Below are 138,890 nucleotides of genomic sequence, written 5' to 3'. Positions count from 1 at the left end.
ATATTAAAAGTGTGAATATAGATATTAGGACTGAGCTGTTAGTCACAATTATCCCAATATGAGTGTTGGCACATTACAAAAGTCTTAATTTATGGCACTGAATAAAAAAAAAAAGTTATATTTAAACAAGCAAACACATTCTCACTCAGCATGTTTACAGTTTTACACTGAGGCCATGGTTTAGTGTCTATGCTTTCACATGACTGTGATTAAGTCAGATGAAGCTCAGCTAGCTGTCAGCTACACTCAGATTGATTGGGGATCTAGTGAGGCATAAAACAGCAGATTTTTGGATTCATTTTGGATTCAGGTATTGCGTGAAACATGATGAACAGCTGGCTGACATAGACACTGTGAGTTCTAGCAAACATTTACCCTCAATTTTCTGTTAATGTATTGCACTTCATATCATTCTTGCAATATTAAAAGATGTATTGTATATTGTTCTCTTTGTGCAGGCCTACTGCACAAGGGTAAAAAAAAAAAAAAGGGATATGATGGTACCTGTCTTAGATGGTCGAACCTTGACTGAAACAGAGGTGACTCTGGCAGGGATGAGCTCACTTTTACTGTGGTAAAGCAGTCCTGAGCACACTTTCTTATTGCCTCCATCCACTGCCCACAGACCTGAATCTGTTCCAGCTAACGACACCGCCCCTACAAGACAAGACAAACAATTATCACATTAACTTATTCATTATTTACAAAGGCTCATAACAGATTTATACGGCTAACCGAACTAAACTCTTACTCATTGTACAACATACCCACAAATCCATTGACGCGTACACTTTGGCCGTAGTTGACACGAGTGATGGGTGCGACAATATCGTTGAGGAAAACCTGTGAGAATCCTTCACCTATCATCGTCTCCTCCAGGGTCTGGTTCATCAGGGTGGGAAAACTATCGCCTCCCATAGCATGCAGGAGCCTCTCCACAGAGGAGAATGAGTAGCCATATTGCTGATACTGGTAGATCCTGTAAATACAAAGAAAGTTCATTATAGCTGAGACACCAAAAAGAACAAGGAACATGGATCTCGTGCCAGAACAATAAAAGCGCTCCTCCTCCTCCTCCTCACCTCATGAATTTGTCCAAAACACTCTCAACCCACATCTGCATACGAAGGAAGTTGAACCCATATCGCCAGAGGAGGCGCAGGAAATTGATTATAAACCAGTCGCTCTCTTCAAACGTGAGTTCCTTTCCGTCAAAGATCGCCATTTTAGAGTGGACATCTTTCCTCGGAGGAATACCTGGTTTACGAACAGAAACACGTGATTTCTACAGGTTCAAATATTCTGAACTACAGAAAGTCTAAAAAAATGTTCTTCTTCTTGTGCCGAGTCTCCTTAACAAACAACAAACATTGACTGTACCTAATTTTTCTATGAAGTGCTTCATGTGTAGGTTCAGAGGATGGATCACGGCGCCTCCTGTCTCATACTCGTGATCGCCCATCTTCACTGTCGCTAGTCGCCCGCCGACAGACTCAGGTTCAAACACGTCAATCTTGACTCCGGCTCCAAACTCCTGTCTCAGGTAGAACGCTGCAGCTGTGCCACCGATGCCCGCTCCCACCACAGCTTTACAGGAGCACACAACAGACACATTGTAAACAAACTCTTGCAGCAAACTCAGCAGGATGAATCCTCTTGAGGTTATTTTAGATGTTAATATTTCTTTTTTTTGTTTGTTTTTTATAGAAAAATCAGCCAAGAAGTCAAATACATTAGTCTAACATCTGGATTCAGTTAAGTTGGAGGTAAATACATTAAACTATAATGTTAAATTTGCATGGATCAAACCAAGACAAACTGAAAAGATGCGCTAAATAACAATATCATGTCGAATTATGATACATGTCTGACAATGTTTAAGGAGGCAGCCTTCAGGATTATTACTGAAAACAAGAATCAGATTTGTCTGTCTTTCTGCAGCAAAGATGAGTGATGTGTGTTTGTTGTCTCGTGCACCATTCAGGACTGGCATACCTATCTTCTTGGGCGGATCTTGCAGATCTGGAGCTGAGGCTAAACTTCTTCTCCCCGTGTGCCAAAGCCCGAGGAGGAGCAGGGCTCTGAGGGAAAGAGTCCGTGGATTCATCGTGGGCATCCAGAACTACACTGCAATAAAGACCATCTGTAGAGGCAGAAGAGACAGGGACCATGACTAGTTCACCTATTTCATTTCAAGTCACTATCAGTGTGGGTCAAAGGTTACTCTTACAGCACTTCATATTTACATAGAGCAGAATACAAAACAGAGGCGTTACTTATCAAAAAAACAGTTTTAAACTTTTAAACTTTACAATGAGAAAATGTTCAGGAGTAAAGTGTACAGTGTTGACTCACTATCTCTCATAAGTCACTACAGGAGGTCCAGAGGTTAACCTCTCCGTCACACTTCAGGATAAGTTTGACGCTTCGTAAAATGTTCTCTTCTGGACACAAACTGAAAAGCTACACTGCAAACAAAACACACCAAAGACTTGTATTTGACAAATACAAACTACACACGTTTATCGGCTCACTCACTGTCGGAGGACCGTGAACGTCTCCTAATATTGAGACACACTTCCGGGAACGCTCGCTTGAGATTTCCACAATAAAAGCCGTGACACTATATTACTATGGGCGACTGGGCTACATGAAGGTCATTTAAGGTTTTTGATGAAAATTGTTTTTTGATGAAAATTGTTTCATTTTATTTTCTCTGAAACAGATAAATACTTATCTGAAGAGGAAGGGGGTACTTGTCATCTCGTTATTTCTCAAAATAGATTAATATTTTGATAATGATTTAAAAAAAAAAAGAAACAGTGCATGGGTAAAGCTCCATTATATATAGTATATTATTATATATTAATATAATTTCTAAAATCCCGACTCTGCTAGGAGTTAATTTGAAGTCTGAGAAGCAAAACGGAAGACGATTATTTTTTCTAAAATCGGTTGCGGAAGTAGAGCGGAAGCCGGGCATCTCCTCTTCTCGAACCATGCTTGAATGGAGGTGACCTTAGTTTTTATCAAATAGGAAAGTAAAACAAATTGGGCAAAGCTCTCCCTCCTTCGCTGAGGTGAATCACGAGAGTCAGGTCCGGTTTGGATTCCAAGTTGTCTTGAATATCAGTGAAGACTGTAGCAGAACAGCAGAAGTAACAGATATGGCAGAAGCACATCAGATGCGCATGCAGAATGAGGTGGAAGAAATGGTCCAGAGCCTGGAGAGGGACCACATCCGTAAAATGCAGGTAGGCGTCTTTATTGATGACATCAGCTGAGCAGTGTTGATCCGTGCATTATCTCTCACATGTCTGATCGGTGTGTTCATGCTGCAGGGTCGCATGTTCAGCTGCAGTGCAGAGTGCTGTGACCGTCCCTCAGACTCCATGTCTCAGGTGCATCAGTGTATCGACAGGTGTCACACTCCCCTGGCCAAAGCCCAGGGACTGGTCACCTCAGAGCTGGAGAAGTTTCAGGTAAGAACGTGCCATCTTCTCCCACCATCAAACTTTGCATTCCTGTCAACTTTTAGTATGTGGCATACAACTGCTGCTCTATCATCCTGTATGACAAGATTATGTTTCAGTTCGAGATCTTCATCAGCAGTAAACATTTGTATTTGCTCAGTCATTGCATGCTATATTTGTTTAATGCATTTTCCTCAAAGTCAGACCTATATTTACCTCAATGAGCTTCTATAGCGCTTTTCTAGTCCTCCAACTACTCAACGCGCTTTTACACCACATGTCACACCCACCCATTCACACACTGATGGTAGTGATGATCGCTATGTAGTATCATCCATCAGAAGTAACTAATCCCATTCATACACCGCCACCGAAGCAGCGGGAGCAATTTGGAGTTAAGTGTCTTGCCCAAGGACACATCGGACATTTGGCCAGCTGGTGATCAAACCCTCGACCTTCCGGTTGAGAGGCGACGACTCTACCAATTGAGCCGCAGCCACAGCCCCCCCATAAGTATCCAGCACTTGTTTCATGTGACAGGTTTCTAAAGACTTTCTGGACCAGTTATAGATTAAATTTCTTAGTGAAATAAACACATGCTGCTGATCACATCGTCGAACGCTTCATTCAGCCATTGGAAGTTAAACAAGTACATAAAATAATAAACGAGGGAAAAAAGCACATTATTATGGTAAAAAAAAAAAAAAGTGAAGAAAAGTAGGCAGAAATAGAAGCAAATAAATAGCAATAAGAAAGAGAGAGAGAGAGAGGGGGTAGGGGTTCTTCACTGCCTCACTTACACACTGGATCTTTTTTTTAATCTGTATTCAGTGGTACCCATAAGCTGTTATAGTTATCAAAGAATGGGGTCAAAATCTCCCTAAAGTTTAAGAGCCTTAAATTAGGTTTCTTATTTTCTCTAGTTTTTGGAGAATGTGTCTCTAACCCATCGAGGGAACATATTTCAGAAAATAAAAATTGGCTTTTGGAACGATGTCTGCTCAAAACATCTTAGCCGACGACATATGGATTGCCGCTCCTCTTTCTGTCTTGTTTACGTGATTCTAAACCTTTGACCCCCTCAGGACCGTCTGACCAGATGCACGATGCACTGCAACGATAAGGCGAAGGATCTCTTCGACTCTGGTGCTAAGGAGCCGGCGGTTCGATCGCTGGTGGAGCGGTGCGTGGGCAGCTGTGTGGACGACCACATCAACCTGATCCCCAGCATGACCCGCAGACTCAAAGAGAACTTGGACTCTATACCACAGTGAGGACGACTACGGCCTGTCCTATAGACGGCCTGAGTTCTTTGCACTCACATCAAAGCTGGTGCGGGGTTAATAAACTCAGCCAGTTTGAGCGTGAAACAACAGAAGAACAGGGGGCTGGAACACCATGAAGGGTGGGGGAGTGAAGTTTAAAATGGATTATGTGATCCAAAGGAGAGTTGTATCACGTTTGAGAAGCACTGGAGCTGGATGTTAGTGTTAGTGTCAAGATTTAAAGTGCGTTCTGTGAGGTTTGTTTTTGTACTTTGTGTAATCGACAAACAGAACCCTCCCTGGATACCGGGAGCTGAACGTTTGTTAGATCAGGAAATCATCTTGTGTCAAATCACTGTTTGTTGAAGCTCAAGGTGCTTTGCATTTTAAGGAGACCTGAAAAAGTGCTTTCTTAAACAATTGCATAACTGGGTGACACGTTTTAAAAGTAGTCCAATCAACACGATTCTAATATATATACATGCATCAAACTTTTCCATATTTAATCCAAAGTGTTCCTCCTCTGTGATCCCTCTCATCACTCCTTCTTCTCTTGTCATTTTACCGAGTTGTTGTGTGATCTTCCGACCGCCCACGTTAGGTTTGTCTGTCTGGATTAAAAGTACTGTAAAAGTATCTGCGTCTGGACGGCATTACTTCCACACCATCAAAAAAAACTCATCTGTCTGAGACATGACGGTGACAAGTCAAAGTTTTAATGACTGCCAAAGAATATTCTCATTAAGTACAAACGCTTGTGAAGGAAAGATAACAGGAAGATATTGTACATGAATGAATTTGACATGTAATAAATGAGTTTATATGTATTGTATATCTACATGTTGTAATAGTACAGCAGGTCAAACGTATTACGCTTCCAATTTGAATTCATATTGGCAAAAGATATCAGATATTTCAGTTAAGCTATCCTTAAAATAAACATTAGTCAGCCTGAGAATAAGATCATAATAATAAGAATAAGAGAACCCTGAACTAACCTTCTGATAAAAGATTAGTAAAGCCAACTGTTAACAGGACGTGAGATAACTGTGATGTTTTTCAAAATGATATCTATTTTTAGTTCATTAAAACAAAAATAAATGTAGAACATTAATCAAAATTGGCTTGAAGAATACAATCCTCAGAAAGAAAGCTCTCAGTAGTATTATTATTGTCAAGAGAAATCACTGTTACAGAACTGACCATACAGAGGAGATGACTGTAGAAAAAAAAAAAGGTTATTGAATAATTACAGCTTTGGGGCGCTGGACAGACAAGCAGTAATGACGTGCACCCCATGTACAGAGGCTGTAGTACTAGTTACAGCAGATATGGGTTTGAATCCGACCTCTGTCCTGTGCTGCATGTGATCCCCCTCTCTCTCTTCCCACATTTATAGTCTCTCTTCAGCTGTTCTATCTTATATATATATATGGTCCTAAATATAAATGACAAATTAATGATTAGAGCTTAGCCTAAAGTCTGCTAGTTATTCTCCAACATTATCTGGTAGAGATCATCGTGCAGGACCGATAGCAAACTTACTCTGGACCATATTGTGTGGAATATGTTGGAAAGGGAATTTTTTCCAGAGATAATCTGGTAAATAATACATGTTGATGTAAAGGAGTGATCACGTCTAAGGTCTTAAGAGGTATATAGGAGACTATCCAGATAATGTTTACTGATTTTTTTTTATAATACACTTTCCAGACAGCTCTGTTAAAATATGTTACTGTAAACAAGTCGTTCAGAACCTTTAGAAAACAGATAATGAGGGGGAGCAACATAGAAAGCTTCAGGAGAGAGAAAAACCGTTGAGCTGTAAAAAGATCTACGTAGGAAAGAGAGATCATGTCATAGCACCACAGCCCACATGAAGGGGCAGTTTTATTGGCTGTCGAGAATTGTGTACATATTTTATTTTGCAAAAAAATATATTCATACAAATGAAGTAAAAAATAAATAAATGTCAAACAAAAAAAATAAACAACAATTGAATGACAGTAACAGTTATACAGGCGCGTCATACTGACTAGTCAGCTGTAGATGTCTTGTTTTTTTTTAAACATGAGGTAAAAGATTTTCCAAAACTGTCAAACAAATATAGACCTGAACAGTAAAAAATAAAAATAAAAAGTGTACATCCAAAAACCCACAAAGGTAATGTAAATGATGATGCAGTTTAAATAATGAGCCTGAATGTGACAAACAGAAATGTGCTGCTAAAGTGGAGAAGCAGAGTCCTCTTAAGACCAATACATGAACATTTTAGGCTCTAGATCAGCTGGTAAACACAACAGAAAGTCTCGAGTGATTCAACAAATGGTATGAATGTCCGAGTGCTGGTGTCAAATTTTCTGATGTCTGACTTGAGGAAACGTTATCAGTGTTAACTGCGGCTCTTGATCTCCTGAGTATCTCAGAAGTCTGTAGGCTGAGGCTGGTTGTGATCACTTGATTCATTTGAAGCGATGTTTCTTCTGGTCTAAAGGTTTACACATGTAATTGTAAGTTATATGTTATTTACACAGTCCATTGGACACTTGAACGCTGGGTATGAATCTCCAACACGGAAGTTGTTCTGGTACAAAACAGCACCGAGACGTGGACGTACTAAGATGAAAGAGTTTTTAAACACATCCTGCTTGTACTGCATCGTCACGTTAGTTTGAAGTCTGTCGAGTGTAGTCATAGGCCACTGTCCATCGATCGTGCTAGAGTGTAGGTGTGTGAGGAAGAAGGTGTAACGTTGGATCTCTGTCAGCTGATAACCAGCAGAAGAAGTTGGTGATGATGTGATTCACCTTTAATTTAAATATTTTTAGAGCTTTTAGTTTGCCCCGTGTCATTTGGATAAGGCCACGACATGTCATGTGTATTTATCTGTCAGGATCGTTTACGACATTGTTGGTGTACGTGGTGTTTTGTTTGCTTCTTGTTTTTTTTGTGTCGATTAGTAATAGTGTGTAATACACCAATATTGTGGCGTATTAAAGGCGAGTTTTCAAGTGCAACACGATTCCCTTATAATGTTCCCATATTACAGGGCCATAATGACTCCACACACACACACACAGCTGAACAATTCCAGAATGGTTCCATTAATGCAAGTCTGAGTCACACTGATGCACTGTCCACCAGTCATCAGACCTTTAAGTCATAAAGCATGAATTAAAGCTCTGGAGAGTAGAGTCCAATTCAGAATTGCATCGTCTACAAAGACTTTTTCATCTTAAGAAATGATCCAACATCTCGGTGACGACAGTTCTGAGGTCCAAGGTGTGGAGCTGCTCTGGAGGTAAAAAAAAAAGGCCCATTTCTTTCTGGCCAAAGTCATGTTACTTGTTTATCCCATTTATACTCAGCTGAGTCTGAATGTGCCAAAACACTGAATACATAGACACTAAACATTCTCCCTCCTTGGGAGAGACAGCATGCAGGTGATATGACTGATCGACGTCAGGGATGTTAAATGTGGCAGTGGATTTTTACTTATGAGCTTGTGTTAGTGTCTCAGTATTACCAGAGGAATAGTCGCAGTTGACAGCTGCTAAAGAGGCATCAGGACACACAGCGAGCACTGCTTTCTTGTTCTGAGGAATCTGCACGTTGGTCCGACTGAGGCGATGTATACACGAAGTTACAGCACACATAGAGAGGGAACGATAACAACCGACTGTCCAGGTTCATCACCACATACTCCTGAGTGAATGAAAGGAAAGGAGGAATATTAAGCAAGTCAACACTATACTACAAGTGTATACATGTTTATGGCTTCAAACTGATCTGTCTACATGTAAATATTGCTCTCTGACCTGGTCTTTCTCAAGGGTGAGGAGCTGGTAGCCGGTTGAGCGGCTGCAGACCAACTTTCCACGGCTATCAAAAGAGGCGAGACGTAACCTGAACACATAAGAGAAGTCAGAAGAAGAACCCTTTAAAATGATAAAACATGTTAATTCTGAAACAGTTTCTAAAGCATTTCTTTTGAGGGTTTCTAACTCTAAATTTGAAGGGAAATAAGCTTCTTCTTTTTTTTCTTGTTTAGAGTTTCATGAGATAATGTATACAGTACTACACACAGGCTTGAGCTAAACAATATGAAGCAAACAACATGCAGCTGGCTAACAATCCTTAGCATAGAGAACAGATAAATGTATCTCTCAATCACAATTTAAAGGTTTGTGATAAAGACACAGCTGTACACGTCACTTTGATACATGTTCAAAGGTCGTCTGTACCTATAGGCCAGATGCCTTCGTGGTTGTAGGCTAACAGCACCCCCACATGGCTGACTTAGAGTATTTCTTTTGAAGACTATGAAGCGGTTCGTGTAGGTCACAAGCAGATCGAAACCAAAGTTAAAGCCAGTCCACCGCCAGCAGTACTGAGGAGAGGAATATAAAAGGAAAGACATTAAAGAAAATACAAAGAAGAGTAGCAAAAGTGACAGAAGCATCATGGATGTCTGACTCACATCTCCATCTTTAGTCAGTTTCCTGCCACATCTCATACTACTCAGCTCAAACTCCTCCTTGTTAGCTTCCTGGGGACTAAGGAAAGGAAAGTTTGCTTTTATAATATTAACAGCATTTCAGTTGTATCATGTATAAAGGTTTTGCTAATGAAACAAACATGCTGCAGGGGATGAAAAACACAAGCAGGAGCTCACCCGTTATCGTTGTCGAATTCTGTCCGCAGCATAGCAAACCACTGGTTTTTGTATACCGATGTTAACCAATCTGGAATCAGTACACAAATAATATTATAGGAGCATAAACACACGGAAGAGATCGTTCTCAGTGATTTTACCATCAAGGCAAGTCATGTATTTGTTAGAGTTAAGAAGGACAACACTTACTGATCTAAGAACTAAGTTAAAAATCAAATGCTCCCTCTTTTTCTCTCAGTCACATATCCCATGAAAGCCCATGCAAACTGAATTCAAATGAAATAATTCACTTAATTGTTACATACAAGAAAATTAAATGATGAGTAATGTTTTCCAGAGAAAAGGAGATGCACACTCCTGATAAAATTATACCAGGCAGAAGAACATCTTACCAGGGGGCAGAATATTATCTCTCTCCAGGATGCGAGCAGATGCCAGGTCGTTGATGATATACTGTATACGAACGTATTTGAACACTGAACGAAATGCTGTGCCCTCCTCTGTGTCCAAGAAGGGCTCCTTCTCACTCAGGTCTATGGTGGAAACAGGGTCGAACAATTCATGTGTGACGAGCGGCAAAAAGAAGACTGCAGTGCTTACAGAGGTACGTTTCATTCAATCGTCGCCTTCCTGTACCTGTCCTGCGTTTGCAAAGCCAGGCGTCGGCGTCAGCCAGAAGCTGCTTGATGGGACCGTCCCACGCCGGGTTGAGCTGCAGGAACATCCACTTCAGAGAGAGAAAATGACAAAGAGCGTGTTTAGGAACAGGGCCGATGGTACAGCGTGTGTATCAGGGGCTTATAAAGACAAGACATTTTGGATGTACCTTTTTCAGAGCTGTGTATACATCCATCTCTACCTGCATGACAAACAGGTCAGAGGACTGGATGAGCTGCTCCATCACTTCTGACCTGTAAATGCACAGGTATTTATTCAGACTATTTTAACACATTATAAGGTTCATGTTGATATAAACTAACATTTGATGTCTTTATTTCCAGAAAATATACAATTGAATCTTCATAAAGGATTGTAGAAAAGAGGAATTGGTAAAGAGATACCCAAGTTCTTTCATCAAGTCAACATTTTGGTGGGTCATCAGGTTGTTCAGAAGCCACTCAAGGCACCTGTGGAAAATAAATTATAGTGTGATGTAAACACATAGCATAATGAACGGATATAGCATACATTTATTGTGATTTGATTTTTTTTTTTTAACGTATTATTCCCATCTGACTTTTTCATGACTGAATCCAAGCCGTAGATACTGGCACACGCGTAGTATCCACACACAGTCTTTGCACTGATGTTTTCCTTCATCGTCTCCCCGCACTGCTGGATCAAACCATCCTGAAGACAACAACAAACAAGACTTGATAAGGGTTTGTACCCTACGACTGAATATGCAAAAATCAAGATAAAAATGTTGAATTTGAGATTATAATTCATTTCATTTATTTTACTAACCAGCTGTAGCATACACGCAGCAGCAAGAATGCTGACGACTCTGCTGGGCTTGATGAGCACATCATCTCGGTACAGGGATCCAAACACGACTTGTAGAGCTACACACAAATAACATTAAAGTTCTGTTAGTATAAATAGTCACAATAAAACATAGTTGACTGATTCCTTTAGTGACCAAGTCCCATCACCTTCTGTGTCGATGTTCTGGTCCGGGATCTCCAAGTTGATTTCCATCATGTTGGACTCCTTCCACGAGCCGCTGAACATGCTGGAGAAATATCCTGACTGCAGAATGCAAGAGATTAGAAGAAATCACGAGTATGAAATAACAGACACGGATGACAGATACTCCTTGTGGTGTTTTCATTTGACTTGATATATTACCTGGCACAGGTATACTTTGTGGAGGTTCCACTCTTGTCCCAAAGCACAGATGCGAATGTCACTGTTCTCTCCATTCAAGAACAAGGTCTGATAAATGTAGCGTGATGTGCTTTTCAACTTCTTCCTGTTCAAGTTAAAAAAAACACAAACAATCCAAATGAACAGAAAGAAGAATTTTACACTTAAGAATGACGTCTTAAAGAAAACTGAATCGATTGTTTCTTTTTATGTACTTGCCTGCGAGGTGTATCTAGTAAGACATCGTCCTCCTCTGGTTCACTCTCACAGTCACACTGGGCGTTTCGTTTCCTCTTCTTACACTCACACCCATGCTTGCGGCTGGTACTTGTGCCCTCTGCAGCCTCCTCTGGACCCTGAGAGTGCGATTGAAACCTGCTGCCCAAATTCCCCATCTCCACACCTTTCAAGGAGACTTGATACAAACACAACAGGTCAGCTCAACTTTATCTTGGTATTGCAACAGAACTCCATAAATCAATATAGTATCAAAAACAGGAAGAAAAAAACACTGTTAGAGACATTAACTTTTGCAGTACAGTGAAAGCTTGTGGCGGAGATTAATGAGTGACTCATATTGAATATATTGGATATACTTAATAAAATGTATTTTATCTGGATTAATTATTCATGTAGTCAACATAATGTGTGAGAAAATAGCCCCCAAAAAAAGTCCTACCAAAATCACACAGATTCTAACAAGGTTTCAAAATGTTGTCTTTAAAAAAACAGTCCAAAAATAATGTGATTGTCAATTTAAGAAAGCAGAAAATCCACACTTTGTGTAGCAAGAACTCGCAGCTTTGCAATTCCATTTGATTTGAAATTATCAAAAGATTGTTAAAATGGTTGCAGATTAGTTTCTGGATGATTTCATATTTAGTTTAGAAAATCCACTTTTTAAAAAGCTCCCTAACCTTCCACTAATGCAATTTTACTGTTTGATATGAAAGAATAAACACAATGCTTGGACATTTTATTCCACATTTTCTTTTCAAAAAGATAAATAATAATAATTTAAATACCCATTATCCATTACATAGAAGTAAAACTTATATATTTTACACGTTTTTCACATATCCAACATATGAATGAAATAATAAGAGGACACATTTTCATCTAAAATAGAATAATGTACTTTTGTTTAGTATAAATTAAAAGACATCAGACACATTTTTTAGAGTATATGATGATGTTATAATTTGTCGTCTGCCAAACAGCCAAGACATCTGCATGAACCTGTGTACAATACAAACAAAAGTAACAACACTGAGTGTGATTGAAGGACTCCCTCAGCATATGAAAACCAGATGTACAGTGTGTATGACAGAGTCTGAGCTAACTCACCTGAAGACTCACCTCGGGCAGGCTGGGCGAGGTGTCAGGTCAGAGGTCAGCAGTGACGGTAAACACGGCTGATAATCTCAGTGAAACAGGAGCTAACCTAACAGCTAGCTTAGCTGCTGAATTCACAAAAAACAACAGCCTGAAAACACTAACGACGCTGTGTCTGACAAGCTGCTACTCCGCACAAGCCTCCGGACCCCAAAAGTCCCTTTGTTCCAGTTACATTTTTTCTGAATTACATAAAATGTGAACCCAGAGATTGGAGATGATGTGTAACTGCCCTGAAGATCTGCGGCTGCTTTTGTTATTCTTCTTCTTCTTCTCTCGGTTGGTAGCGTTAGCAATTTTCTACGTCACAGGTCGCTGCTCTGCTCAACGGCGCCATCTAGTGTGAGACAGAGATGCTACACAAATGTCAAAACTACCTTTTTTTTTTTCATTTTACAATTTCTTTATACCACAGGAATTCTCAAGATCCAACGTTATCCATACTAGCATTTATTTGTTCACTTTTATATAGTATAATAGTAAAGAAAATAAATAAAGGTAAGATCAATTATTAGGACCTGCTGAACCCCACTGACAAGTCTGCCTGGTTCTCATGGAGTCTAAAGGGCACTTCCAAATCAACAGTTTTTAGTGTAACCTATTGATTTCAATAATGCATACTAACACTTCACTGAAACATTGAGGGAAACAATCGTTTAGTTTAGTTTTACATTACAACAATAACAGACGTGACAACACAATGAAGACAGCTACAAGTAACAGAAATATTAAGATGTATTAATTGAAGTGACATCACTCTGTAACAGCCAAAGTTAGGCAGATAGTTGACCTATTGAAGATAGTGTTAGTGTTCAAAGTTCAAAGATTTAATTAAAATTTGTGAATGATAATTCACCAGCATTGAGCAGCCTTGAAATGTGTCATTCAATACTAGAGTAAAATAGCCAACTGTGTTTTTAGCTGTGTGTTAAAGACTGAAAGTGAAACATCTGTACAGTACAGAGGCATGCTCCACAGCGTGTTTACAAAAAGTCAGCACCTAGTGTGTGCCAGAAATCAGAAAGTAAAAGCAGTCTTAACTGTTCTCATTCTGTCAAAGATCGCTGAGACAGTCAATTTTCCAATAGGGTTCCTGGAAAGAACAATAACATTTGCCACAGATTATGGTAACACGTCACAGACAAACACGTTCATCTACTTTTTTTCCCAATCAAGTCCCGATTCCAACTCTTTAAAACATTCTTCTTCATCAAAGTATATTGCGGTTTAGCTGATCATGATACAGTGGGAAATTCCTCCAAAGTCAGACATGATATAACAAATTATTAGGAATTATTACATATAATTGCAGCTCGTCTTTTGAAGAAAGTTTCAAGTTTAAACTGGTTATTAACTTAATTCAACAACAGGCTTAAAATCTAGTTATTGAAACACTCTGATGTGCCTGAAAATAGATGCTTTCTTGTGATGTTGAAAGGTGTCATTATGTGCACATGGGCTCGCTTTGGAGTGCATAAAGTTGCTTTTTAATTTTGCTAATTCAGACCACTTCAAAACCTCTTTCACTCTTTTCCTCTCACATCTGAATCACCACCCAGACCGACCAGGACTAAACTGTAAGGAAGTTACCAAAAGTTTGAAGTAGTGTTTAGTCTTCATCTCTGCAATGCCCAAAACACACCACCAGTTTCTACCAACAATTTAGAAACGGCAGAGGGTGAACTATCCAAACAACACTCCTACTCCTGCAGGTGTAAAGATACACACGCCATAGGAGTTGTAATCAAAATACATTTCATATCAATTTAACTCTAACTCACTTTACTTCCCTCTGTTATTACTTCAATGTACTTATTGACAACTGTCTTTAATATGATGCCCTCCTTGAATCCTAACAGTAAATGCATTACAGCATAATCTTTACGTCAAAGCCATGGGGTTAAAAAAAATATAACTCAAAGGGGAAAAAACCAAAAACTGACAAACAAATAAAAATATATGATACAAGACTGCCCTCTAGTGGTATCTTTAGGCAGGTTATTCATGGCATTAGCTTGCAATGTGCAGAAATGAAGAGACGTGCTTGTGGTTCGCATTTATTTGTTTGGTTATGTCTCAAGTTCTCCAAAAAAAAAATCATCATTACATTTATTAAAATAATAATTAACTTAATTTAAGTTATTTGTAAAGAGTCCATGCAGAGAGTAAGCTCAGCAAAGCTATTTCCTGACATGTTTATTCATTTTGTTTGGTTGAAAAAAAAGAAACAAACATGACTTATATTTTACTTGATTGTTTATTGGTTTGTTTGTTTGTTTGTTTGTTTGTTAGAAGGGTGTGAGTAAAAATAAAAGTATACATTTTCTTAGAAACAAGACAGCCTACGGACAAACGGACATGACGTAAGAGGATTTCCCATAGTGGGCGTGTTCATAGTCAGAATCAGCCAATAAACGCCGAGCACCGCTTTCACAACATTCCAATCCTTCCCAAACCATCCGCCCACTCTCCCTCCTCTGACCTGATCATTCCGTGTTTGTGGGACTGTGACACGTAAGTGTGTCTGTCTCATCTGCGTGACCAGGCAGGACACCTCCACCTGGGACAGGGAGAACAGAGAGAGGACTTTACTGACCCCTCTGTCCCCCAACCAAAACCGGTTTATATCTGAACATATTCAGCATGGAGGCGGGAGACGCGACTGCAGGTGAGCTTGTTGTTAGCAGTGACAGTCAGTGGGGAGGTGTGTGGTGGTTTTTGACAGTTTAATAACTAACTAAGACAACATTTAACCTAGAGACGAGTTATCTATCTGTTCAGGGCTTGAATAAGAACTTAATGTTTGAATTAATCATGCAGGATTTCACACGTTATCTTAATGAAGCTGAATGAGTTTGTTTACGTCGTTTGTACTACAAATAGCTTGCTATTAAGAAAATATGTTAATATGTTAATTCTGTTAAACCTCCAGGAGCTCTTGTAGGCAATGATGGAGAAGGACAGAAGGAAGAAACTGCAAAGAAGGACACAGCTCCTAAAAAAGATGAACCCCGGGGCAAAAGTGGGTTTGAGAAGATCTTTGGGTTCAGGAAGGAGGACCTGACCTCCTGGAATAGTCTAGTGACGCTTCTGAACCGCCCCACTGACCCTGCATCCCTGGGCATCTTCCGCTGCTTGTTTGGTAAGTTAAGTGTGTCTCGTAAGTGAAGACTGCTCCTTGGAGATCAGAAACACTGCGTGCCCCTGAACGGTGTAATGTGTCTTTGTTGCAGGTTTGCTGATGGCCATCGATGTCACACAGGAACGTGGTCTCAGTCACCTGGACTATAAGTACCTGGATGGAGCCCCTGTGTGTCGCTTCCCCCTTTTCAATTTCTTACAGCCACTGCCCCTTGATTGGATGTATCTGGTGTATGTGGTGATGTTCCTCGGTGGGTTATACTTATGTTTAAAGGTTGGGGGAGCGAGTTTAAACTAGCAGTTTGAAGGTATTTACATCAACAGCCAGCTAAGGAGCAGTCAGGAAAAAGCCCCCCTTTTCTTTTTGAGTCCATTCCATTTAGAGGATACAGTCTCTGTGGGGTGGCGGTCTATGGTAAAGATCAAAGCACAAGTACCAGACCTGCAATTTTCCACTTTTGGTTTCCCCCCCAAGCCCACATCTCATGCAGGTTTTTGAGTTTCATAAAGATTCAACCGAATGCAAGTGTAGTGCAAACTTTAGATTACGCAAGACTGCAGACGGGAAGCAGAAAACAATGACAATCAAAGTAAATAAACACTGATTAAAAATCATTGAGGCTAAATACCTAATCCTACACCACTGTGGGTGTAAATCAATCCTCTGGGGGTTTTCTGAACATTTAGCAACATTTGTTTCTCAAAATAAAGCACACAAACATTTATTTACCTACAGAGCAATATTACTTAATTATAATGGTGGAACTTTTAAATGTTCTTTGTGACATTAAAACCATATTCTAATATTGTAGATACATGAATACTGTTTGTATTGAATGGTAGTATTAAAGTACCGTATTTTTACAAGAGGTTTTACACAAACTGATCATTTAGTTTACTTCCTGTCAATATACATTGTATTTCACGAAAGGTATTCAAAAGAGCCAATTATCGTCTTAGACAAAGGAAAAAAAAATCTGAAATTCAAAAAAAGAAAAATGATTTATTTGCTTGCAAGTTTTTTCTTTGCCTTAATATATGATGTGTTTATTTAAGAGAAATTCATCCTTTGTTTTTCATTCATAGCAATTTTTAAAATTGTACTAAAGGAAGTAAATGATAACATCACAATGAGAGTCATTTTCTTAGACTTGTTCAAACTCCCCCAGAAGTGTTTTTACAGACTGAATAAAATCCAAGTGGACTTTTTGACACATTTATGTGAAGAAAAAGAAGATGTTACTGATATTAGCTGTGTTTCTGTTTCATATTAAAGGAGCCGTGGGCATCATGCTTGGCTGTCTCTACCGCCTCTCCTGCCTCATGTTCATCTCCACGTACTGGTACATTTTCTTTTTGGACAAAACAACTTGGAACAATCACTCGTACCTCTACGGCCTCATTGGATTTCAGCTCACACTTATGAACGGCAACAGATACTGGTGAGATGCGAGACTGGTGTTTATATTCAGTTTTTTTTTTTTTTTGCTTATGCATGTCCAATCCAAATGTGTGCGCTCTACAGAGGAAGACATTTTTGTCTGCGTCTTCTTTGCAGGTCAATCGATGGATTGCGGAGGCCCTCCATTAAGAATGCTCATGTGCCTCTGTGGAATTACACGCTGTTGAGGATGCAGGTTTGTGCACAGGAAGCTTTAAGCAACATATATTGTGTTTTTTTTTTTATTTCTTTGTTTTTTACAGATCAAAGCAATCTAATGCTGCCAATGCGTTTCTGTCCCTTCCAGATATTTATTGTATACTTCATCGCTGGAGTCAAAAAGCTGGATACTGATTGGGTGGAAGGATACTCCATGTCATACTTGGCACACCATTGGCTGTTTGATCCTTTTAAGTAGGTGCTATTAAGAAGCTGAGTACAAAGATAGTTTTGTGTGTCTCAATACTCCTACTTAAATCTCACTGTACTTCACTTTATTTCTCAGAGTGATCCTTCCTGTGGAGTTAGTTAATCTGCTGGTGGTGCACGGAGGGGGTCTCATTCTGGATCTTAGCGCCGGGTACCTGCTGTTTTTTGATGTCACAAGACCTTTTGGAATTTTCTTTGTCTCCTACTTCCACTGCATGAACTCTCAGCTCTTCAGCATCGGTGAGTCTATACTTTGGATTCGTGTTACCTACTACGTGAAGCAATTTGCATTTCTTAATCATTTTCTGTTGATAACTAGTAAACGGATTGTAAGATGAGACCTTTTCTCTCCCTTCTCAGTCGCAATTAACAACCCGTGGATCGATTTCTTGATATGAGAATTAAGACTGTTCTGCAGAAAAAAACCCCCCCAAAAGATATGAAGTCTATGCACGCTCTCGAGGGCTCTGCCTGTCTTCAGCTTCCGAACAGAACCAACAGTGTGCAAACTAGCAAACATCAACAAACAACACAACGCACAAAAAGTGTATCCAGTTTGGCCACATTTTAGTGTGGCTGACATTGATGGAAAAATACGGTCAACATCAGCAGGGAATTTCCTGTGGAATATATTTAGACCTGCTTGCTTGCTTAGATGTTGGAGACAGTCTGGTTTATGTAATGCCACTGGCTTAAGCAATGTCAATGATGCTGACTCCTACACCTATAAAGTCCAGCACATTTAACAAATGCTAAGTGCAGTTCACTTAATGTCCATCAGGGGTCATTATTAATTACAGTATTCCTAAAATGTTCCACAAAGAACCTTTTTAAAACACCTTTCTTGTTTCCATGCATACTTTAATCAGTGCCTTTATTTGAGATAAATCATTTTACCTTCATCTTGATGAGAATGTTAAACCTCAACAGGGATGTTTTCATACACAATGCTGGCCACAAGTCCCCTCTTTTGCTACACCGACTGGCCAAGGAGATTCTTCGCCCGCTTCCCAGAATTCCTCAGGGCAGTCCTGCCACTCACCTCGGACCCAGTGGACATTCAGCCAAGCACTTCCTGTGTTTACAGTGAAGTCCAAAGCACAAACACCGAGCGCCAGGAGACCCCACCTGTCGCCAAAGCCGGCAAACTAAGACTGAAGCACAAGCTGGGAGCCATTTTTACTGTTCTCTACATAGTGGAACAGCTCTTCCTGCCGTACTCACACTTCATCACACAGGTAAACCTGCTTTGCATAATCATCTACGCAGAAAAAAATGCATTAAGTAAGATTGTACTTTGATGTCAGCAAAAGCCTTACAAATCCCTGCTGAGTCACTAGACTGATAGTTGCTCAATCAAGAGTCAACAGTCAACGACCCACAGCAAACAGCAGCTCTAACTGGTGTTGTAAAAGACATACATTCTCATCATGTAGTGTAGTCTATGGTATTGAAACTTTGTGGTTTATTCTTGGCCTATTTAAAATGTAAGATCTTGTTTTATAAAAAAATATTCCATAATAAACAGAAAGAATTACAAATATTTACCATGTGACTTTTATGAGAATATCCTAACTCTTAATTATTCCGCAGGGTTACAACAACTGGACCAATGGCTTGTATGGCTACTCTTGGGACATGATGATTCACTCCCGCAGCCATCAGCATGTCAAGATCACCTACAAAGATGGAAAAACTGGAGAAATTGGATATTTGAACCCAGGGGTGAGTTGGGAGGAAAACATGAATGATGGTCATACAACTTACAGCGAATACACGTGCAAGCATCTAAACAAACAATGACACTGTTTGTGCACTGAAGGTGTTCACGCAAAGCCGTCGCTGGAAAGACCACGGGGACATGCTGAAGCAGTACGCTACGTGCCTCGACCAGTTCCTGCCCCGCTATAATATCACCGATCCTGAAATCTACTTTGACATCTGGGTGTCGATTAATGAACGCTTTCAGCAAAGGTAAGAAATGGAACAGTATTCTGTTAATGCAACAACTTCAGATCTATCATTACAAACAAAGAATGTGCTTTCTTTTTTATTCCTTTTTATTTTATTAGCAGTTTATATATCACGGAGCATTTGGAGCTAAAACATTGGTTTATTTCCTCTGCAGTTCTCAGGTTTTAAAAAAAAAAAATAAAGATGATTTAAACTAAATACAATTTGGGAGAGGAAGTGTGAAAACAAGGGCAATGAAACAGGGAGAGACTGGTGGGAGAAAATCAAGAGGTTTGCTAAATTAAGAAAGCATTACAGGGTCCGTGGCTGGCCTAAATCTGTCTTCAGGTGGCTGTGGCTCAGCGGTAGAGTCGTTCGTTTCTCATCCGGAAGGTCAGGGTTTTGATTCCCAGCTCCTGCAGTCACATGTTAAAGTATCCTTGGGCAAGACACAGACCATCGAATAATATTGGAATATTAATCATATCACGATTTTGAAAAGGTTCCTCCTCCAGCAGAGTTGAGTGAGGCCCCCTGTGAGTGGAGCCTTTAGTTAGTGTTGTGTTCCTTGTTTCTACCTAAAAAGGTTAAATTAAAGAAGTTTCCTTTTTACGGTTGTTTGTTGATATTCTGCTGTAGATTTTGCTGTTAAATGATTTATTATTGTTTTAGTGGGAATTTTGTTCTTCAGCTTCCCTTTTATTACTGAAATGGTTTGCTCCAATTAGGGCGGGACTAAGAGAAGCATCCAAGTAGCCAGAGTCTGGGGGAAAGGAACATTGTGGTTTGTGGCAGCTTGCTGTGCGGCTGGGTTTTCTTTCAGCTTGTTAAGTCGAGTTGCTTTCGATTCATTTACCCGGGATTGTTGTTTTTGCTCTTTTCCGCATTTTTGGTTAATAAAATCCACCATGCCTCCCGAGCAATTCTTCTGCAAGAACTCGCCACCAGTGCTGAACAGCCACACTTAAATCCCATTTTTCATGTAGACTTACAACCAGTAATGCTTCAACGATAGTTATCGTTATCATTTTGTCGCAGCTCTCTCCAAGACTATTTCAATATTCAACCTGTGCGATGGAGAGTTTAAAAACACATATTTCTGAAGATGTACGCAAAAGGGGATACTTTCCATATTCCATTTACTTTATCCATCCACTCCTTTATAGTGGGGGGGGGGCTTAGGAAGTACTCAGCATCTAGTACTGTCTATTTTACAAGAAATCATAATGCCCAACATTGCAGGGGGCAGGGCTAGTCCATACTTTGCATTTCTTGTAGTGCTTTTTGATATTTCAGAGTGTAAAGAGTGTGTTTTAAAATTTGCTCTTGACTTACTTCTCAGGATCTTTGACCCCCGCGTTGACGTTGTAAAGGCCGATTGGTCTCCTTTCCGACCAAACGCATGGTTGATGCCTCTACTGGTGGACCTCTCTCCCTGGAGGACAAAGTTCCAGGAGATTGAGGGCAGTTTGGACAATCAGACAGAGATCGTCTTTATTGCTGATTTCCCAGGTTGTGGATCTCTTTCTGTCTTTAAATTTCATTTAGACGTAAAAAAAACAAAAACAAAAAAAAACTGTTTGTGCTCTGTTGTCTTTATTCATTCTTTGTGCTTCCTTTAAGGTCTCCATTTAGAGAACTTCGTTAGTGAAGATCTGGGCAACACCAGCATCCAAGTACTGCAGGGCACAGTGAACGTGGAGGTGGTGGAGGAAAAGAAGAACTACACCCTGCAGCCTGGGGAGCAGATAAAGGTACAGCATCACCCTTACCATCGCTTTTAACATTTCACATATTAACATACACCCAGATATCTACAGTGTTGCACATGTGTTTCTGCGTGCAGGTGCCGGCAGGAGCTTACCATAAAGTGTACACAGTGTCTGAAGAGGCCTCTTGCTACATGTACATCTACGTCAACACCACAGAGGCGGCGCTGCAGGAGAACTTCACCAAGCTGTTTGAGATCCAGGAGCGTGTTCGCAACGGAACAGGTAGAAACATGATCATATCAGGCAGAAACACCATAAAAGGAAGCATTCAATCAGGGAATTTTGCTTGAAAAATGAGCCACAGTAATGTGGCTTCTTATGCCATGGTCCATGTCAGTGAATCTATTGCAATCAGCCATTTTTGTTTCAGTGCAATTTAAAAAAAATATATATATTATGTCAGTTTCAGCCACTTACATAATCAATTTCCAAAAATGTTTGAGGTCCTTTTTCATTACCTTCCTCTTTCTTGCTGCTGTATTCATGTATATGGTTTAAATATAGTAAACAAATTAAAACTAAACTTCCCTCAAGCTTAACACATGATACTGGATTAAAACAAAGATGAACATTAAACAGAAATGACAAATTGAAATCCAGAGAGAAGTAAAAACATAAAAATAAAAACATGAAAGAAGGGTAAGGTGGGGTCATGGAGGGGAGTTGGTATAAGTCTTTTTTTTTTTTTTTTTTTTTTTTTTAAATCTCAACTTTATGAAATAACCGTACAGATGTGGAGGTTAATGTAGTCCTGCCTCAGAGGTTAAAACGAAACATTTTTGTAGCAAATGAAAAAGGAATTTTGAATCTCGCTCACCAGAAACTGAGCCCCTTCCTCCCGAGCTGCAGCCCCTTATTGCTGCAGACAATGACGACGGGGCGGAGGTGAACGCCACCGACCCAATTGTACAGCTGTTCCTGAAGAGACAGCGCCGCATGAAGGAAGTGAAGAAACGCAGAGAGGCCGGCATTCTGCAGCGAATTGAGCGCTTCGCAGTGAAAAAATACTACACAATACGGCGGGGGTGAGTATTGTCTTTTAATGTGCCACCTTTTGCTTTATTTGTGCTAAAAATGCAACACTATGACCTAATATATCTGTGCATGTATTTTGTCATCAATCGTCCAGATTCTTGATGACAGCCATCGCTATGAGGAACCTAGCAGTGGGTCTTCCTCCTCTTGATCAGCTGACGAGAGAAATTGAGTTCGCCAACTTAAAAGAGCCGCAGGCAGATGGCAGCCAGGAAGACCGTCTGAAAGATGAAGTCGGCCACGGAGAACTTTAAAGTTGCGCTGGGATCAAACGCACTCGGCTAAATTGGCTGCATGTGCTGGATCACACACTCGCATGTGTGTTGGTACTACTGGACTGTTACTGAGGCGACCTGGCCCAGAAATCAAAGGATTTTTAATTTTCTAAGCTTCAGAAGCATTTGGCATTTCAGATTCTTTCCAAGTGAAAAGACAGTATTTTTTTTTTTTTTTTTTAAAGTGTTTGTTAATGAATCTGAATCTCTGCAGAGCACATGTTTCTGTTGATGCTGCAGCACACCGAGAATAATTGATTAAACTTGATTTAATGTTTTTTAAGTTTTGAATGTGGAATGAAGTGTTTCACACAAAGGTCTTATAAAAGGGAAAGATTGTTTGCAAATGATCTGACTTGATGAACTGACTGGCACTATCCTGCTGCCTTTATATTTCCACAGCGCTAACTTTCTAATCATACAGAAGAATATGTGGAGCTTTTTCTGTTTTTGCAAGAATTCTCTGAACTTCTATGCGAACCCTGTAATGTGAGAAGCCTAACAAACTGTTTTTAGCTTGTCAATCGATGCGATTTTTGTAGTCCCTTTTTTAATAAAGCGATCATGTTTGAATACATTTGATGTTTTTTTTTTTTTTTTTATTAAAATGAACTTTCAGTCTTGACAAACAAGATTAGTGGAAATAATGAGTTTTATTTGTGTCAGTATTTTACAATCTAAAGTGCTACAGCTCCAGTGTTCACTGTAGTTCGACACTATGGCACATGAATGACACTCAGACAGTACGATGTTGAACAATATCAATAAATATAAACCTATGAAATGATTAAGTGTTTCAACATAGAACCATGATGATTAGTTGAGGTTAAGGGATCAGGATACATTTAGTTCAAAATCAACATGGAGCTGTTCCTGTGCTGTAGTGGAGGTCCAGTCACATTACAAAGTGTTGTGTCATAAATGACTGATATGCAACATCACATTTTATAAAAGCAACAAGTCATTTGGAGTGTTAGCAACATGGGTTTGTGGTTTCAAAGACAGGCAACAACATAAAGACAATCTGTGTTATAAAACATAGTCCACAGTTTTACTGGTAGAAAGTCCTTCATGTCACCATCTGTCACTCAAACACTTTGATGAACAAAATCATTTTGCATCCCTTTAAGTGAAGGGTGAATTTTCCTCTTATCACCCCAAATTTAAAAACTGACCTTTAATATTATGTGTTCAAACTAAAATAGCTATGACACTACGAGTATTAGTGTTAGATACTGACCTTCACAAAGTGTTAGAAGCCTTTTCCTACTTGTGTGATTTAATACTGGAGATCTGTTTTAATTAATTGCACTTTTTTTTTTGCACAAACTGGAAATTCTTTCAAATGTTCTAATTTTTCATTTTCCTCTTAAACCAAAAGAAGCCCATGCCTTACAACTAGTCCTGTCTTAAAGGTGAACTCCAGATTTTAGTTTAGAGGTCTTCAAAAGACTACTGCATAAATAAATATCATTGTACAAATCATTTGTGGCTTATAACTCGGTGTCAGTCGAGGGCTGACGACTATACATTTGAAAGTGAAATAAAGAGTTGCTGTGGTGTTAAAAAGAATTGAGCTTTACGGACCTCTTTAGCCAACTCATCAACTCTGCTTTAGCCTAGCAGCTAAAGGCTACTTTAGTTGCTATTAGCACAACATCAAACTCAACCAGACTATCCATGTTCAAGCTGCATTATGGGTATTGTAGATTTTAGGAAGAAAACAATTCAACTATTCAATAGTTCACCCTCATAAATTGTGTTTGATTTAAAAAATATCATACATTTCACAATGCAAAAAAAAGGGTGAAATGCTAAAGCTGGTGGGCATCATGACCATCCAATAATGTGTCACCTCTTTCTTTTCCTTCCTGCTTTGTGATCCTCACCCCGTGTTGATCACCTGACCATACATGTCGCCCCACAGAGCTGATCAGCACCACAGACGTGACAGTTCTCTGTACAAACGTCTGATACTCAGTAAAGTAAGTCCACAGCGCTGCTTATAAAGCTCAAGTCATTTTTCCCCACATGTGGCACATTAGTGTCACCTCTGCCAGAATGCAGCCTTCAAACTTGTTCCCCTTTGTCCGGCTGCTCTCGGTCCTTCTCTCAGAGGCTAAAATTGGCAACTCAGAAAAAAACTCAACAACCGCAGCGCTGCAGAGGGGAAGTGTCAGCAGCCTGTTAGCAGGTCATGATGGAGCTCCACACTCTGTCAGCCTGCCTCTCTCTGTATGTCCTTCAGTCCAGCTGTCATGTGCATTTTCCTTACTGGTTCTCCCCCAGTAACCATACCATTAACAATACTTGGAGGTTAGGAAGTTAAAACAAAAAACAATCAATCAAACAAAAAAAAGAAACACTGCAATAAATCTTCCCTAAATGGATCAACCTCTTATTTCAATTTATAGTCGATCCTGTGTATTTATTTCAACCTTCAAAACCAAAGTTTTAAGCTCTTAACTTTCTGAAAAAATATGTTTTTTTTAATTCTAAAGCAAAAGTAAGTAAGTGAGTAAACGTGCAAAACTGTGCCACATAAGGTGATGTAAAAATGCTGACAATAACTGTGCTCAAAGTAATTGTGCAGAGGTAAAGACGTGTAAATGACTGTGACTTAGTTCCAGCTATGAATCCCTTTATTTCTTTATGTTTGGATGTGTTTTTTTTTTTTTTTTAATGCTTTGGAATATCTCAATGAGGCTCAGTATGATGTAACATGTTATGCCCTTGCTGATGAAATGTGAAACATGAGTTTCAGTTTGTGGTGAGATTCCCTCAGTCCACTCCGCTGCTCTACCTCGGCTGAAGATCTGGGTAGAAAACTCCGTGCACCACACCTTCAATCACGACGTTTGCAAAAGTGTCTGAAAGTGAAAAAGGAGAGAACGTTTCTGCACTGAGATTGTAAAATGAGATTGAAGTCCAAGCACACTTTTTGATTTAAAACAGATTGATACTGTAGCTGTAAAAATATTTTCTTTACATCTTTTAACTATCCAAACGGATGAATTAAGTGCAGAGTACATATGATAATATGCACACAAATATCCTGAACTCACCATGTGATGGAAGCAGGAAGGGGTCTCTCAGGAACAACAGGACTGGCTGATGTGAAAGTTTACTGAAAACAGACCATAAAAGAAGAAGTCAGAGGTTTCGTGGCAGCAGCATGTTTGTCATAAATCAACATGATGCAGGGTGAAGTCACTGACACGCAGGGTGAAGTCCACGTGCAGAACAAATAGTGACTGTTGTATTAGCTGGTTCAATACGTTGGAAGACAACAACAAAATGATTCTTCATACAATAACGTTAAAAAAACAGGACAAACAGAACATCTCACCTTGATTCCTCTGATTCTGTATCAAAAGACCTGAGACAGAAAATAATAAAGTTAACTTAGTATCCTTCCAGTAGTGTTGGGACAAATCCTCCCACGGATTGAAAAAAAAAAAAAAAACACTCTTCAGTCTTTTATTTTATGGAAAATGTGCAGTTTGAACTCACCCACAGCTTTCTGTTTTTGGCACTGAAGGAAAATGGCGGATGTTGAGGAAATCCAGGAATATCTTTGGAAGAACCCCATTTTCCATAATTATAGCCTAAGAAAAAAGACAAAACAAAAGCAAATTACAATGTGCACAAGAAGCAGCCGTACACAACCCAAGTGACCTCCATGACTTTTCTCTGGTGGACAGTTGGAGTTTCTTTAATCCCCGACATCTGTACTGGGTTTTTCTGTTAGTGTTGGGTAATCAGTCCCATCAGGGGGATTAAAGTGTGCTGTGTCAGAGTACCTGCAGGTAGAGCTCTAGACCATGCCTCCTCTGCTCCAAGACTTTGGGGACCCAGTTTCTGACGTGCTTTGAGGGAATCTCTGGTGGCTTTATGCTCTTCTTTAGCTGGAGGGATTCAAAAACAACATTGAAATATAAACTGTACATCACAGATCACGCAGCAGAATAAGCAAAAAGTCTTTAAAAACAGAGCTGAGTCCACAACAATAGAGGTGCTATTAGCTTAATGCTAACATATCCTACATTATCAGCCTGTTAGTGAAGCCACTTTTTACTGGTTAGCGGTAAGCACAAAAACAGAAGGAGCCAGAAGGATAAAGATAAAGAGATAAAGATAAATTTTATTGATCCCCCGTGGGGGGAAATTTTTGCATTTTACACACATTTCCCTTGTACTGATCACTAACCAAAATATCTGTGAAATTCAAATGAAACAGAATCTTGTTATAATCCACAGTGGAGATGTTGGTGGATTTCACAGGATGAGTAAAAACTTTGACTTGCTGGAGGGAAATTCCAGGTATCACCTAATTATCACCCATTATTATGGTTAATCCTGGGAACTACGAGTGTCCGTACGAAATAAAATAGCAGTACATCTTGTATTTTTTAGATGTGTAAGTCTGGACTAAAGTCGTGGACTAAGAAGCAAAGCTTGACTGAATACAAATGTACAATTACAACAGATCTGTATTTTTCTCCTGCTCCTGTTTGATTTGTATTGATACATGCCCTGATTTATTCAAGGCATCTTTACTTTATCCTTGCCTCTTAGTGAGTTGTGCCTGAAGATAGCCCGCTGGCTTTTCCAATCTTTAGTTTAATTCCTAATCTTCAGGAGCACCTGGACTTTTCCTGGAGTCCACCTCCTTGCGACCGTGAGCACCTGATACCCTCTTTTTTTTCTACCGCCATTCAAGAAGCAAAGCTGGGATGAATAAAACATGAACAGCCCAGTATGTTCACCATAATCACAGAAGACAGACAAGGAAGTGAAGTTTGCAAACAAAACTAAAGTGGAATATTGAGCAGGACAGGAAGAGGAACTGATCTGAACAGCTACACCCTCAAATAAAAAACAAGTGTGGTGAGCGTGGTTAACCACATCAAAATATCATGTATTATTTTGTTCATCTGGGGATGCATTCACTGACTTTTAACAATCAATCAATGCATGTTTTGTTTTTTAAATATACCCTATTGATTGTCTCTAAAAGCTCGGGATGGAATATGGAGGCCCAAAGTGGCCATAAAGTCCCATTGTGATTTTTTATTTTTGACAGAACGGTCAAAAAGCCCAAAACAATCACAAATACAATTATAACTTTAAATGATATATAATTAGCCTTTTCAACACCAAAACAAGACAAGCATTTTAAAACTCAGATAGCAGTGGAAAGAGATCATAACATTTTAGTTCATTTGCACAAATCATGTGATGAAGCGTCTAAGGTTCAGGACTTAGAATGTGAACGCACAAGAAAGGAGAACTTTGTTAATATGAAAAAGTTTACATCTTAAGGGGAAGACCAAAAACCCACCATTTTATGCAAAGCGTGGAATTCACTGTAGCGTTTCTCAACACTATGCTGTCTGCCATTCATCAGCACGTCGATCTTAAAGACCTAAAAAAAGAGGAACAAGACGTTAAGTAAATCATGATCCCTCATCAGAGTCCAATAGCCACAAGTGTTCCCTACCCGAGCCGCTTTAGTTCAGTTTGAGTCGAAGTCAGCGAGTTAGAAAGAGGAAACATCTGTAGCTTCTGTCAGGGATACAGTTAACATCCTTAAACAGACTTTTACTTCCCTTACTCTGCTGGATTCTTCCCTAAAGGCTGCTGATAAGGCAAATACAGTACTTCACTGTTCCTGTCAGTATTGTGTAAAACTAGGAAATTCACTCTTCAATGACGGCTCTTCTTATGACATGGTGACAAACACACGGACCGCACGTCACAGGACAGACGCGCGACAGACTTATTGTATCAACCTGGAAAAGTACAGCGAGTTTTCAATGAGCCAAAAACACAACAATAACATGCTGTCTAAAATGTCAGATAGAACAGACAACATGAATCATTTCACATTCACATTTAACTTGAAGCAGATCTGCCCCGAACAAACAACTCTAAAGAGTTCCTCTGTTTGTGTCATTGTTCACACTCACAGCCAGTACTATTCATTTAGTCACAGCAGGCTGCTGACTCAGCTTCTATGAGAGCATTTCTATGTTCAAAGGATTTGTTCAACACTATTGATGGGTTTCCTCTCCAGTCTGATTGACGGATTAAAACGACCTTCACATCTGTATGTTAAATATGGAGCTGCTGTCTGAAGCCAGTTCTCTTTTTCCTTTTTTTTTTTATGTTAACTTAGCATGAAAATGAAAATAGAATGAGACATCCTGCATGTCGGGCTCCAAGAGAGACTATGAATGGATTTTTCAAAATGCCAAAATGTATATTATACGGTTTAATTTGGGAAGAAAATGGCACGTGGTCAGCACCTCATATCCTGAGATGGAGAAACTTGAAATGGGAATTATTTATGACAGACAGTTTGTGTTGACATGGGGAATGTAGAGGGGTTTCCCCCCCCCCCAATGAAAAAGCTAAAGCATGAGTTGTAGCAAATGTTGGTTACAGTGATATATTGCTGATGTGCCAATCTGAAGATAAATTTACAGGATTTTTTTTTTTTTACTCCTACTTTGAACTCTCTTGAATCGTCATTTGTGTATTGACAGCCAGCTGGGGGTCCATCTCTGCTCTATGAAGTGCGTGGGTTGGCAAACATGGCTTTTAGCTCTTGTTAGACAGAAACGTAAAAGTCTCACAGATTTAAACAAGTCGTAAGTGTAACTGACGAGTCAATGAATCATTTAGTAAAAATAATGACATGGTTATAATGTATGAACATAAGGAGGGATCAGCGCTAAACACACACACACACACACACACACACACACACACACACATCAATTCAACAGTGACTTTAAATGTGCTTTGTTCTTCGGGGTGAAGAGGACAAAATCTTCTTATTCAACAGTACAGAAATAACATCTGATGACAGCAGCAGACGACAGAGACACACAGAGGTTATTATAGAGCAGCTCACCGTGTACCCTTTCTCCATCGAGTTGTTTTCTGAACGAAACGACGGGATCGACACTCTGACCGGATGCATTTTGACTCTGAAATGTAACAGTTCCCAAGGTAATTTTTGATCCTATGACACTCACACATACATGTGTACACACACACACACACACACTGCTGGTGGTTTACTCCAGTTGGCACTCCGATAAAAATCACTGAATTCAAACCAAACAAGGTAAACAGAGTCTCAGTAGAGTCCCCTGGTGGAGTGGAGGACACTGCACATGATCAGATGGTGATATTGTGTTTCATCATGAGCAGAAACCCGATGTTCTGGAAATAATAATAAGAAACCAAAGTTTCGATTATAAAACAAACAAATAAATACATAATCATAAATTCATAAATACAAAGTAATGTCAGGAAATCCATATATTGTGAATAACTAGAAATGTTGCAATATCATTCCTGTCACAACAATGACAAAAACGTTTTTCAAAGAGGAATTATTATTATTAATATATATATATATATATATATATTTTTTTTTTTATCAAATTCAATTCTACAATTCTGTTTTTTAATTTTTTTTATTATTATTTGACATGTCACCAGACAATGCCTCTGGCTCTCTGTGCTATCATTACTTAGTATTAACCATAGACCACATCATTTCTTGGATCTCCAAAAGGGCTTCTATGTATGATCTTTTTCAGACAATCACCACCTTATGGTCAGAAGCTCACACCATTATCCGAAGGGTTAGGGGGTTAGATACTGTTCTTCCCTTATCTCCATACCGTTTGCATTTTAGGCAGTAAGCCCGAGAGTACAACTAGCCCAGTTATCTCGCGCCTTTGGGCGTTAGGCGGCCTCTTGGTCAAAAGACTGATACATTTTATCTGAAAGGAGCAAAAGCCAGCGTGCCTCATGAAGGAGTCATGGTTGGTAGAGTACTTTGACCTGCTTAATATGAAGAGAGCAGTCAGTTTCCTGACAGACTTTGATAGGGGTCTTAGTGGGCACTGGCATATTGTGAGGAGCTCTCCAGTTTGAGAGCTGTGTACTGTTTATTAAGTGTCTCTTTCAGCAGTAGCAGCTAACATTAGACAGAAAATTCAGTCAAAAGCAGGATAATTCCCTCAGCATATGATGGAGAACAAAAAAGGAGAGGCAATAAAATGTGTCTACTTCAGGTGGCCCAAAAATAGACCCTACATACATGCTTCTGTTGCTGCATATTTGCTGCATGGCGCTTTTTTATAGTCTTAAAGTAAGAGGGTTACTATGCAGATTGAAACCCATGAAAGCAGTTTCAACTCTTCTGTTGAAACTGCAACCACGTAGTGTAAACTCAGAGCCTACCTTGAATCAGTCTACTTAAAGGTCATCACTCAAATTAAACTGAACATTGCACAGCATATCATCGTCATTTGCGTTCCCCTTTTTGACGTGGTGTGTGTTTATTTTAGTCATCCAGTGGAAAGAAAACAGGACAGCGTAGCCACTTACACTGATCAGTACAATATCAATATCCAAACATTTTTATTTGCACCAAAGCATTTGAGCAGAGCAAGTTTCTCCTGTTGCTTATAAATATAACAAATACATTTTCAATACTTTAAAATACTGATACAACTGACGTAACAATGAGGGAGAGCTGGTGTTCGGCTATTCAAGGTTTCTACTTTTCATGAATTTGTTGGGAGAAAAATGGAGGCATACAGTACAATGGAACAAAGTAGGAAACTAAACAATATAAAGGAGATATGTGAGAGGAATATTCTTATTAGTACGAAGAGGAAAGGATATAAAAACTGCTTTCACACACGAGATAGAAAAGTTAAACACTATCTGGCACTGTAACAGATGATTCCTACTTTTTTTATTGGTATTATTTTTTTTTTTAGTATTTTAAATTATAATATGTTTGTCTAATCATTAAAGATTTATTTAATTAATTTTTTATACGCTTTCGAATGAAGTCCTCTTCATTGTCATTCACAGAACATGCTGTGAACGACTGTCATGTCTTAATACCTGCAAAAAAAAACAAAAAAAAAAACAGAGAAGAAAGTAAAACATCGGTACTTTGACTGAGGACATGAGGAATATCACATAAACATTTGTCTAGTGAGATATAACACTTACTGTGACATGTGACAACCAGACACATAGGCGTAGCTGCCAGTGTAGCGAACATCACAGCGCACAATGTTGTTGCTGTAGTCACTCTCTGGGACGTGATAGTTTGGATTTACACTGATCTGTGGAGAACAACAACAAAGAAACTATGAAGCAGTAACACAGAATTTTAACATTCAAGGCGAATGAATCAATTCTAAATAAACAACATAGAGTCTAATTGAATGTTATAAAGGCCTTGTTTTTCTTTAGACATACTTTATCAGTCCTGCGAGGGGAAATGTCAGAGTGAGGGGGCTGCCCACAGCGAGCGCTCCTGAGCTTGTGGGAGGGTTCGATGCCTTGCTCAGGGGCTCTGGTACTTTAACTGACAGCCCTCCGCTTCCCAACCTCAGTCCCTACAGACGGAGCTACTGCTGCTTCTTGTATTCCATACAAGTGTAATGTTTTTCAAGAGGTTATGTGTCCCAGGAGGAAGCCAAATGTCTGGTATTTTTGACAAACCTTGAGGACGTAGTTTCCAGGTTTCACATCTGTGATGTCGATCCACTGACAGTCGATGTCTGCGTTGTAGGTATCATAACATCCTGGACTCAGACCCTGCATAATGGACAGCATCCATGTCAAACATTGTATAAACTTCTTATGTAACCATACACGGCTCTTTAACTTAAGCAACAGTAATAGTAACTTTAAATATGTAATTTTTGGTTTCATTACAGTTTAATATCAAACAGTTAAATTAAAGGGGCAAAAACATGTTTTTATATTTGCTTCAATATTAGATTCTGTATGGGGTGCAATCATTATTTTTTTTCATTTAAAAAAGAGAGAAACCAGAAAGGTGGGTGGTATCATCTTTCAGATATCACCCTCACAGGCTCATGCAAAAGGGAAGTGTTCCGGTTGATTTCAGAAACACAACGTCCTCAATAACAGAGCACCTGTTTTCTTAGTTACTCTCTCTTTTATGAACAAATATCTCCAAACTAGGTCTTTCCATGAAAGAAAATAGTACTATCCATTTTGTTCTGAACACTGTGTGCGCCAAATAAAGAGAGTCTGAGTTTGTCTGCCTGAAGCCACTGAAGAACGGCTTTGCCAGAAATGTCTGCAGCAATAAAAAAATGGATACTTAAGATGATTGTGTGCTGTCCTGGTATACTTGCGATCATTTTTTGGTTGAGGATTCAGCTCCCATATACTGTATGTTACTGTCCTTAAATAAAACAAAATGACATTAACATGTGACAGATGTAGATCTTTCTGATGATCTGGATTATGGTTTATCCATCAATATAAACTTGTATTGTGCAACAGGCGCGTGATTCAAACAGACCCTCTTTACTGAGAACATTTTGTCAATGTTTGAACACAGGTGTACATGATAACAAATTATTCATGGCTGAATTGAATTTAGCAGAGTCAGGGTTCTGGTATTACACATGTTGGCTCTCTGTCATGACTAACTGAGGCGCTTTAACAGAACTGAGCAGACATTAATACATTATTAACACCAGTGCTGACAAATAAAAACCATCTGCTGGGAATAAGGCTGACTTCTCTGTCCTCAGGATGCTTGTACTATGTAAAACTGTCTTGAACCATAAGTACGGTAAAAGGTGACATGAAAAACAACATGATAATGATGTGTTTGACATTCACCTGATGTATTTTTCATCACTGTGGTCAATTTCAAAATGACAGAAAGAATAATCCAGGTACAATATATTCATTGGTAACGAAATTGTTTGCTGTGTGGGTGTTTGGACTTTTAGACAGAAATAAAAAAAAGTTGTTTTGGCTTGTTTGTTGTGACTGTTTTTGTTTTATATTAAATTACAGCTATCAAGTTGAATCAGAATTATTTTGACAAACATGCTGCTCTGGTGAACAGGAGCCAGTAGGCTTCAAGTGGTAACAGTTGTTCAACTCTCTTGGTTAAGCCTGCATTAACTGACCACTAGGGGCAGGAAATCAAATTATTACCGACATTCAGGTTTTATAAGGTTAATGTTGCAAACTTGTTAGCTGAAAGTGACATATTCACACAACCAGCTGACACAGAGCAACATGTTCTTTTTTTTTTTTTTTTACTATAGCTGAGTCTCCGGCCAACTTCTGAAAGCATGTCCAATATTCATTCCCCTTTACACTCTCTTAGTTAACATCGTTTAGGAAAATCTGGCTCTAAAGCAGCTAAAGGCTCCAATACGTTTACCAGCTAAGCGTACTGTCTGGTGTTTAGCGTTAAGCAGGTAGCATAAAGCTCCCCACTGTGGCGGTCAAAATGAGTGATCTTTTTAAGAAACAAATACTAATGATAGATTCCTGATTACATATTATTAAGATAAGCTTCAATATCAGAAACAAAGGCATGTCAATAGTTGTATATTTGACACCTGGGTATGTGCTGTGCAGGCAAATCTGCGGTAGTAGCCATAGTCACAGGATGTGTCCTCCAGACAGAAGCTGGCCTTGTGGCCCTCGGCCACTGAATGCTGAGTGGCGGCATCCAGCAGTTCGTAGTGGCTGAACTCGTCCATGCTGTGGAAGTGCCTGTGGATCAGCAACAACAGTGCTCAACAACATTTTTAAATCCAAACCAAGTGCTGTTTTTGAAATGCATTTTGTTAGATATTTAGAATCTGTGTTCAGTCAGATGACTGCTGGTCACTGTGACTCAGTACATCACAGGTTTTCATTTCATCTATCATGTTCATGTTTATACAACTGCGTCTGATTTAAATATATTATCTTGACGACTCCATTTGTTTAATGCAATAGAAACAGTCTGGACTTTAACATAAAATGACTTTCAAAACACTGAATACAAAACCTATACAGTCTCATTTAACAGTCCATTGGATCTCTGCCAGATGTGCTCTATCTTTGGCATCAGCACAGTGTCCTGGTTTATTTAACAACATAACTATGGACTGAGGTAGTTTCTGTAGAAACAGAGTAGGCTATGCAGTTTACCAAAAGCACAATAAAATAACAAAATTATAGACGTTTTCACTTGTGGCTCATTACCACCATCACACATCTTGATTTCACAATAGCTTTGCGGCTGTAAATAATACAAATCTACAGGTCAAATTTAGTTCACTCATATCAAGTTTTTCAGTTTTATGCTGTGATTGTAAAAATAGAAAAGCCTTGAGACACCGTAAAACTAATTTAAAATGTCGGTTTGATGTGGAAATCTGTGAAAAAACCTCCAACAGAATCCAAAAGTAGCACAAGTTTGACTCAGCCGGGGTAGCAGTGCCTCAAATACTGAGTATAAAAAACAAATACTGCTGTGGTGTCTTCAAAAAAATGTTTAAATTGGCGAACAAAAAAAACACACAAATGTTGTTTTTTATGTTAAATGTATGAAGAAAATGCATGAAAGCTATCATGCAAACATCTCTAAATGATGCCAGTGAGAATAAATGATGCTTGACAACAACCCACATGTCAAAAACGACTTTCTCTCCCTGCATGATGGTGAGGTGGACAGCACAGACGTGACATTATACTCACTGGTGACAACTGTGCCACTCCCAGGAGTAACGTGGCCTGCTGGGGAGAAAGTCTGCAGTCCCCTGGTTCTTCACTCTCTGAGGAAACCTCAGCAGCATACGGGTGTCGTAGTCTCTAATATCGGCTCTATAGGCGGAGCTGCCGACACAAACAAAGAGAGGGGTAAAAGTCTGCAGAAAAAAAAAATCAAAAACACAGGTCATATATGGACACAATGACATCACTGAGATAGTTTTTCCTGCTGCTTCCCCTCCTCCAGCTGCAGCAGATTTTCACTGTCGGTATAAATGATGGTTGGAAAAATAATTTAAAGGCAGGAGGTTGTTTGGGTTAGTGTTCAATAATGTGTTTACCATTCAGGCTTTCTCTCCTTCAGAACACTATGATTAAACTCTGCAGAAATCCACCACTCCACCCCATCAGCGGGAGGATTTGGTTAATTTGACTTCATCCCATGGTTCCACTGCTCAGCCCTCTCACCCACAAACACTTAAGGTGGTTGTTATGGCTCAAAGCTCTCTGAATCACACACAGACTTGGCGGCAACCCCCCGTCTCCTTTTTTCTTTTTTTTTTCTGTCTCTCTCTCTTGTGGATACTGACAGCCTGACAGTCTACCTTGACAGACAGTTTTCCTCAGCCGCACATCTCAGGTTGTACATTGGGACTCTCTGGGCGTAAGCAGAGGCTTGGATGTAGTATGCGTCTGGTACCAGATCAGGCAGACCTAAATCAACAAAACAAAACAGTGGTGAGCTTAGTATGACAGTAGTTATGTTATAAATATAACGTAAAACCTAGCAGAGATGATAAAATCTATGTAAGTCACTTCATTTTTCACATACAAATATATCCTAAAGACAATAGGCAGTAATGAAACACTATTTGATTCATTTTAACTGCATATATTTTCAGCATATTTCCTTCTAGAAATATACAAATGTTGTTACCTGAATAAAATTAAAATATACAAAGAGACCACATTAAAAGTCATATCTATATCATTAATTGTTTGAAGTTGTTGTTTTGGCAGATCACTGTTTCCTCTCTTACCGTACTGATGATTCCTTGTGCCATATCCGGGTCTCGATCTCGGCCTGGGTCTCTCGTAGACGTCATAATAATTGTAATACGGATTATCACTGTCAGTGGATTTGTAGGGGTCGTAGGGATCGTCACCCATCATCTGGTCTTCCCTCCGGGACAGAGGCTGACTGACAGTGACCTTTTCCTGGGTCTCATTGGCTCTTCTCTTCGTCTCATTGTGCCGCTCGTGCTGATGCTGGCGGTGCTCGTGCCCTCTGACGAGCCGTTGGATCGGAGGCGGGCGGCCACGGGAGCTGTGCGGGTTGGACGCCGGCCGGGGAGGCTGCTGCTGCTGCTGCTGCTGCTGGCTCGATGTGTCCGGATGTCTCGTGTCCCCATCGTGAATGATGGTTACAGGTCGCGCGTGCACTTGCTCCTGTGGCGCTCCTCTCCGCCTCGCGGGCTGATACTCCGAGCCCTGGCTCAAAATGCTAAAAATCTTGCCATTGTGTGACCATTGTAGCGTCTGCCGGAGAGCTGCTCTTTGTTGTGTCCCCGGTTCACTCTGAGACTGTGCAGGTTGCAGGATGAAAACAAAAAAACAGACGCACGCATATGCGTAAAGACGCGTGCCAAATTTGCGTAATCCCATTATGAACTAAATTCAAGCAGATTGAATGCAACTAAAGTAATATTTAAAATGAGCCGGGGTCTCCAGTTGTCTTTCACTCAAAAATCCCTCATCTCTATTTGAAGGATTTTCAGAGAGCAGAGAAGAAAAGCTAACTTTGGATGTATCCGTGTAAACTCATATCGCTCTGCTCCTGCAGCCTGCAGATGCGTCCAGTGAGATGATGATGATGGGGGAGGAGGAGGAGTTCAACTTTTGGAGTTTCTGAATCTGTTACACAAGTCTACTGCTGGTGCTCATATAACCAGTGGAGGGATACACGATGTCTCATCATGCCCAGCCGAGTGTGTTTGATAACTGCTCACCCTGACCCCTCTGACCACTTGAAAGATGGTCAGTGTGTCATCAAGCAGTAGTGAAACGTCTAAGAACACATTTTAGGTCCTAACATAGACATACCAATTACATGCAAACCTTCTTGCAAAATCAATCCCACAGAATAAATGACCCACAAACTACTGTATGTTTCCTTCATATCTTCACTTTCTGTCAGATCAACAGTGTGATAAATGCCCTTTCCCTTGACTGTTGGATGAACTCCTGACCAAATTGCAACACACTTTTCCAGACGCCGCTACTCTCCACATTCTCAGAGGACGATCTCCAAAATCTAAACATGACTCTTTGATGGCCCTGCAACATTAAACATCGCCCACAAACCTCTTCTGACTGATTTGTAGATTTGCTGACAACTTGAAAGTCTCATCACATGTATTATAGTATGTCGACCCCACACTCCCACCCTGAGAAGTCGTCTGCTGCAGCCACTGCAATCACTGCCCTTCTGCTGTTAACACCCCTGCTTTAATGCATAGCTTGGGAAACTTAATCCAAGGTTTGCATTTTCTTCAGTCCAACAAACCGGGAAATTCTTTCTTGTATCTACACAACCAACCGCAGAAAGACTGCTGCTAAACCTCAGCAAATGGTCACAAGGGTTTTACAGTTTCTCAAATCACAAAGTTCTATAAAAGCATGAGAGTTCAGCCAAGTGATTTACAAGAAAAAATGAAATGACCCGAAGTCCAGATGCAACAAATATTGTGCTCCACTGAGACTTGATTCCAAATAAAGCTACAGATGTAGGAACCAACTAATATAAAAGTTCGTTAAGAACAATTTAAAGATCAACTAGTGTTCTACTTTTCATAACAAGGGAGCAGTTGACAGCAATTCATATGAGAGTTTTCTTATTAGCCCAGAGGTTGTTGTTTAGGAAAAGGGAAACATAGTATCACCCTAGTCAATCTCCCTCTTCTTGTATAATTTCTTCAGATAGTGTTTCTTGAGAATCACATACTGTAAAAGCAAAGCAAAAGTAACTGGTGTAGTCCCCGAGCAAAACAGTGAAGGGATTCATGTCACTTTGCACCTTGGTTTTATAATGACAGTCATATAACTTCAGAAGCTTGGGGCTGAAGGCCTTGTTTGGAAGCACTGTATTGATTACAATGAAGGGATGGTTGAGCACTTTTGCTGTTGGTCCTCTGGTTGACAATGGAAAACATCCAGCTGAAAGCCTGTAACGGTTAAAGAAATAGTTTAAAAACTTTGGGAAATCTGAAAAGTTGTCTTTTGGCCGAGAGTTGGATAAGGAGATTGATATCACTCATGCAGATGGTATCAATCTTCTCTCTAACTCAGCGCCAGTGAGTCAATTGCCGGATTTCCCAAAATACCAAACAATGTTGTGGAAAACTGTTGCCCAAAAGCTAGTCAAATTAAAATACGCCCCCTCCACACCTTTCAAAAGTTACAATTGAGGAGCTGACTCCAAAAATGTCTTCAACTATTTCTAATTTATGATTCGACATTCACTACCATCCTACACATTGATAAGCTAACCATACAGATGTGTGAAAGTAGGTAGATTGGATTTAACTTTTGTCACTCTCTTAAAAAAACTCTGTCACTTCTTGCATGTGTGTACAAGAGCGACACCATGAACAACTATGAGGACAAACTGAGCAGACGTGTGTGCCCTTATCCTCATTTGAACAATTCTCACGTGTAACTACTCTCCATAACGATTGCCTTAGCCTCATGTTTAAGTGTGGTCGTCCACAACAGCTTTAAATACTTTTGTTTCAGCTGTGGTCGGATGACGTGCCAAATAAACTATTTTCACCACCTCCAAAAAGCTTGGGAAACATACATCCTCAATCACTACTACGAATGATGACATCCTAAAAAACACACATTTATTGTTTTGTCTGTGGGTTTGGCCAAGTTTGACTTATTTCATTTGAAAGCGTACTAGTTGATGTGCAGTATTTCTTTGCCGCTTTCATTTACGCTTAATGTATTAAAGAAGCATTCGCAATCTCAGTTTTTCCATATGTCGGCAGTAATACGCATTAAAGGGTAAGTCTTTGGCTGTGATGTAACGCTTGCCAATGATCTGATTCCTTCAAACAGCTCTTTGTTATGAGTGAATCAAATGTCAATTACCCTCCTGTTGTCACACTTCAGTTCAGTTGGTTGTAGCGTCATCTCTAAGCTGGTTTTCCAGCTCTCAAGAAGAAGAAGAAATCTGACAGAAAGTGACACAATGGGCTGTTTGTTTTCATCAGTGTTGTGTTTATAAAATGTCCCCCTAGCTCTTCAATAAATACAGAAAGCTGTAAACCACTTCACGGTCTCTCTCTGGGGGACAAACCAAAGCTTGGGGATGTGCCCCCACGGTGACTCCACTTACTGACCAACAAACTGTAAGTGGTAGTCAAACATACCTCACATTGTCCAATTTAACAGACAACACTATACAAGGAACAACCAGCTTGAAGTAAAAGGGCTTACAAGGCCCACTTGAAAGATATTGTAAGATCTTTACATCTTCAACAATGGCTTTGCATTGATTTTCAAAACTTTGCAGAGTGCTTTAGAGTTTTGTTGTTAGCAAAGTGTTTCTGTGCCTGCACTTGAGTTCTAACAGATGGGTTGTTCTCATTTGCTCTCTGAAAGAGCCTATTCTTCTTGTATTTGGATGCTTTATGTTGAACCCCGTGTTTCTTGATAGTTTTTTCCCTCCATGCTTTTATTTAGCATTCTTTGCACATTACTCCTGCCTGTTGTAATTTTGGAGCTACAAGTGACGATATTTGATAACAGGGTGCATTATGCTTGCTATGCCTCCAATCTCAAAAACTATTTGCCTCTTACTTACTGCAAATCATTTGGGGCTTCCTTTATAGCCAGCAGTTATTCAGATAAGGAATAGAGGATATATAGTCCAATACTATCTTTTCCATGCAAACGTTATTGTTTACAGGCTGACTAGCAATTTAAGAGGCCAGAATTGATCGTTGAGTTGATCGATGACATCTACAATCAAAATTGTTCTGTGCATTAATATGCTGATTTCTGTTTATAGAGATTTATAAAAAACTGATTTTCTTAAAGATGATTGCCTGTGGTTCATGGTAGGGTTGTTGAATTCGACCTGTTCTACTCTCCATCGGGACTGTTTTCCTGCATGCAACCAATTCTGGCAAAATCGCTAGTGGACAATACAACTGTGACTACAAAAAAAAAAAAAAATAGCACTCTTGCTTGTCCTTCCTCTCCAGATTCCGTATTCATCTGCAGAATCTGATTACACATAGACTGCCATTCCTCTATCAGGGTTACAGGCTGCCATGATAGCAACATGTCAATGACAGGATACGGTACCCTCAAGCACACCCTGATTTTTTTCTCCCTCTGTCCCTTTTGGGACAATGATTTACACATATTTTAGTTTACAACTAAAAGTGTATCTCCCTGCTGGCCACTGGACAGATAGCATGCTAAGTGACTTTTTAAACAAGCGGCTACTTCCACATCCTATATTTAGACAGAAAATCAATTTTTTTCAAAACTATAAAGGTAAAAGGTAAAATAAGAGAAATGGGCAATCCAAAAATACTTTCAAGTCTGACACTGACTTCTCTTTGAATTGTAAAGCAAACAGATGAAATAATGCTGTAAATTACAGTTAACCCATCATATTGTTCTTGGATAACGAAGGGCACACGTTATCTCACAGTCACATGGTTTAATTTTTAGACCTCTGTAAGCAGTGAAAAGGTATCGTCCCTGCAGATATATCTGACTTAAAGATGAGTGGAAACATTTGATACAGACACAGGATGAGGATATGGCCAACAAAAGAAACAGATTCTTGAGAATCTGTAATAGTCAAAACATCTGCGAGAGGTTGTTTGCGCCGAGTTGCCAACTGTGTAGAATTTGTTTAATACGGAGGAGGATTGGGGCCAATGGGAAATAAATAATGAGTGGAGTAAGATGTGTTGTCATTATGTACTTCAAGAAAAAAATCAGCAATGTTGAGTAAAAAGTTGGGAAAAAATTGAATACCATTTCGAGATCATTTTTTTTGCCTATTTCTACTTTATTCTCGGCATGTTTTTTCTTAATATTTAGACTTTTCTCTTGAAGTGCATAATAAAAAACAATCTTCTCCCTATCAATATTTATTTCACCTGTCTGTCCCTAATCCTTTTCCGTAGTTATAAGTATAAAACAGCTATGCATGCACTTTTTATGGCAAAAATCTGATTGTGTTTTTGATTTGAAAATGACTAACATACACTCTTGTGATTCTGCATACCAAAACTTCCTCAAGGGAGTGGAAACTATGTGCGTTAACTCCTGGGTCGACTCTTTTTTTTCTTCTTCCCTGGAAACCCAGACAGGCAGTCAGGACCAGCTGTACTGGGTCACTGATGTTTTTCACTCGTAATTCATCAAACTCTCTTCATGCCGAGTCCTTTTTCTCTCCAGCGAGGGCAGCACAGCGTTCCCTTGCACAGCTCAAAGACACATCTGCAAAGAATTAGCCAAGTTCTTTTGTCCACGTTGCTGGAATTCACCCCTATTCCTGACTCAATCGAGCTAAAAGAATTTGAATACATCAACGTCCTAGTTGGAGAATAAGGAGGGAACGTTATGACGAGGCCTCCTGCATGAGACTTGTCATTGAGTCAAGAGGGAAAATTTTAAGTTTCTCGTCTGGTCATGATACTAAATTTACCATAAAACAAACACCAATTTCTTCAGTGCAGTCGCTGAGACAACATCTGACAGTCTTTCTCTATTTTGCTTGAGACATGAAGCCTACTTTTAAGCATTTTAAACACTCTTTGTCTACATTGTCTGAAGGAGGGTATTTTATTGAAGACGTTTTTTATCTGCAGCTGTCTTTGTTTTAATTTTTTTCAAAGTCCTTCAAAACCTGCCAAAAATCTAGCCTTAGCCCCCCCCCCCCCCCCCCCCCCCCCTTTTTGCATTTAATTATTCATTTTCATGTAATCATTATGACCTCATCAGAGTGACACCACACATCATTTTAAAATCCTGCTTTCACTATTCCATTCCCAGGACTTGTCTGTTATCCTTTTACTTAAAACCCACACGTTTTATTCCATAACATCTCTGCTCCTGTTGAATTACTTTATACTCATAGATTTAAACTCTTGTCTTTCTTCTCTGCTAGGTTTTCCCTCCACCCTCCCATTTCCAAAACTCAGCCTATTCAAATAAGGTCAAGTTCAGCTCAAAATCCTACGACAGAAACAGACGATCTAAAATCACTCTTCTCTTTCATAAATACTGGGTTTCCATTTCACTTGCAGCACCGAGTAGGCTTGCACAACACACACACACGTCTGGTGGACTACGTGGCACTCTGCACATTCACAATGTTCTCTACAACCAGGAGGAGGAGTGCTTTATCAAGACACAGGCCAGAAAATGTTTCTTTGTGCCATGATTCATGCTGATATCTTTTACTCCCTGTATTTTCTCTTAGTGCAGAACAACATAGATGCAAGCTGAAATCGCAGTGATAAAGAGAAGTATTTGCTTTGTTTGGCTTTTGATATATTATTTATTTCCAGGATTGATTTAAACAGCTCTCTATTTGAAGAGACAACAACAGAGTAAACTTTGGTGTAACTATGGACATAAATCACACTCCAGGGCAGGGAATTAAAAGGGATGTTGATATTTCACTGATGGTAGTTGTAAAAATGTCAGTTAGCAAGTGAAAATCAGTGACTGGTTTTATGGTCACTTGGCCGCAGAGGAGATACGCTGTGAACACACTGACACATTATCACCATAAGCCTTCTGTAAGGAGTTTTAACTGTATGAGCTACCTGTTATTCTAATAACCATATGACCTACAAAATATCAGAATATCAGGAAGATAAATATTTACCTTTGGGGTTTTTGAATGTATGTTTTCACTGTCATTACTTCAATTTCTACCAAAGCAAGTTATGTCTTTGATGGAAGACTTTCTTTAGGTTGTTTCACAGTCTGACTAGCTAAGATGGTCATTTGTCAAGATTCACAAGATTCTCCCTGTCATAGATTTTCCTTCAGGGAATATGCATGCAGGCACAGATACAAGATGAACAGAGATAAAAGTTGACTGAGGAAAGGACAGTTAAATTGTCAGAAATGCAAATACACAAGTCAACACAATTAAAGGTAAACACCCTTTATTAGCTCTTTCAAAATGACAAGTCCATGTAATTTATGAAACACACTGAGAGGTGTGGCTGTGTCATTATAACAATAAAACTAAAGGAGTATGATGTTATATTCATGTCAAACACGCTTGTTAAAGTCTAGGCTTTAACAAGCGTGTTCATCACTAAGACATGATGCAAGAATGTTAATGGCTTTGTCAACCAAACTCATATTACATAGCGACAAAATCTGAGAGAAATAAAGTATCTATTCACCAAGATGTTGTATCTACCATACTGCGATATAGTTTAGGCTTCAAAATCTCATCCTTGTAATATTACAGTAATTCATCTTAAACAGTCAAAAAAGACAAATGACCTCATCACTGAGTTCCACTTTAGCTTCTCTAGCGTCAAATCGTTTGAGAAATATAATTTATAATTTACTTGTCAGAAAATTGTTAGATAAGACTATCTTAATCCATGCTCATATGTTTGCGACTGAGTTTTATTGTATGAGTTGTAAGTGTTAGAGGTGAAGGTAGCCAAGTTGTGTCACTGTTGGACAGAGCCAGGCTAGCTGTTTCTTTTTTCTCTGCTAAGCTCATCTAAGCTAACCTAGCTGCTAGCTGTACTTTAGCTTCATATGTACAGATAACGGGGTGGGAGGCACTAGCAGGGGTAAACACTGTCCTCAGTCAGTAAGTGGGTCTTGGGTTTAAACACATACCTTGAATATTCTTGTACCATGTTTGCATGTTATTTTAACCTCTGTTTAGGAGAATATACAGTAAGCTAACCACAGATGTAATTAAAACAATAAAAGTTAAACTGATGAAGATAACAAATCAAGGAATTCACGTTTGTTTGCAAGTAAACGTAACTGCTTTCTATCTCTTGTCAATTAAATTTGACTTCTCAGGTAACTTTCTGACCCTGCAACAGAAAGAAGAAGAAAAAAGTTTTTTTTCCCCTGGGTAAAAAAAAGTTACTTAAGAACAAAAAGTGGGGAAACTGTGGCTTTCAAGCACATACATTTTTTCAGATGCTGCAAAGGCCTTGTATTCAAACTGGCCGATTATGCCATGACGTGAATCACACATTTAGACTTAAAAAGAAGGATGGCTCCATCTACAGGAGCTAACATTGCATAGAATAGATTTTTACAGATGATTGCACTTTGTCCTGTGTTCTTCCATTTAGATAACTTAAGTCAATATAAGGAAAAACTAACTGAGCTACTTTTTCCACTGTTTAGGTTTGAATACAAAGTGCAAACCTGAATCCTCATATCTGAGAGTTCAACATTAAGTAGTGAATTAAAAACATAGATAACTAGTTGTAACATCAACGGATCATTGGTACAACTGTTGTTTATGATGTGCAACAAGCTTCACTCACATTTTCACTTTCCAACTTCAACATCACCTGAAGAACAGGTTTTTTTTTTTTTGATAAACAGGTTCTTCATTTAGAAGTGAAAATTTAGAAATTTTCACTTCTGTGATTCACATGAGATATCCATGAAATAATTTGTCAATAAGAACAGTACAAAAAGGCATTCAATGCGGCTCAGTTTATTTATTGAATGCAAAATATAGATATATGAAAAGTAACAAAATGATAGCCTCACAGTCAAAGCACAACATAGCATTTAAACACATGCTTAAATTTCATCAGTGCATTATATAATCGTTATAATACTGGCTAGTCCACCATTAGCTAGCCCACTACTAGTCCATCATTTTGCACTGATGAAACTTTTGCTCTGACAGACTGCATGCTGTAACAGGGTTAAATAATTGTTTTGCAATCATACTTCATGTTCATTAGGCTTCTGGATGAAAAATTGAAATTTGTTAATTGAGTCAAGAGGGAAAATTTAATCAGAAGAATGTAAAACATGTACAGCACTGTTGTATGTTGTGCCCAAGTCTGCGCCATGGCAGGAAAAGACAAGTTAGACACTATTTAATAATTGCTATGATAACATGATTATTTGTGCGTGAAGTTCAGTGCAAAAGGTGAAGTTGTGAAAAGACATCCCAAAAGCAGAAAGAACAAAGGTGTGTTAGAGGGTTTAGCCTGGAGAAGACCGTTTGCTTTACACAGCGAAGACCAGGTGTCCTGAGAAGTAGCTTTTGGTGCTCAGGCCACTGATCCCAGCTTTTGACTCCACCCACACTTTGTCTCCCACCTCCAGCTGGAGCACCGTGTCCCCTGATGCCATAAGCCGACCTCCCTGATGGAAGGGGTAACTATGCAGTACCACATTGTTGTTACACCACAGGTCCATGCTTTTTGCACTGCTGTAGGACGTGCAGACAAAGCTGAACTGATAGACACCGGGGATGACACACGTAAACATGCCCGTCTGCGCGCTGTAATGGTTCTGTTCATTGTAGATGATGCGACGGAAGTGAATGATTTTCTCTGAAGTTGAGCTGTACTTGCCCAGGAGGACGGAGAAAGCAGATTGTGGCTGTGAAGCATTAATGTTGAGTGCTATCGGTCCTGGGGGGCCTCTGGGGCCAGGGGGTCCTACTGGACCTACAGAGATACACAAGTATTGATTTATTCAAAATGTTGTATTTAGGCACAGCCTGTTGTCGGCTTGTATGAATCATATTTTCAGCTTTATATCAACTTTAATGAGATGCATTTCTAAACTGCTACTATGTTTTGAGTTGTCCAAATGTGGCAACTAAATTAGCAAATTTACTAAAATATCTACAGTCTTTTTTTTAATTGCTTAAAGCTTCTTTGACAAACTTTAGGTATGTGTTGATTTTTTGTGCCCCCTGTTGACAAAGCTGTACCTCTTACCTCTTTGCTGAATTTGTCATGTACATGTGTTTAGTTTAGTTTAGTTTCTTTAATTTAACTGTCAAATATATTACTTACCTGCCCCGCGGCACAGTTTCAGACATTAAATATTACTATAGAAATATTCTAATTTGTAGCTTGGATAGAGGCGTCAATATTCATATCAGGCTCCTTCATAACTAGCTAAGAACTCCTCCCAGAATCTTTGACGAATATGTTGTAGTCAGTGACTTGTTGTGGGTCAGTATGTGTTAAAAATGGCATATTGTTAAAAACATGTCAAAACAGGCATGAAAATAATATTAAGATTAAGTACCTCGTTGTCCTCGGGGCCCTCTTGGTCCAGGGTCTCTTGGTCCTCGCTCACATTCTGTATATGAAGGAAATATAGAAGTTAAATATTGTTGGGCTTTGTTATCTACATATTTTTTTTAAATGTTCTTGTATTTGAAGACCACTGTCACCAAGGTGACAAAATGTTAAATACAAGAGGTATTAAATTTAAATGTGCACTTTTTAAAGAAGGTGGGGTTACATTGTGCTCTTAAAGTGTGAAAACTACTTGTTAGTATTTAAAACCGACCTCTGTTGTATTGACTTCATTACAGCCACCATCAGCGTCTGTAAGATTAAACACCACACATGAAGAACAATATCCATACAAGGGGATAGAAAAGAAATAAAACACACCAGGTTAAAAAAAACACAGTGGGTGACAAATGATTGTGAAAATGGTGCTCCCCTCCCGAGGTCAAAAAGTCTTGGGCTGTGCTGTTTCACCTGTGCAACGCTCTCTCCAGGCCGTCAGGTTCAGATTCGGAATGGCTGCGCAGTTAACACGTCGGTTCCTGCGTGATTCCACCTTGAACGGGTCAGTGGGGATCGTTGTGATTCCAGTGTTGTCACAAATGATCTTTGATAATGAAGCTCTGGACAGAGCAGCTTTCTGTCTCTGTGTGAAGACACCTGGGTTCTCGTACCAAAGTCTGATTGTTTCAGCAAGAGAAACAGAAGAAGAGATAAGTGCACAGTGACTTCATTTGAAATGCACATATTTTTGAGATTTGTTTTCAGTCTGCAGATAGCAGTTGATACAGCATGTCAGTCAGAAATGGGTAAGCTTGAAATTGTTTTTATTGGACTGGTCAAAGTCAGTAGACTGGTGCCTTAAGATAGTACCACACATGCACATGTACTCACCTGTCACCTTGGCGGATCTTCTTGAACTGTTCTGCAATGAGGCAGGCAAACAAAGGTCCAACACGACCACCGGCCACAAATGGCTCTGCCACACCTCCCAGCCAGATATCAATGTTTTCAGGTGTACCATAGAGCTCCAGCAGCCTCCTGGCCAGGTCAGTGTTGTTCAGAACCTGAGCAAGTTGTGCCTGGTTTGTGGGCGCTGACAGGCCACAGAACTTTCGCCACGAGTTGTAGCCTAGAGGAGTTGATGCAAAAAGCAGGGAATTGATGAGGGCTGTAAAGAAAGACGAAATATTAAAACGGAAAGTTAAAATGCAGAAAACTACGGGAGGAATGTACCAGGCAAGCCATGGTCACGTCCCCTCTCCATGTTGAGAGAACCCAGGTCCAGAGCCAGATGCTGCACAAACTGGAACAGCCTCTCCCTCAGAGCGTCGACCAACATGTGATCCTGAGTGTTTAGTTTAGCAGGGCGTCCAACCAAACCACGGAGCAGAGGGTCAATGCCACCTAGAGAGAGAGAGAGAGAGAGAGAGAGAGAGAGAGAGAGAGAGAGAGAGAGAAAATTCAAATTAGGGTGACCGTAAAGAACAGAGGTGAATAATATGTTAGAAACTTCTCTCTGGATAGCTCACCCTCAAAGACGATTCTCCAGGGGGCGAAGAAGGCCCGGAACAGAGGAACACTGCGGAACTGAGAGTTCTCCCTGTAGTTTGCATCAAGACGAGACAGGACTGGCTGGATGGCCAAGTGGGCAAAGCGGTAAGCGGCTGTTGCAAAGACGTTGGCGATGCTGGGGTCAACATTGGGATTGTAGCCGGGGTAGCGGCCGAGCTTTGTGGCCATTGCTCTGTCGCCCACAATGTGTGGCAGGTAGTCCCTGAACACAAACACCTGAGTAGGACAGAGAGATTTATTTCAGTAAGTGTGCACTCACACTTGGTAAAGTTGGCCCATACCGTGCTTAAGCATGATTGCCCCCCCCCCCCCCCCCCCCCCCTCCCAATTCCCCCTCTGGCCTGCACTCATACTGTGTGCCCATGCTTGTGCTTGTGCATGAACTGTACCATGCCGAAGCACACCTCTTCCAAGCGTACCAACGCCAAGGAAGTGTATCGTGCTTGAGCACGGATCGGTGCACTCAAACTAGTGACTAGTCAAACGAACTGGACTTAAGGGGTGAAGTGCGCTTGGGCAGGGTACGGATTGCCTAGTGTGAGTGCACCCTAAAAGACGGTAGGCTGTAAGACCCATGTCCAGACGACTGACTCTATTATTTACCTGTGTGTAGGCACCCATAATCTTGCGGGTCTCTTGGTAGAGGGTCTCACTGTCCCACTGTGGGTTCAAACGCTTTAGCTGACGAGCCAGGCGGTTATGCTCCCGCATGAACAGCGTGTGAATAGAAGTCAGAGCGATGTTCTCATCAACGCGGACGTCACCTAACAGACAGAATTGTTCAGGTTAAGAAGTTGTTCAGAGGAGTTAATCCCTACTTTGGATTCATAATCAACTTAACTTGTTAATACAGATAAATCATTTATTCATGCTTTATATAGCAGTAGTTCAACTCCTTAGACCCTGAATGTCCTGACAAAAAAAACCCAATGACATCAACAAAAAGTTCCTAAATAGCAATGTGCTTTGATGAAATTGGTCTGTAGTGTTACATTTTCTGTTATTCAGGCAGCAGGCTTTGGGCTAGAATAGGATCAACAACAGGATTTCACAGCCTGGTCATACAAAATTCTTGTTATTCAACAGTGGTTCAATACTGATTGTAAAAACATTTTTAAAAAAACATTTACAAACCATTTACACATTTTTATGTTCAAGTGACGTTGCATGGTAATGTACCTGCAAGGAAACAGGGCACCTCTCTGGCGTTGGCGTTGTTGGTGACGTTTCTACGAGTGGCGCACATGTTCTCCTGTAGAGTGTGGAAGGGCAGCAGCTCCCGGCCGTTATCTCTGAACTCCGTGTTCACCCGCAGCAGACCGTCACCACTGCTGAGGTTGCGAAGATTTAATGCAAGATTCTCCTCAGAGCCGTACACCTGACTGAGATCCAGGAAGGCTGTCAGGGCATTGATCTGCTCCCTCTTTGCAGGTTCTCCACCAAAGTTGTAGGCCGAAAATCCGGTTCCACAAACTGGGGCAGATCTGAATGAAGGGATGCAGCTGTCTGGACCGCTAGGCAGGCGGGGGTCACCAGGAGGGATCTGGATTTATGAATGAGTCAAAGGTTACAGAAGTGAAAATTACTTCTGAATATTTAGGTTTGACTTGTCACACTAACCGGAATGGGGATGCATGGCTCAGTTTTCTCGCAACTCTCCTCACAGTCTATCCCGCTGCTGAAAGAGACGATGCTAGGGGAGAAGGGCGTGAAGGTGAGATCGTGGTCATTCCACTGCCCAAACAAGGTCACCATGTGAGTGAAATCTGAATCGTTCACCACGCCTGCATCCGATGTGCTTAGGATGTTGTTTGACACTTGACGCACCTGAAAAGACAGGAACAGTATATTTTTATTTAACATAATCATTTATGCACAATAGCTCGCTAAAGACAGTGTGTGTGATTCCAAGGCTGTACCAGTGGGAGCATGAAGTTGTTGAAAGTTCGGTTTACGTTCCAGCCTTTCGGTTCAGCTATGCCGTCATCATACTCAGCAGGTAGCCACCGAGTAAATTGTGTGTTGGAGGCTCCGAAACGAGGGTTATTTCTAAACGTAAGCCAGAGACATCAGGTTTAGTAACGCTGCTTGACAAACCCCAGGAACGAGTACACAACTTTTTTTTCGTAAATTTACAGGGACTTTTCTGTTCTGAAGGGCAAAAAATCGAAATAAGTAACAAAAGTTGATAATGTGGATTAGATGAATACATGTGTTTGCTGTCTGCAGTTGAGCTAAAGTCAAGATACGGGTAAAGCTGCTATTACAATAAAGAAATAGTATCAAAAACATCATGGTTTCTCATTTGAAAGTTTCTCTTACAGGTTGTTGCAGATACTGCTGGCTGTGCGGTACTTGTTGAGGTTTGGTGTGGTGAGACATTCTGGAAGAGTGACTCGAGCTGCACACCCAGTTATTTCAGAAAGGCGTCTCAGGTCTTCTTCAGTGAGTAAATCTGAAAAAATGTAAAGGAAACCTTTCACTTTAACAATGTATCTGTATGTCTAGTCATTAATTATAGCTTTGAGGTGTTTGCTTTAGCAAAATTAAGAAACCCAACACCTCAGAGCCTCAACAAAGAAGGGGGAAAAGTTTTCACACAAAAAGAAAAAAAATCAATGTGAGGACTGTGTATGTCTGTTTGTGTCCTCTTTGTTTGGTTGCTGCATGTCTGACCTGTTGCATTGAGGGAGCGTTTGTGAATGTGATGTGTCCGCTCTTGCAGCAGACGGAGGGTTTGTGCCATATAGTCTGCAGATCTCACAGCTATGCGAGTGTTAGCGCGAGGCTGCTTGAGGAGACGGAGAGCATCGTGAGGGCGCACCACTGCCTTGCGAACTCTTCTCAGACTCCTGAAGGAGAAAAGACCACAGGGTTAAAAAAAAGAAATATTTTTCATTTTTTTGTAATTTTTTATTTAGGAACAGAGTTTAATAATTTATATATATATATATATATATATATATATATATATATATATATATATATTATTTTTTTTTATTTTTTTTTTGATTCACTTTGTACTATTCTACTTGAACTTTGAGACGTTAGATTACAAGTTAATCATTATTTTCGTCCTTTCTGTAGCTTTAACTTAACAGACATACCCAGACCTGAATTTAAAGAAATGCATAAAAAAAAAACTGCCAAATGCCATGTTTCTAAAACACAACTGTGTACCCTTAAGCCATTTGTTTTAAATATCTCACACAACCAAACAAACTCACTCTTCTCTGGAGTACTTGTAAGCATGATCCACTAGTTTCTTAGCATCCTCAAAACTCTGCTGAAGGAGAGGACTGCCGAAATATTGTCCTGAAAAGAATACAACAATCTGGTCAAAATTGTCCATCAGTGTCAATACCAATATAATTGTATAAATGTAATATAATGTAGCTGATGTACCTGATGGTTTGGAGTGAGCAGGCACCAGGCACAAGCCCAGCAGAAAAAGAACAGAGAGAAGCATCTCTGGAAGAAATAAAATCTAAATTAGCATCAAAGGATAAAGACAAAAATACTTTTAAAGCACCATATTGCATGAATAAAAAAAAAAAAACAAGAATCTTGATACCTGTGTGTGAAGAAGGTTGATTTCAAGATTTGAGATGCTCTTGGAGATCTGCAGCCACAGGTGTTTTGTCTCACAATGTCACGTCCTTATATTCAGTGTGAGGCCCTGAGGCCTCGCCCCCGGGGTTGTCCAGGTGAAGCTACTGTCAGTAAAGAGCAGTTCCTTCTTCCTTCTCTCTGTGCTGAAGGAAATCCTTCATCCTTATAAATTTTTATCCCCGGCAAATGATTGGACCGATGTGATCTAGAGGACTGTAGATTAAGTGGTATTCAATGTGCTTTAGGAATGCTCAATTAGTGAGAAGAGTCCATGCACAATCAGTTTTGTTGTTTTTCTGAATTTTAGTATGAAGCGATTTGACATAACAATGTGCTTATTTTTTATTATTATTTTTCACACGAATGTGTTCAAGGAGCTTTGCAGTCAAAGTTTTTACTCCTTTATTCATAGTTGACAGTTGAAAAATTACAAGATTAGAACCGTTATCTGGCCCTTTTTTTTCACTTGTTTACTGATGTTGACATGTTGCGGCTTATGGCCCGCAGTATTACCACACAGAAACTGATGAACTTGAGAAAGTCTATGAAAAGAGGAACCAATTTACACTCATTCCAAGTGCAATATGCAATAATGATCATAATATACTGCACAGTGAAAAAGAAGAAAAAGAAGTTAATCTGAATAGAAAGAAAAATGGGATAAAATGTTATTCTTTCCAGAGTGCTGGTAGCATAGTGGTTATTGTGTGCGGCCCATGTACAAAATCGTACACGCGGTCGGCCGGGTTGGAATCTGACCTGATGCTCATTTCCTGCATGTTATTCCCCACTTTCTCTCTCTCTCCCTGTTTTCCAACTCTGTCCACTGTCCTGTCTCAACCATAAAGGCACCAAAAGAAAAAAAAGAAAAAAATTTCCTTATGGCAGATGAAACTTAAGAGTTCTAGTCTGTGCCTCATAAACTTAACCACATAGACAGGTAAATAAGTGATAGGCTGTATATGTGACAAATGGTTGTGCAATGCAGAAAACATACAACAGATATAAACCTAAATGTAAGTCTGTCTTGAACCTTTGATTGCTTTTATAGCTGACACGCAAAATGGTCACTGATAACAAACAAGGAACCGAGCTTTGGGAAGTCCATTTACCCATGAAAAGCCTTCCTCATTGCTTAACACGCTCTTCTTGAGAGTATTACACCACCTATCTTGTTGTGGTTTCATTAAAGCAGTACAATGAAAACAATAGAAGACACTGAGAACATCCCCTGGCTTTCCTTGAAGCCAAGGAAGGTTGAATGATGATTGTGCAGGTCAATGAACATGCACTCTTTATTTAAAGCGAAAACTTTCAGAAAATTACAATCCATTTATTTTATTTATTTGAGAAGTGGATTTCTTGTAAAGAACAATATGATACAATTATTATATTTTCTTATTTACATGCATTTACATAATTTAGTCTTGTTTTAATAGACTGCAATGCCACATTTGCAACATGCACAGGGAAGTTGCATTAAAGCCCATTTCATTGTGAAGGAAGACAAAAAAGCAGAAATAAGCTGCAATGGCTGAAACAGTGTTAGTCAATGTCGTGGTGCAGCAAGAAATCCAATTTCTCAAGCCTGTTGGTTGGAGAGCAGCCATTAAAAACAAGTTGTTTGACACTGCACTGTTAAGAAATTCAGCTTTCAGCAGCAATTCTGCACAGTCATATGCAGGGGGGCCGCTGTGGCTCAGTGGTAGAGTTGGCCAGCTAGGGGTTAGATCCCCAGCTCCTGAAGCAACATGTCCGACAGTTAATACTGATGGGCACTTTACATAGCAGCCTTTGCCACCAGTGTGTGAATGGTTAGGTGTGACCTGTGTGTAAAGGTGCTTTGAGTAGTCAGAAGTCATGTCCATTTGCAACATGAAAACATTTTTTATATTTATCACAACTGGAGATTATGAATTGTTATGTTATAGGTTATAGAATTGCCTCTTTAGGCTTTCTGTGGTTCTTGTGTGTGCTCTCAACCAGGAAGCTGATGTTTATTAGTTTGTTCATTTGTTGATTCAGAGCTGGTGTCATAATGATGACCTGCCTACTTTGACAAACTGTCTGCCTGATGAAGGTCTAGTACTGAAACATTGGCAATCAATGTTTGTTTGAAAGTTAGACAACGAGCGGGAGTTTACCGTCAAGTTTTTGACACATTGCTCTCCTACGTAGCTTTCTTATGACAAGGATGTACAAAGGTGTTTTTTTTAGTTGATAATTATTAATAGATACAAATATCAGGTTCTGTAAGATTAAACAATGCCTCATAGTTCTGTTCTTGTCAGTGTAATTCCCCATAATCCAGGAAGCACAATTGTATATGAGTCAATTATTCCATGTATGATAAGAACATTAATTCTAATAAGTTTGACAATACAAACCTGACCTTTACTGTGAACATCAGGAAGCAGAACATTTAGTACTGGAGACGGTAAAGTCAAGGCGTCTCCATCTAGACAAGTCACGCTCAAACGAGTTGTGAAACTGAAGGAAGTCAAATTTTATGCACACATAAAAAATGTAAAAAAGTGCAGAAGCTCATAGATGTAATATATAACTGCTTTTTAGAAAAATGTAGTCCCTTTAATAGCTTTGTGAAGCAACTACAAATGCATTAACATGACCTGAGTTGAAGGTCAACAAACGTGTTGTAGTTTTCTAAAGTCTTGCTACACTAAATGTAAGTTTGAGGAACAAGAGGTCAAATCTTGGTTTTCTTGCACACAATTTCCTTGTTTCAGACAAAGCCAAAGTTCTGTTCAGAGAGGAACAGGTCTGCTCTAAAGACTATCTCTATGCAGAGCCAACAGTCTGAAATGAAACATTTTGTTTTCAGAAAAAAATACAAACTACATTTAACAAAAACCTCAACCTAAACTTCCCCAGGCTTCACTTCACCTCTGTGTCTCCCTTCTATCTTTATGCCAATGCACCTGTCTTGGATGGCAGCTTTGAAATAAAGAAACAGTTTAAAATTGAAATACATGAATACAGTAATTACTGCTTTGGAAATGTTTTTATGTTTAAAATAAAACAGCACAGGGGAAATGGCCTCAGCTCCCCCCCCTTTTGTAGGTGAATTAATTTAGTTAAAGAAAAGTTAAACAAATTAACAACTTGCTACTAAACTTGCAGATTTAGTCACAAACACTGGTCCAGGAGGAAGAACTGATGAGCAGCATGCCAGGATGATTTCACAAGCTCAACTTTGAGTGACAAGGAAGAAACTCAGGCAGGAACAAAAAATGCTGCCATCCCACCCACTGTTGTTTCCAGACAACGATTGTGACGCCAGGTACTTGGGTCATTCAACAGCGCGAGGACACAATGCCAAAAGCTTTCTATTGTCAGCCTTGTCAGCACATCGAGTTAGTTTTTGCTTCTCCTAAGTTTCAGACGCTTAGCTTACGTGCTCAACAGGAAGAACAAGTCCATGTTGTAAAGTGCTCACATAACCTACATCAAAGCAGTAAACAAAGGATCATTCTTGAGTTTATTACTACTGTTACTGTAGTATACTTATTTACAGTCATAAGGGGAATTGTTTAAGGACTACTGCAGAGTTTTTGATTACTGGAAATGACACACTTCTGTTACCATAAACTAGTGTTCATAAAGATAAGATAAGAGACTTGTTTTGCTACCTTTTACCAGCTGGGCCCATATGCAACATGTTAACCTAGTTCACCTTTTTTGACTGCACATCAACAGCAAAAATGCAACTTGTCCTTATAAAACAAGTAAGATACACAGATAAATATGACAGATACCAACATTAGTTCCTACGAGGACGGACTCTAGAGCTTTTAGTTGATAAAGGGAAAACTACAACCTTTCTAAAATAATGAACAATTTCATTGTTATATCCTTATGTAATATGTTGTCTAAGACAAATAGGATTGACTGAAATCATGTCTGGTTGACACAATATACAATGGAGATCAAGTCCACAGACAAAAGTCAGTCTTTGTCTTTGGCAGAAAGTGTTTAAGACTTTGGAACCATTCTAGGAATATATTAAGATTTATTTTTATTAAAATTAGCAACCTAAAAATGATATAGTCGAGGTGGAACTGTCTGAGCTTTTCCACAGATTACAAGCCCTTTATTTTTGGGAGAGAAATTTAAAGTTCAACATGTCCTGACGGTAGGTAAGGCAAAATGTATCTGCAATATTTACACTTGTTTGCACGACAGCTACACTGTAAACCCAAATAAGTTAGCAGAACTCAAAAAAATTAAGGCAATTGATTGCCTTACTTTTTTTAAGTTTATGAACTCAAAAGTTACAAGTTTTCAGAGCTTAAATATTAGGAGTTAGTTACATTTACCTTTTGATTACAGGTAAATCAAATAATTTGTAAGGTCAACTCAAATATTTTCAGTTAATGCAACTTAGAATATTAATTTATCGCTCTCATTGCATTAAGTTAACACAGCTGAATACTTTTAAGTAGACAAACGTCCAATAAACTCAATATTTATTAGTTGTTTTTTTAATCTTTTGCTTACACGCAACTCAAAACAATTGAGTTCTCCAAACTTAAAATCATTTGCCTTGAAACTTAAAAAAATTGTGGCAACTGATTGCCTTAGTTACATTAAGTACAACTAACTTGAAAAAAATACACATACACCATATTTTCAGTGCATGGAACTCAAAACTTTGTCAAGGGTAAACACTTTCAAAAGTTGAGAATAGAAACTTTACATGTCACCCTCTCCCTTTTAACACAGTAAAACAAATATTTGAAAGACAAACAACTAACTATAAAAAAAGAGAAATATATAATCTATATAAATAAAGAATATACAAAAAAATAAATATGATTTGTTCAGAAAAGCAAAGAATCAGAAAACCTGTAGGACGGCAACTTTTAGGAACAAAATAACATAAATGTCACCAATAGCTTACAAACTTCATGTAAATCTATCACTCTTCACTTTAACGGTTCAAATGTTTAACTACCGGTATTACATTAACAAGTACAAAGGCACAGTGTGTTCAGCAACTTTGTAAACACAAATCTTCATAAATGTCATGAATAGCTTACAAACTCCTTGAAAACCTCTACATATAACAAGCAATGTTAAAAGGTCAATCTTACATTAACAAGTACAAAGGCACAAAGTGAACTTTAGGACACCTGGTTGAAAATTGTAGCAGTAAGTAAATAACTTGGAACTAGGTACATGGCCTAGCATAAAATAGCCTTTTTTTCCGCTTTTCAGACCAATTTCTACACATGGAATGAATGGGACACTAGATGAAAATTCAATACGACTTAATACAAAAAAGTGATATTAGCTACATTTTATTCTGCTGTAGTAATGAAAATTGCCCCGGCCTGCCCATCACAATTTCACAAGCTCTCCATCCAAATGATATGCAGCGGCTCCCCAACTTTCTGCACATTAACAACTGTCTCAAATGTCTTGTATCGGATCCTGAACTCCTGAAAGTCTTGTATCGCATCATGAACTCAAGAAAGTCTTGTATTGGATCCTGAACTCAAGAAAGTCTTGTATTGGATCCTGAACTCCTGAAAGTCTTGTATTGGATCCTGAACTCCTGAAAGTCTTGTATCTCATCATGAACTCAAGAAAGTCTTGTGTTGCATCATGAACTCCTGAAAGTCTTGTATCGCATCATGAACTCAAGAAAGTCTTGTATCGCATCATGAACTCAAAAAAGTCTTGTATTGGATCATGAACTCAAGAAAGTCTTGTATTGGATCCTGAACTCCTGAAAGTCTTGTATCGCATCATGAACTCAAGAAAGTCTTGTATCGCATCATGAACTCAAGAAAGTCTTGTATTGGATCATGAACTCAAGAAAGCCTTGTATTGGATCCTGAACTCCTGAAAGTCTTGTATCGCATCATGAACTCAAGAAAGTCTTGTATCGCATCATGAACTCAAGAAAGTCTTGTATTGGATCCTGAACTCAAGAAAGTCTTGTATTGGATCATGAACTCAAGAAAGTCTTGTATTGGATCCTGAACTCCTGAAAGTCTTGTATCGCATCATGAACTCCTGAAAGTCTTGTATCGCATCATGAACTCAAGAAAGTCTTGTATTGGATCCTGAACTCAAGAAAGTCTTGTGTTGCATCATGAACTCAAGAAAGTCTTGTATCGCATCATGAACTCAAGAAAGTCTTGTATTGGATCCTGAACTCCTGAAAGTCTTGTATCGCATCATGAACTCAAAAAAGTCTTGTATTGGATCATGAACTCAAGAAAGTCTTGTATTGGATCCTGAACTCCTGAAAGTCTTGTATCGCATCATGAACTCAAGAAAGTCTTGTATCGCATCATGAACTCAAAAAAGTCTTGTATTGGATCATGAACTCAAGAAAGTCTTGTATTGGATCCTGAACTCCTGAAAGTCTTGTATCGCATCATGAACTCAAGAAAGTCTTGTATCGCATCATGAACTCAAGAAAGTCTTGTATTGGATCCTGAACTCAAGAAAGTCTTGTATTGGATCATGAACTCAAGAAAGTCTTGTATTGGATCCTGAACTCCTGAAAGTCTTGTATCGCATCATGAACTCCTGAAAGTCTTGTATCGCATCATGAACTCAAGAAAGTCTTGTATTGGATCCTGAACTCAAGAAAGTCTTGTGTTGCATCATGAACTCAAGAAAGTCTTGTATCGCATCATGAACTCAAGAAAGTCTTGTATTGGATCCTGAACTCCTGAAAGTCTTGTATCGCATCATGAACTCAAGAAAGTCTTGTATTGGATCCTGAACTCAAGAAAGTCTTGTATTGGATCCTGAACTCCTGAAAGTCTTGTATTGGATCCTGAACTCAAGAAAGTCTTGTATTGGATCCTGAACTCCTGAAAGTCTTGTATTGGATCCTGAACTCAAGAAAGTCTTGTATCGCATCATGAACTCAAGAAAGTCTTGTATTGGATCATGAACTCAAGAAAGTCTTGTATTGGATCCTGAACTCCTGAAAGTCTTGTATCGCATCATGAACTCAAGAAAGTCTTGTATCGCATCATGAACTCAAGAAAGTCTTGTATTGGATCCTGAACTCAAGAAAGTCTTGTATTGGATCATGAACTCAAGAAAGTCTTGTATTGGATCCTGAACTCCTGAAAGTCTTGTATCGCATCATGAACTCCTGAAAGTCTTGTATCGCATCATGGACTCAAGAAAGTCTTGTATTGGATCCTGAACTCAAGAAAGTCTTGTGTTGCATCATGAACTCAAGAAAGTCTTGTATCGCATCATGAACTCAAGAAAGTCTTGTATTGGATCCTGAACTCAAGAAAGTCTTGTATTGGATCCTGAATTCCTGAAAGTCTTGTATTGGATCCTGAACTCAAGAAAGTCTTGTATTGGATCCTGAACTCCTGAAAGTCTTGTATCGCATCATGAACTCAAGAAAGTCTTGTATCGCATCATGAACTCCTGAAAGTCTTGTATCGCATCATGAACTCAAGAAAGTCTTGTATCGCATCATGAACTCAAGAAAGTCTTGTATTGGATCCTGAACTCCTGAAAGTCTTGTGTTGCATCATGAACTCCTGAAAGTCTTGTATCGCATCATGAACTCAAGAAAGTCTTGTATTGGATCCTGAACTCCTGAAAGTCTTGTATTGGATCCTGAACTCAAGAAAGTCTTGTATTGGATCCTGAACTCAAGAAAGTCTTGTATCGCATCATGAACTCAAGAAAGTCTTGTATCGCATCATGAACTCAAGAAAGTCTTGTATCGCATCATGAACTCAAGAAAGTCTTGTATTGCATCATGAACTCAAGAAAGTCTTGTATTGGATCCTGAACTCCTGAAAGTCTTGTATCGCATCCTGAACTCCTGAAAGTCTTGTATCGCATCATGAACTCCTGAAAGTCTTGTATCGGATCCTGAACTCCTGAAAGTGTTGTATGGCATCGTGAACTGAATCGTAACCTGAGATAAGCAGACCTTCCCATCCCTACTACACATGTATCATCAAGTCATTCTTGAGAGTCTGCAGCCTGGGTGACAGTTTACCATCTTCCAAACCAAGTAATATTTTTCGAGTGAATTCAAAAGTGTTGGTCAGTCCTTTGGGATAGCTGAGATGTAGTGCATAGATTAGGCCAAACATTACCAGGAAGGCATCGGCAAGTCTGGGGAGGTTGGCCACGACCTCACTTTCTATGACGACAGAGATTCTCACAGGATGGTAGTGAACTGGACTCATGGGACTGTCGCTGACGACTGTAAGGAGGGCCACTGTTGCATCCCCAAGCTCTGGCTCATCAGTATCATCCTTAAAGAATGAAAGAGAGATCACATGAATCACATCCACCTCATCTTTTTTTATTATCTAAAACACCATGGGCACATAAGAGAAGGAAATGGGCCTGATTATTCTTCAAAGGGACTTATGATGCATGTTCTGAAAAATCCAGACTTCCTCACGAAGATACACAGGAAGGGCATGTAGAACAGTGGTACGCCTTGTGTAGATATCATGCAACTCCTATGAAGATTAAAACAGATTTGTAAATACTGTGACAAGTTAACCAATCAAACCTGAGGCCACAGAGTCCCAAGCAATTGGCCATCACATTTTGGACCTAAATCCACAAATAACCTGCTAACTTATCTTGGGGAAATCAGAGAAATGGCAAACACATAGAGAGGACTTATTGTGGAATTCAAAAGCTCACTTGAATCATTAAAAATGATTTAGATATAATATGTAATGTGTAATCTCTTCACCTGTTCATCATGGATTTTTAAAATTTCAGCCAAACCATCTGCTGTCTTCCCCGTTTTGGATGCCTTCTGTCTGAATAAGGTCATCAAACGAGGAGTATGGCGATCAAACTCGGCATAGAATGTGTTAGGCAGGTTCTGGTTTGTGATTCGCTGGAACTCTGCATACATCTACATTTAAATAAAGAAGAAAGGGATAGTACGTACAGTGACATCAATTAGTCAGTTCAACATTAATCAAATGATTGATTTTTCATTTCGGACATACATTACCAGCAAAGGAAAAACAGGCAAAAGACAGCTAATCCAAATGACCTCAGATTCCATATGGAGAGCTGGCCAAAGGTCCATGAGCTGTTTCACCGGTGGGCAGGTCTTCACTATCGTCTGTCGCCTCGGGGCAAATGTGTTCTGCATCATCTTACCAATGAGGAGTAGGTTTCTCTCAGTCTTCTGAACTTCCTCAACAATGTTCTGCCTCAAACGCTCAAGACTTGAGGGATCCTCTCCTTGGGGAAAGTTGGGCAGAAAGTTGACTTCTGCCCAACTCCTTACACGGTCCTGCTCAACGACCCGAAGGATCATGTTTTGTGGGGCTGCAGCTGCCACTGCACTAATGAATGAAGAAACATTGGAGAGATTAAAAGGTTGCATTTCAAATATACAGATTATGCACCGATCGATTATACTGAGCAATAAAACAAAAACAAAGACACAATTATTGATTAATAAAGTATTACTCACCATAGAGTGGTCTCAATTCTGTCTCACTTGTATGACCCTCTTCGGAGTCAACAGCAGCAAGCCACCTATCTTGTATGCAGAGAGTGGGACTGTATCGTTGAGTTCAGAGTGCAGGTGGATACATTGGCTTTCCTGTGTGGCTGACAGCTCAATGGACCGGAGATGTTCTAGGATATTCTCCCCCAGAGGAAAAAATGTAGCTATTAAAATACTTGATTTGAAAAATTGCATTTTTACAGAATATCAGTTATATTACATTTTTTGATGTATTAATGTGTCTCATTTTGCTGTCACTGCTACATGTAGATCTAATCCTATTTGAGTAATACAACCTGTTTTTATTTATTTATTTACATACATATAGTCAGGGCATATACTAAAGATATTTTTACAAATATTGTAATCATAATATTTTGTATTACAATCTAAATCTGAGAAGTAACTAGCAGACAAACTAAATATTTTCTATAAATTCAGTGGGGTAAGAAGTTTTTTTTTTGCCATTAATATGAAGTTTAGTCAAAGTAAAATACAGCAAATAGACAAGTAAAGTACAATAAGGCTTTTTAAATTTGTACACAACTTATGTACTCTACTTTCACCCAAAATAAATGTAACACAGTAAGCTAGTGATAGTTTGTTAAGCTCACACAACATGTAACGATCCAGTTTAAAGGTGATTCATGTCCCGTTGCTCTGTGTCGGCTGCAGGTAAGATTGTGGCCGACCCCTCTCACCCCGCACATGGACTGTTTGAGACCCTCCCCTCTGGTAAGAGGCTGCGGTCCGTCAAGACCAAAACCGCCTCGCCTCAAGAACAGTTTCTTGTAAATCTATCACTCTTCACTTTAACGGTTCAAATGTTTAACTACCGGTATTACATTAACATGTACAAAGGCACAGTGTGTTCAGCAACTTTGTAAACACAATCTTCATAAATGTCATGAATAGCTTACAAACTCCTTGAAAACCTCTACATATAACAAGCAATGTTAAAAGGTAAATCTTACATTAACAAGTACAAAGGCACAAAGTGTACTTTAGGACACCTGGTTGAAACTGGGGAGAATAACACAGAAGCCTGTGTGGCTGTAGATGTGTTGTTTGCACGACAGCTACTTATCAATATGTAGCTGATGAAAGCTGTGTGATTACTTATAAAACTGATAAGCACTTTCTTTGATTTTGAGACATTAAACTGCGAGTATTAAACACTCAACACTACATGTTCTTTAACCGGCTTTTTTTATCCTGTTCCTCCATGTCAGAATAATCAACATTCTTTGTGTTTTCATCATTGTAGTCATCAATCATTTGTGCAGTAGAAAAGAAAAGGCAGAGGGAATGAATTCTGTTTGATGTAAGGGCAGAAGCCATTACATAACAGTGAGAGCTGTCCATTTAAAAACATCTAATATTGTGTCGTATGAAATAATTATTGAAGATATGTTTCTATTTAGCTGTGTTAAATACAAAAGTGGCAAAAGCAGAAAGGCTAATAAGTGAAAGCAGAGGGACGGATGATTCAATTAAATTTAGACGGGATTTGATTTGACTTATATTGTTAAATGTGAATCTTCTTTAAATTCAAATTTTCTTTTTACTTTCACCTTTATTAGTAGGACGATGAAGAGTGTCCAGGATATGGGGGAGGGAAGAGTGGCAAATTGTAGAGGGTCGGGTCTATTGTGTCTGTAGCCTTTGATGTGGAGATCCTGCCCTGCCATTTTATTATGCCTGACGCATTTTCAATGATCAAAGATTGAGAAATTTCATTAAAACCCTGCATGTCACATAACTTGTAATCAGTTGCATTATGATGACCTCAAAAGGTCCCTGAGTAAATGTTTTAATGAGAGAAGAATACACATTGGGCATAGCAGCAGGACAGACACAAAAAAGGCAAGCTGCATGAAAACTTGGAAGATACTGAGAAAGATCAATGTTCTCTCAAACAAGACGGACCAAGCAGAACAGTTTGTTTCAGGAGCTGAGCTGGTAACTTTTCCATCAGCATTTCCGTATGAGAGAGACCATTTAATAACCTTGCTGCATTTAGGATAATCCATTTGTTTCATTTACCAGACCTTTAATGTACACAACACTGGGTCATGGACACCGGTTTGATTAAACATACAAAGCCTCTGGATGCAACAACAAATACACCCTAAACAACCCCAACCCAAATCCTCCGACCTTTAGTCTGCCATCATAGAGCCATAACATTGTGAGTACATAATGAGAAAACACCCCTTAACCCAGCATTTTTTAGACTTTACTATAAGGACATGACGTTGTTTTAATACTTACATGTTAACCTTTCCATTAACCAGGGAATTTAATTTACACCTGACATCTGCTTCATGCAGATGAATGTTGGCTGTACTGGATTAAAATTTCACGTCACCTGCTGCCATCATGAGAGCTTGAACTTTCTGTTTCGCCGAGATAAATAGATATTTGTAAAATGATTATTCAGGTGAAGGATGGTAAGGGATTAGGGTTTTAATGTGTTTTAATGTGAGTAAAAACATTTATTGGGCTGCTACAGGTGCAGGTGAAGAAGAAAACTAAAGTCAGACTTTGCCTTTGATACTGTTTATAAATACACTGAAGTCAATAAAAATGGCAAAAGAGCCAATCGATGAAACCCATCATAACAAAACAAACTTAATCTTAAAGGATAATTTCACAAAAGCACATTTTATATGAAGTCCTTTGATACTTTTGTTCAAAATATTTTGACAGATTAAAACTGAAGATTAAACAATTCTTATAGAAACTTTTTTCACCTCATTTACGTTAAATAATTAAAAGATAAATTGCATATTTGTCTCAGGTTTACCCAGAATGTATTGTATTGAGGAGCTTGTAATAATTGGTTGAAGTAAAGTGAGCATACTGCTGTTTTTGTACTTCTTGTACTAGAAGCTAATCTGACCTACTTCCTCTAACCTTTGAACATCTCTGAATCATAATAAATGAATGCACAAAAAGCCATGCTGCTGTTGATAATTAATAGCAAAGTTGTTGCCAAGGTAACAATGACAGGTTTATTGTTATGAGACAGAATTAACCTGATTCAAATACTGACAATGGGTGTGTGTGCACAAACTCTGGTGGAATGGTGTTTCAAAGTATTCATGGAACTGAAAGAATGAGGTGCCTTAATCAGACGGGTTTAAAAGATCCAATAAGATGTTGATTTAGTTTCGATTTGATTTTTAATGCTGTTCAGAACTGGGACGACTGTGCCCAGTTATTTAAGCTCAATGCTGACATGCTTTACAATGCAGATATCTGAGTACTGTAGTAGACGAATGAACAAAGGATTGCTATTTGCTCCCTGACATTATTCAACTGCATGTGTCCACATTCTGGAAAATCTTTATACCAATTGGTTTATCAGGTGCGAACATTGTTCAAATTCAGAGATGTGAAAAGATTTGCTTATAGACTTGCAACACCTACCTTCAACTCGTCGGTGCTGCTCAGCCTCTGGACAAGGGCCAACAGTTCATTTCTGGGATAGTTTCTGTGCACACCTGACCTCAAAGATCCTTGTTCTGCCTTTCAACAATTACCCTCGCTATCTGCTCCATCTCAAGGTCCAATTCACAAAGCATATTGGGCTTAAAATATACTCTTGCAGCCCAAGAGTGATTTAACCCCTGATTCTTAGAAATATCAAAATTACAATTTACAAACTCTTTTCAGATAATAAATTTTTAAGTTATACCAATGCAGAATTGTTGCCCTTATTACTGGGAGGTTTTGCATGACATACCTTATAAATGCTATAAATACAAAGTACAACGGGTCTTTGCGACGAAAGTGGCCAATTTTGCCCCAAATGACATAATGACTCTTTTAAATACATGCAAACAGCACAGAAGCCATTTGCTCTATATTTGGATATCTCTTTAGGGGTTCATTTAACCCTTTGCATGCGCTGTGTGAATTAGATGGCGTCTATTTCATCTCATTTGCACAGGTTTAGCAGTCGCAAAAGCCACACAATCACTTCAGTGTAACAGGCCCAGATTCTTTTTTTAAGCTGCCACTAGGAGCTGCCAGAGTAACAAGAGACAGAATGATCACTGGTTACAGGATGCATGCTGTGAAATTTAAAAAAAAGAGCTGCTTAGATCACATTCAGCAGCATTAGCAGAAAATGACATCGTCCTAATTATTTTTGCCTGCAAGTTTCTGATCTTTTGACAGTCTTCATCTGCAATGTGATTTATAAAGTTGGAAAAACTACACAGCTCCCACTTTAGCAAGTTTCACTCAAGATTCTGTTGATCCTCGAGTCATCAAAGCCAAACTAAGAGACTGCTGAATAACATTAGCAGTTTGCTTGTGGTATTATTGTTATGAAAGTTCAGGATAAGGCGCAGCTTGACGCAAACTGTGAAACAGGCGTGCATTGAGGAGTTCTGAATAAAGGTGCATATTGAGATGATGATGACTTTCCATCAGTTTGATTGGATATTTGGTTAGGTATTGTACATGTTGGAGCCAAAATGTGGGTTTATTTTGTGTCATTACATTTTCCTTTGGTTGTGTGTGTGAAGGCCCTCTACTGGGCACTACGTGGAGTGCCGTGTATAAAGCAAGGATCCAGGTGAGATGGGACAGGTTGAATGGATGTAAACAGTTTTTCTTCCATGCCAGCCTGTCGGAGTTATCCCATCTAAACCAGATTTTTTAATTTTGATTATTGATGTAGTGGTTCGTCATATTTACCTTTATTGATATTAAGACGTTTAAAATAAATGGATTGAAATATCCAAATCACAACAACAATGGACCGGGTTAATTTCTTCAAGCTGAGCACCAACCGAAAATAGCTTCCTCATTCATCCCTCAAGTGACTTTTCTAGACAATATTGGGTTTGTTAAAATTGGTCACAGTACAAGTCACACCTATGATACACTTAAGTGAATGTATTTAAGTGGATTCTATTGTACACAAAAAATGTTAAATTTAATGTCAATATTCACAGTTAAGATTAAACAAACTGAAAGTTCACAGTATGTCACACAATGGGGCCGCCACATATTGGTACATATTTTAGTTTTTCCGTCTTGGTTTGAGGATATGAAACTTGACTTATCTTTACTTATTGGTTGAGAGAGAAAAAAAGGTTCCGCTATGCTGGATAAACATATCACACTAGTTTGAACAAACCCCCTCCCCCCAATTCAAACGTGTTTGGTAGGGGCTACAAGGCAGGTGGGCTCTGTCAAATATAAGCTGCTTTCACAATTCTCTGTACAGATCTCAGGAGGGAAGACGTTCAACTATAAGCTTAAAAAATAACAAGAAGATGGCCTTGCTCAAGATCGCTTTGTTTCTCTTCATTTGTCTTGAAGGCTTTGGTAAGACTAACAAGATAAAATGAATGGTAAAATAATTAAGCATTATTCTTATTGATTGAAGATGATGAAAATGTCACCCTGCAGCTCTGACTTCAGCTTTTAATGGCGGTGATGGTTTGCAGGATGTTCCACTTGCCATGACAGAAGTAAGTGAAAAATTTGTGATTTCTTAAAACAGAATAATATTTTTCAAAATAAAACACAAATACCAAACCTCATGCATTTTGAATGTGAATTGCAGTTCACAACATGATGTGTGTTTCAAATACTGATAAAGCCATTAAACATGATTTCACATTGCAAATATCAGCACAAGAAAATAAATATTGTGAAATTCAGGGACTGTCTATAAATTACTTTACTCTAGAAATGAAAACAATTGTAAAAGTTGGAATCTTGATCATTTTTTTAAATGTAAAATCTAAACTGTTTAATAGAAATATATAATCTGAGAAATATATGTAGGGAAGTGCAATATATTTTTCTTGATAGCAGTTAAGTAGCATTGTTTTGGAAAGAAGCATCTAGAGTATTTGAAAGTATAGTTATAGTGCGTAAAAAAAACTACTGGTCATGTGAACTGCTATTTTGAAGGCAATATGATAGTGATAGGAGCAGTATGATACTTCAATACGGTGATGTTTTTTGTGAGACACACTTCAGTCAAACAAACCGGAAGTTACAGAAATAGTGTTGACTCTTTACAGAGAAAACTGAGATTTGCATTTCTTCAAAATCAGGAAGTGTTTTTAACTAAATAGTTCCACTTCATGACAAACAATCATACATAAACCTCTCATCTTCTAATTCTGTTTTAAGACTGGTTAGAACTGAGGCATAACAAGTTAGTTTACTCTTATGACAAAGGTTGAAAAACAATTGAAAGATTTCTAACCCTTTCCAAGTAGTTCCCTTTTGTTACTCATGCACAGACAGCTAAGAATGAAGGATTTTATTAGATAAAGGGGTTAATTTATCTTAATCATGTGACTTTAACTTTACAGAATGGAGACATCTGCAAGGACTGTACCCAAATATTTGAACTTCTCGCTGACCTCTTTTCCAATGCAGACCTCCAGGTGAGTACAATAGTCAATCCAACAGCAAACACATTCTTTGAGATTGATATTTGGTCAAGGATGTTATTATTGTTCCTGTGGATAACCATATCCATAAGTCAAGATTAAAATACTGTGCTATCTGAAGTGCTTGCTAAGACCTGTGGCTGCATAGTTTTCAATAAAATCAAATAAAAAAGGACCACATTCCTGCACCTATCCACCTGTTCTTTTATCAGTTTAAAAACATTATTCATATCCAGAGATGTGAATATTTTTGCACACTTGTGTACACAGTTAAAAACACAAAAGGAAATGTTCACGGTTATTTTAGTTACCAGCAACTTCCTGTTTTGTATGTCAAACAAAAGTTGAAATGAAATTTCTTGGTAGTTTTCGTTTCTCATCTGACCTCAAAGATCCTCTTTCTGCAGAGATAACTTGGTCTGCAGCATTGACTGTAAATAATAACTCTTTATAGTCTATGGTCTACAGGAAGCCCCCTCTGAGGAAACAGGCAGAAAACTAATACTGCTACTTCTTTAGATAGTATTTTAAGTCACACATCAAGAAAAGAAAAGTATTACCTGAACTTCACTTTACAATATATTTTGGAGATAACTTTTGGTTTGGGTTGTGTGTAGATGTGAATAATTATTTTGAAAATATAGATATATGATTTTAGCATCATAAACTCTTCTGTAAAGATCTGTTGTCATTTCAAAGTCTCCATTCACGGCCAAACTGCTCCTCTGCCATTCATAACCCCACAGCTCCTTGCATTTTCTCCTGTTACCAAACTTAGCCAGTTTCCTCTTTTAGCTGTGGAGAGCCACAAAGGAGAATAAAATACTAAAATAACAAAATGCTGCTACTTTAGCATAGCGTTGACAAGGATACAGAGGCTACCAAGCAAACATTAAAGAAAGTTGGGTTCAATAGCAGATGCTTGTCTTGAAATGTAGTTACCTTTGTTGCTTTGACTCCAAGGAAGTTCCTCGCAAGAATAAACAAAAATGCTGAAGAAACCAATAAGACACAGTTTTCATATTTTTTTTAAACTCGACAGCAAACTAGCTAACGAGCAGTTAATGAAACCGTTACCAGGCGCGTCGCGCGTGTTGAACTAAAAGTGGCGGGGTTTTGCGCCACTGTGATATTAACCTGATATTACAATTTTAAGTTAAAGTATTTTCCAATAAAAATGCTATGAAAAATAACATCTGATTAAGCTACATGCTTATCTAACACTTATCAAGCTCCAAACCAACAGATGTCCTATCAGCATATTGAGGAACTAAATATCTATGTGCCCTTGTTCATACTCAGTATTATAAATATGAGCAGTGAAACTCTTCACTCAATCAGCTGACCTATTCATTTTGGGGGTTTTTTTAGGGAAGAAGGAATAATGGCACTATAAAAACTCATAAACACAACGATCAGTTTTGTTTTTTGCTGGTGTTTAGATTGCTGTAGTCGTAATTACACCAACACATCAATAACTGGCCCATTGTCTAGACTTTAGAGGACATGGTTTGAATACTATATAGCTAACAAAGTGCTTTATAACAGAAAAAGATCATGGACACCATAGACAATATGTGTGACCACCTGCCTGGACCACCTGGTACTGCCAAGCTCTGCAAAGACGAGGTTCAGAAGATACTCCCAGTGGCCATCAACTTCATTACTGCGGTTGTTGTAAGTTGCATGCTGATGTCCTCTTGGCTTGTCAAAATAATGTTGTTGTTTTTCTGTATTTTTTTCTGGCCTTTGTACCTGATCCTGCTGAAAGGTCTCATTTCAGTATATAACACCCTCTACCTTCTTCTGTAGAAACCAGCAGAGCTCTGCAAAACCATTGGCCTCTGTAGCTCCAGCTACAAGCAGGTGATGCTCCGCTATTTTGTCAAGGAAGGATTTCAGGCTCCTGTGACTGAAGAAAATGTAAATCTCAAACTTGAGGAATTCAAAAGATTGCAACAACACTTAAAGTGTAAAAGCTCAACTTTGATCTCTGTGTGCTTTCCTCCCTCTGCTGTTTGTGTCTTTCATTCAGGGGAAGTCTTCAAAACCATGCTCCTTCTGCATTTTTCTCATCAAGACTTTGGAGGACATGCTGCCTAAACAAAGGACTGAGGTAAGCAAACAGCCAAGGGATCAACACATGGCCATTATTATCAATCAGGGTATCTGTTTATTCTGCACATCCACAAACACAGGCATTTAAACAGACATCTAAAAGCCACCAGCCAGCACTGCAGACTTTGTGAAAAACATGATGCATGCCCAGCGATCTCTCTGCTTCGTCTGCAGGCCGCTGTCATCAAGCTGCTGGAGGAGATTTGTCACATTTTGCCCGTCGGCTACCAAGATCAGTGCGAGAGTGTTATCAGCAAGTTCAGCAAGACGGTGCTGGACGCCATCCTGAGCTACGCCACCCCTCAGGCCATTTGTGCTCTCCTCCACCTGTGTGACGGGCAGGAGGCTTCTGTTGTGGGTCAGTTTGCATCCTTCACTAATACATTCAGTGCTTCATTTTTCAATTACTTGTTTTTTTTAACAGCAGATTTCTACTTGTCAAATAATGAAAAACACAGACAACCATATAACAAAGTGTCTATTCCGAAAATGAGTACCCAATAAGTAAAACTGTGCAAAGGAGTAAGCAGGAAAGGCCCTAAAATTGGTGAACCTAGTGAAACAAGTTGAACCTGTTTGACATTTTTAACAAGGTCCCCTGTGGGAAATTTGCTTGAAAACTCAAATTATATTTAAAAAAAAACTAATTTATTTAACCTTTTTCAGCAGCTGAATCCAGCAGGTGCTCACATTTTAAAGAATGACCAATCAGTTACTAAAAAGATTTCTGTGCAATAACAATAGCTTGTATTTTTCCCCTCTTAGACCCATGCACTCTGACAACATACAGTTGCAAAGACTTCAAGACTGCCCTCCAATGTGGAGTAAGTAAAAAATGAAATCAAATTATCAACTTGTGAAGGTCATAAATGATCAGCAATGATGACGTCGGACTGCATGCCTTTTTGTTTCAGACTGTGTTCTACTGTCAGAAATTTGCCTGGAAGCCTCTAAACTCCAACACAATTTAAAATGCTAAGGTAGGAGGAATTTTATTAATTTATATGTGAATCTAAATCAGTATTATTAAAAGATAATGTACCGTTCACTGTTCAGAAATGTCTCAAACTTATTTTTCCAGGATGGATTGAAAAGGACAAGTCAACATGGATGACTCAGATCTTTCAACCAGCAAATATTTAACCACTTTAAACCCGTGACATTTTTCTGATGGGATTTCTTTAACTACTGATTTGATATCTTACTGCATTTTGTGAATCTACATACCGTCTGTGCTGAGTGAAGAAAACAAGGACTTAGTTTGACAAAAGGAATGAAATTCAGAAATGAATGTAATATTGAAAAGATTTGAGCCCAACTGTAGAATCAGGAACTTAAATGATCATCATGAATGTAAGACACATTTTGTAATTGTTCTGTATACTTCACAAGAATTTTCTTTAGTTTTTTGTTTTTTTTGTAATAGCAATTTACTGTCCTACAGTCTATATAAAGTTTCATGGCCTGCTTTAATGAGTTTTCTTCATTCAATATTTTACTCAGAAGAGTACAGACAATCTAAGGTGAATTACCTGAATAACACAAGATGTGCATACACAGTTGGGGGTCTAACTTAAGTGTTTGAGACATCTAACTGCGGGAAAATAAACTATGTTTTCCATCACTAAAAAGTGCTTTACTTAGTACAAAGGGTTTAGTATAAAGTTTGTCACGTTGCTGTTAAACACAGTGGGCATAGTATGGAAACGAGAACAGAAACAAATGATGGTTTTGTGTGACTTATTTTAAATGATACCTGGGGAAGTGATCCTATTAGCACCTGTTCAACAACATCTTCTGCATTGTGTCATAGATTGTTACAAAAACCTACTCAGGATATGCAGATTTTTTGTGTAGTAAAGATCACAAGATACAAAAAATTAGGCTGGGATGAATGGCATAAATAAATAGCCAAAAGCAGGGACCATGAGCACAGAGAAGGGTGCACTTTATTTGAAGTTTAGAAAGAGAAACTCAACAATAAACAGGGTCCTTGATTTGAATCATTGAATAGGGAAAATGTGCAATCACAGGACAGAAATAAGGGGGAGGATGCTGGGTGGGGGTGGGACAGGGTCAACAGGTTAGGGGTGATTTTGGGAGGAAGTGGGTTAAAGAAGGCACTTTTACACAATCAGCAACCACACTGACAGACTTACTTCCAGTAATTAAAAAGTATCAGTATCTATAACAGAAAAAAAACCTCAAACCCTTCACAGGAGACCATGTAAACAGGCTGGTTTCTCTGTACAACACCAACCAATCAATTGTCTCCTCTGTGGATGAGTAAGAGGATGCAAACATATTGGTAAAAAAAAAAAAACATCTGTGGGAGAATGTGTTGTTTCATCAGAAGGTCACAAAAAGAGAGGCCTTGAATGCTTTTAGCACAATCTACACAATGGCCCCTATACAAGGTTGTCTGGAGTACGCTTATGTACCCACAGGGTGGTGCCAGAAGACACAAACTTAAGATAAGACATCAGCAGAGTAGAAAAAAAAAAAATCAGTATAATAAATAAGTAAACAGTGCCACCTAGCTACGTGATTCGACTATGCTATGGTTTCCTTATTTCACTCAGGCTTGCAGTTTAAGATTGATGCTTCTCCAGTTGCACATCTATCCTGACAAAGGCCAGTGCTGTGGGTCAGGCTTAAATCTTGCAAGTCTCACCTAACCAAATGTTTCCTCAATTTATCTGCATTAAAGCTTATTCCATAAACCTGCCTAAAAAAGAACAAGGACTAAGCAAACTTCGACAAACCCTTAGACATTTCAAATTGATTCACGTAAGAATCAGACTTGTGCTGCTGGAGTTTGTTTTAAAGTATGAATAGGCTTGTTTTTTTATTTTTATAAATTAAGTAAAAGAAAATCTTCAACTTCAATCTCAATCAGTTGAAAAGATTGCACATGAAGAAACATAGTTTTGGTGACTATCAGAACCTGTGCTAAGCTATAAGTAACATATCTGATCCCAAATCCACAAAAAAAAAAAAAACCTCGGAGAAGATGTGAACAGTAGTACCATGTCTCACATTCAATGAGCAGCCTGTTCTTTGTCTTGGTCATCTGTGCATCTGCTCTCTGTTCGTATGTGTCAGAGAACCCTAAATATGTGCGACTTAAACCGCACATTTTCTCCTGGCTTTACCTTTTAGTCTCACAGTAGTCTTACTCCATAGTGTAAATTATTTCAAGTAATAACTGTGGATAAAGGCACTCCCTCCCCAGAGGTGACAGAGCCTGGGTTTCTCTGTAGCTACACCCAGTGTCAGTCTCAGGAGAGGGAAAAAGTGTATCTCGTTTTCATCTTGACAACTATCATCTGGAACATTCACATGGCGTACACCCACAAGATCATTTACAAAAATGCAGTGGTTTCACAATGCAGCCCAACATGACCACATGGTCATTAGCAGCTTCTGACTTCTCTGTAAAACGTCAGAACAAAAGTGGCCTGAAGGGACGGCACATGTAAGGAAATAAGCGGTTTTAACACTGGACAAGGGCTTTCCAAACAGCCATTACCCCAACGTAATCAGGTTAAATGGAAAATGACTACTTCACTGAGGTCCTCAATTTAAAAGCTAAGCAATGCTAGATATTTTCCTACAAAACACAGTCAATGGTGGTTAATACTCACATGGTCCTTTAGGAAATCGTCTTTAAATATTTTGTTTTTAATTTAATATCTTGGCATCTGACATACTATTGTTTTGTCCTTAAAATGTGTACAACACTTAAAGGTGGAGGAAGGTCAGATTATCATGTAGGAGAGGCTGTGGTGACATGATTGTGTGTGTGAGGAGAAAAAAGGAAGGAGGAGGAAGAGGAAGGGAAGTATAGAGCAAAAGAAACAGGTTTATCTGTATTACACCTGCATGAACATTAGAGAAGGGGCTCAGAATTTCAGCGTCTTGGGCACCTCCCATGAAAAGACGTCACGACCAAAGTGACCGTAAGCTGCTGTGCGTTGGTAGATGGGCTTCCTCAGGTCAAGATCCCTGTGACAGAGAAGAGAGATATTTAATATAATGGGGTGCTTAACTGTGTTTGTAAGGAGAAAAGTAAAATTGAAAAGCGCAGGATACCTCACGATTACTCCTGGACGGAGGTCAAAGTTCCTCATAACAATGCCCAGCAGCTCCTTTTCGCTCTTCTGCGAGGTCCCGTAGTGGAAGATGGAGATAGACAGCGGATGTGCAACTCCGATTGCATAGGATACCTAAACCAATTTATACACAGATTCAAAAATGTTTCACTGGGACAGAACACACATTTCAAATGTTGAAAGCACTGTATATACTGCACCAAGGTTTTTTTTCAAGTAGTAAAAAAAAAGTTATTTGCTACAGATTTATTCCAGAAAAATAGTTAAGTAATGAAAGTCCTGTTATTTTGTTACTCATCTATAATTGTAACTACTAACCTGAAGTCTACATTGGGTTATGTCTTAAATTCTCTAATATATACACATTTTGGAAACATTGAGGTTAACAAACTCACCTGGACCAACACCCGCTTGCAGAGCCCAGATTTCACCAGAGATTTAGCCACCCAGCGTACAGCATAGGCAGCAGAGCGATCCACCTTTGTGTAGTCCTTACCGGAAAATGCTCCGCCTCCATGGGCACCCCAACCCCCGTAAGTATCCACAATGATCTTACGGCCGGTCAGACCAGCATCACCCTGTCGGAAGACACAGGACTTTGAGATTAAGTTCCTTTAACAAACGGCCACCTTCATATTGTTCCTACTAGAATTGGACAATAATTTAGCTTCAGGGTCAGAAGACTTGAAATGAACCCCTAAACAACATGTTGTCAATGAGCTCTAAATTTGTTAAATAGATCTTGTACATTTTCTTGGCTTAACTGTGCAGGTGGGCAAAATCACAGTTTTTTTTTTTTTTTTAAGATGTTTTGTCTCACCTGTGGACCTCCAATGACAAAGCGTCCACTAGGCTGCAGGTGATATGTGGTTTCATCATCCAGGTATCCACTGGGAATCACAGCTTTCACCACCTGCTCCTTCAGACAGCGGTACATCTCGTCCAAACTCACATTCTCGTCGTGCTGCACAGAGACCACAACTGTGTGGACACGCAGCGGCACCATAGCGCCTCGATCCTGCCTGTACTGAACAGTCACCTGAGGAGAAAACAATCAAACAGTTAAGTATAAACTGCAAAATGGAAGACATAACTTACGGTTCCTTCTTATCTTTATATTTGTTTAACCTCCAGGGATACAGAGCCTGATACAAATATACACAGAGCAGTTCGTGAAAAGGAAGACTGCCTTAAGCAATGTAAAGATGTCATTATTAATAAAGTTTAGTTTAAAAAAAAAAAATTGACCCCAAGCCTGAGAACTAAGGCTGCTCGATTATGGCAAAGATCATAATCATGGGGCGCCAGATAGCATAGCAGAGGCTATAGTCCTCGTTGCAGCGTCTGTGGGTTTGAATCCCACCTCGGCCCTTTGCTGCATGTCATCCCCCATTCTCTACCTACATTTCCTGTCTCTCTTCATCTGTCCTATTAAATGTTAATAATTTTTGATGCAATTTACCTGAGTTTTGGAATCAGGTCGGAGCCACGGTAGTGTTCCATCGCGGCGCAATTCAGCCATCTTGGCATTGAGCTTGTGGGCCAGGACAATCGTGAGGGGCATACACTCCTCCGTCTCATCAGTGGCATACCCAAACATCAGACCCTATGAGAGGTTTAGTTACAAATCACAGCATTGTATGAGGTAAAAATAACATCACAATCCTGTTTCAACCACATGTCTGTCTCCCAGCTGTGGGTCAAACACAGCCATCAAAGGTGTGATCTCTCCAACCTGGTCACCGGCTCCCACGTCCTCTTCTTTTCGGTCAAGGTGAACGCCCTGTGCAATGTCAGGGGACTGCTGCTCCAACGCCACCAGCACATTGCAGGTTTTATAGTCAAAACCTGTAGAGCACAATGAGGGACCTTTAGCACACCTGCATGAGGTTCATTTAAAACTCTGACATTTTTGCAAGAAGCTCAAAAGAACACACTGAATTTCTGTGTTTTTCCAAGGACCCCTCCCCTTCAGCTCAATAAAGCTCTTAACTATTAGGGCCATAAATCATCATAAGTCACTACTCACTATATAGGGGAATAAATACAAAAATGTCAGAGACCACTCAAATGATCAATCACAAACTTAAGAGTAACAGATTACATTTCTTAATTTTTTTGATTAGAACAAAAAAAAAATCACTCTTGGTTATTGGCTTTCACTGTATAGTACAGTGGCTTGTCTTGAACTGTTTGGTACAGAATGTTGAGTAAGGTATGAAACTGTAGACATAATAGACATAAGCTACTTTCACATATGCACTCCTAAAAATATCTAGACTGCTCCGGTTATTCTCCTGACCTGGCTCCTGACAGAGACGCAGACGGAGAGGACGAAGCAACAGTGTCTGCTATACCACTCTACATTAAGAATATTTCGCCTTTATAGCAATGCTACATGTAGTTGAACAGAATCATACTATCAACAAAAGAGCAGCTAAGAACATACTGACGAACAGAAAACGTAATGCAGCCGTTTAATTATGTGCACGGAGATCGTAGTGGCCTCGTGCATACAGTCAATGCACCATGCAGCAGTCACAGGACATAAAAGTCACCACCCCCTCCCACTTTCTCGAGGTGAATTCTCCTGATTATATCTTGATGCATTCTCACATCAGCCCCCTTGGACTTGCTGTGGAAAACATACTTGGGGTCTGGCAGGAGAAACTCTGGGTGAAGTGCGAGCGAAAAATCGCACAGGACACAGGTTGGAACGACCTGTGTCCACAAAGAGCATATTAAGTCTACTCCCCGCACACACACACTCAGAATTAATATTCTAGAGCATGAGATTAACCAGGAAATGTTTTGGCAGTGCTCCAGTTGTTGTAATTTAACAGTAGTATTATTATCAGACTGTTTGTGGATGTAGTGCAAATGAGGTGAAGTGTGTCTCCAAGAAAGACATCAAAACATGAAAAGTAAATAACAATAAGTTATCACACGAATGTTTTTTTCTATATTGTTTATGCTACTGCCGTATCGTCCCTACAATTAATAATCAATCTGCACACTTTATACTGTCTTTTTAGAATATACTGTAGGGTTAAGTGATGTAATGATGTTCAGGGCGAAACCATGCAATAGAAGATGACATCCTTGTTGGGGGTGGGCAAATTTTCAATATCCTGGTAACATTACATTACAGCCTTATCGTGTGCCATCTTAGCTGCAGATTGATTGCCAGTGGCATACCAGCCAAGCCTTAGACAGGTGTATGATATAATCTAATAGATTCTGTGAAAACACTGTTACATTAAATCAACTCAAAGCACATTACATAACAATAAAACCTTTTGGATGATTTGAAATGTAAAAATATTCATCCTGAACAATGCTGAAGTTTGACTGTACGCGTTTTTAAATGCACGAAGCTCAAATTGGAATACACTCAGAGCAACTAGCTCTCAGGACTGTACCTTTGGAGGAGTCGTCATAACCAATGTGTCTGATTGTGTCCCTGACAACCTTCTGGTAGTCGACGTTGGCCCTAGAGGTGATCTCCCCTGCCAGCAGGATCATCCCCGTCTTAGCAACAGTCTCTGAGGACACAAGGACATTAAGTGTTAAGGATGAGAGTCAGGCTGAGCATTACAGGTCATTAAATACAAGTAGATTAAAGGAAATCAAGTTCTTCATGATGAAGGAGGTTGAAGTAACAAATGCAGTCTAAAATGATTTTTTACTATTAATCAATGAATTATTCGGTACAGCTATATAGAAATCATCACGGAAATCATGGAAAGAACAGGAAACATTTCAACCACAACGTTGTACAAACAAAAGGTAAGAGAGATTAATTTATGATGACACTCAGAAAATGTAAAATATAGAATTTAATATGAAAAAATCTCCTGATTAAACAACGGGTGGAGTACTATAAACATGAAAAGCAACCATAAATATAACTTTTAAGGGATTGGTGTAGGACATACATTTTTTTTTAAATCCAAGGCAGAATGCCTTCTCAGGCCGATAACCTGAAAATGTGTAACAGTCGAGTACCAGAAAAAAAGGAAAAGAAAAGTTTTCTATTTAACAGGTTTGCACTCTCAGTGATTGGTAGTGAGGCATTATTTACCACCAGCTATTACTGGTTTAACAAGTTTTCATTGCCAACATTGGTCTCCTTTGGTAAACAGCCGAAGGTTCAGGTAAACACCATCAGAGCACAGAAAATAAAACATGCGGTCCATTGAAGTTTTATTTATATAATGATAATTTCTATCCATTAAACTAGACAGTAATACAAACTGTTAAAGGGGCTTTCAGCCCTTGTTTCTGGAAATTTGCAGATTTTAAACCAGCTCCAAACCACTATAATATAGATATTATATGTTAAAGGCTTTATATGCGATTTTTCACACTTAAATATAATAGAAATCAAGTAAATCCTCTGAAAATAACTGTGAGTAATGACTGTCTACAATGGGTGTAACACCCGAGTCCCACTGTCTGTGATGCTTTCAGAGTTTTTTTTCTGTTTGTTGACATAGCCAGCCCAACGGATGACTCCTCCCCTCGCAAATAAAGTTGTTTAATTGAGGGACTAGAGAAAAGAAGAATAACATACTGTACTCACTGCTTAACTGTGTTTCTAGATCACTGTGAAGATACGAGCATAATAAAGATCGCAGGCATGCTAACCCACAATGCACCGCGAGTTGTTTTGGTTTCATGCTGGGCGACATCTGCTGGATCAAAAAAAATCGCATATAAAGCCTTTAATGAACAATGTTTCCCTCTCCTGATTGTTATCTGCAAAGAAAGCTCCCTGCTCATGTACTAGCAAAAAGAACATGGCAGAAAGCAGTGTTAATGTGCATATGGATCAAAAAGGATTTTAATACAAAATAAAAGAGACAAATTAATCTGCCCATGGGAGTTCGTATGTTAAAGGTTCCGCCTTGTCTCTTGCTGTCAACGCAATTTGTTTTTACTGCATACACCAAAGCTTGCTGATATGTAGTTAGTTAATATAGCTCCGACTACAAATTTAATACAAATGGAAACAACACCATCCTGTAAAAATCCAGACCCTGTGTACAGACTCTACATTTGTATGTAAAACCTGTAAATAGAGATCAGGAAGAAGAGAATGCAACAGCCCTTTTCTGAAATTTCACTGGCTATGCAGCACAGATTTCCCTTTTATGACAAGTCTATCTTCCCAGCTGCAAATTTCCCCTTTTACTTTGAGTGACTATAAAGGTATCAGTACAATTTCGCTGAAATGAGGCAATACTTCACATGAACGATTTGATAATTCAGAATAAAACAATTCTGAATCGGGGAAACAAAACATGCATTAAGTTTACAACATGGACCTCACCACTGTTTCGCATCATGCCCCTGCTTGCACCATGCATGGCCAAACCACTAACAATAAGCAAAGGCCAGCTGCTGTAGTTTCCCTGGTTTGCCGTCCATAGACTTACCGCATGCTACTTTGGCGTCAGGGTCTTGTCTAAGGTGAGCATCCAACACAGCATCACTGATTTGGTCACAGATCTTATCTGAGGAGGAACACAAATATATTTAGAGATGTCTTTTTAAAAAAAGAGAAAATATTTAATAAAAAAAGTATTTTGTCATTGTTAAATATGCACAGTTCAAGAAACATATTACACATTTTTACACTAAATAATTAAACATTTAAAATAAATGTGTGTTTTAACCTCATTGGAAATTTGTGATAATTTCTGACATTCCTTTTTTTTTTTTTTGAAGAGCTCAAAGTCTGAAGTAGTTGAAAGCTCTTTCACCTCTGAAGAGTTGGAGACAATTATTCCCACTTGCATTATTAAAACTGGTTTGGCAGCATACCAAGGATGACAGAAGCATTTTTAGATGTATGTAGGACAATTAGTTCACCCTCTGTAAATTGGCAAAGAAACACTTCAATCACATTATCAGTAGAGATCTACGTACAGTAGGTAATTCAGCGTGTAATGTAATTATAAAGCATGTGGATGTGACTTCATTACTGAGCTGCAGCCCCTGCAGTACCTATACTTAGGACCACTGGTAAGCCTATTATCTGTTGTAACCAGGTTGTAACGGAGGGACACCCACTGCCCCCAATGTAAGACTGAAAACTAAAGCAAATTGTATGAAGCTCTACATTTACTTTTTGTTTTTTGCAGATATATGTTGCTCAGCTTAATGCATCATGTGTGCTCCTGCATATAAAACGAAAGCAGTCTCGGTATAAAAAGGGAGTTTTGGAAAACCTGCTAGACATCATTGCGCAACTCCAACAAACATCTGTCTACAGTCAACATCAATCTAATTTATTTACAGGGTAGTTTGCACAGACAGTCAGGTGATACTGTCATGATGCAATGCCACATGGTAGCTAGTAATCCTGTCTGATTTAACAATAAACTAATAAAGTTATTTTAAAAAGATATACATATTCTGCCGTTTTTGTTCTTTAACATATGATTGTGTAGTCGCATAACCATAAACCGTCTAAGTAAAATGAATGTGTGAACCCCATGTGGAGCTGTGATTGACAGGCACAAACAGTCCCAGCTAACGAGATGTTAGCTTTAAGAGCTAGCCGTGTTGTTCTCCAAAACCCCCACAACACTCCGGCTTATAAACACTTTGTTGTTCTTTATTGGACATGAGCAGGTCTGCCCCGTGTTAAACAGCTTGGACCCGCTCACTGACGGTGTTGATAAAAGGTCTAAAGAGAATGAATGGGGTACATAGTGGACCAGCTGACACAGGACCCCCACAACACGCTGAGCTAACACGCCACATGACCTGGTTTTTATATGCTAACAGAATGCTATCAGGCTAATTGTTATGGTCAAATGTTGAAGACATACCAGGGTGTCCTTCACCGACCGACTCAGAGGTGAAGAGGAAGCAGTCTTCATCAATTAGCGAGTTGTTATGGAAACCGTTCAGCTGGCCGTTCATCTTCCCCTCTAAACTGTTAGCTTACAAACACCTGCTTTAACTCCGTTTACCTACAAACAAAGTGACCACGCTGCTTCTGGTCTTTGCTCGTCGGATGAAACGCAGAGTAGCTCAGACAGCTGTAGTAGTTGTCTGTCCTGTGCAACTTCTTTACAACTATTTAAGTTATCTCAGCCAATGTTGATGTTGAGCCCAGACCACGTGGTGCACCTGGGCGTGCTCTAATCAGCCTAAAATGTGCCCGAGGTTAAATGACCTGTTTGTAAAAGTGAAGCAATGTTGACTAGTAAACTCAGCGTCACAGAGTAAAGAAGTGCATTTTAAATAAAGCTATTTTAATTGATGATAAAATAAAGCTTTTATATTATTTATGATAAGGTCTGTTAAATATGGAAGCCCATTTCCGCCAGTAAAAAAAATAAAAATGAAAATAATAAAGTCTCATAATTTTGACTTTTTATCTCATTATGACTTTATAGCTCATAATTTTGACTTTTTATCTCATAATTTTGACTTTTTATCTCATAATTTCAACTTTATATCTCATAATTTTGACTTTATATCTCATAATTTCAACTTTATATCTCATAATTTTGACTCTTTATCTCATAATTTTGACTTTATATCTCATAATTTTGACTTTTTATCTCATAATTTCAACTTTATATCTCATAATTTTGACTCTTTATCTCATAATTTTGACTTTATATCTCATAATTTTGACTTTTTATCTCATAATTTTGACTCTTTATCTCATAATTTTGACTTTATATCTCATAATTTTGACTTTTTATCTCATAATTTTGACTTTTTATCTCATTATTATGACTTTTTATCTCATAATTTCGACTTTATATCTCATAATTATGACTTTATTATTTTATTTCAATTTTTATTTTTTTAACTGGCGGAAATGGGCTTCCATAGTTAAAAGGCTGTGAAAGCATGAGTTACTGCAGGGGTGGGCAACTGGCGGCCCGGGGGCCACATGCGGCACCCATCAACCCTTAACGTGGCTCTCAGGTCAATATTTACACATCAATTAATCGGGAACATGAAGAAAACATGACTAAATCTGCCATGAAATCACGAAAACCAGAAGTATGTCCATAATAATATTTGATCACTGGCATATGTTGAGTTAAATTGGAGACAAAATTGACTGTAATCGTTTTTGTATCGTACAATTTGGCCCTCTGGCAGTGAGAATTAAATTAATGTGGCCCTTACTGTGACCAAAGTTGCCCATCCCTGAGTTACTGTATCTCCCTTACTTAAGGGATTTTTAGAGGCCCAATTGGGTGGTCTAGTATTTATTTATTTTCAGGAATTTCAGGAATGAACATATTTCTCTCAGGCTATTTGAGGACGTATTCTGGGCCTACAGGTGCAACATAGTTGTGTTTGTCCAGCCATCTTCAAACATACAAAGTGATTTACATAAGCAAAGAAAGGCATTCTTAATGATATTCAAATGTACAGAATGAGTCAAGTAGGAATTAATGGGTTTGTTTACATGAAATAAGTTTGGGAAAGTATTTTGGAGGCTATATATTTTACTTTATCGTGCAGAGGCTTGTCTTAACAGGAGAAACATAAATTGCCCCTCTTTAATATGGAATTTGAGGGAAAGCTGTTAAGGTGGCTTTGTAGGAATGAGTGAGAGCTGACCATTTAGACCACTCAAGTATTTTTGGCAGGTATAAGGAAGAGGAAAAGCTGGGTATTCCTATATATTTTGTAACACTGGGTGGATATTAGGATTGTGAATACACTTGGATTGTTATTTATTTATTTTAGGTGGCACACAAACTGAGGGTATATTTGTATATAAATTGTAAATAGATGTAAGCGTTTGTTGGAATAATAAATAAACTCATAGAATAAAGTGAGAAAGGGGAAAGGTTTTATAAGTTTGACTTTTACCTGCTCCTTTTCAAAGTTATTTTTTTGGGATCAAGTGGCTTTCCTGGCAGCACATCAGATAAAACAAGCCCAGATGATGATGTTGTGTGTCTGCAGCTTGTTTTACCTGTTCATCCTGGCGTCTGTCTTTGGTTTAAGACCTACTTTCTAATCCAAAGAGTGATTATCTTGATTACAAACCTCAGGGGAAAACCATGAGCTGTGCAAACAACTCAAGCCCTTCTTGTTCTTGATTTCATGCATGGCCAACTTATTTGTATCTGCTGCTGTCTGTATCAAAGTCTCAAAGACTCATTACATCATTATGTGAGTAGAAAACAAGTCTCTGCACACACTTCAACACAAATATACACTTCTACCTGACAGTTTGAAGCAGTGTTTGTCTAATAAACAGTATGACATAAGTTTGTTCTTGTTTTATTAGCACACTCACACAGTTACATGACACTGTTTCCTTAAGCAAAATAACCACATTAGCCTAAACATCCTTTCATAAAACTCTATAGAACAGGGACTGTATTCACAAAGCTGCTAAGAACAAGAGCATTAATCTAAGATTACTATTCAAGTCACATGATCATACGTACATTTTAGATTGGCAGATACGTAGAAATGCTCTATCTCTCTTCTTGGACACTTTATTTATTCATTTTATGAATACAGACCAAGAACTATAGAGGGAACATTTTTAAAACCATCATCTAGTAAATGCATGTTTCACACATTTATGTCGTAACACAGAGGCCTACATAAACACGCGCACGCACGCACACACGCACACACGCACACACACACGCACACACACACGCGCACGCACGCACGCGCACGCACACACACACACACGCACACACACACACATGATCCAGGGTCCTTATTTTAATATGAGACTGTTCACAAGGATCCTTATTGCTGACAATAAAAACTGACCACATATCCATCACAGGTTTACTCTGACTTTGGTTTCACATTCAATATGTTTGTTTACGTATGATGTAGCTTATGAGTCTATAAAAGCACTTCATCGGGAGTCTGGACACATCTGTGACTCCCTGATACACACAGTGTATGAGATTGTGAAGATGGGAGATTCGGAAACAGAGAACTGCAGGGCTACAACGCGGAATGTTTGCAAACTACATTAGAAGTCTTTAAATGCGCTGTTTCTACGAGCACACCGACTCCGTGGGATCAGATCAGAATCCTAATGCATGGATATTGCAGTTGTTCTCCTTGTTCACCACCTCTTTTTTTCTTCTTTTTTTTTTTTAAACCTGGTTCCTATTTTTCCATATTTTGCAGACTCCATGACAAATAAAAACGAAAAATTTTCAATGCCTTAAATTGCATCATCTAGCAGACAGAGAACAGGCTCTAATGGCTGCTACAGAATCTTTTGGGGAAATGCGCAAAATCTACAAAGATCCACTTTTTTTTTTACCATAGAAAGGCTCATAATGTCTGACTACATTACAGAGAGCATCCCTACAGAGACAAACCATTATGTGACAGTATAAGAAAATACTTTTCAAGATCAAGAACAGCTGTTAAAAAGCTTTGTAAGCCACCAGACCACAGTGCTTCTAGCTTGCAGAACACGGTGGTTGCTGGTCTTCTGATGCCTTGTTTGATTAGTTTGTTTTTGTGGGACTTTGGGTTATTTAAATAGTAAACTAGGAGGTCTAACTTTCTGCCAAATAAAATGATTTGTTAGTTAACTGAGTCCGGAGGCTCTGAAGAGAGCGATATAGCGGCTGTTTCCTGTTTGAAAAAAGGCATCTTGAGCTTTGACAAAAGGTTCAACTCTGTAGGGATGCTTTCTGGGATGTTGTAAGACACATACAACAACAATCTTTGCATCTCAGTGGTAAATAAAACACTTTTTGTTGACACACTTCGATTGGGGTATGTGCCCCAAAGGAATACGTTTCAGCCATTAAGGCCTGATTCAAGGCTGCTGGCTGAAGCAATCTTCTAAAGCAGTCCAAAAAATTGTATAAACTTTTCGTCATTAACACCTCAAAATCTGTAAAAATAGGGCTTATGTTTAAAAATACTGTAATTCCACTTTAGTTACTGATATTCTATGCATTGTCTGTTTCTCCTGCTTTCCCTATCTGTTTGACCCCAGTGGGGCTAACCTGAGCTGGTCTGTGTTCACCTATGATGGCCGCGATGAGGGCCTCCGGTGCAGTCACCCCACCTCCTGGAGACACAGGGCTGCGGGGGCTGAGCGGACTGATGGTAGGAGACTGTACAGTATCGGGGGAGACCAGCCGCTCCTTCTTAGCAACAGAGCATGGCGAGCGGCTGTGGGTCTGTCCTTCTTTGCAGCGAGGGTGGAGGCTGAGGCCCTGCAGGGAGGGGAGGGGGTTGGAGGAGAGAGCTGGAACAGCGGGGCTGCGACTGCGACGGTGGCGATGGTGGTGTTTGCCGTTTTTTGGGCTAGGACTGCGGGAGCACGGAACCAGAAGGACCAGAGTGCTGTCGTCTTCTGAGCTGACATCTGAGCTGTCAGAGCGACGACTGGTGGGGCTGTGGATCGGGATCTTGATCTGTTTAGAATGAGGGATTCAAGAGAAAATTAAAATCAATGCTGTGATGAAGAGGCATCTACTACTGTATATGATTGAGCTGAAGTTAATTCAAGCTGATGGAGTTTAGGTTGAGCAATGCATCATACTTTACTGATCATATGTTACGCTGTACAATCAGAATCTGCACAGAGAGTAGAAATCAAAACATACAATTGAAGGAAATGAATATTTCCTACAGAAATGTCGTGAAATAAAAGTGTAAAGTAGCAGAAAAGTAAAGGAAGAGTAGTAACTAATTTTCAGAAATCATTTAGTCCATAGAATGTTCCAAGCTAATACAAAGTGTGTTAATGCAGTCTACTCAACAACTAGAACTAAACATTTCAATCCTTACATCTGTAATGAGAACATTTTCTTTTCTTTTTCAACATCCAAAAATCTGTCAATTATTTTTAGTTGACTCCCTTAGTTATTAATCCACTTGGAATTTCATCACTAAGGAAATTTAGATGCAATTTCCTCCACTGATAGAGTCTGAAGTTGAACAGCCTGCCTGGCGTGCTTAGAGACCTGGTCCCGTATTCACAAACACTCTGAGAATCCTCTCAGAGAGCTCCTAACTTAGATTGATGATTGAGGGGAACATTGAGTACCAGTCAGGAACAACAGTAGCGGTCTTCACTAATGTCAGAGAGAAGCCTAAGTCCAGTGTTCCAGGCACTGCAGGCGTTTACCTGCTGAAGCTGTGTTTATATTTTTAATATTCTTCGTAGTGTACTATGACGCTCCTATTTATTGTCTGTTGTGCGTAGGTCTTGTGGCCCTTTACTATGAATTCCTTGTATTTCTAATGGATAATTCTAATGTATATCATTCCTTGCTTTGTATCACATGACCTGTCAGGTGATCTTAGAGGTTTTAAATATGTAGAGGTGTGTCTCCTCAGTTGTTCATGTCTGACGAGTCTAGGGCCTGAAGCATCACATGTGGTGATCATTTCCATTAAATGGGAATTGTTGCATATTCTGGTGTGCTGACTTAGTCTTCTTTCTGTCTTTGGATATGTTTTTTTTGTCCAGCACCCAGTACTCAACTATCCGATGTGCACGCTGTTTGATATTTTTGTAAGACTTACCCTAATGTCCAAATCTCGTGAAACACTTCTGGGAGAGTGAATGTGGTTAAAGCAGCAAAGTAATGACCATGGAAGAATGAAATCTTGAACATTTACATATTAATCTAATGTTTGGATGTCCACATACTCTTTGCCATACATGTAAGTATGAATATACAATAAAAAGCAGTGAGGTGCTTTTATTACCTGAATTGATGTTGACAATCCAACGATACTGTTCATGTTGTTACTATAGTAACCCAGCATGTATTCACAGTCATCTCTCGGTAAATCCTCCTCTGAAAATGTCACCTGTTGAGGAAAGGAAATTAAATAAATGATCCCTGCTTCGCTGCCTTCACAATAAATGTGTGACTTTGAGTGTCTGCCACACCTGAGTTGTATGCTCTCCTTTGACCCATATGTATGCCTGATAGTCTTTGTGATGTCTGAATCCCACCTGTGGATAAGTAACAATGTGATGAAAAAAATTGGCACAGGGCATTCACATATGTCCCAAAGCTTTTGAGCACAACAATGACCTTGTATATTGCCACCCAGTCCCATGAGCTGCGCTGATAGGTTGATGCAACAGTGAATCTGACTGTGGCATCTGAGACTCTACTCCAGTCCTTGCTGACCTGCAGCTCCACCAGGGGTACCTCCACCTTGAACGGGAACTAGAACAGAGATTGAAGGAATTTAATTAAAAAGCAAGTTCATAGATTTGGTTGCAGCGTCTGCGGTAAGGATATGTCTCACGTGGAGAGAAAACGTCGCAGAAACAGGTTTGTGGTCACTGATGGTGAAGCCCATGTGACTTCGGTACACATGATGTGTCACTTTGGTTGCCCCGCCTAACCAGGAGGTCAAACCTCGCTGTAGTGCTGCATTGTGGGTAGGAACTGGGGAGCCAGTGCGACGGAGGCGCCAGAGGATTCGATCTGTCCAGGCTGGTTTCCTCTTTTTAGCGCTGATAGAAAAGAAGCAAAAGAGATAGGCTGTTATTACAGGCAGAGACACTTTTACTGAACTGAGTCTGATGGAGTGAGCGAGTGATGGACACTGGACTAACCTGGTGTCGTATGTGTGAGTGCCCACATCAAACTTATATGTAGGTGGGAATTTGAGTGACCCCTCTAAGAAGCCCTCCAGGATGGACTCTGTGTTTTTAGCCATGTTGAGCTGTAGAGACAAAAAGTGGGAGAAAAAGAGCTGGTGAGGGAGGGTAGTTACAGTATATTCACATCACTGGATCCTAAATGTTTATCTCTATGACAGCAGGTGTTGTTAAATCATACCAATCCTTTCAGGTGATAAATATCCAAACACCATTCATAAAATGAGGGAACAAAGTGATAAAACACAGTAAAACAAATAGTATAACAAAAGCCTTACTTCACTGTTATCAAATACCTTAAGACATTATAAAGAAGTGCAACATCCTCTACACATAGAAAAGCTAGAGAACACAAATTACAAAACTTTCACACACAAGTGTTTAGGGATCATATCTATGCATCTTTTATGACAAGTTTGAATACAGAAAAGCAGTGAGGAGAAGTCACATCTGTTGTATTTTCCAAAATGCACTTTTTTTCCCCCCCTTTTTTTTTGTACAGACGAGTGTCCAGGCTTTGTCCAGGTCCCATACCAAGATGAATTGAATTCACCCTAAGCGAAGGTAAACTAGCAATCCAGCGCCCTCTGCTGCCCATGGTTGGTGATCAAGAGAAAAAGAGGTGGTGTTAAGCCTTCCAGAAAATTCCACCTGTGTAAATAAAAAGATGCCTCACCTGATCTCGCTCCAACAGAAGAGGCAGCTTATTGCTGTCGATGGCACATTTCACCACATGGATGTCGTAGTCTTCAATACGGAAATTTAGATCACCAAACCAAAACACAACACTGGGGAAACAAACAAACAAACAAAACAAAAAATGCAAACATATCATTTTTATTTAAAAAAGGAAGATTTTTTTTTTTTTTTTTTTTTTTTTTTACAATTATTAAACCTACTTTAACAATGTTCCAGCTTCGTCAGTATATTGAGCATTAAATATAGTATGTTACTTAAAATCTCCAGACATACTAAAGATCAAATAAAAACACTTTACAGATTAATGCTGCAATATGTCCTCCTAAAATGTTCATAAGCTCATAAATAACTCATATGTTTAAATGCTGTCACCCACTCGTGGTCCAGTACACCCGTGGCCAACCCTCCTTCAAACTGCTGCTGCTGCAGGATGCTTTCAAAGTCCTCCATCCGCTGCTCCAGGTTCCTCATGTGAGCCGGCAGGTGACAGTTGAGGAAGCACACCGGGTGGCCAAACATCGTCATCCTGGCACTGACGCCACCTTTATTCCCCTGAGGAAGAAATAAAGGGTAAAGAGAGAGAATAGAGAGAGAAATGGATACAAACTCTAAAGTCAGGGGAGGACAAAGAACCAGAATATTGTACTAAAGTTAAAGTTAAAGTTCAGTTACTTCATTAAATATTACTTAGAGGTAAAATGACTGGTCCAACATTTTACTCAAGTAAAAATAAAAAGTAATTCTTGTACTTAATGTACTGACAACTATGTTCTTACTTTAATACCTGATGGGCGGGGTTGAAAATTAAAATAAAATCTCTCCTTTCTGTGCAGTGCAAAAATATCTCTTGCTATGATCCTTAGCATTTCCAAAAATATGTATAAAGTGCTCCATAGGCAAATCAGCTCTACTGAAATATAATCTTACTTCAAAGAAGGACAACAGGTACATTATTATTTCTCAGTAGAAATTAAAGTTAGGAAATTACATTTTTTCAGTCAACCTATAGACACAATGCACTTGAAGCCAAACTGGCTGCTTAAATATGGCCAAGGTTTAATTTCATTTCTTTAGGCTCACTCTCAACATTACAGGGAATTTCAGCTGAGTCAACATTCCGGTCCCAACTCATCCAAACTCCCATCTTCTGATATGTGCGCAATCAGGCGTCTACTTTTCTGCCATCTATCTGACAGTCATGATGGTGTGAAAAGCCAAATCAGGTCTTTTTTGCCCTTTTTACTTTTATTTTTGTTACTCAGTAACGGAAGCTATTTGAATTGTTTCAAAGTACAATACTTCCACCAAAATGTACGTAAGTAAAATTAAAATAACTCAACTTTGAAAAAGTACACAAAGAATGTAATCAATGACAGTAATGTATATGTAATTAATTTCATCCATCCTAAAGCACAAAAATAATAAAGTAGGATCATGTATCAACTATATCTGTGTTCAGGGACAAAGTCAGGGTGTTTTTTTGCCCTTGAGTCACAGAACCAAAAAGCCAGACAGCCTGCTGCTGCACTGACCTCAAAGAGAAGGAGACTGCACCAGCAGCCAGGGGTGATGCTGACATCAACACGCACGAGAAGGTCACACACTGACATATGCACCCGCACATGCATGTGCCTGTTTGCAAGTGGATGCACACACACACACACACACACACACACACACACACACACACACACACACACACACACACACACACACACACACACACACACACACACACACACACACACACACACACACACACACACACACACACACACACACACACACACACACACACACACACACACACACACCACAAAACTGCCCCTTCCCACTGACACAAACCCACCAGGAAATTTGCTATGTAAGTCTCAGAGCTGAATTTAGAGCAGTACTTCTCAATGCTTAACACGTACCCAGTATCCCCCGAGTCCTGTGCGTGTGCTCTGTGTCTGCACGCCTCGGAGGAATGGAAGATGGCAGAATTTAGAGAAAACCAGCAACAGCACTCCCTGCATACGCTGAGACGCCACCTAAACAGATGAGGCGAATAGAAAGTCATTATCAATAAGATAAACTAGAAAACAGAAGCACCTTCAGATTCAACCTTACTGACCAGAACGTATCCAAAAGGACTGAGTGTGTCCATGCAACGCTCACTCCACTGGTCAGAGAAAAGAACATCCTTCAGCCGCTTGTTTATCATGGAGTTGACTTCTTGGAGTCTGTGTGGTGCCAGGAAATTAGAGAAATGTAATTGAAAAGTGGGAAAAAGGCTCTTTTTTTTTTTTTAAAAGGACAGTGATGGGTAACAGAGGCAGACGGAACAGAATGATCACAGATCACTGAGTGGGCACTCCCGGCTGTCTCTCTCTGGCACTGCTGAGCCTGGGAGAAATAAATGCTTACCCGATGATGAACATGTCAACGCTGCCATCTGAAACATTTGGTCCAAACAGAGGGGTGATGTCATCTGGTGGGACAGCAGATCCGACGTTCCATGTGATGATGTACACCCTTTCAGAGGAGAGAAAGTGTGGAAATGCTGCATTAGATGTAAGTCCTATAGATACTGTAGGGTGATAGAGGATATAATCTCTGCTGTAATCCTCAGGGAAATAACTTTCATCAGTGCTGCTGTAAATAGAAAAAAGATAAGCACAATTAAGCACCTCTTTTTAGCTCCATGATGACTAAGGTGTGTGAGTGTGTTTGTGGGACTGCTAGAGGAGAGAAAGACATGGAGCAAAATGTTCTTTGAAACATAACAACCAGCAAAACAGTGACATAACAAAACCAACAGAAACAACTTATTGAGTGACAAATAAGATTTATTTTTATCACTGATTTCTATTTCTCTTTCTGTTTATATAAGAGAATTATTGTTTCATGAAGTAGCTAATCAAAAACCTGAGATATTGGGGTGGACAGATGTGCAAAAACTGGAATGACTGATGTTTTTTAGCTTGCTAATTTTGTATCAAAAGCTCGGAAAAGAAGACAAGACAGTCTGTTTGATGAGTGTTTCTCTTGCTTTCTTTTTCTGTTCCATGACAATAAATAGACCTACGATGCACTCTTATCCTGGGATGTTGAAACTCATGGTGTCATGTAAGCCCATACGGGCTGGGTATATAAATGTATGTATGACACAATAATAAAATAAAAAAGTCAAACTATAAAGAGCTACGTTAGATGTCAGACATGACCAGCCTTATTGTATTTTTTTTTTTTAAACATTACCTGTTAACATCATTGTTACCTGGTGAAAAAAATAAGCTTGTTGTGTTTATCACTTGAGTGAAAAAAAATCATAAAAAGAGTAAAGGGGGCAAACACAAAAAGATATCCAAGGCACTCTGTTCTGTTACAAAAGTGAAAAAGCCTTTATTAATATTAATACATGGCTAGAGGTAGAAGATAAAATTGTGTGGCCGACCAACGCGTTTCAGCTCAGAGTGCCTCTTCAGAGTGATTTTTTTTTTCACTCAAATGATAAACACATCAAGCCTATTTTTTCATCGTATCATTCCACCCTCCTATAAGATCACCTGTTTGCTGTTCAGCTTGATTGAGGACCCACGCAGCGCTCCTAACCATTGATGTCTTATAGTTAAATTTCTTTATTAAATTATCTATTATTAAATCAAATGTCTCCATTGTGAGATGAATAAAGGATTATTTTATTTTATCTTATTATTACCTGGCGAGACTATCATAACCCGAGAAATAAAAACGAATACACAAAAATAAAGAAAAGAAAGTGGTTGTTGTTGTTGTTGTTGTTGTTTGATGGATTACATATGTTACGCATTTGTATATTCACACCATACTGAAATCGATGGATGTATTTTAAAAGTGAGGCATTTTGGAGCCAAAAGGCTACAACATGCATGTTCACCAGTGAGCTTTATTGGAATGTGATCATATTAAGAAATGTGTCTCTGAGTGTGACACGGGGTCCGGCAAAAGTCACCTCCATCTAAATCTCTTCAGTCATACTTTCTCTTTCATTAAGACAACAGTAAGAGTATATTGTTGTTACCCATGCATGCTGCAAAGGCTTTCATGTATTCTATGATTCTTTCACATATCAACTTATCGTGTATAACTCTTCTGGTCACAAACAGCATCCACAACAATCAAGCCTCTGATGATGATACACAACAGAACAAATCGTAGACATAAAGCTGATAAGGTCATATCATTGTCAAGATTTAAAAAGTTAAATATTTCTTTTGATAATTTTAATTAAATTTGCTCCTCTTTAACTCGTCCATATATGTTTAAACTATCAAGCGCCTCAGCTGCTCTGTGACCTCGTGGTTCCACTTAGATTTTCAGTCTCCTTCAGGAACATCTGAAGGAGACTGTTAGGTTTCGTAGACCGTCACTCGGGAAAACAGCTTTTTTTCTTCAGGGGATCAAGGTGTGGGGTTATTTTACCTGCAGAGGTCAAACTGGGTCCAGGCCGGGGTCCTTTTGAAAATCAAATTGAAACGGTTCTTTAAGAGGAATCAGTCTTGTTGTCGTGTGTGATCTTGCTCTTCCTGTTTTATTTTGTTCTGTTGTATGAGAGTTTGTTATCTATGTAGTTCTGTCTTTTATTGTTGTGCTTGTTCGGTTCGGTTTTCGGTGTATCTGTTGTTGACTTCTATGCATTTTGAAGGCCTCTTTAAGGACGGGCATAGCAAGTTAGCTTAGGCTATAAATGCTTTAGTGTTTAGATTACTTATCCCTATATAAATAAACAAAAACAACTATAAAAGCAGCTGATAATAGTATGCATGTAAGAGTCCTGCTACTAAAACAGCTGTGTTGCTCTCTCAGGTTCAGAAAGCTCTTAGTGAAAATGGCAGCTTTGATTCATGTGACGCATGATTTGGCAAGCATCAGCCTTCATGCAGCCGCTGACTGCAGAACCTTCTGCAGCTGTATTAAACAAAGAAGACCACGGGGCAGCAGCGACAACAGAATCACTAAAATCTCTTCGGGAGGTTACAAACGCCAAGTAATTGATTACGTGGTTCAGTAAAGGTGTTGTCATATTTCTCACCTGAAGTCCTTGTTCTCTCCTCCGGACTTCTCCGCCTGCACTTGGCTCTGTGTGGAGCTCCCAGGTGAAGCCGCCCTCTGCTGCTGAGGGCTGAAGCCGGATTTGGGGCTGAGGTTTGAGGTGGGGCTGGGGTTAGGGGCCAGGTAAGGCTGGCTGCTGTAAGACTGCGGGCTGTGGGGACTTTGAGGACTGTGAACAGGTAAAGAGGACTCTGTCGGGGAATGCTGCAGGAAGTTAGCGTTCCGAGGTCCTGGGATACAAACTGGGATCAAATCTATTTCCCTGGAGGTGTCCGACGATGGCGTCTTAGGGGCTGGTTTAGTTCCAAGGGCAGTCGGTCTAGGGCGGCTTATGCTTGACAGTGGCACTGGACTAGACCCAGATCTTTCCTGTCCGGACTGCATTTGGTCTATCGGTTTTATGGGCACAACTGCAACCTGTAAAGGGCTCAATCCAGCCTGCTTCTTGAGCACCTCAGGCGGGCCGAATGTGAACTGTGGAGGTAAACTTGGACTGGGAGCGATCAGCGTGCAGGGGCCGGCTTGCACTTGTGGCCCACAGGGGTCCGCGCTGATTTGTCTCTGCTGCATGCTATCCATCAACCTGCAACAGGAAGAAGGAAGGTCATCCCGACAGAAGCATGAAAACAAATAAGAGTGTTTAAAAAAAAAAATCAAGACAATGCAGCCTGTAGGTAGGGAGAATAAAAATCTTCACCTTGTTTTGAACTTGCCCTCGCTAAGGTCGCAGAGCCTCAGCATCGGTCACATTATACTGACCTTTGGTGCAATAGGGTGCAACACAGAGCTCCTGCAATTACTGAGGACAATATCACGAGCATGGAACAACTAGCACAAGAACTCAGATCTTTTACTTATGTAAGTACCACAGTGTAAATAAACACGATCAAGTTAAAGTCCTGATTCCACATTTTTTTCTTTCAGAATTGTATGACATTCAATTATGTATCAATTTTTCACAAGGGCCTATTGATGATTAAATATCTCAAGCATAAATGAACTGAAATAAAACCTCTAATGCGCTCATGTGTTACACAGATGCTGACGTATTTGTGGGGTTAACTCTAATTCATATCTTTATAACACTACGTCATTTATTAGTTCGTTTTATGAATAATACAAAACTGAGGATGACACTGTCTGAAAACTATTAAAATATGTGCTCCAGCATTTGACAATTAAGAAGTAGGCCTATACAGCAACATAAAATGGAATTTAAAAAAAAATCATATAACATTTGCATATTACAGCTCTTTGACTTTTTAATTTCCCAGCAGTGTGCTAAGGAACTAACTTTGGGCCTCCTTTCCTGGATCATACCCTTGTTGCCTAGCAACGTTAATTAGCCTCTGACCCTCTTACAAAGCAAAAGAGAATACAGTTAGTGTTCATTATGGGATAGTGTCACGCTGTAAAGCACTTTACAGCTCACGATTTAACAAGCAGCTGATGAAGATGATGGAGCACATCACACAATGTCAACAGATACTGTAGGTCACGAGGAGGAATAGGGCCTCCCTCCATTTTGTTTACGTGCCCTCCCACACAGAAATTAGACACCTCATTCAATCATTCATGACATGCACATTAGGATCTCTTTCATGTCAGCACAATAGTAACCAAAAAAAAACAAAGCTCTGAAGTGAAGATGTCCAGAAAAGTCTGTATTGTATTCACTTCAAAAGTAAAGAAAGAAACTTTCAGAGCTTAAATAGCCTAACAGAGAAAAGTGCGCCCTTTTTAATTTCCCACCCAATCATTGATTTCATAGTACATGAGCCTGCACGTCTCAATGACCTCATCTACAAGGTCCAAGCCTAAAAACACACAAAAAAACACAATTTCGCATGCAAAATCAACACAAACGCACCGTAGTAGTGGCTTCTGTGTCTCACTGACCTCCCGAAAACATCTGTCTTACCTTTTGCGCGTTTTTTTAATTCCAAGGTGAACCGTAAAGGTGATCTCATAAATTCCAAAGAGGAAGAGCCTCAGCCTCCCTCTGGCTCGCACGTCAATCAAAGGCGACTGGTTTGTCACAGAGAGTCTTAAGATGGATTTGGTGGTCTGGCTTCAGAGCGACCCAGCGGAGAGCCGGCAGGTCGGATGAGCACCTCGGTACCGGGGACAGCGGACGTCTCCGTCACGGTGCAAAACCGCGCCGTCTGCAGGGCTGTCAGGACAGGAGGCGGTCACGCATAATGTGTCCGGACTCGTGCATGTTGATAATGGCACAACAGCTTATTTTACCTCCCCCTCCTTATGACTGCCTATAGCGCAGAGCAGTTTGCCACGAGCAGCCGACTACTTTATTGTCAGCAGCATCCCGGCTGCACCTCCTGCACACCGGCCGTACACACACCCATCACGCGCGCGCTCTCAGTGCACCTTTCTCTTTCTCCCTCTTTGCACTCTGGGTAAAAAAAAAAAAAAAAAAAAAAACCCATAAACACATGGTCACCTGAGGGGCGGGTTTAGTCGGAGAGGCAAAGCATTTCATCTGCTGCCGGAGTGCAGCAAGGCAGAAATAATTGAGCATCTGTCCAATCGGTGACGTATTAATGTGGCACTAGTGCGTCATGATGGGTGCAACTGATCAGCATCCTATTAATTACAGTTCAATCTGACAAAAGTGATAACTGCTCCCACTGGAGCTCTTCAGCAGGCCGGGGCTGGAAACACTATCACCCCATAAAGCAAGCATTAAAGTAAACCAGCAATTCAAACTAATTTGAGGTCCGTAGAATATAGACAATTCATTTTTTTGTGTCAATATTTTTTTTTTCATTTGAATGTAAATATATACTAATATAATCACTTAAATCGTCCATACATTGGTGTTTTATCATTGCATGACCATCTATTGTCCCTTTCACATATCCTTTTCGTCTTTTCTGTCACCTCATTTTACCAGACAAACACATTCTTTCTTTTATCATCGTTGTTTAAAGTAGAGGCTTTTTGTTCTATATGCAAAAGAGCATGGAAGCACGCTCTATAGAAAATCTGGAAATAATATAGTTATTAAAGGCATTCTCAGTGACACAGGGGTATTATTGCACCTCAATATGCTGGGGACCTGAAAAGTTCATGTGAAGCTCCCAAAATACCTGATACAACAGAAATCGACTCCATTTATAGTGAAGTCTAGTTTGAAATAAAACATGAAAAGTCAACAGTACTAAAAAAAACACTTTAGTTCTCGAGTGATCAGAGCAGTTTGACTTACTTAGAGAACAGCAGCATTCATGCTAGTTGTGTATAACTGTGTCTTTAATATTTACACTCTCAGGCTCTCAACAGCAACATCATAAAATGTGTTCCCAGCTTGTCTATGGCCCTGACTGGGATTAATGCAGATGTGTAATCTCAGAGGAATGTACTGATCCTAAGCGCCAGCTGTCCACACGAACATCCAGAAGTCCCTGCTAACACACAGATACTGCACACTAGGCACTGTGCATTTATATTTATGATGCAGCAGCCAACACATTAAACAAGAATCTGTTGAAAAAGGTGCATTAGATTATATTTTTGTCCTTAACCCATGATTATATGTGTGTGTGTATAAATTGCACAGATTTTAAAAAGCTTTTTAGAGTTTATGGTCTCTTTTTGGTTTTGACCAGGCCTTTCTCCACCAGGGAGCGGTAGAACTCCTGGATGTACGTGTACACACACTTCCAGTCGGGCTCTTTCATCCGGACTAAGTCGTCAGCGTCCAGCAGAGGGGGGCAGCCGGCCAGCCTCCTGCATACAGAGAGCGAGTGTCACTGACAAATGACTAGAGACAAACAGTGACACAGGACTGTAAAGTCACTTTGTGCTTATCTGCAGTGCACCTCTGGAGCTTGCTTCAAAGAGACATATCTACTTTTTCATGTAAGGAAAGAGAGCTCACTCTGCAGTGCTGAAAGCCAGCAGGAAGTTTTCCCTGGGCTTGTTAGGGTTGAGGATGGAGTACTCGAACGCATCAGGAAAGAACCGGTGAACCAGGGCACAGAAGGCTATGCCATCTTTCCAACTGGAAGAGAAGTTCTGGATGTTCACTCCCTGTTTTACAGCAGAAAGGAAATCACTTTAAGAGAAATGGTGGCTGATAATGAGACATACGAGGCAGAGCTATGTATAGCACCCCAGGGCAATAATTCACAGGCAAACAGAGTCAGGGCTTATTTACCTCATAAGGCTCTGTTTTGGCCCTGCACCAGTCAAGAAGCATCTGTTTGACATTCTTAGCATTGGGTGCTGCAGCAGGAGGACATTTCTGGGCTGAGGCTACAGCGGGACTGGCCTGACTGTGGATAAGACACAAAGATTAAAGAAATGTAGAAAAGATAGAAAAAGTAGACAGAAAGTTTGGTTTGCTCATCTTCTTACATAGCCGAGGCCTACTGTCACAAGAAGGGTTTTTTTTTCTTTTAAGATTGAAAAGATTACTATTTTTTTTTTTTACATGGCATTCTGCCGCCCATTGTAAATTCATTCACACTGATCAGACCTGTTTCTTCACTGTCACAGACAGGGCCTTACAGTGTCTTCACTTAATGAGGGTCCCTTTTCAATCAGAATTTCTGTTGTTAATCAGGATTTACCTCACATACTCCCATGTAACATGTCGTGTTGCAGAAAGAAGATAACTATACGAGCATGTCTGGGATTAAATGATTGCTTCACCTGCGTTAACTAGTTTTTGATAATCCTATGTATAGTTATGAAACATGGAAATGCAAAAATAACCATAAGGTTAACTCACCCAGTTGTTGTTCTGTTAGAAGAAGTGGAGAATGTTGGAGAGGGCTGGCTTGACAGCTCTTTGAAAAAATTAAGACAAATTAAAAGTTTGTGAGTAAATCTTGAAAATATGACTGTTTTTCCAAAACTTACTGTTTGTTGGTGGCTGCTGGTTCATGGACGCTCTGCCTACACTAACTGCTCCTCCTGCTGTCCCGCCTTTGCTCAGGCCCTGTTGTTTCAAGTCCTGCTGCCTAGACCCTCGCTCCTGCTCCCGTTTATCTGATTAGAGACGGTGGGTAAGGATTTAGAAGAAAGGCAAAGCATCAGGGAAATGATGGAAGTTTTATGATGGCGTTCTTTTGCACGGGAGCAAGTGTCAGATTTTACCTCTCTTTTTCTTGAGCAAGTCCCTCAAAGCAGCGCGGATCGTTCGCCTCTGTTCAAAATCTGCTGCGTTGTCCAACTAAAAATAACAGTAGTCTTAAGAAGAGATCTGATAGAGATCATTCAATCTAATTTTGAAAAGCTTTCTCCCCGTGTATGAAAAAAATTCAAAGAGAAGCCTCTTAGCATTATCTTCTATTAGATTATTATTATCTATTAGGACCACAGAATTTTTTAACATTTCAGTATTGAGACAAACTTCACCAACAGCATGATCTAAAGGCAAATAGCCTTTCATATTAAACGTTTAAGACGCTCTGTAATAATCCACTTCCTTCCATGAACTGATAATACCGTTTGCATCACATCTGTATGTTCTTGATGGTAAAATAAATAAAAAATCACTAGTTTACCATCTTATTAAGAACCTCTTCATCCTCAATAGTCGCTAGGTCTTCGCTGGTTAACGCTGCTGATCCACTTTCCGTTTTTGGCTCCATGTCTGAGAAGTAAATATGCTTGAATGTCCCAAAAACAAAGCACTGGTGATATATCCTGCATGTAAATATGTATATACATTTCTTGAGAATATTTGATCAGAAGAGTCCAGAAAAACACCAAATCATCCAGGAAACTAAATTACCTTTACCTCTCACATGTGTGTTCGTGCAACGCCATACTATGATCACAAACTTTATGGATTGAAAACACTTGAAACATGATTAATTTCTTCACACATACCAAACAGATGAGAGATTTGTCTTGATTGTAAGTGCCATGCAGCATAACATTTCATTGCAGTATGTCAAATATAAACAGTTGTCACATAAACTGAGCTGCAGTGTAAAGAACTGTTTGTGTTACGAAAGTACCTCTCAGTGTATCTCAGCAACTGAGCAGAGAAGGGGCAAAAGCACGTACAAATATAGTAATGCAGTGGAACAAGACCATTACTAAAAGAATCTGATAACAGTGTAAAACTATGCGCTCAGACACAGCGAATAAAAGAGTCGCAGTAAAGCCTGAGGGAAGAATAGAGTTAAATGGGAAAAAATAAAGACTGAGTTTTTTTTTAGTATGGAGGCCAGTGAGGTGTGGTACAACTCACCTGTCTGCTGGAAGCCAATTTGTTGTGATGCTCGTGGCAGTTTTTCTGTCTTTTTGGAAGTTTTCTCCCTCTCCTCCACAATCCTCCTTTAGAGTTCACTGGAGAGCTGTAAGAGCTCAGTGTCGCTATCACACCTCACACTGCAGCGCTCCATAAGGATACATGTTTGGAGAGCGAGTGGAGGTTGCTTACATGAACCTCCCAAGATGGGAAAGAGGAGGGCGAGGTGGGAGAGGTCTCTGTCACCCTCGGCCCAGAATCTCTCCTCCTCTTGTCATTGCATGTCTGATGACGTCACGTGAAACTTTTAGGCGCGTTCCATCAGCTGAACTTCATTTTCACTTCATTTGGTGAGAGCTGCAGACAAAACTTCTGCGTGGCAAACAAAGGGTTAATAAGTGCAAAAAAAAAAAAAAAAAAAAAAAAGTATCTGCAGGCACTGCCTTTTCAGGCAAAGGGCTGCCTGGTGGTTCCCTGTTTACAGAAGAAAGACAGAGGAGACAAAGAACACACACACACACACACAGATTAAGACAACTATATTAGAAAAAAGGATTTTCCAATTTCAGTAGTGATTATTTAGCAAATAAAGAAGTTAAGGAAAATTTGTGGCGTGGGCTAATAAATCAGAAAGCAGACAAATAGCTCCACCGAGTGGTAAACACTTACAACTGCTTCAAGATAAGCTCATAATGTATGACATGAAGGCTGAATGGGCGGTTGATAAAACAGAAACTTTGACAGCGGAGAACACTTAAAGGAGGTCTGAACTTTAATTAAATGAAGAAGTAGTTACATTGAGAGTTAATAATGTAGGCAACAACTCAGTAATGAAGTGGTTTGTTGGTTTTTATTGTTTATGTAGCAGTTGTTTTTTTTTTTTTATTTGAGCAGTTGCAGTTCATGTGTATATGAATCATCCTTTTCTTTCCCCTTAAACAAAGTCACTGTAGCTGCTGACTGTTGGCATTCAAATTATAATCCAAAACATTTGACAAAATGCTGGATCAAATCACTCCTGTCTTCAGTATATCCAAATAAGGCATGAGGCAAACATTTCATTCTTAACCCAGTTTAAACCATATATGACTACAAAACGATAAATATAATAAAATAAACTATTTACATCCCACTAGCTTTGCAAACAATCAAAACCAGTATTTACACAGGAACCATAGGCTTTGTGGGTGGCGTTTTCAGCTCATCAGACCAACAGTTCAGCCCAACAACCATAATCTGCAGCCAAACATGCAAACTGAGAATATGAAATCACGTGTTTAAAAATGATCAAATGATAGCTCGTGACTCACCATGATAATGTCCATCATTCAGGTGCAGCAGTGTTATGTGGACATGAAAAAACAACTGTATGAACTCAGACCTATGGTAAATAATCCCTAAACATGAGTATAACAAGTCTTTTTGAAAGCTGAGGTACCCAGAAATGAAAAACCAGTCCAAATGATGTGTGATACAGTACAATTGTTAAGTAAGGATGGCTGAAAAACCATTTATCATTAAAAATATTAAACCAACACGGCAATTTATCAAACTGCAAATAAATCTGTTTTTAATCCATTTTAACAATAACTTAGCTGACCCCTGATTTAAGAAAAATATCAGGATTCATATGATATGCTGCAGGGAAGAATCTAAGATTATGAGTTATGGCACCCTGGAAATATGAATTTAGTGATTCATTAAGTGAAATCTTTCAGATTATGCCGGTAATTATTTTTATGGCAATACTATTATTCATGTCATCATGTGGAAGGTGTCTGATGTATGGCTTTGTTGTCTTGTGAGAACTCAAAAATGGACAAGAGCACATAATTTTTGCCACTGACACACTAGACTAAAAAAAAGCTTTCAAAGTAAACATTTTGCATACCATACATGTAGGCGGGAGTGTACAGCCGCTTACAGACATCCCGGCTTATTCAAAATGCTTTCAGTTGTAACGGCATGCAGTCTTCTGCTTATAAACCCGACTCTTTCTGAAGAGAGTGGACAGGGGAAACCAACCTACATAACACTTATGCAGGTTCAAGACACTTGACGCTAAATCCACAGCATTACAAAGCCAGTGATTATGTCCATCCAAAAATAAATATTTTTTTTACCAAATAAATATTAAAAGGGGAAAAAAATGTATTTGTCATGTAATAAAATCACATCAATAAAATGCTTTCTAAATACTGACAGAAACACATACTGTAACACTGCCCAGCAGAAGTCAGGTGCTCCAGGTAAACAACTTTTAGAAAGTGTCACCTGCACACTCACACACAAAAGTGACAGATGACATTGTTGAGGATTTAAGAAGCTCAATCTTAATTTCCCCGTCTCTTCAACGGGAAAAGGACAGCTAAAGTTGAGTGTCACTCCTTAGAGAACTTGTGAACCTAATTATGAAGGAAAGCTGCAGTGAGTGCACTGTTGTGAAGGATGGAAATAATTGGACTAATTCTACAGAGACCGTCTTATCAAGCTGCTATGAGAACAAAAATCTAGGCCCTTAAGTGGGAAGCCACACTGAGGTTCATAAGGGGGGACAAAACACTGAGCTTAGACCTCTTATTAAAAATGTGCTTCAGTAGAGGAAAGAGGCGTCTCATTGCACAGAAATGTTGGCTTTGTCCATCCTTGTAACTTTAACTAACATCCTGCTTCACATAGCAAAAATAAGCTGCCAAACACCCTGTCCCTTACCATGACAGGGCCGAGTCAGTATTAGGTAACAGTACCATCAATATATATTGTTTTTAAATAGAAAGTGTGCCCATTCAAATATGAAGCTCCCTGCGGTCTAAAATATCCACAACAGCCACCCAAACAGCGATAAGAGCCCTCTGTAAATGAGAACATTTTCACAGTGGAGTAGTATGAGTGTCAGTGTGAATACCTCATGAGGTACCAAACAGTTAAGTGTGCTCACGCATGCATATATCGCTAAAGGATGTTGTATGACGGATTTACAGATGAAGGAGAGAATTTAACCGTCACTGTGACAAGTAAAGGCAACCTTTTTCTCTCTGCAGACTCCATTTCTGTTTGACCACAGGAAAATCAAATGGCACAGCAAGGAGTTTGAAAAAAAAAAAAAAAAAAAAAAGTCTTTCAGTTTATCAGTGATAGTGACAGTTCTGTCTACTTCTCCAATCTGCTTGAAAAAAACACTTTCCCATTTTAACCTTCACCATTTTATTCTCTCCTTCATCCCTTCAGTTCAGTCTATCTTGTGTTCCTGTTTCCTTTCCGTTCTGTGCTGATGATATTTGGGTTCAGACGTACAACCTTTGCCAAATTCATCTCCGCTTGCAGTATGAAAATCCACATTTCCAGACTCTCTAGCTTTGGCCTTGCGAGCGTCCAGGAAGCTCACGATAAACTCTGAGTTCTGATAGATAAGCATGCCAGACAGAGTCAGCACCGCGCCGGCACAGCTGAGGGCAGACAACTCGCTGCCGAAGAGCAGCTGAGACAACAGCAGGTTTCCCACCACGCTCAGGTTGCCGAGGATGTGCAGAGTGACTGCAGAGGTGAGTGTGATGACGCAGCAGCTGGCCAGGTTGTACATGACTGAGCCCAGGCAGCTGAGCAGGATAAACACCCAGAGGTGGCGGTCGTAATGCAGCGGCGACTCCAGCAAAGCCCAGTTCTCTAGAGCCAGAGCCGCCACGGCCAAGATACAGAAGCTAGGAATGGACATCAGGTAGAGCAGGAACACAGAGTTTATTTTCTCCTCCTGAAGTAAGATGCCTGAGTAAACAGAGAAATACATACAGTGGTTACAAACATGAGAGTTCCCTAAGCAAGTATGTTAACTGTCATTGTTTAAACCGCAACATTGAGAGGGAATGAAAATAGTTCATCAAAACTGAACACAACAAATGCTCTTTTCATTAAGTTAAACGCCTGAGTAAAGCCTGAGAGATGTTAACAGAACTCACTTTTCTTACACCAAATGTCTGACCTAAAGGTGATATAACTCATCTGATTCAGCAACTAAAAGACCTGCTTCTTAATTTTATTATTATGAGAAAATGCAGCATTTCAGCAGATTGCTAAGATGACAGAAGATACGTTTGTTTTCTAATCAAAATAACTATGACAGACTGCCAGTTAACAGGAAAATGGAAGAAAGTCATGCAAAACCCTTGTTTGGAAGTACCTGTTATATCCCTGTGCCTGGACATGTGACAAGAAGAACACGCATAAAACATCATGATGTTCTTTTTTGTAAGAGCACCGCACAAACAAACACTGTGCTATCTGTAAATACTGCACAGTGTTGATAGCCATAGAGCAACACACCTGTGAGAGTTCTTTATCACCCTCGTCAGAGAAAAGTAAACTTATGAGGGGAACTGTCATAACACAAAGGATGCAAATAACTCGCTTAAGCTAGAGACCGCATTGTCTAGCAAGTTTTGGACCTCAGTTTAAGAATTGTGAAAGTAGAAGTAAAATGCAGCAGCTTAGGTCTGATGAACATGAACACATAGAGTCATGTGCTGTTTGTCCCTGTGCTGCTATGCAGGAGCGTTTGGTGCTTTAAACTGATGACCCTATAGTCACAAGCTTGCCTCTGTAACCGTGACGTGTCCCTCTGCTCCTTCAGGTACTAAGAATGTAGCGGTACATTTTTCTGAGGAAACTGAAGACCTGCTTTAGTGTTACGCAAGACAAAAGGCCTCTATATATTTTTAGAAGCTCATTACTTTTTTTTCCTTTGACAGCTACTATGTTGTTGAGACTAATGACGTTAAAGAGCCTAATCCCATGCACACAGGAACCAACCAACTACTTAACTTCATCCTTGAGAGCACAGAACATTAGATAAAGGGGTACATTGGATACATGTTATGACATACACATTAACTTCACTAATGTTATTTCTAATTCTAAAAACTGTTGCAGTAAAAGTCATCATCCTTGTCCCTCTTTTTTTTTTGTTATTTCTAAACTGTTCAGAGATCAGCATGACCATGTGTGGGAACCCTGCACACTGTAACTCAAACACAGGTTTTTGTTTATGATATGTTACCTAGGAAACAGCTAAATGTGCCACACACTGTGCGAGTGTGTCACTAGACCGAGGGGTGAATCACTAAAATGTTCCGGGACTGTAGACTGCTGTGATGTCTCAGGATGAAACTGAAACAACACCTCACACACACACACACACACACAAGTCTTCAGTATAACAAACAAGCAACTAACAGGATAGTTAACACTCGTGTGACACAGGAAAAGTCTTACTTACTTTGCTGAATGGACTTGACGCCTCTCAACATAGTTGCCGCAAACACAAAGAAGCAGCCGGTTTGATCATACTGGACCTCTCCCATTATGCTGAAGGAGGCTCCCAGGCAGATGGGCATCATGGCTGTGTACTTGATAATGTGATGCTGCTTGCCCAGGATCAGCGTGGAGATGGCCAGAGTAAAGAGTGGGGTGGTTGTGTAGATCATTTGTGCAAATGAAAGCTGGACATAGTTCAGACCCATGTTCCCAAATGCGATACTGGCGCAAAATGTCAGACTCAACAGGAACACCTTACACTTTGCGCTGGGGGTTAGCTCCTGCTCTCCGGCCCCTCTGTGTCGGATCACCTGCAGTTTTATCAGCCCATAATCCACCACTATGGCCGTCAGCATGTGCAGCGCTGAAAGCAGAAGAGGGTACCTGAAGTTGTAAACGGCAAATATCCATTTGTTCAGGCTGGAGATGGTGGTTCCTGTCACAAGCCAAACAACAACAGCTGACAGCAGATGGAGCATCTCCGCGGGTGGCCTCCTCCTGCTGCTGCTGCCTCTGTCCTGCAGGGTCGCCTCGCCTTTAGAGAGGCCATCGGCGCTGATCATGTTCGTATCATTGTCCTCTCTGAAAGAAAAAACACATGTTGAGACCGCGCCTCTCGTCTCCAATCGCAAAGCATGATTAAACCAACAAAGTTTTGGTAACAAATAACCCGCGACACACAACTATTCCGTCTCCTCTGTGGTGTTGGCGTCTCTTTGTTTTTCGGATAACCCGTAATTTTTTTTTTTTTTTTTTTTTTAGCACCGCCTCCAAACACGTGTTTCTATTTTGCATGACGGGCTGGTTGTGTAACTTATCCTGCGCAGGCAAAATGACATATGCTGGACTGGGCGGACAGGAGGGCTGCAAAACAGTATGCTGAAGGGATTGGTTACGATCCTTAATGGTGACGATGCACCAAAAAAAAAAAAAAAAAAACCCTCACAGTGAAACTTCTGTAACTGAACCGGTTAACTATCATACAGCGCATGTTGTTTTTTTTTCCACGATGGCTTAAAATAGCAGCTTACTTCACGCCTGGGAGGATCTTGTGATTCCCCTTTCCAGACACCGGGGATCATAAGAAAACCATAACAACCATGACAACTCATACTGTGTTATTTAAAAACAACAAAACACCGCGGTTACCGTTTCATTCGTTAAAGTTTGTCATCCCCGCTGAGCAGCACATTAAACCCCGCTCAAATCAGAGGACATCAGTGGCCCTTTGTCTGCCAAAAAATACAAGGTTACGGTGTGTAAAACTAGCTGACCTCTCCTGTGGACTGAGCTGACACCTGTCACCTCTCACCGAGGCGTCTCTCTCTCTCTCTCTCTCTCTGTGCTGTTATGCTAACGTTAGCAAGTACGGAGAGTCGCTTAACCTTTCGGTTGTTACCTACAAAAACAAACATTAGCCTGACTTCCGCTCACCTCCGTTGATGTAGTGAACGTCAGGTAGCACTACACCACAAACCCGACCGGTGACATGGTCCTGTAATGAGATTTTTTACCTTATTCTTCGACGTGTACAGTGACAGCATCCCCTCCGTCAGTCAGTCACCGTGCAGCCGAAACCGAGGGTGGAGAAGGCGCGTCGGTTTATTTAAAGGGCAATGCTCCTGATTTAGTATTTACAGTCTATTGGTGCAATATGTGTGTAACTTGGTAACTTGTCGCTTCTGTGCAGGTCCTGGGGTGAAGGCATATAGGGTGCAGGACCAGAGGCTGACATGGCCCTGAGCCCAATATCGACATTTTTAAACGCAGTCTTAAAACTAATTTATTCAGTCTGGCTTTATATCAATTCTCTTTTTTATCCTACTACAATTTTAAATATTTTCCTCTTATGTATTTATTTTAATATCTTGTTGCTTTTATGTGTCGTATTTTATTTTTATATATATATATTTTTAATTCTTATTGGTGTGCATTAGTCTCTCAATGATTTTATCAATGATTTTATGAGAGATTTTTAAACGCAGTCTTAAAACTCATTTATTCAGTTCATTATTATTGTTATTATTATTATTAATAATTTATTATTATAGTGCTTTATATCAATTCTCTTTTTTATCCTACTACAATTTTAAATATTTTCCTCTTATGTATTTATTTTAATATCTTGTTGCTTTTATGTGTCGTATTTTATTGTATTTTATTTTTATACATATTTTTTTAAAATTCTTTTTGGTGTGCATTAGTCTCTCAATGATTTTATAAACTACTTTTTGTCAATCACTTTTCTGCACTCTTGTTAAGCACTTTGAACTGCAATTTATTGTTTGTCTGAAAGGTGCTATATAAATAAAGTTTGATTGATTGATTGATATGAAAACGATTAACTTGCTTGTTCTTGGTAAAGCTTGCCAAATGCTAATAGTATCCCGTAAAAATAAAGTAAATATGATCTTTGTTTGCCTGAAGCTAACCACCAAGCGATTTGTGTTGGTTAAGACAAGGATGCCAGCTGAGTTATGCCCAAATGACCAGTATAATAATAATTTATGAAAATGTATGCACTTTTATTTTCATTGCTGAAATTTAACACAGGAAAAAAAATTAATAAATAGAACATAAGGACAGGAACTTTGAGTGCACAGTCAGTGTAAAAATGATATCTCTTAATGTCTACTGGAAAAGAGACCCTGTTTATGAGAATGCAAACCTTGTAGACTAGTAACAAATAACTAAGGAAGCCTTTTATTTATTGTCCAAATACATTTTTCTTTTGTCTGGTCTGTTATTTTGGACTAATAATATAACTAACATGCAACCTTAGCTCAGACCAAAGAGAGGTGCATTGTAGACCTTCAGTCATTATGACACATGCTGTTTCTCTTTACCTCTTCTGTTTCATCCATCCTTATTAGGTTAAACATTTTTGAACAACATCGGTCTAATAGCAAACAACACAACAGTGACAGCTTTATGTTTTTATTTGAGCTCAAAAATGTCAAATTTCTGAGGTCAGAGGGCACAGAAGGTGAGTTCACATATTTCAGTAAGAGTCAATAAACAATTAGCTATAGGTGAAGAGGCTCTTCACTACACAAATGTTTCAGCACTCTAATACCATGCATAGCTATGTGCTGCCATGGAAAGCTATACGTCTATGCCTCATGTATAATGCATTACCTGTAGGAAAACATTATATTGTGCTTGTTTTGAACAACACCTTATTTGCACCATCAATATTATAAATACTGTATCTTCACTTCATTTAGTTACTTATTCATATTTCCCCCAACATCTCATTAGCTGGTAAACATTCTTAACACCTTCAAGATTTATTCACACACAGAGTTTAAGTAGTGACCACAATGCAATCTTCAAGTTATGTGAAACAATGACAATGAATAGTGTTCCTATTTCTATTATTTTCTTGCTATATACAGGCAGAAACCCACCATCCAATGCTTTTTACAATACACAGGAAGCTGAAATCTATAAATAAATAGGATAATACTGGTTATAGAATGTACATTCACTACTCATTTACATCAGTGCCTGCTTGCACAAAAAAAAACCTTAGCATACATCTGTATTTGTAGTTTTCTGATTGATGTGCATAAAACAGACGTCATCACATAACAATCATTCATCTAATGAAGTACTGTGAATAGAATACACTGTTTTTGCTGCATAAAACACCTGACTTGGGACACGTTTCTTATCTAGTGACCATGCAGTTGTGTTATTGCTTACATGTCCAAATAATTCCAGTTTCAAATGAGGAACCCGCCCACATTCCCACCGTCTCAATAAGGGGAGAAAACAAGTCTGTTTCAACTTACCAAGACAATGAACCTTATATTTGAATTATAGTTTAGACAAAATAAAATGAAATTCATCTTTATGTACACATGCAAGTACCCTTGGAGAAAAAGGTCTGTGAGATTTCTTCACAACATGTTTCTGATAGAGGGTTTACAAGGGACTTACTACATCATTACATAATTAAGGCTAAAATTACCATTGAGCACCAAAACAAATCCCCCTGATTTAGCAGATTTACTCTTCAGAGAGACTTCAGTCTTAAGAGATTGAAAGGGTTATTTCAGTTATTTAGGCTTGCACTCAAATAAAAGTGAAGTTTTTTAGAGAGACATAAATAGAGAGGAGTTCAGTGTACGTTAAGATATCCTGACTTTTAGTCCTAAGTATGTTTTAAGCTCCAAACCTGCTGGATCCTACATTTCCCATAACTTCACTTAGATCCTCCCAGTTTGGCAAGCTGTACAAGTTTAAAAACATAACACTTCAAGTTTCAGTTTTTTAAACGTAATTGAAACAAGTAGTATAGCAAACATCATCAATAATCAGAGGGATCAGGAGATGGATTTATGTGTGAAAAGTATTCTAGCACACAAGAATGTTTTGTCCTGCTATGGTCTTTTAAAAGCCGGTGTCTGTGTTGGAGCCCAGCATGAGGAACATGTTTTTCCAGCTTTGAGGAGAACAAGACATTCAGTTGTTGTACCAAAACAAATGCAGCACTCCTTACCCCGAAGTTTAACACACACACCCTTTGAATAAAGTATGTTTCAGAGAAAAAGTAAAGCATATTTACAGTATTTCAGCCCCAAGGACATACTTAGACACACATGAGAACTTTATGTACTCTGCAATGTAAGTTCCCTGCAGTGCTGAGTAAGCGATTACACAGCACACATGAACCGAGGCGCCATGCCTTCAGCAAACACATGTTAAAACGGAGCAGGAGAGAGTAGATCAGTAGGTGGAAGCAGGAGCTTGTTTTGTGCTTTAAATTCAGTTACACACTCACACACACACACCCACCCACCCACCCACACACACACACACACACACACACACACACACACAAACATCCATATCCCAAAATAGTCCTTATAACTCACAGAGTATCCTTAAATGAGGAGGAACCTCCAGTCTGAGGACACATTGTGAAGGGAAGTTAAGCCCTAGAAGATCTGAGGACATTGGCTCCAGTCCTGTCTGTCTTTGGTCTCCCAATAGCCGCCCCTGTACATGTAGGTGCTTTCTCTTGTTGTGTCATCTGTCCTCTTCTCAAACCACAGTGGATTGTAACCCTCGAGGTCTTGCCCTAAATGTACACAATCATAGTTGTTGGGACTTCTCATAAAAAAAACACAACTCTGTAAGATCTGTTTTAATTCACAAATGTAATCTACTTCGAATTATAATTTACATCTGACGGTCTAAAAAAACTATTCCTCCCTAAATATTAAATAATCTAAAATCTTTACATTAACAAATGCTGTTCTTCAAACATTGAAATGCAGGACACATGATGTCTCCTGCTTCAATGATGGACCATTCTCAGTTTATGTTTACTGTATGGTTGAAGGTTTAATAATAAACTTGTGTTAGTTCCATGCTTAAACAGTTTATATGGTTTATATTTTCTCGGTGAACTAATTTTAAGCACAGCCGAGTGAAACTTTTAGTGCCTTCTAGTGTCAAATGTGAAATTGCAATAAAAAAACATGTCACTGACTGGTTTGGGACTTTAAGCCCTTTTTTTCCTGATAGGTTTCCTTGCTCTCACCTTCCTCCAGTGCCTGTGTAGCTTGCGCCTCCCTTCTTTTCCTATCCAGCCTCTGGGACTCCTCCAGTCGTTGCTTCTGGGAGTTTGCCTCTTCCCACAGACCCGCCTCCATCAGACGCTGGTCTGGCCGCAGACGACTGTCAGTGGGCGCAACACCCTCTTCTGGCTCATTGAGTGTCAGGGCTAAGGAGGAGAAAAAGTGCATGTTCTCTGCATTGTCTCTGGAGAATAAAGGATGGAAGAGACAACACATTAGGACAATCTGAGGACAGCCCATAAAGTTGAGGTAGGAATGTGTTAGAAAAGATGAACATACGGGAGGGGATATTTCTTCCACAGCAGTTTGGGCTGAAGAGTCTGATAAACTGTTTTTTGTTTGCCTTCGGAACCTCCGCATCCCTGGCTGCTGTCCACTATTTTGGCACTCTCCATCTTGTCATCCCAGGTCCCTGACAGGATGTAGCTGGCTGTGCCTTCTCTGTTCTCTATCACTCCTGTCACCTGGAGACACCCCGAGAAGATGAGACACAAGAAGAGCTCAGTTACACACAAATTCTGACAGAAAAGGAGAGACATATTCACTGCTGACTCGTTTTTTACTGAATCGTAAAACACCCAGATTCGGACAGATGTCTTAGTAAATGCTGATGCAAATAAACATACATTTTCAGGCGAGAGACACTGTATCAAAGTTTTCTACACTGACAGTAGAAGATGCAGCATATGTCAAACATTCTGAGGACAAATATCAGGGAAAGAGCAGAACATAGACACAGTTTAGTGTGAAACAACTGAAACCAAAAAGAAAAGATACAACAGACTCACTTTACGAGGAACTTCTCTGGAGAAGTAGCTGTATGGGGAGAATTTGAGATGGCAGGTGTCCTTGGTTCTATGGTTTACAATGTCAATGTCCCCAGACTACAGAAACAAAACATAAGAAGAAGAAGAAGAATGAAAACAGATGTGAATAAAAGAGCATAATGACCCATGTTCCTTTCTTCCGTTATGATACAGCCACAAGCACACAATTATATCATAGACACAAAGCACATTTCATAACAATTCTGACAATTTTGTTTTTTGAACTGTAATTTCATTTTTGGTGATAATTTCTTTGGAGTGAAATGTTTCTAGTTTTTAATTTGACCTTTAAAAGTTTTATTATCACATTTAGAAATTCATAAAAAAAACACAGACTCACAGGAAAAGCTAGGTTGTGTTTTTGACAGTAAAAGTAAGAAGTTAAGAAGTTAAGACTTGAGAGGGGCACACCTGATCAATCCAAAGTTTTCCCACAATAATGTTATGAACAGTCGAAGTCACTTTGCTCCACACATAGTGGTTTCCGCTTGAGTGGAACTGAAGGTGAATGTTTCCTGCAGAGAAGAGAAGAAGGGCTCATGAGACATTCAAATGTTGCAACATAATTTATGTTATGATGACGCCAATGTGATTACGATTCATTATCTAACAAATATTTTGTATGACCATGACATATCTCACTTGTAGTGGTGTACATTACACATTTACAAAGGGGGTACACTTGGTTCTTACCAAAAGGCACGACAGAAATATATTTCCCACGAAACTTGCTATCAATAGTGATGTGCTGCCACAAGGTCCATCCTCGCTGTGATGTCACATGGTGGGCAGCAGCGGGTGGGTGATGACTGACCTAAAGGATGGTGTCAGAGGTTACAGACTCATCAAACTGTATTTATATTTTTTGTAATCTACAGAACAAACTAATCTTAGAACAAGTTCGACCACAAGCCTCTGTGTGTGCTTAATACATTTTTTAAGGATTTGCATCTGTGTTCGTCTCACCTGCTCACAGATGGAGCGATAACCGTACTCCTCCAGTCTGTCCAGCTCGTACGTCTCTCCAAGCAGAGGGTTGAAGGGTTTGGCTGTGCGATGGACTGTGGTGGAGTAGGAGGAGACCGAAAAAGCGGCTACCAGGCACATCTGCTCCAGAGAGGAGTCACAGCGTGCTGCTCGGTCCAGAAGCTCGCTGTACTCCAGATCCTCAGTCAGTCGCTGCAGCATGGACAACGGCTCGTTGAAGTTTACCTGCAATCCCAGAGAGTGTGGTGAAGATAGTTTGACATTTAGAAGAACCGTTTTTTTTTTTCCACTTAAAAAGACAATTCCAGCACATTTTTACTGCATGTTTTTAATTTACAGGCATGGGTATCTTGGACAGATCTTTGCCAATGCAGTTCTTCATGATGCTCCACAGGTTGAGGGAGTAGTTTGGTTTGTCAGGAATACGACTGCGTCTTGTTCTTCGTAGCTGCATGTGCATTGTGCCTGAGGTATCCTGAAAAAATAACACAAAACACAAAGTCATTGTAAAGCCTAAGACAAAGATGAAAAGTCCAGATGGTTGCGAGCAATTACAGTTGGGACTAACATTTTCATTGTGAGTCCAGTCATTGGACACTCCTCCGCTCATCATACTCTGAATACTACCTGAGCGCCTGTGGAAGAAAAGCATAGCTTAAATAAAGTTCAAAGTAACTGTGCTTGTGGATTCCTGTATAGAAATAATGTCTCACTTATGCTGTATTTCGCCACTAGTAGTAACAGTTATGAATGCAGGGGAGTCCTCCATGGCATCAAAGAACTCGGCCTCGTCATTCTCATCACTTGCATCCCCCTCCTGAGACCGCTCCACACCTAAGGCAACAAACAGGGGACAAAGAGATGGATTTAGCTGAGTGTCTTCAATCATGCTACAACCTTAAAAAACTGAATTAAAAAAAACCAATTGAAATATATGTAATGTAGGTCCAAAAAGTGTACAAGAATATGAGAATAGTTTCACACAACTGCTAAAAAATGAGCAACACAAGGTCACAAGAAGAAAAAAAATATATATATAATAAAAATATATTTGCATCATTTGCTATTAATTTTTATTAGCTTCTGATTTATGACAATCTTAGATGAAAAACAAACTAGACTGACATTGTAGGGGACATGTTTGGTTAAGTGTTTCTGTCTTAGCAGCACTGCTGCAGGCCAGAGGAGGGCCACAATAGACTCATCTCAGGAGACAGAGAGACTGTTTTCAAGTAATATCAACATGCTCCCTGACTGATAAGAACAAACATGGACATTTTTTAATACAGCTGTGAGCATACACCAGATCTGATTATAGAGGTGGAATAGAAGTGGTCTGGGACCCTATATGCGCGCATTCTTTTAAAAGTACATGAATGTGTCCTTTGCCCTGCTGAAGTGACTTGCCTGTCATTCCTGCCTGATTAATCACTTCTCTGCTGTGTGTGGTGAAACGATTCTGGTTGTATAATTTATTTTGTTGTTCAGGACATTTGTAAACTTAGTTATTGCGTACGAGTGGGGTATGCATGACAATTCAAGATAAATTACAACCTGTATTGATTTATTCGATAAAATGTATTTTATTTTTAAACACTGGATCACACCATACATGACAAGGCAAATCACCCAGTACCAAGGTAAATACCAGAAGTAAACAGGGGCAGACAGGTTGGTGAGTCTTACCTGTGTACGAAGAGGGATTCTCCCTCCAAGCTCTCTCTAAGCTGTTGTGCTGCTTGGCTAACTGTTCGATGGTCTCCTCCAGATGGTGGCGCTGTTCTCTCTCATACTGCAGGGTCTTCTGCCACCTCCGGCTGTTAGAGTCTGCTACGTCCAGAAAGTCACGACAAGCCTGAGATGTGAACACAACGCACATTAAAATGCTGCACGCAGAATCCTCAAGCTGTGATCCCTCATTAGAAGAGACTTCTGCAGCTGACTGGTTTCTTGTTTACAGGGGAACTCACATTGATCATAGCATTGGAGGTGATGCGGAAAAGAGTGGCTCGCTCATTAACAGCTTTCACTCTGTCCGTGCTGTCAGCGGATCCACGCAGGTCCTCAAGTTCACTGAGGGAGCGCTGGAGGGCGGCGCCGTGCTTTCCTATCAGCTCATTGCAGGTGCTCAGGTCATCTAGCTTGCTGGCCAGACTCTTGAGCACTCCTTGGGTTAGGGCTCGATCTTCCTGAGGTTCAGGGCCTTCATCTCCTGAGTCATCTTCATGCAGGAAGAAGGAAATAAAGTGCAGAGATTACATTAACTGACTCAAGATGCTGGAGTGTTATAAGAGGTTTTTATGTCTTTTGTTTTATGGAGTTTAATTATATACTGTTGTACACACAACATGGGAATTAACTGCTTCCTCAGACACATTGACAAACATTTAGAATAATCCTAATTTAGACTTTGACAAGTTTAAAGAGTGTTTGTGGTGAACGGATGGAGGGAGATAATAACACTTCACACCCCTGATCCCCCACATCCCTTCCTCTACACCATCGGAAAGCTGTGAATGAAAACCGTTACCCTGGAAACGTAGGCCCGTGCAATCAGGAGGCGAGGCTATTTTTAGAAAGGAGAAAAGGGAGAAAAAAGGATGACGCAGTACCCTTTTCCCTCCTCTCTTTTCCCTGTCTACCCCTTGTTGGCAGCTGAGCCTTCCATCTCTCTGATCTTTTTTGTAAAGAGAGTAGGGAGATTGGACTGATTAAAACATAAAGCAGAAAACACACAAAACAATGACATTAATTAATAAAAGAAAATTGAATGATTATTCTGTGGCATCATTCATTCTATACAAGCTACCTTTGTATCTTAAAATTTAGAAAAAAGGTTTAAAGTTAGAGAATATTGTTCTCTATCTATTTGTCCTGATTGTTTTTGAAGCCAAATAAGTATAATGAAGGAAACTTTAAATCAAACATGCATCTTCAGTAAACCTCCACCATGATATACAATTGAATATTTACATTTTATGTGCCTTGTTAAACACAATTTTTCACATAATTCATTCTGATTTATCCACAACTAAACTAATTGAATTTTTTCCTTTTTCATATTCATAAATATGTATTGCTTGTCCACATAATTTGTTTTCAATCATGGACCTGTTCACGATTCTGTGGGTTGGAAAGCTAATTGTACCCTGTTAAAGTCTCTCTCTGGCATTAGTCATAAAAAAAGACCACCTTGAAAGCCTGACTGTCATCAGGACAACATTTTGATAACAGCTGGTTTCAGTCGACACGGTTAAAGATGTCAACACAAATAATCCAGCTTTAAAATGCCAACGACTGCCTCCATCATTTGAAATGGGCTTTTCTGGGTCAAAACATTTTTTCCTCCCTAGGAGAAACAAATTGCGTGTGTAATCCAGAAAACTCCAGAGCATGTTTGTTGAATCTAGGCCAGAGTCTGCATCGCCTGCGAGTCCCAAAGAAGGCAGACATACTACTACAGTGGTTTAAAGGGGAGGAGGAATCCAAACAATCAGATCAAACTGAATTATTAAAGTCCCAAGTGGAGAAGATTAAAAATGAGAGGATACAAAAATCCTTCAGGCATGTATAATGATTTCATGACCCAAATACAGGAGAGAGAAAGTCATATTTTTTTCACTTAAGTTGTTAAAAAGGTGTATTTTAAACTGAATCCAGCTGCTATAACCTGTTTATAGGACAGGGCTCTATGATACACACCCATGTAATAACAACAATCATACTTGTCTGGTTTGTATACCAATGGGGTATTTTTTTGTGCAGGACACTGGAGAGTCTGGGATAAATTGGTGACTCATCAGTGATTCATGAAAACACACCCACATGTGATGATGGAGGAACTAATATGGACACAGTGTAGGAAGCGATAATCACAGTTAAAAAGCAATTGCACCGGAAGCTTCTGCAATACAAATGAAACAAATAAATCCTGACTGATAAGATATATATCAAAGCTTGCTGAAGCACACCCTAAGCTTCACTAGTTCTTCCTTTTAAACACATATATTCAAATTCTGCTCCTTGGGTTTCAATAGTTCATTTGTTTCCTCAACAAATCAAAAATCAAAACGAATGTGATGATGATGATGATGGTGATGATGATGTTGTTATAAAAACCTGATAACTACTGCAACATCCACCTAATTACTTCTGATCTAATCTACTTTAAGTCAATTAATTTGCCCTTCTGTTATTGCCACTAAGCCCATAACCAAAAGGCTCATGCAATAATATTCTGTAATCACATCACACACTTCATCCAAACACACAAGGGTTTAGGTCTGCGCTCCCACATGCATTAAAGTACAGAAGTTAATCTGTTTTACAACTGTGAGAAACACACAATATAACCAATGTTAGTTCAAGAAAAAGATATTAGATGAGGCAACATAGACAGCCATGCTTGTTTTGACATCTATTATATGAATGAGAAACAATGAGGAAAAAATGCACAGCTCAGTAACACAATGTCTTAGCTCAGAGTAACTTCAGACAGAAAGTCAAGCTGTTTTAAAATCTTCTTAAGGGGCTCAGCTCATCAAATCCTGTTTAGTGTTTCAGGCTGTAATCACAACCAGTAATCACACAGTGTTGTTGTTATACATGGTAGACAGAGCACAAGCACCTCACATATCCGCCATGGTCTCCACATGCTTACGTTGTCCGAGTGAAACATTGATTTGTGTGGTGCAGGTGCAAAGCCTTTATTCAGCAGCAAAGGATGTTTGAAGCCGCACACCTCTTAGGAGTGATTTTTTTAGAAGCTGTAATTACAATAATTATCTCGAAGAACAAAGTAGGCTATAAAACAATCTGAAACAAACAGGGCATGAATAGTATATTTGATTTGTGCAAGTGTTAGTCCTGAGAGAAATCCAATCAGTGTATTAACACAGACATTTTGACTAAATACAGCTACACTTCCTGAGCTATATAAACAAACACCTTACAACAATTACAAACACACACATGCATGCAGGCAGTCATGAAAGCACACACCGCCCTTACTCTGATCTTAATTCAGTAAAAAAAAAACAGATTACTTACAAGGTGACACTCTGAAAAGGCTGCACCCGTGACTCCCTATTATCCAGAGTATATGGTGAAAAATGTTTTCAATGAAGACCCTCACACCCTCTCTTTCTTTACTCCTCCTGCTACAAGAACAGGAGGAGGAGCCTAGAGGAAGGTCATTTCATTCAGCTCTCACTGTCGTCATACTGAAGGAGACGGGGAGGGAGAAGGGAGACAGAGTGGGAGGGATGTGGGAGCTGTTTGTGTGCCTGTGCATATTTGTGCAGGAGAGAGAGGGAGGGCAAGAGAATAAGAGACCGAGAGAGAGAAAATGCAGTGCTTCTGTTTTTAACCCCTTTAAACATCACCATGGCAGGACAGATTCAATTATCTAATAGACTATGATTGTAATGTTCAATTAGAATTTGATAAAGTCTCGAGGAAGAAAGGTAATTTAAAGATTACAGCTGAAAGAACAAGTAATTTATTACATTCTTACAAGAATCACTCACTTGCTCAACCATTTGCTCAACATGTTGAACAATGCTGCCCTCTTGTGGCTTGTTGTTTACATGACAATAAAGGAACCACATAAATAAATGCATTCATCTAAGTGGGTCTTGGTTGCACAAGGCTTCAATCTAGGTTGCAGCTAAAATAAGTTCACCTGAATCGGACTCTCAGGTGAACCATGTTGTTTCTTTAAAGCATATATTTGGGACATAAGTTGTGCTAAACACTAAACAAATGTAAACCAAAAACATTGAGCAAAATACCTGATGCACACAAAAACATTTTGAACATTCAATCTCCAACATTAGGTCTAAAACATATGGGTCAAACAGGAAATGATATGGCTATCTTACCCGAGTGATGCATCAATAAATTGGCATTGGCTTTGGCTTGCTGCAGGGCTGACACCCATCGCTGACACTCTCCCTCAGAGGTGGCCTTCAGGTGGTAGTTTCTTCCTCCGCTTGTCAACACCAAGTGGCAAGTGTCACCCACCTCGATGTGTGCTGTTGCGACAGGAATTGTGCCCCGGCAGGTGTAAGCCATCTCCGCCTGAGTCCTGTGGGACCCAGACAAAACAGATGGCAAAAACGATGAGGCTAATAATGGCAAGTGGCAGCAGATACTCTGAGAGCTTCCTGTGCTTATGTGGTTACAAAATGGAGCAGATATGTTTTAAATTTTTCAGGGAAGTTCAAAAATAGCATCTCAGTGTGTCTGTTAAAGCATTGAGCCTCAGGATGCAGTCTTTCAAACTGGAATTTTAAACCTATAGCCTACTACTCATCAAGACACAGAGCTACACAAAAAGTCCACTGTTGTGCAATGCATGGTGTAACATTATAATGGCTCATATTGCATAGATTTTACATATCAATGTACTGAAAGTTATATTTAGAAGGTTGTAATGCAATCCCTCATGGTGTAACATACACAACTTAGAGGAGAGGAAAAACATTTCACCAAAGTATTACAATTCTGTTCAGTATGTCTAAGCCTTAATATTTACAGTATATGGTCTAAACCTAGTCTTCATTGTAATAAAGGTCAGGCCTACTGTTTTATAATTATATTGTGAGGCTATATAGGCTACTTACTAATGACTAGGGGATTCTTTTTCTCACCAATTTCTTTCCATTATTTGTTTTTGTTTTATATATGTTCTACAAAATGAGTAATTTCTTCACAAAACGTTATTTTTTACAAGCTTAAACAACCCAATTGTTACATTGTTTAGTATGAAATATATATATTTTTTAATGTAGCGTTACCTAAGTGGACTGTAAAAGTAACAAACATTATTTCTAGTCAAAAGTAATAACTTTTTCCAACATTTCCATCCGTGTTAGCGATGACTCAGGTAGTTTTTTTTTTGTGTGTGTGCAAAACTGGCATCATTCAGGGCACTCCCTCTGCTTTCACATACAGCAAAAAGTTTCATATCCCAGTATTATGACGGGGAAATACAAAACCCCTGACGGTAAACCTGTACCTCTAACACATGTAACCATTAGGCATATGAAGTTTTCATTTTAACAGAACGAAATGCGGTGCACTGTCGAAGTTACAGAAGCAACCATTGGTCGCAGTAACCCTTCGTTACTGTTACCTGTAATAGGACAGCAGGCCGTTACTGAGCACGAACCACCGACGCTGGTAGCCTTTCAGGTAGTTGGTCCATTTAAAGAGCCAGCCTTTGTAGGTATCTGCGCCGGGCAGGAGGAGCCCCGGGAGAGTCGGGGAGGGCAAACTCTTCACCAGCTCGTTCATTTCCTCCTCCCGGGCGGTAACGTTACTCCGGAGGGATGGACGGCGGGTCCTCTGGAGTTCAGCCTTCAACAGCTGTACCGTCACCGTGAGCTTTAGCTTGCTGCGTGAGTGATCCAGCTGCACTGCACTGTCTCCCCCCTCCGCTATAGCTACTGTTAGCTTGCAGCTGTATGCAGAAGCTTTGTCAGTGTCCAACTTCACCCCAGAGCTGTAAAAAAAAAATATCTGGATTGATAAATATTTTAGCGAGGATGAGCTACTTGACAACGACTTTATTTCATTGAACTACACCACGGATGAGCCTGCACTTGGACTGCGTGTTCATAATAAAGCCTGTGGATGTGAGAGAGAGAGCGAGGGGGGATCATGATGACGTCCTTATCACAGGATTGTAGCATATGGGTGCAGGTCTGTGTGTGTGTGTGTGTGTGTGTGTGTGTGTGTGTGTCACATGGCATTTACTGAGATTTTCTTCATCACTGCAAGAGTGAGCTGGGACCTATATAAAGATTGAACACCATTTCAATAATAAGCCATTACATAAACGGTATGAACTCAAGGTAAAAACAAAACGAATACCGGAAATAACAGGTTGAATTATTAAAGGACTAACACATGTGGGGGGGGGGGGGGACACTGACATGGTTAAATGTCATATTAAAACCTTTTAGAGATGAAAGTCAACGCTTTTGGTAAAAGTTTGAAAGTCCAGAGATTTCAATGAATTCATAATGTAGATATGTTGTAATACAAAATTCTAGATTAAGGTATAAGGCTTCAGAATAAAATGCAATCACGTGCTTACATAATTGCTTTAATTATAAAGTATGCTGCATTTACACTTAGCTGCACACTGAGGTTTCCGTTTACCTCTTGTGCTGCAGCATACTTCAAATCCTTCAGTGTTTGTGGGAAATATTTGTGACTGCAGGGCTACATTATTTCAATAAAAATAATCAGTCGGTTCATTTAATAGACAGCTGCTTGTGGGTTTAATGTCTTATCACACATGCCACTTTTTATGAACACAATGTTTCATTGTTTTCTTTCCTGTTTCCAAAACCTCATCACCAATTCAGGCTGTTATAAAAGAGGCTACAACCAGAGTTGAACACAGCTTCACCATAAAAATAGAAACTACTTCTTCAAATAATGAGAGTATGTGATTACCCCCTCCTACTCTTGCTCCAGTTCTCCATTGATGGGTGGCTTAGATTTCATATAAGGACGCATTTATAGAAGTTTAATGCTTAAAAATATATGAATAAATCCTATTTTAAAACAGCTAAGACCTTTCTAAGTTTTCCAAAAATTGTTGAACATTATCAGGAAACAATTGTTATTTTTTTCTAAACCTTATGTTCAAACAGTCCATGTAACATGGCAGAGTTCTGATAAAACAGACAATGTTCAGTAGCTCAAGAAATAAAGAAGAATTGAAAGCAAACAAGAACTCTGCAACGGTTTCCATCATTTAACAACTTGACACCAGAATGAATGATTAGGGGAGCTGGTAAAACAAACTTAAAAGCCTCTTTTGTTTGCGTTTCTTGAAACCTTTATTCAACACACCAAAATGGTAAAATATTAGACTCTTGTACAGACAATATTTAAATAAATACCATGATAAATTATCATTAACGAACGCAACAAGCGGTATCATCAAAGAAAGACCTAAGGCTTCTCGACTTCTTGATGTTTTACTATTGTGTACAGGGGAGGTTACGTTTAAATAAATGCACTAATAAGTAAATAAGCAAACAGCTAACAGTTGAAGATTACTGTCATTTGGCATCATCACAGTCAGTAGTGAAAACTTTAAATTGTACAATCATTTCTGCAAAGTGCTTTGTGACAATACGTCAAACATAAAGGGGATATATTTCTCTCATCAGATTTTGACACCTACAGGTTTTGCATTAGTCACATGGAGGGGCAGTTAAAAACCCTAAAGGCATCCCCCATATCATCATCAGAAATAAATCTCTATGGCACTACACCAGGGTGCTTGATTTACTGTCCTCAATCCATTTTGCTGTGACATATTTTAACTTTACATTGCGCTGTATAATTTCTCATTTAAATGTTCTAAGTAATCCAAAATTGGTTTACACAGCACAACGCAAATTAAAATATTTAAATTCACCCAACCGTTTAAAAGTAGTGCTGAGTGGTATCTCACCTTTAAGAATGAAATCGTTAACAGAACAAGACTTTTTAACCGTTGTATATTCAGAGGTTTGCTGGGTACACTAGTAAGGCAGTCAGCACAGCCGATAACATTTTAAAAATCGTCACGGTGAAAAAATGTTGCTACAAGAGTGAGTTTCAATCCAAAGGTTTGTTGTCGTTATCACAGTGTGAATTCATCCAACTTACAGCACCCCTCCTATTTATAAAGTCTGCTTTCATTCATATGCACAGCCTCAGAGTCCTTGTTTTAAAGCAAGCCGTCCTGTTCAAAAATAGAGGGCAGGAGAGAGAAGTCGAAGGGCACAAACTTGACACCGGTCCCGTGGTAGAATTTGTTCTGAAACTCCACCCTGAAATCAAAGATTAGAGTGAAACGAGAACATGTTAATGACGCAAAAACAGTCTCAATGTCTTATTCCTAATAATCGTAGTTTACTCTAAAGGTAGATAACAGCCACATAACTTAAGAAGAGAAACATAATTTACAGGGTCCCCCTGGGTTTAAAAGTCTCAAATTAGATTTATTTTTAATTAAAGGTCATAAAATGTCTTAAAAAGTATCTTTAACTTATGAGAGGTCTTTCAATTTAGATGGCACCTAGACTGAGACATGTCAGAATATTTTACCAAATGTACACAGACCTTTTTTAACAGACAGAGTATTGTCAAAAGAAATTCAATGAGGTATGGGTTGTGGGACAATAGCTGAACACGTGCTCATTGGGAATGGTTGATGTCCATTACTCTTTCCCAGTAGAATCTTCAATCCATTTATTTACACCACATCATCAGGATTCAAATAATCCACATAGCTATGCTTCATTAGTACATTATAAAACCTAAAGCATCAAACATGGTGAAAAAACGATATGCTTCCAAATACACACCTAAATCTAATTACCTGGAGCCTTGACTTTATGCAGAGCACAAGGTCAAGACTCCACCTAGTGTTCAGTGTTGGAATTACACGCATACATACAAAATTACAGAGTTATGTAAGGTTTCAACTTTCATGCAGAGATCAAATAAAACTAATGAAACAATATTCACTGTCATTTTTTTCGGCTTTTCTTGTGACAACACAGCATTTATGGCAGCATATTATATATGCATTTAACAAACCCTGAACTGAAGAGAGGAGAAGGAGAAATGGAAGTTCAAGGAAATTTGCCTTTTAGATTATAACGACAGGAATGGTTGAAAAGTAAAGAGCCATTATGAGGCAACTTGCACAGGAAATCTGGTGCAAGATTTGCATAAACTATCTTTGTATTGGTCTTTAAAAGGACTCAAAAAGTATTAAATTAGATTTTTTTTTTTTTAAATGTTCAAAACAATTCTGATTTATCTAAATGGCTGACGTACAGAGCAGCTTAAGATAAAGTTCTATCAATGCTATAATAAAAGTAGCTGAAGAAGCCGATAAATAGATAGATATTGTTTTGTTTTTTAATTCAATCTTTGAATTTGATTTTTTTTTCTATAGCAACAATGTCCCCAATCATCCCTTCCCAGTCTGCCAAAGGTGAACAACTTTAAGTTTTCATGGTCTTTTCTTACAGTTAACTGAAATACTTTGGGTTTTGGACTGGTGGTTCAAACAAAACCAAAAATATGCATACATCATCTTTTCGGTTGGAAAATTTAAAGGTGCGTTTTGCACTACTCTCTGACAAGTTATATTCCAAATGTTTAATCATTTAATTGCACCAATACTCACTTTGTTGCCATAGCTACAACCCAATACAATGTCTGCTCTTGTACTAGAGTATATGTTACATGTTACTCATCAATTAGACTCACCAGTGAAGTCGGAGAGCATGGAGGAAAGCTGACAGGCCCTCCATGACTAGAAGGATGGATACAGTGAGCACGGCAAAGAGGCCGAACACAGGGACCAGAAACACAACGCCCACCCTCGTGGTGATCCTTAGACCCAAACGCATCACCATGGACCACAACACCTCTGACAGCTCTAAAATTGTGATAAATAAAAAAAGACAAAAATAAATGAACATCTGACGATCTAAAGGTAAATTAAATACAGCGCAAAAGTCAGCAGACACAGAGAAGTAAAGACAAGTTGCAGCGCAGGGTGATCGGCTTTTTCCTCAATGTAACTTACGAGCATGGGCCAAGCTGAGCGCCCAGAGACGCAGGTATGATGCTGTGTTGGAAATGCAGCCCAGGCAGTACTCTATGGTGTGAATGGCCTGGTGCAGGAGCACATCTGCAAAGTCAAACTACAAAACATTTCAAATTAAAAAAACCAGATAGCACACGCAGTTAATACAGCAACCATGTTCTAAAAGAAGAAAACTCAATGCATGTTGTGTTTACATGACAATGAATTAGCCCCACAGCTGATTCTTTTCTATGATGTGACGTTCTCTCTTACATTTTTTAATTTCTTTATTCATAAGGGCAAAACATGTCACTCAGCCTTTCTGTAAGTGTGCCAGTGTTAGTCAGCAGGCTTATTTTTAGCAGCTGTCCTTTGGCAAGGTGTAAAAATATTACACAACAGCATGCTGAAATGACAACAAAAGCAATACAAACATCATAAACAAGTCACATATTATGCAGAGTGATAGGAAGACGCAAAACACTGAACCAACAATACAATGAACAAATCGACTTATATCGCGTCATATTGTGTACTTTGTAAAGTTGCAGCTTGAAGTGCATCATTTAACATCAAACAACAAGACATTTAATGGATCCCTGACCTGTTTAGGAAGAGCTTCTCTGCTTGGCACTTCATCAAGACCCTCCTCTTCATCTTCTTCATAGGATGCTGGTGCTGAATTGTCATCCTCACTTACCCGCCTCACCCGCTCATAACCCTGAGGTGAAACAACAGCATTGATTTTCACATGTTTTGACAAATGAATTCAAATATTTCAGATATGTTTCGAACCTATCCGGCGGCACTTACTCTACGTCTGCGCAGGCCTTTGCCTCCACGGTACAGCCAATACAGGTAAAGAGGTTTTCCTAACAGCAGCACAGGAACTGACAGCATAGCTATCAACACCAAGAAAATCTGCAGCCCAGTCTGTGGAATCACGACACACAAAAAAACCCTGCATGAACACGGCTCAGAATACTTAAAGAGCTGGAAAATGGTTCAAATGGTATAGTGGAGACATACCTGTCCAGGGTACAGAGGAGGGATATCATTCCCTTGCATGACAAACATGTTAATGAAGTGAATGAGGATGCTGGGAGCCTGGCTGGAGTCTCGTGCACCAAATGCCAACCACTTGTATAAAATCATGAGGACCAGGTAGCCGAAGAGACAGAGCAGGAAGAGCAGCTCAGGAACAAAAAGCAGATATACATTACATTTCTGCCGGAAGTGCCTAAAGGGAGCGAAGAAAGTGGGGAAAAAACTGAGTGAGTGACAATAAGGATGGCATCCCTAAATTGTTACAATCATGTGTTAAAAAACTAAAATAATGATGTTAGTAATTCAGTTCTTAATAGCCATGATACATGGCTTAATACATGAATGAAAGTTCTGAGTTTAAGATTTGCACAGGCAGATACAGGGTTGAGCACCTCTGCCTATAATGCATGGTAATGCATGCTAATCTGTGCATTATTGAGTACAATTACTGACCTTTATGATTAGCTTCTGACTTAAAATACAACAAAAACTGGTGTTAAAAATGTAAAAGGGTACTTATTAAAGTGAAAACTGGGAGATTCTTTTGAAGTAGAATACATAGTCAACGTTATCATTTAATAAGAGCAAACAATCATTCAGTTGCTGGAAAATCAACTCTGTGGTGTCCCTCATCTACATTCTTGCCAGTGAAACAACATCAATATCAGCAGGTATGTTTGTATGGTGAGCTGCACATTGTCTCTGCCTGACTGTCATGTAAACTGCTGTGTTGTAAACTGGGATAAACTGTCACCACAATGAACCCTGACTACTAAAAAGAGCTGTTTTAAAAACAGACACAATCATTTAAAAAAAATCAGTTTAGGCTACTTATGTCATTTTATTTGTGAATGATATTTGAATGGCCACATTCAATAAAGTGAAGCTAAATAACTAGCTATGCTATTTTGGTTTGTTTTACATCTATGTTTTAAATTTGTTCCTCCTTCTGGAGTTGTCCATTATTTTATCTTGATTTTTTTGTCTCATGTTTTTTTGCATGAACCCCACAAAGAATAGTGATTACTAATGGGGATCCTATGTAAACAAATAATGAATCATTTAAGTCATATTTCTACATTTCAAATCGCAATATGACATAATGCTCAATGAATTGAATGCACCAATTGAGGAACTAAAAATACAGAAATGTCAAATGACAAGAAGTATTACTAACGATGCATGACTGACAGCTGCTTTAAGAATAAGGCTGTCAAAAGCATGTAGTGTTCTTTAATTGTCAACGCGTTTTAATTAAACAATAAATCAACAATGTTTTAGTCAGGAGAGTAAATCTTTTTTGTTGGCGACAAATTTACTGCCGAGACTGGTCCTCTGATAAGTATTTATAGAAACACAGTGAGTGTGTGAAATATGTTACAGAGACTGACTTTAAATATTCAAAACCAATACATTTGACTAAATCACTAGAGTTCATTTTTCATCCAGTAGAATCACGGACGTAGGTTAACTAGTGAGCTTGTGTTGTCTTTCTTGCCGTTGGTAATATGTTGCTACAGTTCAAATGTTTAAACAGCAGTCACAACAGTTAAAGTGATGTATAATACAACACTGGAGCTCTATTAAAAATGTTGGCCTACTCAATGCACAGAATACTGTTCTGCACATGTTGATGCCTGACTCTGATTGAGACCCGTACTGTAAGTGTGGAGACAGAATGGATGTGAGGTCACCATCAGGGATTTATATCTGGGGCCACTCACAAGTGATTGAAGACACTCAGCACCACTCCAAAGCTCATGTGGATGACCCCGATCACAACCGACATCTTCATCTTGTAAGAGTTGAGGAAGGAGAGCCGGTTCACTGCCAGGTTCCATATCTTACGGACAAATCAAAAAAGCTTCTCAGTCAAAAATGACACTTAAATGAGTCAAACTAGATTTCAGATATTTATTTCAGCATTCATTTACTTACAGGATCAATGCCAAATGGGTATGGTCCACTGAAGACACCACTGACATTAGGGTCTAATGTGAGCAGAGCGTTTGATTGGAGCGTCTTGTTTCTGTAATGTATAAAAACAGTTATGAATTAGAAAAGCACCCGTTCATGCACTGATGTACAAACACAATATATGAATCTGCTTGTGTGTGTGCTTCCGTGATAACTGACGTCCACTGCTGATTTGCGAACATAGCCTTGACGCTCCAGGCAGAGCCGAATATATTAAGAGACTTGGAGAAGCAGTCGTTGTAAATCAGCCCAGTGTAGATAGAGAAAAGGCCCATCATCAGGATGATGTAACGTCCGTTGAAGAACGTTGCCCATATCTGAGTAAAACAGAGACACATTTATGAGCTAAAACTCATTTCAATTTATCAGACGTTCTATTCTGGATGAAACCAGCATCTCATTCCGGACCTCGTTACTGGAACGTTTCTTCTTCTGATTTTTTTCCGTCAACACCATCCACAAGGCGAAGAGACTCATCACGGTCCCGTGCCCGAGGTCACCGAACATCACGGCGAACAGAAAGGGGAACGTGATGATGGTGTAGGGAGCTGTCAAACAGAGAAACATATTCAATGACTCATCCTTAACTTCCCATAAGCTGCACTACACAACGGAGAGAGACGTTCACAGTGTGAGTTCTTACCTGGGCTTACCTCGCGATAGTCCCCCACCCCGTACGCCTCCACGATGCTCTGAAAGCCCGACGTGAACTTGTTGGTTCTTAACAGGGTAGGAGGAGTGTCAGTACTTGGGATTCGGTTCACAAAGCAGGGTACAGTGGCATCACCTTTTCTCTGTAAAACATGTAAACAAGGCAGAAAGTGTACTGAATCAAATAACAAACAACGTAAAAAAAAACACCAATGTGGATTTGAATGCCGTTGACAACATTAACAGAATAACAAGGTATCACATATTTACAGCTGGGGGAAATTTGTGACCGTCAAGCCTTATTTTAATACACTCTGGGGGAGCAACGTTATCTGGAAATATCAAATAAGCAGCCTGAGAATATTGTTCATGAAGAGCAAACAACACGATCACGATACATCTCATGATTAAAAAGAAGAAAGAAGAAACATGGAATGTTTCAGGACAGGTAGTCATCCAGATCGCCTGCTGCCAGTATTAACGCAAAACAATTCAAACTTGATCTCGTGAACACAAAAAGCAGCAACACTTGAATGACGCTGATGAGCGCAAACGGGTTAGAAATGAGCTCGGAATAAAGCAAAGATTACAATAATGATGGCAAACAGTAATTTGACCTCCTTTCAGATAAACGTCTTATCTATTTGGCTGCAATATCGCTGCTTTGTGTTTTGAGAGGCTGCTTTGACTTGTCAAATAAGATGTTAGTAATTAAATCAAATTTATTTCCGTATTTATGTAAAATCACAGATGATGAGCATTATGCTGCTAACCCCAAACACAGCTGTGTGTGTGTCAGTTTTTTCAAAGCGCAGGAAATGTTGCAGTGTAGCTTAACTGCACGTCTGTAGCGTCTTTATTCATACTATGACCTTTTTTTTTTTTTTTCCAATTGGGACTCTGGCTGTTTTAATGTAAAGTTTTACTGCGAATAGTTTGACTTCAGAGGTAGACGTAGTTTTCAGTCAGACCAAAAAGTGCGTGTGCATTCCCGTAATAAAAGTCTAATAATCATTACAATCAATCATCATTAAATACCATAAAACTTCAATTAAAAGCTCCGCCTTTTATTTACTCGAGTCTATGATATTACCCTTCCTTTCTCTTTCTTCAGCTTTCATTAAGAGACGGGCAAATACTTACAATCAAACACGGGAAAGACTATACAACTGTTCATTTACACCAGTAAGATTATTTAACATACATGAACAAATTTAAAACTATAAATCACTTTTTTGATCTTGCTTTGTTTGACAGTATGACATCCTGCTGCACAGCTGGTATACATAGAAGCATTCTTTTCTCTGATTTGGACAGATGTTGACGTTCATATCTGTTATTGTGTCTTCTTTTATTTTTGATCTGACACATTTCTGTATTTGTCAAAATTTGCAACAACACCATGCTAGTCAAAGGGAATGAGCCTTGAATCGGGATGTGCTTTTATTTGAAGTTTTACGGTAATCATGATCACTCACCGAGCCCTCTTCCAGCGCCCCCCGTAGGTTTGCCAGGTCACTGACCGGACACCACACCTCGGCGATCAGACACTTGTTGGTGACGTCAAAGCTGCAGAGGTTCAGGATGTGGTAGATGGCCTTCATCTTTTTCACCTGCACAACCCAGGTGAACGCCGACTCTGAGGCTTTCTGCAGGACCTGCCTCAGGTAGTCCTCAGTGCGGTGCAGCACCTGGATAAACACAAGACTTACTACAAAACCCGCAGGGCAATGTTTGGACACAATTGACCTTGCCTCAAGTGTTTCTTACATTGTTAAGGTCTTGGATGCGTGTCCTTAAGCTGTCCAACACATCTGCCCGCTCCTCATCGTTCTCAGGGTGCGGATAAAGATGGCAGTGGTAACTGAGGGCAACCAAAACAGACGTGAATGCTGATAATGAAGAAGAGAACTGCAATTACTGATAGGTTAGGCTATATACAATGCTAATCTTTCTTACCAATCACAGATTTTTTGTACTTTCTGTCCAATCTGGTCTCCCCAGAAAGATATGAGAAACACAACACTTTTGCTAATCTCACCCTAGAACAACACAGATCAGACAGGTTAGTACTACAGCACAACAAAAAAATGCACAAAGCATGACGACACTTTACCTCCCCAGCTCCGAACCAGGGAGAGAAGCACAAAATACAAATCCAAAAATGTTGCACACTGAAAGAAGACCCTTTTTTTTTAAAAAACGTTACCAGAAATGTTGGCTTTGAACTCACAGTGTCGAGATCAGCAAGATTCTCATCCAGCTCTGCGTAGCTGAGGATGGTGTAACCTTTACACACTCTCCACAGCATGCGCTCAAACGCCTCCACCTTAACCCGCTGGATGAGACCTGAAACAAACCTGCAGCAAGGAGAGATCAGATCACGTGAAGCACGCACACCTGCATTTTATTTGATATAAACACCCTGCTGTGTGAATGCAGCTCACCCCAACTTTGCTCCGAGTCTCTGCATGCCTGTGCATCCGGTCCCCGAGTCTGTCTCCATGGTGGGGAATTCTTCATACTGGGGACCAAGAGCCTCATGCTAATTATAAAAAGGAGCAGGTTTCATTCATGACAGCTTGTATTAGCTGCTTCTTGCATGATTCGACACAGAGCTATATGAGGTTTATTTTCACAAACGTCTGTCTCTCATATTGTCTTTGTTTCTCTTTGTTGTGTTTATGTTTTTAATATGGCAGCCTGGATGAGTCAGGTGCAGCTTGTTAACAGCTGCACTGTAGCCGTGTCATTCATAATAATCAGCACTAGTTCAACATCCATCACCCGGGGATACAAAACAAGACAGTGACAAGAAAACAAGAGGCTACAGGAGAGGTGAGGGAGAGCGTTTTGCCTGAGATGCAAAACAGAGTCGGACTGAGGAAAAAAAACAATATATGACTAATGGTGTCTGTGTGTGATAAATGAGGAGCTGAATGGAAACACTCACTCTGGAGCGGCTGTGTACGAAGGTCCGTGTGATCTTCAACATGTGTGTGTACTCTGTGAGCTCCAGAAGGTTCCTCTGCAGCTTCTCTTTGTTTCGAGCCACCTCGCTGAGCTCCATCTCCAGCCTCTGGAGCTGCTCCTGAACATCAACACACACACACACACACACACACACACACACACACACACACACACACACACACACACACACACACACACACACACACACACACACAGAACAAGTTCACTACAGCTTTAGAGTGAATTCAGCTGTGAGATGACTTGGTCAGATTTTGTGCTGAAATTCTAATGAACGTTTACATTGTTTTTCAACAGTGAAGAGAACTTGCATTGGTTCACCACCCAGAAACAAAAAGGTGAAATATGAAGAACATTTACAAATATAAATCTAGACTAAATGACATTAAACATTGAAATAGTACCCAGCACCAGAAAATACAGAATAAACCATTTACTAAGTACATTAAAAATAGATGTAAAGTTGGGTGGACACCAGGATTTCATGGGATTGAGGTGTGGGAGTTTCCTTTCACCTGAACCCCAGTTTTGAGAAACCTGACATATGAACAACAAATGACTGACATGAGGATGTTGTAGCAGGTAAACAAATCCAAACATATCCAAAATGATGTTCAATTTCCAGTTTTTCTTTAACCTACAAAAATAAGTCCAGACATAGTGATGGTTTTCATGTTGAAATGAAAGTGAAAGTCTGACATCATGCCATGCAGGGGAATACATTTTTAACTTGTTCATCTCCCTGAATCGATGATACAATCCAGGAAGCCTAAAACTGGAGAAAGTAAAAGCCGATCTGAATTTTTGTCAAGATGCATTTAAAAAAAAGAATAATCCCATTCTGTAGAGAGCAGCTCTAAACAAACATGCAGTTTAATCTTGTATACAAATACGGTAAGACAATAATAGTTTTTTTAACCATAAAATATACTATGTTATTACACTGTATATTTGTAGGCAAATGAAGAAATAAGTCGGCACGTTTCTTATTGTTTCATGTCACTGTGTATCCTAAATGTGCAAGAACCAGGTTCTTTTTAATTTTAAGTTATTTTTCTGTGCTTTTAGTTGAAAATGTTCTAGGCAATAAACCTGATTCTGACTTACAGTAGCCTAATATCTGACTGAAATGAAATGACACTTACCATGATCTCAAGAACTTGTCTCGGTGGAGGAGCGAGTGGACTCTCATCCTCTTCTGGAACTGCAATGTTAGCTTTTTGAATTTCCCTCAGAAGATAGCCTGCAGGGCAGACAGAAAACGCTGATGTTTGTTTTATGGTATATAAAAAAAACAAATGCTCCAGCTGTGAAATGTGAAATCTCTGAGGTATAGGCCACTACTTTAGGAGACACTCTCTGCCATGAACTGCTAACTGCACCCAGTGTGACTCCAGATGTACGTTCAGCTCATGCTACACCTATAGGATCCCCAGGTGCTCTCTCTTACCCAGAATCCTCTCCATCTCCTCACATCGCTTGATTTCGCTGACAAAGCGCCGCTGGAATGAGCTGACACTTGGGTTGAGCTGAAATTAGAGGAGCATCACAAGTCAGGTGCAAGTCACTGCATCATTGTTATTGCACATGCAATCTGCCTCCTATTCTAAAGTCAAGTGTAATGGGAGTTATTTGCCTCTAAATGTTATAACTGTGTGCGATAGATAGATAGCCAAGATAGATGCCGTTATACATGTAAGATGAGAGGGGGTCCCATAGACTTTTTAACTGATAGTTATGTGACACTGGTTAAAAAAAACAATGTTTGTGCACCTTACCATCTCTACTTACATCTCTGAACTCGACCAGCCCCAGCTCCCCCAGCTCACTGATGCAGTCATATTCAGAGCCGGACTGCAGAAACAATTGCGCCAAGCACATCTCCTCACTCCGGAACACCATCTTTATCTGCAGCCAGAACCCTACCTCATCCACCTCTTTAAAATCGGCCCGAAAACCACAGAAACTGCACAACGAGCCGCGCGCGCGCGCGCTACAAGCGAAAATGGGACATCAAAAAAAATTCTACGAGTCGGTGCGTGGCTTTAAACCCCTTAACCAATTAGCATCCTCCCCTGGGGATTAATTATTGTCCATTAATAATGACGACTTCAGAAGGGGGGAATCTTTCTCATTCTGAGTTTGGGTTAATCCAAATAAAAATCAAATGAACATTAAGAAAACAAAGACCTCCCTTAAGCACCTTTTGCATCGAGCGATCATAGAGAAAGGCGTCATCCTTAGAGCGCCTGTCATTACGGCGCAAAAACAGGGCGACGACGCAACGCCGGCCGGAAATAAACGAGCAACAAACAAGCGAAATAAAAGACAAAGCATCAACCCGCCGTGGAGACAAAGAGGGCTGGAGGCAGCCTCACGCGTTAAAAATAGGCTTCAGTCAGAAATAGACCACGGCCTTTATTCGCTCTACGTCGCCCCGCAGTTGACACAGATTGCGTCTCCGGGTTGCCAGATTCCGTCGTATCCTCGAAATTAATAACCGTCTTTTCTTGATTTTGAGCAGTAGTTGTATCAGTTGTCGCAAACTAAAGGTTTGAAATTAGAAGTAAAGAGCAAGAGGAAAACAAACTACTAATGTTTGGGCAGCACAAAGGACAGCCAAGGACACATTCAAATACATAGGCCACTGATTAGGGACTACATATCTATTCTTTTTAAACCATGTAGGATTATAGAAATCGATTTTTTTTAAATAATTTAATTGCAAAACGTTTGTTATTCTGTAACTATAAATTACATTCATGTTGTATTTCAAAATCTATGAAAATTGCACTAACAACAAAATTCATAATAATAATAATAATAATAATAGATTGTTTTTTATAGCGCTTTTCTAGGAACCCAAAGACGCTTTGACAAAATATAAAATACCCAAAAAGGAAGTTTAACTATACACATGAGAATTCACACGGGAGAGAAACTATTTAACTGCTCAAAATGTTCCAGAGGATTTAACATTAACATAACATTAACATAGGATTTAAAATTATATTTCTTATATATTTTAGGAAGTATGATTTAATTAACCTTTAAAAATGGTCTTACCTACATGTTTTAGAACGCCATTAAAAATGAATAGTAGTTTCTGTAAAAGGGGGTTAGCAAACAAACCTGGCAACCCAGCATCTTCTCGTTCTGTTCCATCACTGAAAGCGGACCGACCATCTGCTCTTCTTTGTGTAAAATCTTTTATTTAGCCTAATTTTGGATGAAATGTTACTTTTTTAGGTTATCAGAATAAATTAGAGATTAACGGTGAATGATTAAATAATCGTGCTCTCAGGTCTGAGCAGCTTTTTGATCTAAGTCTTTGACTGTTGTTGTGCTTCAAGAGCAGCCTAAATAATACCATCAGAAGGCCCAAATGACTAAATACAGGTGATTATCAGGGTTAGAGAACATTGGTTGATAACTTGATTTTTTTTATCCAGAATTAAACAGAAGCATATTTATTCTTATGGTTCAATACAGTAACAAAAACCTGGGGTACAACCCTCAACAGTCCCACTTCAATCAGTGAGTAGTCAATGGTTACATGTCTTACACGTGGCACTCCAGTGGTTATGATGCTTACCGATTCATTAATTATTCAACTTCTGTGATCCAATAGTGTCTGTGAACTAAAAAAAAAGAACATGCTTTATAGAAAAGTGTCCGCTTCAGATCTTACTGACATCTTTCTGAAATGTGTGAATCTGCACGATTAGACCTGCAGACATGTTACCCACATGGTGATCTCTTCAATCTGTATTGTGGGCTGCATGGAAACCTGGTTATAACACAGGTGAAGCAGAACTGTGTCCCTCACACAGTAGATCATATATATTCACGTACACGATGAGGCACGATAGATGAGAACATCTCTCAGTTTGATGCTGTTTTGGGAAGATGAAATACTGGTACATGATTGGATAGTTTGATTATACCTTCATTTATTATCAAGGTTTACAAGGACCAGCTCAATATGTTTTGTTTTCACTTGGAAGTTCATTCATCTTAATTTGCATGGATACCAACATGTGGTCAGTGCTCTGATTTGTATGTATTTGTGTTGTAAATGTTACATTTACATATATTTCACTGTGCTGCTGTCCATCTATACGAGTTTATTAAAGTAAAAACATTTTGTTTCTCTTTGTTTTCTAGAGTCTTTACACATCAACCACACTCTTAACTTGACATTTTCAGTTAAGCATTAAAACAAATTACATTGTAACTAGATGTTTAAGTCCTCAGGCTGTGTGCCAGTCTGTTGAGCTCTTGTGACAGAGCTGTAACTGTTTCTAGTATTTTTTTCTTGTCCTTCTCCTCTAGTCGAGCTTCACAACGCTGTGCAAATTTATCAGGATGCCACCTCGCTTGCTGCTTGCGCAGTGTTTTACGAAACACCTCCACGTCTTTGCGATCCACGCCGTGCAGCATCACCTCCACCATCTCCTGCACGGTGCCTCGCGGAGCCGGCCAGGGGATGTCACTGTAGCTCAGCTTTGTGCTGCCCGCCGAAGAGCCTCCAGAAAAAGTAGCTGCACAGCCCTCCTCATACCTGCGCTTCTTACCCTGCCTAGTCTCTTCCTCTTTACGAGCGGCACGAGCCAGATACTCCTCGTGTTCCCTCTTCAGCTTCTCCAGCAGCTCTTTGTTACTCTTCTGTTCCTGCTCCTTCTCGGGTTTACTCTTCTTCTTTTTCCCTCGAGAAAACGAGGCAGCCAGTCTTTGGGCATCAGCGTGTTTTTTGTCAAAGTACTCTTTTCTGATACGATCGGCCCAGTCACCAAAGTCCTCATCGTCATCATCAACAGGTAGAAAATCATCAGCTGTGAAAGAAAATCAGGAGTGTCAATATCAATGGAAGAATGTTTAAATAATGCTCTTGATGATCATAGGGTTTTATTTACCGTCATATACTCCAAAGGTTTCACAGAATTCATCCTCGCATTCACCAAACAACTTGTCGACCCACTCCTTCTCAGGATCAACTTCAGACGGACGGTTCATGTTTTCTGCAGTCTATGGGGAACACATTGAATTTTATGTAAACATGATGTTTTAGTCAAATTCACTTAATTTTTTATAGAATCAATGCTCGAAGAAACAGGATATAAATTCCATAAAACACTTTTTTAAAACATTGATCTTTGCCTAAAACAATAAAGCTTATTTGTTTTCTATGATTGACTGATGTTAAATGTAGAGCAGGTTTTTTTTACTTTTTATTTGATCTATTTATTGATTATTATTCTTAATACACATATTTTTACACATTTAAAGTTACAACTTTCTCTTTCTATTCATGACTTTAAGCGGATGCATTGTTTTGTTTACTCAAATAATTTAGATGTTTTATATTCACATTAAAAATCCTTCTATTTGAAAACCTTTATATACCTGTATGTAAATCCTCATTTCATCTATGAAATAAGAAGAAGAAAAAATCACCATCTAACAGATCGTTTCAGATTTGGTATAATTAGACAATTATTATAATTTTCATCGTGAGGCCAAAGTGAAATGTGACAGGTTTTTAGCCATTTTCTGAAACTGGATTCTAACCGATTGATGAAAATGCAACGAAACAATTAAAATTACCTTCATTTTCCGATTAACAAATGACTAAAACTATTACTATTATAATTAAAACTATCTTATGTAACCATAAAATGCTTCTCTTAATATCTACCTGTGTGTGTTTCATCCACTGCAGCAGGTCCTCTGGTGTGACTCCAGCATTGTTTGCAGCATTCATAGCTTGGGGACAGCTCTTTATCAGAGGCACAACTAGATCATCATACACTTAAAGAAAAACAAAAACAAAAGCCAGGATAAAACAATTGACGGCCAGAGTTCATAATAAAAAAATAAAAAACCCAGTTTGTCTCACCTGTCTTCCCGTCTTTCAGAGCTCTGTTGACCGCGGTGTGTAACGCTGTGTCTCCTTTACGGTCCTTCTGCAGAACATCGGCTCCGTGTTTGAGCAGCAGCCGCAGCACAGCGTCGTCTCCCAGGCAGCAGGCCAGCTGCAGCGGGCTCCTCTCCCTCTTTCCGTGGGAGAAGTTCACTTCCAGGTCCCGGTGCTTCTTCAAGTACGACTTCAGCTTCAACAGACTGCCTTCCTCCACGTATTTCCACAGCCGCTTCTGTCTGTGAGACACCATGCCGAGTTAAAAACAGCTCGGACTTTACTGCTGTTAGCTGGTTAAGGCCCTTAGCATCGGCTGATCCGATCTTACTTCTAAATGACTCCGAAGCTAACAACAGCTCGGACTCAAAGGTTCCGGGGGACAAATGGTTCCGGTGTCGCCACTAGATGTCAGTATTGGTATTGACGAGTTTTCACAAAAAAAAGAAAAAGAAAAAGAAAATTACATATATTCAATTGATATGCCTGAAAAGGAGTAGGAAGAAGTATAAAACTTATTTAATCCTACCCCTTTTCCACAGCCAAATAATTAATATTTATTAAATTAAATTTCTGTGTTCCTTATAATCTCTCTATATACAATCTATCTATATACAATTTGCTATACTATATTTATGATACTATATATGATATTTACAATCCAATGATTTCCCAAACAGATATACAACTTGATATACTATGATTTTTTAATCATTTATATATTTATACAATCCATATATCTATATATACATATCTATTTGTACAATTTGATGTACTATATTTATATATTTATACAATCCGTATATCTATACAGTTTGTTACAGTATGTTTACAATTATACATTTGATGCAATCTATATATATATATATATATATAGAGAGAGATATACAATTTGATATAGGCTACTATATGTACAATTTACATATATATAATACACATTAACATACACCTGTGTATACAAAACTTGTAAACCCAGTTATTATTATATTTATTTTATTTTTATTATTATTATTATTTTTATTTTTTTCCTTCTTAAAGCTCTCCCTCATCCCTGTACCTTTTTAAAATCATTGCTTTGTACATGTTTTTAAACTGGATCATGAAGAAAACATGATGAAATCTGCCATGAAATCATGAAAACCAGAAATATGTCCATAATAATATCTGATCACTGGTATATGTTGAGTTAATTTGAGACATAATCGACTGTAATCGTTTAATTTGGCCCTCTGGCAGTGAGAATTAAATGAATGTGGCCCTTGCTGTGACCAAAGTTGCCCATCCCTGTTGTAGAGGTAGGCTACATTGAAGAGTTACTGAATTAAAGGCACACTGTAGACATGCAGGATTCATTTAAATGTACTATGTGCTTCTTCCGTTTCTTTATAGCGGTCGGGTTGCCTGTTAGCTTCTGTGTTATAGCTATAACAGTAATGCAATAAAGTCAGATGATCTTCTACAATTCTGCAATTCACTTAGCAGACACTTTTATCCAAAGCGATGTACATCAGAGAGTAAGTACAACACAAGCAAGGATCTAGAAAAAAGGGGAACAATGTCAGTAAGAGCAAACGATCAGCTTTGAGTCCGATTGGATACACAGGTGCTGACAGGAAGTGACCAGAGGCAAAGCACAACATTGAGGGCAGTTCTTGAGAGCTCTAATCAGTATAGAAACCATCTTATAAGTCATTGTTATCAAACAAAAAACATCGTCACAACCATCATCATCATCAATAATATGGAGACCATCATCATTAAGTTAGTAGGTATTCATGAAAGAGCTGGGTCTTTAACTTTTTCTTAAAGGTGCAGAGGGACTCTGCAGATCGAATGGAGTTTGGAAGTTCATTCCACCACCGGGGGGCGACAGAGGAGAAGAGTCTAGTCAGCGTCTTAGGACCCTGTTGTGAAGGTTGGATCAGACGCCCTTCATTGGCAGAGCGTAGTGGGTGGGAGGGAGTGTAGACCTGGATGAGAGAGTTAAAGTAAGGAGGAGCTGTTTTGGTCGCTGTTTTGTGAGCGAGCAGCAGAGTTTTAAATTTGATGCGAGCAGTATCTTGTACATTTATTTCACTCCATGATTTGTTGTGACTCAATTTCTTGTGGTGTTATACAGCAGCTTGAAATCTGACAGAAAGTGTTGTGGAGTAGACATGGAGCTTGAGGAATAAACAAAGATTCCTTAAAAAAAAAAAAAAAAAAAAAAAAAAAGATAAACTTGTGGGCAGCAAACAGGAATTCAAGTTATTCGGTGAGGCCTTTTGGTGATACAGCAGCCTGTTGCATGATTCTGTTACCTGTAGTGTTGCATCAATAGTTACAACTTTGATGACAGTATACATGT

The 138,890-nt window shown here is 39.3% G+C and overlaps 15 protein-coding genes across 18 annotated transcripts in view; 3 read left to right on the top strand and 12 right to left on the bottom strand.

The window, feature by feature from the left end:
* The window catches only part of pcyox1 (prenylcysteine oxidase 1), a 4,908-nt gene extending 2,396 nt beyond the window's left edge, over positions 1-2,512 (bottom strand). Inside the window, exons 1-6 of the mRNA XM_061062177.1 lie at positions 2,356-2,512; positions 1,996-2,143; positions 1,381-1,587; positions 1,083-1,257; positions 768-979; positions 505-657 (exon numbers count right to left, since the gene is read on the bottom strand). Of these exons, the coding sequence (XP_060918160.1) occupies positions 505-657; positions 768-979; positions 1,083-1,257; positions 1,381-1,587; positions 1,996-2,116 (868 nt within the window). The 5' untranslated portion in view covers positions 2,117-2,143; positions 2,356-2,512. The remainder of the gene's footprint in view (positions 1-504; positions 658-767; positions 980-1,082; positions 1,258-1,380; positions 1,588-1,995; positions 2,144-2,355) is intronic.
* A 441-nt stretch (positions 2,513-2,953) lies between these two features.
* On the top strand, positions 2,954-4,882 carry fam136a (family with sequence similarity 136 member A). Its single transcript, XM_061062184.1, has 3 exons — positions 2,954-3,254; positions 3,342-3,482; positions 4,559-4,882. The coding sequence occupies exons 1-3, from the start codon at positions 3,168-3,170 to the stop codon at positions 4,745-4,747; spliced, it is 417 nt and encodes a 138-aa protein (XP_060918167.1). The 5' UTR covers positions 2,954-3,167; the 3' UTR covers positions 4,748-4,882.
* Positions 4,883-6,595: 1,713 nt separating this feature from the next.
* On the bottom strand, positions 6,596-12,934 carry gmcl1 (germ cell-less, spermatogenesis associated). The gene is made up of 15 exons (XM_061062178.1): positions 12,630-12,934; positions 11,498-11,697; positions 11,265-11,384; positions 11,069-11,165; positions 10,881-10,978; positions 10,651-10,763; positions 10,475-10,540; positions 10,240-10,324; positions 10,050-10,140; positions 9,806-9,946; positions 9,414-9,483; positions 9,219-9,294; positions 8,983-9,128; positions 8,557-8,644; positions 6,596-8,443 (listed from the first exon to the last, which is right to left on the bottom strand). Exons 2-15 carry the CDS (start codon positions 11,675-11,677, stop codon positions 8,303-8,305), a joined length of 1,512 nt encoding a protein of 503 aa, XP_060918161.1. The 5' UTR covers positions 11,678-11,697; positions 12,630-12,934; the 3' UTR covers positions 6,596-8,302.
* A 2,226-nt stretch (positions 12,935-15,160) lies between these two features.
* On the top strand, positions 15,161-23,300 carry ggcx (gamma-glutamyl carboxylase). Its single transcript, XM_061062174.1, has 15 exons — positions 15,161-15,345; positions 15,610-15,819; positions 15,911-16,069; positions 17,095-17,260; positions 17,377-17,455; positions 17,567-17,673; positions 17,765-17,928; positions 18,619-18,926; positions 19,282-19,413; positions 19,511-19,662; positions 20,984-21,153; positions 21,265-21,395; positions 21,488-21,635; positions 22,234-22,438; positions 22,543-23,300. The coding sequence occupies exons 1-15, from the start codon at positions 15,321-15,323 to the stop codon at positions 22,700-22,702; spliced, it is 2,316 nt and encodes a 771-aa protein (XP_060918157.1). The 5' UTR covers positions 15,161-15,320; the 3' UTR covers positions 22,703-23,300.
* Positions 23,301-23,357: 57 nt separating this feature from the next.
* On the bottom strand, positions 23,358-29,852 carry snx24 (sorting nexin 24). The gene is made up of 7 exons (XM_061062182.1): positions 29,646-29,852; positions 28,068-28,151; positions 26,527-26,631; positions 26,237-26,331; positions 26,073-26,102; positions 25,789-25,850; positions 23,358-25,593 (listed from the first exon to the last, which is right to left on the bottom strand). The coding sequence occupies exons 1-7, from the start codon at positions 29,712-29,714 to the stop codon at positions 25,523-25,525; spliced, it is 516 nt and encodes a 171-aa protein (XP_060918165.1). The 5' UTR covers positions 29,715-29,852; the 3' UTR covers positions 23,358-25,522.
* A 1,302-nt stretch (positions 29,853-31,154) lies between these two features.
* Positions 31,155-37,190, bottom strand: loxa (lysyl oxidase a). The gene is made up of 7 exons (XM_061061158.1): positions 36,355-37,190; positions 35,920-36,028; positions 35,303-35,440; positions 34,174-34,330; positions 32,276-32,371; positions 31,778-31,893; positions 31,155-31,666 (listed from the first exon to the last, which is right to left on the bottom strand). Exons 1-7 carry the CDS (start codon positions 36,977-36,979, stop codon positions 31,660-31,662), a joined length of 1,248 nt encoding a protein of 415 aa, XP_060917141.1. The 5' UTR covers positions 36,980-37,190; the 3' UTR covers positions 31,155-31,659.
* An 8,697-nt stretch (positions 37,191-45,887) lies between these two features.
* mpx (myeloid-specific peroxidase) lies at positions 45,888-51,937 on the bottom strand. The gene is made up of 16 exons (XM_061061931.1): positions 51,779-51,937; positions 51,610-51,675; positions 51,432-51,519; positions 50,881-51,056; positions 50,527-50,659; positions 50,124-50,253; positions 49,825-50,031; positions 49,384-49,747; positions 48,808-48,968; positions 48,162-48,420; positions 47,866-48,036; positions 47,524-47,761; positions 47,104-47,309; positions 46,907-46,944; positions 46,640-46,693; positions 45,888-46,047 (listed from the first exon to the last, which is right to left on the bottom strand). The coding sequence occupies exons 2-16, from the start codon at positions 51,671-51,673 to the stop codon at positions 46,039-46,041; spliced, it is 2,298 nt and encodes a 765-aa protein (XP_060917914.1). The 5' UTR covers positions 51,674-51,675; positions 51,779-51,937; the 3' UTR covers positions 45,888-46,038.
* A 14,547-nt stretch (positions 51,938-66,484) lies between these two features.
* On the top strand, positions 66,485-71,355 carry LOC132992698 (prosaposin-like). Of its 2 annotated transcripts, none has more exons than XM_061062181.1 (10): positions 66,485-66,679; positions 66,764-66,825; positions 67,684-67,758; positions 69,313-69,441; positions 69,577-69,630; positions 69,800-69,880; positions 70,057-70,240; positions 70,648-70,706; positions 70,797-70,862; positions 70,964-71,355. In XM_061062181.1, exons 1-9 carry the CDS (start codon positions 66,628-66,630, stop codon positions 70,851-70,853), a joined length of 753 nt encoding a protein of 250 aa, XP_060918164.1. In that variant the 5' UTR covers positions 66,485-66,627; the 3' UTR covers positions 70,854-70,862; positions 70,964-71,355. The 2 variants fall into 2 exon arrangements, with proteins under 2 accessions (XP_060918164.1, XP_060918163.1); XM_061062180.1 differs by having other exon boundaries at positions 66,486-66,679; positions 69,577-69,687.
* Positions 71,356-71,813: 458 nt separating this feature from the next.
* mat2aa (methionine adenosyltransferase 2Aa) lies at positions 71,814-81,034 on the bottom strand. The gene is made up of 9 exons (XM_061062179.1): positions 80,840-81,034; positions 79,439-79,516; positions 77,420-77,542; positions 75,733-75,845; positions 75,460-75,603; positions 74,818-75,036; positions 74,393-74,575; positions 73,978-74,111; positions 71,814-73,890 (listed from the first exon to the last, which is right to left on the bottom strand). Exons 1-9 carry the CDS (start codon positions 80,931-80,933, stop codon positions 73,788-73,790), a joined length of 1,191 nt encoding a protein of 396 aa, XP_060918162.1. The 5' UTR covers positions 80,934-81,034; the 3' UTR covers positions 71,814-73,787.
* A 2,226-nt stretch (positions 81,035-83,260) lies between these two features.
* On the bottom strand, positions 83,261-95,628 carry LOC132992341 (inositol polyphosphate 5-phosphatase K). The gene is made up of 13 exons (XM_061061585.1): positions 94,100-95,628; positions 93,383-93,985; positions 90,736-90,843; positions 90,443-90,551; positions 90,243-90,359; positions 88,703-88,878; positions 88,304-88,415; positions 87,583-87,692; positions 87,270-87,480; positions 87,050-87,187; positions 86,902-86,967; positions 86,715-86,819; positions 83,261-85,411 (listed from the first exon to the last, which is right to left on the bottom strand). Exons 1-13 carry the CDS (start codon positions 94,141-94,143, stop codon positions 84,941-84,943), a joined length of 2,370 nt encoding a protein of 789 aa, XP_060917568.1. The 5' UTR covers positions 94,144-95,628; the 3' UTR covers positions 83,261-84,940.
* Positions 95,629-96,584: 956 nt separating this feature from the next.
* Positions 96,585-99,909, bottom strand: smtna (smoothelin a). Its single transcript, XM_061060833.1, has 8 exons — positions 99,632-99,909; positions 98,937-99,025; positions 98,527-98,602; positions 98,290-98,418; positions 98,159-98,216; positions 97,583-97,700; positions 97,304-97,455; positions 96,585-97,152 (listed from the first exon to the last, which is right to left on the bottom strand). The coding sequence occupies exons 2-8, from the start codon at positions 99,021-99,023 to the stop codon at positions 97,005-97,007; spliced, it is 768 nt and encodes a 255-aa protein (XP_060916816.1). The 5' UTR covers positions 99,024-99,025; positions 99,632-99,909; the 3' UTR covers positions 96,585-97,004.
* A 471-nt stretch (positions 99,910-100,380) lies between these two features.
* On the bottom strand, positions 100,381-106,577 carry slc35e4 (solute carrier family 35 member E4). 2 transcript variants are annotated; one of them, XM_061060832.1, is made up of 3 exons: positions 106,453-106,577; positions 104,901-105,520; positions 100,381-103,393 (listed from the first exon to the last, which is right to left on the bottom strand). In XM_061060832.1, the coding sequence occupies exons 2-3, from the start codon at positions 105,499-105,501 to the stop codon at positions 102,861-102,863; spliced, it is 1,134 nt and encodes a 377-aa protein (XP_060916815.1). In that variant the 5' UTR covers positions 105,502-105,520; positions 106,453-106,577; the 3' UTR covers positions 100,381-102,860. The 2 variants fall into 2 exon arrangements, with proteins under 2 accessions (XP_060916815.1, XP_060916814.1); XM_061060831.1 differs by having other exon boundaries at positions 106,373-106,481.
* Positions 106,578-107,859: 1,282 nt separating this feature from the next.
* LOC132992281 (oxysterol-binding protein 2-like) lies at positions 107,860-119,985 on the bottom strand. The gene is made up of 14 exons (XM_061061492.1): positions 119,482-119,985; positions 118,226-118,431; positions 114,314-114,564; positions 114,030-114,198; positions 113,057-113,177; positions 112,912-112,978; positions 112,681-112,818; positions 112,323-112,568; positions 112,050-112,170; positions 111,768-111,871; positions 111,318-111,413; positions 110,809-110,993; positions 110,493-110,713; positions 107,860-110,027 (listed from the first exon to the last, which is right to left on the bottom strand). The coding sequence occupies exons 1-14, from the start codon at positions 119,640-119,642 to the stop codon at positions 109,885-109,887; spliced, it is 2,229 nt and encodes a 742-aa protein (XP_060917475.1). The 5' UTR covers positions 119,643-119,985; the 3' UTR covers positions 107,860-109,884.
* A 1,192-nt stretch (positions 119,986-121,177) lies between these two features.
* Positions 121,178-133,088, bottom strand: atp6v0a2a (ATPase H+ transporting V0 subunit a2a). 2 transcript variants are annotated; one of them, XM_061061384.1, is made up of 20 exons: positions 132,418-133,088; positions 132,077-132,155; positions 131,772-131,869; positions 130,589-130,726; positions 130,083-130,180; positions 129,869-129,995; positions 129,595-129,677; positions 129,406-129,499; positions 129,114-129,326; positions 127,628-127,778; positions 127,393-127,532; positions 127,144-127,301; positions 126,946-127,036; positions 126,732-126,850; positions 124,990-125,200; positions 124,774-124,893; positions 124,565-124,681; positions 123,961-124,078; positions 123,639-123,810; positions 121,178-122,185 (listed from the first exon to the last, which is right to left on the bottom strand). In XM_061061384.1, the coding sequence occupies exons 1-20, from the start codon at positions 132,526-132,528 to the stop codon at positions 122,083-122,085; spliced, it is 2,541 nt and encodes an 846-aa protein (XP_060917367.1). In that variant the 5' UTR covers positions 132,529-133,088; the 3' UTR covers positions 121,178-122,082. The 2 variants fall into 2 exon arrangements, with proteins under 2 accessions (XP_060917367.1, XP_060917368.1); XM_061061385.1 differs by having other exon boundaries at positions 130,083-130,159.
* A 1,471-nt stretch (positions 133,089-134,559) lies between these two features.
* On the bottom strand, positions 134,560-136,883 carry nfkbil1 (nuclear factor of kappa light polypeptide gene enhancer in B-cells inhibitor-like 1). The gene is made up of 4 exons (XM_061061531.1): positions 136,526-136,883; positions 136,325-136,437; positions 135,543-135,654; positions 134,560-135,461 (listed from the first exon to the last, which is right to left on the bottom strand). The coding sequence occupies exons 1-4, from the start codon at positions 136,797-136,799 to the stop codon at positions 134,872-134,874; spliced, it is 1,089 nt and encodes a 362-aa protein (XP_060917514.1). The 5' UTR covers positions 136,800-136,883; the 3' UTR covers positions 134,560-134,871.
* Between the last annotated feature and the right edge of the window lie 2,007 nt (positions 136,884-138,890).

This window comes from Labrus mixtus, chromosome 17 (assembly GCF_963584025.1).
Source record: "Labrus mixtus chromosome 17, fLabMix1.1, whole genome shotgun sequence".
NCBI lineage: Eukaryota > Metazoa > Chordata > Actinopteri > Labriformes > Labridae > Labrus > Labrus mixtus.
The sequence above is the reverse complement of the archived record's forward strand: the minus strand, read 5'-3'. Positions and strand labels throughout refer to the sequence as shown.

Bases quoted from the DNA above. Each gene is read 5' to 3' on its own strand.
- nfkbil1 (XM_061061531.1), bottom strand. From the start codon at position 136,799: ATGGTGTCTCACAGACAGAAGCGGCTGTGGAAATACGTGGAGGAAGGC. The intron at 136,438-136,525 runs GTGAGACAAACT...TTTTTCTTTAAG, and splicing joins TCTGAAAGACGGGAAGACAG to TGTATGATGATCTAGTTGTG. The intron at 135,462-135,542 runs GTAAATAAAACC...TTTCTTTCACAG, and splicing joins AACCTTTGGAGTATATGACG to CTGATGATTTTCTACCTGTT.
- loxa (XM_061061158.1), bottom strand. From the start codon at position 36,979: ATGGGATTACGCAAATTTGGCACGCGTCTTTACGCATATGCGTGCGTC. The intron at 35,441-35,919 runs GTAGACTGTCAG...TTGTGTCGGCAG, and splicing joins GAGGAAAACTGTCTGTCAAG to CTCCGCCTATAGAGCCGATA. The intron at 32,372-34,173 runs GTGTCAAATATA...TCCATTATGCAG, and splicing joins CCTGCACAGCACATACCCAG to GGTCTGAGTCCAGGATGTTA.
- mpx (XM_061061931.1), bottom strand. From the start codon at position 51,673: ATGCTTCTCTCTGTTCTTTTTCTGCTGGGCTTGTGCCTGGTGCCTGCT. The intron at 50,660-50,880 runs GTCAGACATGCA...ACATTTTTTCAG, and splicing joins ACGCTCCCTCAATGCAACAG to ATTTACTCACTGAAGAAGAC. The intron at 48,969-49,383 runs GTACATTACCAT...TCTGTCTGTTAG, and splicing joins GGTGCCCTGTTTCCTTGCAG to GTGACGTCCGCGTTGATGAG.
- slc35e4 (XM_061060832.1), bottom strand. From the start codon at position 105,501: ATGATCAGCGCCGATGGCCTCTCTAAAGGCGAGGCGACCCTGCAGGAC. The intron at 103,394-104,900 runs GTAAGTAAGACT...CTGTTTACTCAG, and splicing joins CGTCAAGTCCATTCAGCAAA to GCATCTTACTTCAGGAGGAG.
- fam136a (XM_061062184.1), top strand. From the start codon at position 3,168: ATGGCAGAAGCACATCAGATGCGCATGCAGAATGAGGTGGAAGAAATG. The intron at 3,255-3,341 runs GTAGGCGTCTTT...TTCATGCTGCAG, and splicing joins ACCACATCCGTAAAATGCAG to GGTCGCATGTTCAGCTGCAG. The intron at 3,483-4,558 runs GTAAGAACGTGC...TGACCCCCTCAG, and splicing joins CAGAGCTGGAGAAGTTTCAG to GACCGTCTGACCAGATGCAC.
- smtna (XM_061060833.1), bottom strand. From the start codon at position 99,023: ATGGAGCCAAAAACGGAAAGTGGATCAGCAGCGTTAACCAGCGAAGAC. The intron at 98,603-98,936 runs GTAAACTAGTGA...TGTTATTTTTAG, and splicing joins AAGAGGTTCTTAATAAGATG to TTGGACAACGCAGCAGATTT. The intron at 98,217-98,289 runs GTAAGTTTTGGA...ATTTTTTCAAAG, and splicing joins CCAGCAGCCACCAACAAACA to AGCTGTCAAGCCAGCCCTCT.
- snx24 (XM_061062182.1), bottom strand. From the start codon at position 29,714: ATGCATCCGGTCAGAGTGTCGATCCCGTCGTTTCGTTCAGAAAACAAC. The intron at 28,152-29,645 runs GTGAGCTGCTCT...CTCTTTTTTTAG, and splicing joins CGATGGAGAAAGGGTACACG to GTCTTTAAGATCGACGTGCT. The intron at 26,332-26,526 runs GTACTCTGACAC...CTTTTTTCTTAG, and splicing joins GTCTAGAGCTCTACCTGCAG to GCTATAATTATGGAAAATGG.
- gmcl1 (XM_061062178.1), bottom strand. From the start codon at position 11,677: ATGGGGAATTTGGGCAGCAGGTTTCAATCGCACTCTCAGGGTCCAGAG. The intron at 10,541-10,650 runs GTCAGATGGGAA...TATTTTCCACAG, and splicing joins TTGGATTCAGTCATGAAAAA to GTGCCTTGAGTGGCTTCTGA. The intron at 9,295-9,413 runs GTGAGCTCCTGC...TCCTTTCCTTAG, and splicing joins GAATTCGACAACGATAACGG to TCCCCAGGAAGCTAACAAGG.
- atp6v0a2a (XM_061061384.1), bottom strand. From the start codon at position 132,528: ATGGTGTTCCGGAGTGAGGAGATGTGCTTGGCGCAATTGTTTCTGCAG. The intron at 132,156-132,417 runs GTAAGTAGAGAT...CTCTAATTTCAG, and splicing joins GGCTGGTCGAGTTCAGAGAT to CTCAACCCAAGTGTCAGCTC. The intron at 124,894-124,989 runs GTATGTCTCCAC...GTGATTCCACAG, and splicing joins CTCCTCTGTACCCTGGACAG to ACTGGGCTGCAGATTTTCTT.
- ggcx (XM_061062174.1), top strand. From the start codon at position 15,321: ATGGAGGCGGGAGACGCGACTGCAG. The intron at 17,674-17,764 runs GTAGGTGCTATT...TTTATTTCTCAG, and splicing joins TGGCTGTTTGATCCTTTTAA to AGTGATCCTTCCTGTGGAGT. The intron at 18,927-19,281 runs GTAAACCTGCTT...ATTATTCCGCAG, and splicing joins ACTCACACTTCATCACACAG to GGTTACAACAACTGGACCAA.
- LOC132992698 (XM_061062180.1), top strand. From the start codon at position 66,628: ATGGCCTTGCTCAAGATCGCTTTGTTTCTCTTCATTTGTCTTGAAGGC. The intron at 67,759-69,312 runs GTGAGTACAATA...GCTTTATAACAG, and splicing joins TTTCCAATGCAGACCTCCAG to AAAAAGATCATGGACACCAT. The intron at 69,881-70,056 runs GTAAGCAAACAG...CTTCGTCTGCAG, and splicing joins TGCCTAAACAAAGGACTGAG to GCCGCTGTCATCAAGCTGCT.
- LOC132992341 (XM_061061585.1), bottom strand. From the start codon at position 94,143: ATGCTGAGGCTCTGCGACCTTAGCGAGGGCAAGTTCAAAACAAG. The intron at 86,820-86,901 runs GTGTGGCAGACA...TTTCCTCAACAG, and splicing joins AAGGAGAGCATACAACTCAG to GTGACATTTTCAGAGGAGGA. The intron at 85,412-86,714 runs GTAATAAAAGCA...CATTCTAAACAG, and splicing joins GATTGTCAACATCAATTCAG to ATCAAGATCCCGATCCACAG.
- mat2aa (XM_061062179.1), bottom strand. From the start codon at position 80,933: ATGAACGGCCAGCTGAACGGTTTCCATAACAACTCGCTAATTGATGAA. The intron at 75,604-75,732 runs GTTGGAGAGATC...AACCTCTCATAG, and splicing joins ACGTGGGAGCCGGTGACCAG to GGTCTGATGTTTGGGTATGC. The intron at 73,891-73,977 runs GTATCCTGCGCT...TCTCTGTCACAG, and splicing joins CGTCCAGGAGTAATCGTGAG to GGATCTTGACCTGAGGAAGC.
- LOC132992281 (XM_061061492.1), bottom strand. From the start codon at position 119,642: ATGAACGAGCTGGTGAAGAGTTTGCCCTCCCCGACTCTCCCGGGGCTC. The intron at 114,565-118,225 runs GTAAGATAGCCA...TCCTGCATGAAG, and splicing joins TTTATTGATGCATCACTCGG to ATGACTCAGGAGATGAAGGC. The intron at 111,414-111,767 runs GTGTGCCCCTCT...TTGTTTCTGTAG, and splicing joins GAAAACTTTGGATTGATCAG to TCTGGGGACATTGACATTGT.